General features: G+C 41.7%; 2 protein-coding genes and 1 pseudogene across 17 annotated transcripts; 1 reads left to right on the forward strand and 2 right to left on the reverse strand.

Moving 5' to 3' along the window:
- Positions 1-36,060: 36,060 nt before the first annotated feature.
- LOC112932553 (large ribosomal subunit protein eL8 pseudogene) lies at positions 36,061-37,244 on the reverse strand (annotated as a pseudogene).
- A 15,349-nt stretch (positions 37,245-52,593) lies between these two features.
- ANAPC13 (anaphase promoting complex subunit 13) lies at positions 52,594-60,512 on the reverse strand. Of its 3 annotated transcripts, none has more exons than XM_026015454.2 (3): positions 60,374-60,512; positions 56,908-57,033; positions 52,594-52,775 (listed from the first exon to the last, which is right to left on the reverse strand). In XM_026015454.2, the coding sequence occupies exons 2-3, from the start codon at positions 57,004-57,006 to the stop codon at positions 52,650-52,652; spliced, it is 225 nt and encodes a 74-aa protein (XP_025871239.1). In that variant the 5' UTR covers positions 57,007-57,033; positions 60,374-60,512; the 3' UTR covers positions 52,594-52,649. The 3 variants fall into 3 exon arrangements, with proteins under 3 accessions (XP_025871239.1, XP_025871242.1, XP_025871240.1); XM_026015457.2 differs by lacking the exon at positions 60,374-60,512 and adding an exon at positions 60,176-60,291; XM_026015455.2 differs by lacking the exon at positions 60,374-60,512 and adding an exon at positions 59,747-60,027.
- On the forward strand, positions 60,183-115,830 carry CEP63 (centrosomal protein 63). 14 transcript variants are annotated; one of them, XM_026015451.2, is made up of 15 exons: positions 60,359-60,484; positions 70,750-70,818; positions 71,915-72,092; positions 79,266-79,361; positions 80,234-80,356; positions 84,677-84,790; positions 96,663-96,896; positions 99,948-100,087; positions 100,910-101,047; positions 103,727-103,841; positions 104,897-105,094; positions 107,396-107,482; positions 111,884-112,089; positions 112,891-113,170; positions 115,316-115,830. In XM_026015451.2, the coding sequence occupies exons 2-15, from the start codon at positions 70,775-70,777 to the stop codon at positions 115,472-115,474; spliced, it is 2,112 nt and encodes a 703-aa protein (XP_025871236.2). In that variant the 5' UTR covers positions 60,359-60,484; positions 70,750-70,774; the 3' UTR covers positions 115,475-115,830. The 14 variants fall into 14 exon arrangements, 10 of the variants coding, with proteins under 10 accessions (XP_072583008.1, XP_025871236.2, XP_025871235.2 ...); XM_026015450.2 differs by having other exon boundaries at positions 60,465-60,642; XM_072726905.1 differs by lacking the exon at positions 60,359-60,484 and adding an exon at positions 60,882-60,946.
- The last annotated feature ends 18,577 nt before the right edge of the window (positions 115,831-134,407 follow it).

Here is a 134,407-nt window from a genome sequence, read left to right on the forward strand (position 1 = left end):
CTCCCTCTCCCGTGCTCCCTCTCCCGTGCTTCCGCTCCCGGGGCTCCCTCTCCCGTGCTCCTGCTCTCGTGCTCCCGCTCCCGTGCTCCCTCTCCCGTGCTCCCGCCCCCGTGCTCCCGCTCCCGTGCTCCCTCTCCCGTGCTCCCGCTCCCGTGCTCCCTCTCCCGTGCTCCCGCTCCCGTGCTCCCTCTCCCGTGCTCCCGCTCTCGTGCTCCCGCTCTCGTGCTCCCTCTCCCGTGCTCCCACTCTCGTGCTCCCGCTCTCGTGCTCCCGCTCTCGTGCTCCCGCTCCCGTGCTCCCTCTCCCGTGCTCCCGCTCCCGGGGCTCCCGCTCCCGTGCTCCCTCTCCCGTGCTCCCGCCCCCGTGCTCCCACTCTCGTGCTCCCGCTCCCGTGCTCCCTCTCCCGTGCTTCCGCTCCCGGGGCTCCCGCTCCCGTGCTCCCAGCCACTGAGGCCTCTACAGGTCCCAGGTGCGGCAGGCCCCGCCTCGGGGGTGCCCCAGCTTTCTTGGCTGGCACAGAGGCCGAGGCCGGCTACAAGAGGGACGTTCGCTTTGGAGGGACTAGCTCCGCATCAGAAGCCAAGCGGCGAGAGCTGGGGTGGGGGGTGTGGGGACTGTGGGGGTGTGGGGAGGGGTGTCTCAGCGGGGGGGCGACACAGGCCAGGAGCCCCGGGCCTGAGTTGGGGGCGCTGCAGCCCGGCCCTCGCTCTGCCACTTGGTGGTGCCACGCGGGTGCGTCCGTCAACCGCCGAGGCCCCTCTCAGGAGCGCTGGCTTCGCCCCGCTAGCCCGCAGGCCACCGCAGCCACTGATCCAGGCCATGTCCCCTCCCCCTGCTTGATGCTCCTCCCGCAAAGTGAGCCTGAACCGGGCAAGGGCAAGGCCTGCGACAGGACGGCAGCGCTTTCTTTCTGTCCATCAGCCCCTGAGGCCTGCAGCTCTCCTGGAGTCAAGGAGGCACGAGCTCAGCGAGCTCAGCGGAGGGTTCGGCCCTTGGGGAGGTGGAACGGTTGGGCAGGTCCTTGCCAATGGAGGCAGGACGCAGCACGGGCTGTGCCAGGGCCCCTTTGTTGCTGAAGACAGCTAAAGGCTGCCCGGTGCCTTGGGGCTGTGCGTGTGTGAGTGTTTAAGGCATGCGTGTGCATCTGTGGCCTTGAGGGGGGTATGTGTGCCCTCAGGGCTTCTAAGAGGTGCCACAATGACCTTCCCTCCCCCACTTCCCCACACTGCACTGAGGGTGACAATGAACACTAAACAACAAGGGAACACACGAGGCATTAATTTGGAAAGGAATTCTTCCCTGCGGTAAATGGAGAGGATGCCTGGGAGAGGCAGTCCCTTATGACGGGCACAACTCCTGTCCTGCCTTTGTCTAACGGCCCAGCGTTCTGTGTCCTTGCTGCTATCATGCAACTGGATTATATACAAAACGTCATAATCCCTGCCTCTTTGCTTTCTTTAATTATCTGCCTCCAGTTTGAGACCTGTCTATGTACATGCTATACCTAGGATACACCTGTGTCACCCCTGCATGGTGTACCTATAAAAATGTATCTGGGGGATCTCTCTACCCCTCAGCGGTTTAGGCCCACCTTTGACCCAGGGCCTGATCTTGGAGACCCGGGATGGAGTCCCACATCGGGGTCCCAGTGCATGGAGCCTGCTTCTCCCTCTGCCTGTGTCTCTGCCTCTCTCTCTGTCTCTCACTAATAAATAAATAAATAAAATCTTAAAAAAAAACGTATCTGTATATGTATACACGTGTGTGTATGTATGTACAGGTATATGTATATATGGCTTGTCTGACCATGGAGAAGTCCTTTCACTAGTTCAGTCTTGATTGTGATGTCTCCTTGTGGGACCCAGGAAATCTAACAAAAATCCCCTACCCCTGGACAAGCAGAGCAGGACTAACTCCATTCTGTGCTACACCCGCCATCTCATGTAAACCGCCCCCCCTCCCCACGACCTGCCTATTGTTTAGGCACTCCCTCACCCTAGTTTAGCTATTAAGCACACCCTTATCAGAAACCAGCACACTTAGGAATGCGGGACCTCTGACCTTTAACCAGCCAAGGAATGAAAACCCCTCTTTTGCCCGCCAAACCTGCGTGCCAATTCTAACCGGAATAATAGGCTAGTTCAAATGGTCACTATAGGGTGAATCGTGATTCAATTGGCCACCTGCGTGTGGACCAACATGACTGTGCAACTTTCTGTGTATGTTACAATCTCATTGGCCACTGGCCCCTATAACACTGCTGTGCTTCTTAGTCTCGGGGTCCAAGCCCCTGCTCTGCTGTATGGAGTATACTTGGACCCAAGCTCGAGCTTGTAAATAAACCCTCATGCACTTGCATCAGTGTCAGCTCCTTGGTGGTTTCTCGGATTCGCAACCTTGGGCACAACATGCTTTTTTTTTTTTTTTCTTTTTCTTTAAAGCAGTGCATAACACGGTTGGAAGAGAATTCAGTAATTTTGCTATACAGAGTAATAACCTACCAGAGTTGGAAGGGAAATTCGACATTTTCCTGGTGCAGTATTTCTCAGGCTTTGTCATCACATACCACCTTTGTGACTTTTGTCATGTACCATCTATAACATTATTTACTTAATATGTTTCTGTAAACCCTCTTGCTTTTTTACTTTAAGTTATTTTTAAGGGAGGGGCGCCTGGGTGGTGATAGTCGGTGGGGTCGCAGACTCGTTTTTGGCTCAGGTTGTGATCTCAGGGTCTTGAGATCGAGCACTCAGCAAGGAGTCTGCTTGAGGACTCTCTCCCTCTCCCTTTGCCCCACCCCTCCCTCTCTAAAATAAATAAATGAATTTTAAAAAATTTCATATTTAAAGGATATTTTAGAGGTGATTCTGGGGGACATGGTTACATGAGTGTGGACCCCTTTCCATCCACTCCAAAATTTGTTTCTCTCTCTCTCTCTCTCTCTCTCTCTCTATCTCCCCCCTTCACTAAGCAGTTGTAGGGACCAGTGGAAAGAACGAGAGATAGTTGTTCTATCCTATCAGTTCATACAGAAAGCAAGGTTTGAGAAGAGGTGGAGACTGAGGAACTTGGACCTTGATCTGTGGCCCCTCAGGGGAAGGTTGACCCAGGGTCACATGTACCCGTGTGCCTCATCTCAGCAGCTAAGAAGTTGTTGAACCAGTAAGGGTTATGTCCCCTTGTTCTTGAGCTTGGAGACTCCCTGGAACTCTGACCAGAGAAGCATTTTCTAGATGGTTCTGCAGGAGATGGGCAGCATGCCCACATCGAAGCTACCTTGATTCGAACAGGGTTCTTTCCTCCTTTTTCCACTGACAGAATGCCATCCCGTAGGGTGCTCCAGCACTTGGACCTGAGCCTCAGGGAGCTGGCAAAGAGAGGAAGGACAAACAGAACACACATCCAATGAACTAGAACTGCTGAAAGAGGCAGATGGCAACACGAATTAAAAAAAAAAAAAAAAGCCCTACAGATATTTAAATATAGTCAAAAGAGACTGTGGAGCTAAAAATGTGATTTCCCAAATAAATAGTTCAATTGATGAGTTGAAGGAGAAAATGATCACTACTGAGATTCAGGTAAGCAGCCTGGAAAGTCAAGGTCAGCAAATAAAGTACAGAACAAAACTATAGAGATGGAAATTAGGGGGGAAATTGGTCTTGGAGGGGAGATGTAATGACCTAACATGAATAACAGGACGTCCAGAAGGAGAAAGGGAATAGGTTGAAAAAAAGAATAAATGTAATAGGAAAATATTGCCCTGAGCAGAAGGAAGACTTGAACCTGCAAGACTGAAAGGATTTTCTGAGTTTCAGGCTGGACTGACAAGAAAGTCCCTAGGCCTGTTTCTGAACCCTAAGGATGAAAGAGGAAAATGTTCTAAGGTCCAGGCAATTACCTCAACATACCTATAAAGAGAAAAGAATCAGATTGGCATTACACTTCCCTTCTAGTACTAGAAGCTAGAAGCCAATGAAATAGACTCTATAGGACTGTGCCTGTTCAAGTGATTCACCTGTTAAGGAAAAAGAAATGTGTTTAAGGCTAACTCCGTCTGCTGAAAATGTTCTAGAAAAGATGCTCCCCAAATGTAAATGATCCAGGAAAGAATGGAATGGAAAAGTAGATAGAACTTTCAAATTAAGAAAGGGATAAAATGGAAACCAGCAAAAATAAGAAAAAGCAAAAGAGGGAAGAAAATAAGTATAGTCTATTTTCATTATTCTAGGATTCCATACTTGCAAATGCACCTACTTGCTAAGTTTCTTTGGAACCCCAAAATCAATATTGCAAGATGCAATATGTGTAGCGCATACCAGATGTACAGCTACTTTGGAAGACAGCTTGGTAATTTCTTGCACACTAAACGTACTCTTACCATACCATCCTAATTGCACCTCTTAGTATTTACCCAAATGAGTTGAAAACTTATGTCCACATAAAAGCTGCACGTGGATCTTTATAGTGGTCTTATTTGTAATCTCTAAACCTTGGAAGCAACCACAACGTCCTCCAGTAGGTGAATGGATAAGATAAACTGATAAAATAAACATGCAGACAATAAATATTATTCAGTGCTAAAAAGAAATGAATCATCGAGCCATGAAAAGATATAGAGGAACTTTAAAGTATATTACTAAGTGAAAGAAGCGCATCTGGAAAGGCTGTGTACCATATGATTCCAACTGTATGACATTCTGGAAAAAGCAAACTATGGCAATAATAAAATATCAGTAGTTTCTAGGGGTTGGGAGGAGAGAGGGAAGGATGAATACACAGAGCACAGAGAATTTTTAGGGCAGTAAAACTACTCTATATGATCCTGTAATGGTGGATACACATCATCATATATTTTTTGAACCTATAGAGTGTACAACAACTAGAGTGGACCTTAATGTAAACTATGGACTTTGGGCGACAATGATGTGTCAATGTAGGTATATCACTTGCAGCAAATATGGCACTCTGGTGCTGGATGTGGATAGTAGGGGAGGCTGTAGGTGTAGGGAGACAAGCGGTATATAAAAACTTTGTGGGGCATATATATTTTTTATATATATTTTATATATGTATTATATAAAATACATATATTTATATGTGTGTGTGTATATATATATATATATATTTATGGTTCTGTTTCTCTGAAAAACCTTGACTAATACAATTGAACTTTGAGGTTATTATAACTGAAATAAGCCAAACGCAGAAAGACAAATACTGTATGATCTCACTCCTAGGTAGATTCTAAAATAGTCAAATTCATAGAAGAGGATGAAATGGTGGTTGCCAGCGATTGGGGGGCAGAGGTAATGGAGAGGAGATAGTCAAAGGATACAGAAGTTTCAAGTATGCAAGAGAAGTAGTTTTAGAGCTCCACTGTACGGCATAGTGCCTGTAGCTAACAATACTGTACCACTTAAAACTTTTAAGGGGCAGATCTTATGTTAAGTGTTCTTACCACACACATAATAGTAACAATAACAATAGTAGTAACAATAAAAGGGCAAGAGGAAACTTTGGAAGGTGATGTCTATGGCCTAGGGGGTGATGATTTCACAGGTGTAAACTTATCCCCAGACTTATTGAGTTGTGTATGTTAAAAAATTGTACATGTTGATTACACCTCATTGAAGCATTTCAAAGAAAATCAGGGCCTGAGAAGTGGGACCAGAGTGAGGGTAAGGGTGAGTGCTGAGGCAAGAGCACCTACAGGTTATAGCAGGAAGGAAGGCGCTGCAGACAGAGAGCAGAGCCCTGGCCAGAGGGGCTCTGGGTGGCCAAGAGTGGCCTCCTGCCCTCTCCCAGGCTCTCTCTGTGTCCCTGGAGGTAGCTCTCCCCCATGGTAAAATGCTTTCTTATGTACCTTCTGGGAGGTGAGTGAGGGGTGAGCAGTGACACACAAGGCCGTTGCCCTGCTGAGCACTGTCAGGAACAGTCCAGCAAGCGTCAAGGGTGGCTTTTTCTTTTACTGTGAGTCACCATTCACTAGATGTTCATCAAATCACCTAAATGTAGAATCTAAAAGCACTTTTTAAAATAAAATAGAGAACAAAATAGCCTAGAATAGAGAACAGCAAAGTGCTTTGCGCATAATGAAAGTTTTATGTTATTAAACTTTTGTATCAAGAATGTGTGTGTGTGTGTGTGTGTGTAATTGTACTATGCTAGGTTGCAATATAAAATGCCTTTTTTTTTTTTTTATTATAGACTGTGGTCAAAGGGTTTGAAGAAACCAAACCGCTGGTCTCAAGATCTTTCTTTGTTTGTTATCTTTGCTTTTCAGAAATGTGGGAAAGTGCCAGCTGAATATAAGCACATTTTATTCTATCAGTCAAGTGAGCACGCACTGAACAGCTGCTACTGTTGGATACTCAGAAGGGATGTCTGCCCCGAAGGAGTTCATGCTGGGGCTGGAATAAGAACCAACACAGAAGGCAATGTGACAAAAGGGGTGCCATACTAAGGGGCCAGGGTGGGGCTAGATGAGAAGCCAAATATTTTAGTGTGGCCACTCTGAGGCCACCTTCTTGACACGTTGGCAGGTTATGTCAAAGTGTAAAACACTTTTTAAAATCATCAAAATTTGCAAAACAGGATCTTACCACGCCTACTCCATTCCTGATTCCCACCCCAGCCAGGAGGTCTGGCTCAGGAATAGGATAAGAATGTCTCTGTACTTGGCTTTTTTTTTTTTTTTACATCTAAAGTGTAATGGCTGGGTTTTGGACTGAGTCAAAATGTCTCCGCATCAAGACAACTGTGTGCAGCAGCTGCTGTTGTGGCAGTCAAGATGCTGCAGGAAAATCCCATGGACCTTCCCTGTGGGCCCCCCTCACACAAACTCTCATTTCTCCACTCTGCCAATTTGAGGTCAGGGTGCCTTAAAAAGGGTGGCATTTGTGTCAGCTGGTCCTGGCCTCCTGGGCGAGAGCTAAGTAAACAGGAGTCCTGGGGAAGACCATTTCTTCACGAGGGCCCACGGTGGATTTTTCCAGGGGAATGAAAGGTTGCCTTTGTACCGAGGAGCAGGGAAACAGAATCTGCTATTTCATGGCTGCCCATTCTCCATGACCTCATCGGTGTTGACTCTCTCGCCATTTCATCTCTGTTGGAGCCACAGAGAAGGCAGGGAGGAGCCTGGCAACAGTGCCACCTTCCCTGTAGAGAGCAGTCAGGGAAGGTGGAGAAGCCACTGATGGCTGCCCCTCACGCCAGGTGACACGGGCTGAAGGAAGGAGGGGTCAGCCCAGGAGGCCCCGAAACAAAGCTGCCTTGCCTTGGACAAGGTGTGTCCAGGTTCCAAATGCCTACTGGCCAGACATCGATTTTTTGGCTTGCATTATTTTTCTCAGGAGGAAGCAACATGGAAATGACACCTGCCCTGTAATTTAGGCACTTCCTGGAAAACCATAATTACCCATCACATTATAATTACCCGCCACTGCCCTCTTCCATTTGGAAGCCTTGCTTCCGTGAGTTCTATTCTTAAATTCCTTCCCCACCCTGAGAAATGAGACAAAGCATTTGAGATGGTTTCTTGAATATTTTTCTCCTCCCAGGACCTTTATATATTCCATGCTTCCCCTTGAAAATCTATTTTAATTTTCATATAAGTGAGATTATTTTTCTAAGTGAGTGAAAGGAGAAAGAGCAAGGGGTTATTTTCTGGGACCAGCAAAGAATAGAACTGAACGTCATCTCCTGATTTTGTTTCTTCTTTAAAATGTCTAGAGAGAATCCGGCTTCTTCAGGTGGAGCCAGCCTGGTGTGGCAGTCAGGACACACTGCCACCCAGCTCTCTGACCTTGCACGAGGCACCCATCTTTCCAGGGGTTGGCTTTCCAATGGGAGAAATGAGGTTTAGACTAAATCGGCATTTCCCAAGGGCTGGCGCTCCAACACCAGGGATTTTCTGTGACCTAAGGGCAGAGTATCAAAGGACACGGAAGCAGGAACTGAAAGAGTGCTTTCCTTTGGGGTAACCTTTCGGTTTTTTAACCCTATAGAATAGAAGGTCTCCGTTTGATGCTGGCAGGCCTTTAATGCTTCTCTAATGACTTGGATCTTCCTTTATGACAGGTTGTTCAGGTCTTAGGTCCTAGCCATCTGCTGGCAATAGCAGCTGGAATTTAGTAACTTCATTTTGATTTTATTCTTTTTATTTTTTCTGCCTCCCTCCACTTATTTTAACTATATCTAATTTTCTATGGTGAAAATATAGCTTCCTTTTAGTTTTTATTTTCTTTTTGAAAAGGGCTTCCCATTTTAACATGGGTGGGGGAAGCAGGGCCCGAGGTAGGGAGGTGCTTTAAGTAAACCTGTCAGGATTAACCTCTCCAAATATTAGAAAAGATCAAGGAAAAATATACAAAGGGTTTTTTTTTTAAGTTTTTATTTATTTATTTTAGAGAGAGACAGACAGAGAGCACAAGTGTGGGGAGGGGTAGAGGGAGAGAATCTTCAAGCAGATTTCCTGGTGAGCATGGAGCCCATGTGGGGCTCCATCCCAGGACCCATGAGATCAGCACCTGAGCCGAAGCCAAGAGTCAGTCATTTTTTATATATAAATTATATATATATATATATATATATATATATATATATATATATATATAAAAGGACATTTATTATAGGAACTGACTCATGCTGTTAGGGAGGCTGAGAAGTCCCACTGTCTGCCATCTGCAAGGCAGAAACCTGGAAAGCTGGTGGCTTCAGTTCAAGTCTAAAGGACTGAGTGAGGAGCAGGGGATCACTGGTATAGGTCCGGAGAACCAGGAGCTCCTATATCTAAGGGCAGGAAAAGATGGATGTCTCAACTCAAGAAGAGAGCATATTGACCCTTCCTTCACCTTTTTGTTCCAGTTTGGCCCTAAATGGAGTGAATGATGCCTGCCCCTGTGGGTGAGGGTGCATCTCGTTACTCAGTCTACTGAATCAAATGCTAATCTCTTCTGGAAACACTCTCACAGGCACGTCCAGAAATAATGTTTTACCAGCCATCTGGACATCCCTTAACACAGTCAAATGGACACATAAAAGTAACCATCACATCCATACATGTTGTTGCAAATGGCAGGATTTTTTTCTTTTAAAGCCAAATAATATTCCATTGTATGTATATGTTACATTTTCATTATTCACTCACTCATCTGTCAATGGATATTTAGGTTGTTTCCATTGCATAGCTATTGTGAATCTCAGCCCCAGATTCAGCCTATCCAAGCCCACAGTGCCCCATGTGATAAAGGTCCTGATGAACTGGACCTTGGACCAGAATATGGTGCCCATGCCCTCCAGATAAGGTCCAGCTGTTGTGAAGGAGACACTGTTTTGGCACCTCAGAACTAGAAGGGATTTGAGCCATTATCTACTTGAAGCCTGCCTTTGTTTATTTTTTAATATTTAATTAATTTACTTATTTAGAGAATGAGTAGGGGGGAGGGGCAGAGGAAGAAGGGAAGAGAGAATCTCTCTCTCTCTTTTTTTTTTTAACTTATTCATTCACGAGACACACACAGAGAGAGAGAGAGAGAGAGAGAGAGAGGCAGAGACACAGGCAGAGGGAGAAGCAGGCTCCATGCAGGGAGCCCGACATGGGACTCGATCCTGGGTCTCCAGGATCATATCCCGGGCTGGTGGTGCTAAACCGCTGTGCCACTGGGGCTGCCCCAGGAGAGAGAATCTCAAGCAGACTCCTTGCTGAGCATGGAGCCAGATAGGGGGCTCCATCTCATGACCTGAGCTGAAACCAAGAGTTGGACATTTAACCAACTGAGCTATCCAGGTTCCCCTTGAAGACTTCATTTTATAGACAAGAAGGTTGGGGCTCAGGGCCTCCCCCAGATCTTCATGTTCCAGCCACATGTACTTGCCTGACATTGCTTAACCCCTATCTGGGCTGACTAGGATGCCAGCATTGGGCCCTGTCTGGGGCTCTCACACCACTGGTAGTTGACCCTTGGGCAAAGCTATTAGCCCCCATGATGTTAGTATACTAATCTGTAAAAATGGGGATAATAATCTCTGTCAAAAACAATTGTTACTGTGATAATTTTACTCATTGATTCATTGAACAAACATTTATTAAATTATGAACTATTATGTGCCAAGCTCTGTTCTAGATGTTAGGAAAACAGCAATGAATAAGAAATACAGAATCTGTCATCATGGGATGTTTGTCCTACTGGGGGAGAGAGTTCATAAGCAAATCAATAGGTGCACATATAAGCTAATATTCAGGAGTGATAAGTCTATAAAAAATGAGAGACAGAGAAAGGAAGAGACTGATTGAAAGAAAGCACTGGGTAAATTATACAGCACCAAAAAACTGCCTGGCACTTAGAAGGTGCTCAATAAATGCTAATTGCCTTTTCCTGTCTATATTTCATATTTCCACTGTCTTTTTTTTTTTTTTTTTTTTTTTTTTTTTTTATTTCCACTGTCCTTAGGCAATTCCATGCTGCTTGCTATTCTCAGGATACCCATAACCCCTATTTGAGATTCCTTGCCATGTCCTTCAGCCACCTGCCCAGCTATGCTGTGTTGTTTTCACATCCCACTGCTTGCAGACCCTGTGCCACCCACCAACAGTAGGGTACAGCAGTAAGAAGTCTGGCAGAGGGAAGGTGAGGGAAGAGATACACATAATACAGTTGTGAGAAAAAAAATTAAAAAAAATACAGCTGTGAGGCATTCCCCTTTGTGTCGGGGCAGCTGCTTACCTGCTGGGGCCTTGTCTTTGCAGGACTGGGAGCTCCTCCTGGACAGAGCTCTCATTTTAGAAAATAAAAGATCCTCTGAAAAATACCACACTGATGATCAAGGGGCAAGCCCAAATTTATTTATAATAATAAAACTGAACATTGTTAATTTATCTTGCCCATCGAAGAGCGTAAAGAGCAGTTCTAAAATATAGAGCAAGGACACGGAAAAAAATTTTTTTTTATTTTTTATTAAAAAATAACTAGGAAAGAAAATGTAAGAAAATTATATTTTTCCACTTGTAAATATCTACTCTGTTTCATTGTACTCTGTCACTTAATTATGAATAACTCTAGTTGTGAATCACTTGTCTGGTCTGTTTTAGAGTTCAAGGTTGAGAATGTCCTTGATTGGTACTGCTCAGAGTTTCAGAGGGACAGCTTACCTTTTGGGAGGAGGAGAGTCTAAACCAATCTCCCTTCTGGCAAAGCTTCCTTTTTGCCTTTTTCTTCTTTCCAGAATGGCCATCTCAGGCCCCCTCTCTGGGGCAGGCACCTATGATCCGTCTCTGAGCAAGGCTGGGAGCTGGCCCTGGAGGCCACGCAGGGATGAGAGACAGGGAGTTCTCAGGGAGACCTTGCAATCAGAAGCTCCACTGTCAAGTCCAGCTCAGCCTATAACCACCAGTATGACCCAGGCCTTGGTTTCTCCATTTGTAAACTGAGGGGCTGGCACAGATCCGCATTTGTCCAAACATTGTCCATGTACAGCAGTCCCATGAGATGTTCTGGGGACAATGGGACTCTGGCAGTAAGCTTGCCAGCCGCCAGTGCCTCTAGGAGCAAGCCGGGAAGGTCTGCGGTGAAAGGCTAGTGACGCTGCATGGCACCCAGCCCAGGCCACCTGCCCTGGCTGGGACATGGGCCCTTCACTGCTGGGTTCCCTCAGGCAGCTTTCTGGGAAGAGCCAGCTGTGGGCTTCTCCAGGCCTTTCACATCAGAGAGGCCTGGGATATGAGAACACCATCCTGGGGAGGTGGGGGTCTGAGCACCCTCTCGGACCTGTGGCCTGTGGCCACATGCCGCCCCCAGCTGACTTCTTTGCAGGCCGGTGGTTATGTGGGCAGACACGTCTGGGTGTGCAGCCACTGCCGGCCCAGCCGCAGCCATGAGCAAGCGGGCGTTCCACCGCCTGCTGCCTCACACTCATCCTGGCCTTTCTCACACTCTCTCCCAGTTTTTCCAAAATTCCCTGGGGCAAGTGAGACTCACAGTGAAGCTCAGACTATACTATGGAGGGGAGGGTCTGCCTCGCCTGGTGGGGCCCCGTGTCAAGGTCACTGGCATCTTCTGGCTTCTAGAACTGGAAGAGGGGCAGGACTGTCAGAGCAGATAGCATTTATCTTTGGTTCTCTTCCTTCTCCTTCTGGTTCCCGGCCAGTCTACAATTGCATCCTTCCAGAAAGAGGTGACAAATTAGCCATCTTGGCGAAGGAGAGAAAGGACAGCGTACCAAGCTCCCTGTCACCGAAGCAGTGGTGGTGAAGGTCAGTCAGGGAGGGACGGTGACCTCAGCCTGAGCGTGTGCGGTGTCAGGGCCTGGGAGCCCAGCTGGCATGACCAGCGGGAGACGGCGGGAAGTCTGGCTGGAGTGTAGACTGAGTCATCTCAGCACGGCAGAGTCCAGGGTAGTCATGCCTGTGAGTGATGAGCATCTTGAGGAAAGACAACGTCTCTGACGTGTCTGGAAGGTGACTCAGGGAGCCACAGGATAGAGGTCTCTGCATTCCTGGGGAAGGCTTCCTCTGACTGCCTGCTTCTGATAGGTTTTCTCCTCCAAGTGACCTCAAAGGAATGATAGCTTTGTAATTGACTTTTCTATAGCAAAAATGAGCTAGTCGGCGTCAGAGCTCCAAAGGGTGGAACCTGTGGGCTTTCGGAGGCTGACAGCCCTTCTCTTTACCCTCCTAACCTTTCTGTCCCTTGTTTTTTCCCTCCTTCCTCCCTCCCTCCTGTCTTCCTTCCTTCCTTCCTTCCTCCCCTCCAGCATGTCTATATTCATCTTACAAGTATTTACTAAACAGCTACTATGTGCCAAGCAGTGTGGACTGGGGACAGGGTGATGAATGAGACACAGAGGTCCCTGCTCTCATGCATCCTGTAGTCTAGGCTAGTAGAAGGACACCAAACAATCACGGATGATTACCTGCTATTTGAATCTAGTCCAGGGGCTATGAATGCACCTAACAGAGGTCTTGATAGGACCTGGAGGGCCAGGGAGGTCTTCCTTGAGGACAGTAGAGTTAGGATGAGACAGGGAGGATGGGAAGTTCACCAGGGAAGAGCATTCCAAGCAGAGGGGATGGAGGAAGTGGAGAGCTCGATGGCTTTGAGAAACAGGGTAATAAATGTGGCCTGAGCAGGATGGGGTAGAGGGTGAAGGGCTGAGGCAGGATTCAGGTCAGGCAGGGCCTGGAGGCCTATGTTGAGGATTCGGGGCTCTATCCTCAGACCGCTTCTTAGGCAGAGATGGGCGGAGGACTGGTCCCCGTGGGCCCTGCAGGGAACAGGTGAAATCCTGCTTATGGAGTGTTCTGATCCCTCCCCGCCATCAGCCATACCACATACAGTCAGGGAGAGGCTCAGGACCATATTCCTGCTCTAGGAGGCTGGCTTCTAGGCGTCATCCAGCTCAGACCCACCATGGCTGACTGTGGGCAGGAGCTTTCTGCTCCCCTCACTATTTCTAAGGATGAACCATAGTAGTGGCTGCCAGGGAGACTTTTGTTTTTTTAAATGGGTAGGCCAGGCCCAGAGGGAGGCTGCTGACTAGCCCCCTCCGGGCCAGAAAACCCTGGGGTCACAGTTGCATAGCAGCCTGTTCATTCTGAGGTGGCACCTTACTCTAGGAATGGGAAAATCCCAAGGAAGAATCAAGTAGTTCACAGATACTGATATAGTGGAAGGAGTCCAGGCTCTGGAGGCAGAAAGGCTTGGCCGTGTATTCTGGACCTGCCACCAGCTGTGTGTCCTTGGATGGATCCCTTAGCCTCTCTGAGTCTCATGAGCCCATCTGTAAATAGGGGACACCTGCAACAAGCTACCCTCACCCTGCTGTAGCAGGATTACTCATGGTGTTTGTAAGATGTTCAGTTCAGTGGAAATAGCCCTTCAGTATCTGACTGAGTTAGGAAATGCTTAAACCTTCTTAGAGAGGTGGCTTTTCACTCGTATCCTAAAAAAGGATAAGCCTCATCTGCCGTCACTGTTTTATAACAGTCCTCTGTGAGTCAAACTGATACTGCTAGGACATCCGACCTGTTGTCTCTCTGAATGGCAGCTGGACCCCATCGCCCTTGGTCCACCCAGAATTGAGCTTGGCAGGATCAGGACAGAGAGAGAAGTACCCAGACCCCTGGCCACTTATAGGACCTCTCCCCTAGTTCCCACTAAAGGATTCACAGGTGACATGCAACACTGGTCCTGTTGAAAGAGCAGATAAGCCGCCTGGGCTAAATCATGTTACACACGGGGACAGGTGTCCCTTTCCTTATCACTGTTCCTGGGCCATACACCAAGGCTCATCGCTTCAGGCACTAATCCTTCCCAGGACCAGAGCAGGAGAGAGATCAATCCTGAGGTGAGCAAGGGATCAGGATGAGGTTACAGGGTTTCTTGAGCTACACACACACACACACACACACACACACACAAACACGGATGTAACACGATTATGTAACACACATACACAGATGCATAAGGTAACCCCAAGCTCAGAGATACCCAGATACTTGAGCACACGATAACATTGTTTAACTTTTCCATTGGGTCTCTTGCCTGTGACAAGGATCATAATAAAAGGATAATGTTGTCAGATTGTCACAATTATACATAAGGTATGGGGAACACGGCCTGACCCAGACTGAGCACTCAGTGTCAGCTAGCTATGATTTATTACAGCTGGACATCCTCACAGGACACAGATAGGGGAACACAAATACACCCAGACTCAGGATCAGATCCCAGGGGCACACATACCCCACGTCTGACCATAGACAGAATGTGCAGGTGCCCATCCAAGGGAAGCCCACTGGTGGCCAGTGTGGTAGGGCTCACATGGTTTGGCCTGGGCTGAGTTAGGCCCGATCGATCGATTTCAGCCACTCTGCAGCAAAGGGAACGAAATTGCTCTGTACATTCAAATGAGTAGGGTTTTGAGATGGAGCATGTCGGGAGGCCAGGTGGAGAAGGGAGGGTTTGCAGAGAGGCAGGAAGCTGGGTCCAAGATGTCAAATAGTGTCTTTTAAGCTATCTGGTGGTTGGGCCTGCAGTGTAGACCTCACCTGTCTCTGACTCTTTAGTGGAAGGTGTTTTGCTAGCAGCATCAGACATGACAGGTGCTTGTCTGAGTTAACATACCACTGACCACACTCAGAGGCAAGCGACAAGAGACGTGAAATTCAGTGGGAGCAGGAATTAGAACCAGCAGACCAGGAGAGAGGAAGAGACCTGAGGTCACTAGAAGATACTATCATAAGATGGGTGTCAGAGCCATTACAATGGCTGAGGGTGCAGGACCCTCCAGGTGGCCAACTCCTGGGTGACAAGCTGCAGAAATATGAGCACTCACATCCAGATCTCTTTAAAACAATATCCCCACCTGCTAGGGGAGGTCAGAGGGAGGGGCGTGGGAATTGTGTGGATTTAGTAAGAGGAGGCTCAGTGAAAAGTGGGTGTGGGGCAGAGAAAAAAGCTGCATTGTGGTCAACTTGAAAGCAGCGGCCTGGTATATCTTGAGCAAAGCCCTCCAGGAACTTTCCCTGCAATTCATCAAGAGATTTCCTGTGACTACACTGAATTCTATTTAAGAGGAGTCTGTGAGTGGCCCTCAGATGATTAGTCCCTATCACCTTTCTTTAGAGGAGGAAACTACCCCTTAACTCCATGATTGACACACAAGGACTCTGGAAGTCAGGGGAGTTTAAGGAGGAGATTGATTGCTTTGGAAGAAAAGGTGGCCATCTGGATGGTGCAGGTGCAAGGTAGCCGGGCTGCAAGGTGGCAGATGGTTTGGTCCTCTGAAGACAAATTGGGCAACCCACATGATGATAGATGGGCAGATGTTGGGTCATTGTGAAAGGGGTTTGCCCAGGCGAAACAGATTTTTTTTTTCTATTTAAATTTGAGCTGAGCATAAGGATTTCATCACTATTTATTAACTGCCTTTCAAACTTTGCCCACAAACACAGTAGGAATCTCTTTGTGGCAGATTAGCTTGGAAATTACCTCAAACAATAAAAAGAAGAGAAAGGAGAGGTCAAGCAGATCTATCATCCCTTATCTGCAATTCCAAAAGGAAAAACAGTTCTGAAAACTACTAATTTTTTTTTTTTTTTTTTTTTTTTTAGGATCTTATTTTTAAGTAATCTCTACAACCAGCGTGCGGCTTGAATTTAAAACCCACAGATCAACAGTGGCATGCTCTCCTTCCTGATTGAGCCTGCCAGCCCCCCTGAAAGCTTTAAGCTTTTAAAAATCTCATTTGGCAGCACAACCGGACCTGAGTTGACCTGAAGCTCTTTTTCATCTTTATCCTGGGTAGTGGAAATGTTTTGGTGCAGAAATATTGATGCAATTGACTGTTGAGTACTGCCTCCGGGCTCCACTGGGGTTTTACACAGGATGGGGAATAGGCGCTAGATGATCTATCTAAAATCCAGAACGTTTTGGATTCTGAAACACATTGGGCCCCCAGGGCTTATGGATGGGTCCTGCCCATCTCCAGGGACAACTGAGAATGAATGTTCCACAGGCTGCCGCATAGTGCAAGTGTGAGAGCCCAAGAGGCTCCAAGGGAAAGCTAGGGCTCTTTACTTGGGTACACCTGGAGAGCGGGGAGGGGGCATATGCCTGGGGAGGAGGGAGCTGGGGTATCCCTGGGGAGGGCGGGCCAGGAGTGCATGTCCAGGCTGGTTCCTCTGGATTTAGGATGTGAAACTAATGAAGAGGGAGAAAAACCCTTAGGAAAGCCATTCTGTTGGATGAAATGATACTTTGAAATAGAGCTAATAATTAAAACATTTTTGATGGCAATCTTTTTATTTCTTATTTTTTAAAGGATTTTATTTACTCATTCATGAGAGACACAAAGAGAGAGGCAGAGACATAGGCAGAGGGAGAGAGCCCAATGCTGGGATCACAACCTGAGCCAAAGGCAGATGCTCAATCACTGAGCCACCCAGGTGCCCCAGTGACAATCTTTTTTAAGGACTCCTTCAATTAGGCCCGCCTACAAAGCCACTCCCCCTCTTTTCAAAACACATTTCAGAAACCTGGAGTGCGACTTTGCTGTCAGTTGACTCACTTTTTCTTGTCTCCATCACGTGTGTCCGGGTCCTGTAGCCCCTGCAATGTCCCTTGCAGGGGACCAGTGAAGAGGAGGGCTGAGGTCGGAGGAAACAGAGCTGGGAGGATGGACAGAAGTAGATTCCTCTGTCCCCATTCTCACTGAGGCGTCCTTGCGAGGTTCCCTAGACAAGCTGAGGTAGCAGCACAGCCACGAAAGTGTCACTCAGGACACAGCATCAGGTAAGAGAAGGGCTGGCTGCAAAGGAGGGGCAAAGTCAGAGTTGGCTCAGAGCCCCAGAGGGCTTGATGGGCTAGGCTAAATAAATAAATAGCAGACACACACCCACAGAGTTCTCATAATAAAGGAGGAAGCATTTTGGGGACCATTTTTAAGAACAGCTTAATTTAAAAATAAATGTCTCATGTAAGGTTTATACAGAGAACCCTAAGTGATTTGCATCTTTAATAATGGTTTTGCCAGGATACAGAGGTGGATTTTTAATGATTTTTTTGTTGATGTCACCAACAAGAGAAGACTTTAAATGAGGCTCCAGATCAGTGATTCTGTGGGGGCCACTGAGAACATTTATTTACAAGCACTTCCTAGAACAAAGAGTGCAAGAGCTGGCCATGCTAGGGTCTCCCACAGTGGGCAGCCCCTTTGGTAGGAGAGACTAAGACTGGATAGGGGACCTGGAGTCCTCTTCACAGATACCACGAACTTCCAAAAGCAGAAGGAATCAGTGAACTGGGAGCAATGGGTGGGGACCCCATAGTCACCTTCTGTCTGACTCCATTGAGGAAAGAATGCGACCTAATGACAGAATGGGCTGTTGTGGTGGGTGGGTGGGTGGGGTAATGCGCACTCCTCATCACCAGAGGGACTTCAAATAGCAGCTGGTAACACCTTGATGGGCATGCTGCAGAGCGGATTCATGCAGCAGATGGGGTTCAAAATAGACAAGTTATTCTCATCAGGAAAGGAGAGAGAGACAGAGACAGAGACAGAGAGAAAGGTACCAACTCTGAAGGTGGAGGGTGGGCAGAAAATGACCCTTTTCTTCCGGAGCCATTAATCTACCCTCCCCCACCCAAATCTCAGATCCAGTGTAGCTGAAGCCAGTGGGCAAGCTCGTCCCTCTAGCTATTGGGAGGACAGGTTGCCAGAGGGTTGAGAGCCTCTGGACTGATGCTCTCACCCGGGGTACCAGGAGCAACAGCAAATACTTGGGTAAACTGTAATGGACTAGAGAAATACTGAGCCAGAGCTTTCTAGGAGGGTTTTAGCCCAGAAAGGCAAGCTGAGCTCACATTTGCAAAAAAGCAGACTTTCCAAGGCAGAAAGTCCCCAAATCTCCTGAAACCACCTCACCTGGTTACGGGGCTGCTTCTGGTTTGTAGGTTATAGAAAGCAAAAGACCATGGTGTCAGCAAGTATTTAAAACCAGGAGAAATGTGGAACTATCTAATTTATGTCTATCTCTCCCTGCCTGTCTCCATGCCCAGCACAATCCAACTGAACTTTCTGCAATGAAGGAAGATGTTCTCTGCTGTCCAATCACCACCAGCCACAGGTGGCTATTAAGCATTTGCAATGTGGCTAGTGTGAATAAGGAACTGAATTCTTTATTTTATTTAGTTTTTGCTGATGCAATTTAGCCACATGTAAAGTCCACTATATTGTACAGCCTAGCTAGACTATTCTTTGAGAGCTGAAATTGTCTTTTTAAAAAATCTTTGCATCTCTGCTCCTCGTATAATGACCATAAGCAGAGATCTGATGAATAAAGCAATGGCTGAAGGTGAGGAGGTTCTGGGAAGTTTCTAGAGAGGGCATGGTTGAAATCTGAACACAAAAGGGTTCTTTTTAGTAGGTTGGTAGAGACAGAAAATCACAGGTTTTGCAGTTTTGTTCTCCTCCATTGTCTTGGGAATTCATGCCATTTTAACCTCAATTTGATATGTTTTGGCAAATGTACACAAATGTGTAACCAGCACCCAAATCAAGATATAGGACATTTGCGTCTCCACAAAGAGAGTGCCCTTGAACCTGGGGTTGGTTTCATGGGTGTGCAAGCAGTGCTATCACATGGGGGCTCATCCTCAGTGGGGCCCACGTACTTGCTTTACCGCTCTGAGGACACTGCCTTGAAATATTCACTCTTTGAATAAGGGGTTCCCTGTTTTCATTTCACACTAGGCCCTGAAAATTATGTAACCTGTACTACTAGTCCTCCTTTTGACCATCCTACCCGCAGGCAACCACTGATCTACTTTGTAGCTGGTAGGTGAAATTTATCTTTTTTAGTGTTTTATATAAAATGACTTGTAAAGTATGTACTCCTCCAAGTATGATTTCTTTTAGAATGATGCTCTTGAGATTCATTGTGGATGTGTGTGTGTGTGTGTGTGTGTGTGTGTGTGTGTGTGTTTAGCAGTAGTTTGTCCTTTTTTTATTATTAAGTAGTATCCTGTTGTGTGGATATGCCACATAAGTTTATCCACTCATTTGTCCATGGACATTTAGGATGTTTATAGTATTTGTCTATTATAAACAAAGGTGTTTTAAACTTGGGTGTACAAGTCTTTGTGTGCTTCTAGAACTTTTTTATTTTCTAATATAAACATATAAGGCAAAAAAAAAAACCATATAAGGCTATTAGTTTTTCTCTCAGTACGCTCTAATTGCATTATGTAAATTTTGATATGTTTTGTATTCATTTTCATCCACTTTGAGATGTTGTCATGATTTCTTTGACCCATAGATTATTAAGAAGTTTTTTTCTTTAATTTCAAAATATCTGGGGATTTCTTTTCTAGATATCTTTTTGTTGTTGACTTCTAATTTAATTTTGAGTGGGCAGCGAACATATAATCCAATATTTTTATATATTGATATTTGTTTTATGGCCCAGAATATGGTCTATCTTGGTCAATGTTCCCTCTGCATTTGAAAAGAATATGTGAAAAAAAAAAAAAGAAAAGAATATGTGGTCTACTGTTTTTGGTAGAGTGTTCTATAAATGTTAATAAGATCATGTTGGTTGATTATTGTTCAAATCTCTTATATACTAGCTGGTTTTCTGTCTACTTGTTCCATAAATTAATGAGAGGAGTGTTGAAATATCCAACTATAATTATGGATAAAATCTATTTCTCTTTCCAGTTCCATTTTATGATTCATGCATTTTGAAGTTTTGTTGTTAGGTATATACATGTCTAGGATTGTCATGTCCTCTTGGTGAATCGACTCTTATCACAACGAAATATTCATCTTTATCTTTGGTAATATTCTTTTAATGAAAGTCTACTTTACCTAATAAAGTATCTACTATCTAATAGTAGATACCTTCTTATAATTAGTGTTAGCATGGAGTATCATTTTCTATAAAAGTTCTTTTTACTTTTAACTTTTCCTTTTCTGTGTCTTAATGATTAAGGTGAGGTCCTTTAAAACATCATATCGTTGAGTCTGTTTGTTTTTTTTAATTGAGCTGTACTTTGTTTTATCTCCACTTTTAGTTTTTAGCTAAGTGTCTTTGTTTTATTTTTAAATAAAATAACAATAGGTTTAAAACATATGTGTACCTTTAGGGACACCTTAGTGGCTCAACAGTTGAGCATCTGCCTTTGGCTCAGGGTGTGATACCAAGGTCCAGGGATTGAGTCCCATGTCAGGTTCCCTGCATGCTTCTCCCTCTGCCTATGTCTCTGCCTCTCTCTGTGTGTCTCTCATGAATAAAGAAATAAAATCTTTTAAAAGAGGTACGGGTACATTTAAATACTATTATATTACTTCTGTGTATTATAGAACTTTACAACAATAAATAATCCTTTGTTCTATTGTTATCACATATTTTACTTCTGTTATAAATCCCTTAATATAATTATACTACTTTTTTCTTTGAACAGATATCTTTTAAATACATTTTTAAAGGGAAAAATCTTACATATTTATTCACTGATTTACTGTATCTGGCATATTTCATTCCCTTATGTAGGTACAAGATTCCATCAGAATATTTTTTCTTCAGTTTGAAAAAGTTCTATTCATATTTATAAAATTTTTCCATTTGTATTTGCAAGAAATATTATGTTGTAGAATAGGTCTGTTTATAATGAATTCTTTCAGCTTTTGTTGTCTGAAAACATCTTTACTTCATTTTCAGTTTTGAAGTATATTTTCACTTCTTATAGAATTCTAGATTAATTTTTTTCCTTTCAGCATTTTATTTTTAAAGATTTATTTATTTATTTGAGAGAGAGGGAGAGAGAGAGAGAAGGGAGAGGAGAAGGCGGGGGCGGGGAGGGGTGGGGGGTGGAGAGAACAGACTCCCTGCTGAGCATAGAGCCCTACATGTGGCTCAATCTCATGACCCTGAGATCATGACTGGAGCCCAAATCAAGAGTTGGAGGCTTAACCAACTAAACCACCCTGGAGAACCTCCTCTTAGCATTTTAAAGATGTCACTGCATTGTCTTCTTGCTTGCATTCTTTCTGAGGATAAATCTATGGTAATTCTCATTTTGGTTCCTTTATGTTGTATGTCTCTTTTTTTCTCTATTTGCCTTTAAGTTTTTCTCCTTATCCTTGGTTTTCAGCAATGTACCCTCATGTAGTTTTATATGTGTATGCCCTTCTTGGGATTAGTTGAGTTTATTAGATATGTGGTTTGAAAATTTTATCAAATTTGGACACATTACAGTCATTATTTCCCCAAATATTTTTCTGCTCCCACACCCTTATGCGTATGCTCAACTACTTGACTTCTTTCCACAGTTCACTCATGGTTTCCATGATTCCAGGTTCTATTTTTTTTTAAATTTTTTTCTCTATGTGTCAATTTAGAAAATTTCTATTGTTATATCGTCAAATTCATTTGCCTTTTATTCTGCTGTGTTTATTCTGCTGGTAATTCCATCCACTAAACTTTTCATTACAGATATTGTATTTTTTATTCCTGGAGTTTTTGTTTTCTTTTATATCTTCTATTTTTTTCTCTGTATTTCTGTTTACATTAACATATTTATAATACTGTTTTAAGACACCTATTTGCTTGTTTCAAAATCTCTATTATTTCTGGGTATGTTTCTATTTGACTGATTTTTTTTTTTTGTCCTAGGTATGGGTCATGTTTCCCTATATATTTCTATGTCTAGTAATTTTTTATTGGGTTCTAGGCATTGTCATAGCTACCTTTTTGAGTAAATGATTTCTCTTTTTCTCTTTAAACAAATATTGTACTTTGTTTTGGAACTGAGGATCTCATAAGGAACTTAGGATCAGCTCAATTTTTTGAATGGTTGCTTTTAAACTGTTAAGGCAAATCTTGTTAAGGGAGATTTACTTTGGATATATTTTATCTCTACTATGAAAATGTAACCCTTCTAGGTTACTGAGTGTCCCAGGTGTCCACTGAGACCCCTCCTCTCTGGCTGGATCTCTGCTATCTCACAGCTGTGTGTAAGCTTTGAAGATTGTTCTACACAGATTCCCAGTGCTTCTTTGCATAGCCTCTTGGAGTTTTACACTGAGCATCTACAGAAGTTTGCAACAATAGAGTCAAGGCGATCCCTGTGTGGATTTCTGGAATTCTTTCTCTGCATAGTTTTTTCCTCTCCAGTACTCTATCTCATGGATTCCAGCTGCTTCTGCCTCTCTGAACTCTGATCTTGGCTTAACTTGGCAAAATTTTAATGCTAGGCTTGTGTTTTGTCTTCCATGCCACTGCCTGGAAAAGTGGCTCCTGGCAGAAAGCCAGGGCAATTGTAGGGCTTGATCATAGTCATGCTTTGCTTGTTGTCCAGTATTTGGAAACCGCTGTTTCATACATTTTGTCCAATTTTTTCATTTTTTTATAGTGGGAAGACAAGTCTGGTATTGGTTACTCTATAATAAGAAGAGAAAGATTTTAAATATTTTATTTATTTATTCATGAGAGAGAGAGAGAGAGAGAGGCAGAGACATAGGCAGAGGAGAAGCATGCTCCATGCAGGGAGCCCAATATGGGACTCGATCCTGGGATTCTGGGATCATGCCCTGAGCTGAAGGCAAATGCTCAACCACTGAGCCACCCAGGTGTCCCAGATTTTTTTTTTTTAAGATTATATTCTCAGCAGTAGTTACTCTAAATATTTTTCAGACAGCCACATACCAAGGGACTTTGGGAACTGGAAAGGACTTTATAGAACCTGAGGTATAGAGACCTGACAGTGGTAGTAGAAGTGAAAGCAGGACGCCAGGAAAAGGACCTCAGCAGAAAATCTGACAGTTCAGGCTAGAACAATTATAATTTCTGGTGTGTAGACTGAGAATAGGATGGGAAAAAAATTTGAGTATTTTCTATTTAAACATTATTTGCTTCTTTCTGAAGTGGGGGAACCCAATATGACATGGACCAGGGCCTTTTCTTCTAAGAACTAGATCTCAACCTTGGCTACATATTAGAATATCAAGAGAGTTCTTACAAGTCCTAATGCTTAGGCTGTACTGAAAAAAATAAGTCAGTCTTTGGAGTGGGCCCAGGTATCTGTATTTTTTAAAGCTCCTTAGATAATTTCAGTGCATTGCCAAGGTTGAAAACCACTGCTCCAATGTGCTGTACAGCTAGCCTGAGGGCTGTAGATCTTTCTCTTTGGGGAGCTGTATCGCTGTATCAGATGTGTATCTCACCTACTTATCAACAGCTTCTTTTATTTTCCCAAGCATCTTCTTTCCTTATACTTGTTCTGCTCAGAATCTCAGTTGGTGACAGATCAATGTCTTCTGCTTACACATCCTGGCTACAATCCAATCCTCCTTTGGGGTGATGAAAAAGGCCCTGGAAGTCTCTTCCTATTTACTGAGGAAGCATGGGCTTGTCTCCTGGGAACAGAAATTACAGCCTTTCTGGAAAGTGCTGTAGGTCAGAGGTCCCGTCCTGCCACCAACTTTCAGAGTGACATGGGTCAGTCACTTCTCTTGTATGTACCCAATTTCCTAAAGTGTAAAATTAGGGAATCAAGCTGCATGATCTTCTATCTCTGACAATCTGGACAAGTGAAGGCAGCCTTGCATTCCTTTGAGATGGCTCTAGAAGTAGGCTGTAAGACTTCTCCTCAGAGATGTGTGATGTCTGGTGGGTGTTGCCTCTGACCTCCCCTCCTGAGTGTGTCCAACTGTGAGAGGCAGGTTGCAAATGGAGAACTTTGGTGCTGAGATGTCAGGTGGCTTGTTAGATGTATAACAAAGTATGCAGTGGAATTAGACATTAGAATGGCCTTTCCTTTCTTTTCCTTTGAAACTGAGAAAAATGGCTATTTTGAAAGAGTTATGTTAGGGGCAGACTAAATGTCTATTTTGAAAGAGACCACTCAGCACTCCCACTGGTGGCATGGGAAAAGAAAGACCTGCTCTCTCTGGGCTGAGGGTGTTGTATGCTACAGAGACTCCTGGGGATTTGGTCAGCCAGATGGACAGCCAGATGGAGGATGCTGCCAGAGGACCCTGTCCTTGAAGGTATCTGAGAACCAGGAGAAACCAGGATCACTAGGGACTCTGTGGAAGGGCTGAGCCTGGGAGCTCTCTGAGGAAATACAGAGCAGAAGTGGGAGAGATTCCTGCTCATGCAATAAGGGGCCAATGGGAGGGCTAGGTCTTCAGGCAGGGGCCCCTGGAGCAGTGCTCTGGCAGGGCTCAGCCCAGCCACTAGCAAGAGATACCCGCACAAGGACATTGGGTAGAAGGGATAGCACTGCTATGGCTGAGTGAGGAGGCTATCGGGAAGCTTATCTCAGGCCTGGCTCCAGAGCCCACCAAAGGTGGCACCTTGATGTTTATAGAGAACAGACCTATAGATAGACCAGATTCTCTGCATTGAGAGGGCAAGGGCCGGGGGAGAAGAAGTGGTCCCTCTTTTAAACGAAAGGACTGCCAAGACTGGACACATGAGGGCTGCTCTTCATAGCATTTGCACTGCAGCACACAAAGATACTTCACAGAACGGGGCAAAGAGCTGATTACAAGAGCAAAATGTACAGGACTCATGCTTCTGGTATATTCAAGGAACTGCTACTGTGATTATCATCATTGCTAATGATCCATCACGGGAATGTGTTCATGAGCTGTGGCCCAATTTATACGGATCCTTCTGTTGATTTCTGCTTGGTAACTAGGGTACCATTGTCCAGGCCTATCCTTCACATTTGTGGGGCCCAGGCCAAGAGTGCAAAAAGAGGCCTACATATTTAAACATCATAAATTCAGCTAACAACCAATTTCATAGCCATGTGAATTATTTAATATTGCAAAATGCTCCTTAGCCACCATACATATACAACTACTGTGAGTGCAGCACTAATTAATGACAGTATCTGGAAGCACACATTGGGACACAAAGAGAAGCGAGAAAGTGGATGCTCAGCACTACTGGGAAATTATATTCTGTTATGCAAGAATCTATTGTCTTCATGCTCCCTGAGAGGAAGGGTTGGGTAAGTCTGTAGTCTTTCTTGATCTAAGTATACTGCCTACCTCCTGTGCCTCACCTTCACAGCCATCAGCAATCACCTTTGTTTTGAGGCTACAGAGCAAAATGTTTGGAATAGTTTTTATTGGGCTCTCAGTGGTGTTCATATCAAGAAGTGGATGTTTAGGTCTTATGTTTGTAATGTGTAGGGCACTTGAAAGCATGGAGTCCCCTTGTTGGATTAACATTATTTTATTTAATTTTGGACCTTAGATACAGAGATTTAGTTCAGAAAACTGCTCAGATACAACATAACCTTCAGTGTATCCCTTTAACACTGGATGTTCACAGTTCAGGGTTAGTTTTTCAGAGAACTACCAAATTAGACTAAATATACCACTAAGATGATGATTTGCATCTATTTGAGAAATCCAACTTAAAATCAGTTTAAGATAGATTCAGTTTAACTCTTGGATTTTTTAAATCAAAACAGGTTTCAGGTTTTTTCTTTAATATCAGATAATAAATGATTGAGGATCAAAAGGATTGATACTGTGGATATGGATAAGTGTTTATAGAGATAGGTATCTGGGTCCCCATGAGGAGAACATAGGGAACCGAGGAAAAGGTGTTGGACTTGTGGGTTGGGCTGCCTATGTGTGAGGAGCATGTGGTACAGCTCATCCTGCATCCCCATCACTGGCTTGTCCACTGTGGCTATCCTCGCAGCCAGCCACTTTTTGTCTCCCTGGCCAGTACTCACAGGCCTTCCAATCCCTGTATTGCCTGCCCCCAGCTGTCCATTCAGCCACTGTAGCTGGCACCATTTGAGTCTTGATCAAGGTTTCTGGTGTTTCCTTAAACCCCCCAGGGGACTATGTGTGCCCTGTGTGCCCACCTTCCCAGTCTCATCGCTAGTCTTTCCTAGAGGCCAAGGCTCTGCTTGTGGAAACTCTTCCTCGGCTGTCAATCACAGTCGACACTGTGAGTGAGAGCGCTACCACAGCTGGACTTGGGTGACAGTTATGGTGGTGGTAGAAGGTGTGTGCAACTCACCTCCCCTACAGAAGGGAGCCAGTCTGTAGGAGCTTCCAGCTACAGTACTCTCAGGATCCGTGTCTGTGTTTGAGCCATGGCCACACTCTCCCAGGTGGCGACAACCAATGACTGTGTCCAAAGGGGCATTAGGGCCTGACAATTTTAGTTCAATGCAAGACTTCTTTAAAAGCCAATCTTTGTTCTAGAGCTCCCAGTGGGTTGGCCAAGATTTTCTTGGGGCTGGATAGCTCCAAGGCTCTTCCTATTTAATTCTCCTTTGACCCATCACCTTTCAGAAGTACACTGTGGTCTGAAGGCTCTCCTTGCCAACTCCTGCTCATTCCTCCCTGTCCTCCATCATCATCCCCCCAAGTAAATCTCTTGCACTGCTAACTCCATATGGCTGTCTGCTTCCTGGAGGACTGAACTGACATAACTTGTGAGAAAGTCTGTGTTAGAAAGACCATGTGTGGCTTTTCAGCTGTTGGCAGAGAGGGGGAAAATGGTTTGAGGGTAGGGTGAGTCAACAGTGGCCTTCCCAGAGCCACTTGCCTAAAGAGCATGGCTTGAGCAGAAAATGAAATGGAGGAAAGGTGTGGACAGCCTTGGTTTCTGTGCTTTCCTGGATCTAGCCTCTTTTCTGTGCAGAGTATAAGAAGTTTGGGATTCAGGTCGGGTGCTCATCTCCTTCCTTTGCCATCTTCCCCACCACTTGTGGCTTTCACAGGTAGGGTCCAATAGGGAAGAAATAGGCATGGAGGCCGTCTTTTCATTTGAACTTTCCTACAAATAAGTTTATATCTGTTGTTAATTACTTGTGCAAGTATCTCTTAAATATTGCCTTTCTCTCTAGAATGTAAGCCCTACTAGCAAAGGGACTCTATTTCATTTTCAGTATTGAATCTCTAGTGTTTCAGTCACTCAAAAATAGTGTCTGAAACATAACAGCTACTGAATAATACTGGTTAATGAATACATGAGTGAATGAACAGAGGGTGGACCACATTCTTGTGCTTCCAGCAGCTAAAAAAGCAAACCAAGAAATAAAAGGTGTCTCAACAGTTTAGTGTTCGAGCCAAAAATTAGACCTCCCATGGCCACCTTTCTAATGAATATGGTCCCTGGGGTTTATCTATCCACTCCCTCACTCTGTCACTGAGCAATCCCTCTAGCCCAAATAGTGACCCCAGTCCTGGAGATGCCATTTCCATCCAGAAGCTTTTTAAAAAATTCCTTTTAGGAGGCCTATTTTCCCATGCCTGGTATCCAGAGTTTTCCAGTATGCTAAAGCCTCTAGCTGTGTTAGCCAATATGTTTGGGGTGCCCTGCAATTGCTCCCAACTCAGGGAAGCCTGTGAGATGACATTCCAAAGAGTACTCCTCCCACCTTCTTTCATTTAAATAATTACAAGTCTCTTCCTTCTGAAAGAAGTTCACCATGGGGCAAAGTCCTTCGGAAGGCGATCCAAGCCTGGCTTTGCTGATGTTCACGCAACCTTTAAAAGCCATCCTTTTTCAATTTTCTCAGGCATTGGACACACTAGCAAGTAATTATTTGTCTACACCAAGGGAAAAACAATAGCCAGGCTCAAGGGTTGAGTTTGACCCAAGACTCACTGGCTTTCACAGAGTAGAGGAAGGAGGACTCCATTTATGCTCATGTTCACCAAGGACCAAAGGAGAGACAAGGAATTGAAAAGGCAATAAATCCCAATGGCGAGTTGTTGCTGAGCAGTGGCTCCTTTAAAAAATAAACTCAGCTCCCTCTTACAGAGTATATTAGGTGTGCTCACCAGGGAGGCTGGGCTCTGGATGAAGTCCGGTGTTCCTTTCCTCCTTGGTCACCTCAGGACACTAAGCCAATTAAAGGGCAAGTTCCCATACCAGGGACAAGTCCTTTCAACAAAAGAATCTCTTTCTACTTCAGTCACTCACTTGCTCTGTCTTCCAGAAAACATTATGTTATATAGGAGATCTCTCCAAAATCAGGGTGGCCAAGAGGAGGTTTACTCAACCATTTATTCATTCAACAAACTTTCATGACAGATGAACCATGTGCTTGGAATTGTTGTGAGAGCTGAGGATGTGTCAATGGACAGAACAGACAAGATCCCTACTCTCACAGAACTTATGCTTTAATGGAAAGGAAGGACTATAAACAAGCTGCAAATCAATATGTAAGACAATTTCCACTAGTAATGAGTTCTAAGAAGACAATGAAAGAGATCATGTGATACAGAGGATGGGTTCTCTTTAGGTAGGGATGTGTTGAGGATAGGGTTGCTAATTTGAATTAGTGGTCAGGAAAGAACTTACCAAGGATTTGCCATTTGAGCAATACTTGAACAACCCCAAGAAATTGGTCCTAGAGGTAGAGCTTTCTGGGTAGATGGAAAAATAAGAGCCAAGGTTCTAAGATGGGATGAACTAGGTGTGTTTGAAGAATCAAAAGAAAGTCCAAGTGACTGTAGTGTAATATCCTGGAGGAGGAGGTAGAGGTCAGAGAAGGAGGTTATATGGTGAAAATAACCAACCTGCCATAATAATAAAACCGTAGTGGTTTGTGCCCATTTCAATCTCTGGGCGCCTGACACTAGGTGTGTCTTGATGCACTGATCACAGATTGGCAATAGGATATGGGACCTGAGCTGACTTTAGTCACTTCCACAGCCACACAAACATGCAGGTATATCCAGAATCCTCCATTCCCACCAAACTTCTGGATGGCCTCTTCCATGTTTTACTCTTATCTTGGCCAAATCAAAGGAAGTGGCTTTGCAAACTCAGTATTCTGAACCAACTCAACTATAGAATTCCTACTTAAATAGTTCATGTTTTATGAGAGAGAAGTGTTCAGGTCTCAGTGTTTTCATTTCCAATGATTTCTCTGACTTTTGAATTAATTCTGTGGCTATGCAGCATTGAGCTACAGACCAAATCCAATTCAAATAATTAGCACCAGAGCACCTGATCAGGCCAGGGCTCTGCAGAGTTTTACAGTACCTCCACTCACTTTCCCTAGTGATTGTTCCAACTCTTAATGTCTGTTGACTATTAGAGTTAGTAGAGTCATTTGAGATTCACACTTCCCACCCAGTGAAGGAATCTCACTGCCAACATCCTTGTCAGGCGGTCATCCATCCTGGACTGGATTGTTCCTCTAATGGAGGGTTCACCTTCATCTGAAAGAGTTGGTCCCTTTGTTGGACAACTTTAGTTATTTGCAAGTTCATCTACCTATTGAGTGGAAATTTATCTTCTAGTAACATTTACTTAGGGGATATTTGAAGAGAGTTATTTTGTAGTCTTAGAGTCTTATCATCTCAGAATTATATAACCAATTAATTCCTCACCTTTCTCCCTGATGAAGTTTCTGGATTATTCTAAGCTCTCAGATCTACTTGTATCAATTAGGACTCCTTTGGTAACCAATGACAGCAAATTCATATCAAATTGACGTAAGACAAAAAGATAATTATTGGCTCACGTAACTGAAAAATCCAAGAAAAGCTCCAAGACTGTCTTGGTCCAGCGTCTGTTCTCCCCATGTCTTAGACCACAGGCTCAGTTTTTCTTTGTGTTGGGGTCATTCTAGTGTTCCAAGGGGTGGCCTTTGGAACTCCAGGGTCACAGCAGTTTACAAATCATTACCTGATCCCATTCCCATTGGTTAACACAGGCGGTAGGGGTCAGAGGTACTAGAACAAATGTATTGACAATGAGGAAAGGTGTTCCTCCAGAAGAGAAGTGCAATACAGCTACCTAGGGGGAAAATGAATAGATTCTTGGAGGTAGAACAATAGCTCTCCAACTGAACCACAGATTTAAATGCAACCAATATGTCCCACTTTATCTGCTTGGGGTACAATTAAGGTTATATCTCTTTTTGCAGTAACCTAGTTAAAGACCTCAGGTCTCTAATCTCAACTCATCTTTTTTCTCCTCCTGGGGTCTACCCTTCCAGGATAAACAGAGAAGTGTCCAAGTTGTTAATTTGTGTTTACTTGTGTGTTATCCTGCCTCATGGCGAAGTAGAATTCAGACCTATTCCAGAAGCCAGCAATCAGGCATCACAGTGGATGCCTTTGAGGTCCCTAGAGGCTCCTGTTCTGGTTCTGCTGCTGTTGTAGCCCTTACCACAAAGGGTGTCACCCTACTGGTCACAGGTGAAAATCTGTGGCCACTGGGACTGAGTCTCCTATTCAGGTGCTGCTCTGGCAGAGGCAGGGTTGGGGGGAGGTCCTCAGGTTGGAATGGAGGCTGACTGCCTGTGCCATTCCCTTTGCATGCCCTGAGCCATGGGCTCAGCCAACAGGGTCCTCAACAAAGTATGGCCTGGCTTCCAAGCTTGTACATGAACAATTCTTTAATGTTTGAGGGCTTTGAAGATGGAGAAGAATTAGTACTTTTATACTTTGTTTAATGGTTCATTTGTCAATGTTCCAAATTTCTCAAATGACTAACATTCCATTAACTTTAACTGCTCTATATTTCTTTGCATATCCACACAGCACTTACACAGTTATAAATCAAAACTCATTGACTCACAAATTAAATTGCCCCAGTCATTTTCCCACTGATGGAAAATACTTAATCCTCTAAACATTTGTCATATTCTAAATCATATTTTAAATCCATTATACCAGACTTTCTTAAATGCTTCAAATACATTAAGAAATAAAAACACTCCAAATATTGCAGTCATTATAAAACTGATTACTAGACTTTTATTAAAACCATTTACAAAAGTGCTAATACCTGGATTTATTATTTCTATTCTTATCCTCATTTTTACTTTTATTCTAATTATTTCATAGAAACTCTCTTCCTAAGGTTTACAATGAAGAAAATGAAAACCACCCATGTTCCTAGCTTTCTCTTTGTAGACTGCTTGAAACAAAGGTTGCTTCTAGCAAATTAAGCTTTAAACACAGTGAAGTCTGGAGCACCTGGGTGGCTCAGTGGTTGAGCATCTACCATTTGCTCAGGTCGTGATCCTGGGGTCCTGGGATCAAGTTCTGCCTCAGATTCCCCACAGGGAGCCTGCTTCTCTCTCTACCTCTCTCTGAGTCTCTTATAAATAAATAAATAAAATAAAAAAAAATAAACACAGCGAAGTCTGATTTATTTCCTCTGTTAATATAGGTTACACCTAGGGTGTGGCAGCAGGAGGAAAAAGAGGAGAAACTTTAATTTTTCCTGTATATACCTGTGTAACATTGGAGTATTTTTTAAATAATAAATTTATATTTTATTGGTGTTCAATTTGCCAACATACAGAATAACACCCAGTGCTCATCCCGTCAAGTGCCCCCCTCAGTGCCCGCCAACCAGTCACCCCCACCCCCCGCCCTCCTCCCCTTCCATCACCCCTAGTTTGTTTCCCAGAGTTAGGAGTCTTCCATGTTCTGTCTAACGTTGGAGTATTTTTTAATCAAGTATTTACTACCTTTCTGATGATCAACACAGCTTTAAGAGCTCTGAATAACAAAAACTAAACTACTCGTAGCAAGCACTTTTGATACTTTTTGTACTCCCTTCTAGTCTTGTTTTTTTCCTCTGAGGAATCTTTGTTTCTTTTTGCAAAATAAGAACCACAACCCATATTTATTTATTTTTTCCCCTCATGTCACAAGTGCTTTCTTCATGTTATCAAATACTCTCTGGAAACATGGGACCCAGAACAGCTGCATGATACTCTATCGTGGGGACGCACCACAATTCACTGAGTCATCTTCCTACTGTTGGCAAAGAATCGCTTCACATCTGGGAAGTACGCGAAAGACCATTTCGTTTGACTTTCTTATTTTCCAGCTGAGAAAGCTGCATTCCCTGAAGCTAGCAATTTGTCCAAGCATGGCCAGCTGGTCAGAGGCTCAGCTGGGACCGGGCACTCCCAGACCCTGGCCTCCGCTCTTGCTGGCGTCACACGCTGCCTCCTGGGCCTCTGCAAGGCACTTTTTGGAACCTAACTGTAGGGCACTGCCTACATTCTTTCTAAATTACATTTTGTAATTTGGGGCTCATTATTCCTGCCTGTCGAGATCATTTTTTATCTTCTGTCATATAACCATTAGCTAATGGGGGACACTGTAGCCAACACAGAAATTGTGGCTTTCTTCTCTCATGATGTGCCTCCTAAGTCATCTCTGTGCCAACGAAGGGGAAATACTGTCATAACTTTTATCAGATAATTCCAATAGTCACCAGCAATTATAGGGAAGGGTGTTAATTAGCATACTTTGGTCCATGTTTCTCAGGGATCCCTTGGGTTCTGACATTCTGGGATCAGCATTCCAGCGGATGCCTGGGCTTTGCCCAAGGGCCAGTGCTCACAGGATGGAAGAGGAATAATTATTGGGTGGGGAAAACAAGAAGAGAAGGGAACCAACATTGGTGACCGACTCTGGACCTAGCTCCGAGTAGTGGGGTGTGGATGACAGAAACATCACGGGAGGGGGAGATTGCTGTGATTTTGGAGGAAAGCAGGTGGATTAGGGGTATTTCCCTTTTACTCAAAGTGTTTCATCCTGAGGTTGTGTCATTAAACTCTACAGGGAGGAATGTGAATTTCCACTTTTTCCTTGAGACACATTCTGTCCAATTTTACAAATTTTACAAATGCATCTTTGATATCAGTGTCTGCCATCACTAGAACAACTTTTTGAGTCATGTAACATGGATTTTTCCAGAATGCCATGTTCACTCTCACCTAAGTTATTTGAGATACAGCTCCTTCAATATCTGTCTTTGGAAATGTTGTAGTTTGGGTTAACATTTTTCGTTGTATTGCTTTTCAGAAAACACTAATTTCATACAAATGTGGTTGGCAGGTACCACAGAATGTGATGGTTTCTATTTATGGTTAATGTTAATCCATTGACCATATGGTAGTTTAAATTTCTGGTACAAATTCCTTTTGCATGGTGTTATAGCTCATTCCTGGACTGCTATAATTGTGTAATTTATTAATGTGAAAAATGGACTTTGAAATGTAATAGTCCAGAGCTAATATGGAGAGCTGGAGGGGAATTTAGTATGCTTAGAGAAGAGCCGTTACCATGGAAACTAATTCCTTTGAGTGATGTCCCAGGTCCCCAGGCTGCAGGGTGGTTGTGTGGCTGGATGATGCAACCTGAGTCCAAGGCTCAGCTCTGACACAAATCTCCAGGTGCCACAGGCAAGTCCCAATCTCTTTGTTGTTTAACCTTCCCATCTGTGACTTGAAAAAGTCAGACTAGTTCAGTGTTCACTAGACCTTGAAATATTAGTGACCAATAATATATTTGTCTAAAGTTTTTATTTTGGAATAATTTTAGATTTACCGAGAAGTTGTGACGATAGTAGAGTCGCCATATACCTATCACTCAGCTTCCTCTGATGTTAACCCCTTACATAACCGCAGCACATTTGTCCAAACTAAGAAACTGACATAGGTGTACTACTATGCACGAAGCTACAGACTTTCTTTGGATTTCCCTAGTTTTCCCACTAATATCCTTTTTCTGTTCCAGGTATCCAAGCCAGGATACTACATTGCATTTAGTTCTCATGTCTCCTTAGACTCCTCTCATCTATGACTATTTCTATCTTTGTTCATTATGACCTTGTCACTTTTACACAATACTGGCCACGTATATTATAGAATGTCTCAACTTGAAGTATTTTTAAAAAGCAAAACAAAATTGGAAGATTAGTCTAGGATTGGAAAAATTATACAAGTAAGGTGTATGAATGAAGTCTGTGTGTTGTGGGTGACAGAAAATTCTCCCTGAATAGTCCTGTCAAACAGGGAATTTATTGGCTCACGTAACTATAAAGGCCAAGGGCGTACGTGGCTTCAGCATAACATTTGTTTCCAGTTCCACCTGCCTCTTGGCTTGGTCCTTCTCTCCTCTGAATATTCAGGTCATTCTCAAATATGCACTCACCGCAAAATCGATTACAAGATGGTTTCCAGCAGCCCACATGGCTCTATCCAACCTGTGCGTGTGTGTGTGTGTGTGTGTGTGATACTCCCCTCTGCTCCACATTCACAACTAAGCCCTCAAAGGTTCTGATTTTACCATCTACACATCCCTGAACCTGTGAGAAAAGATAATCACCTTCTGCTTCTGATATGAGGATCTGTTGCCCAGAGTTTGTGGCCACTGTCTTATGACCATGAAGGGAGCAAACCGACAGCTGAGGAGGACACAAGGGCCTTAAAGATGGATAAGAACCTGGGTTCTGGATGATGTCATTTAGTTGTGGAATTAATCAGCCCTAGATCTGGGTTGGTTGTAGGAAATAATAAATTCCCTTGTTGCTTAAGCTTCTGTTAGTTGAGTTTCATTTTACTTGCAAGCCAAAGCATCCTAAATGATATAATGAAATTGCAGATTTCCTTGTTGGATACAGAATATTACCTGGATACAGGTTTGCTTGTTTGGCTTCTCTATTTGACAGAATAATACAAACTGGACTTCAACATTTTCTGGCCCATAGTTTTCATTAGAATTATTGTTGAAAACTCCAGCTTCACATAGGCATCTTGGCAAAAACAGAAGTGATATTCATTAATTTCACACAATATAGGGTATTTGAGTAGTAGGGCCAATGTTTCTGGTTGCTTCTTCCCATGAAGGCAAGAAGCAAGCTGTGGGGACAGGCCAGGGAGGGGGCAGGAAGGGGTCTTCAGGGTGCTCCTCACTCAGAGCACCTCTAGTACACAGGCTTCTGCTCACCCAGTGGGCACAATGTGAAGTTGGTCAGAAAGGGACACCTTGTCTGGAGAAAACTTTCTCATGAAAAACATTTGGGCATCTGGGCTGAGGTGACTTCTCTAAGGCCTTTTCAACTAGGGCTTAGCACTGCATGATGTGATGGTGGGGATGCCTCCATGCCAACAGCAAGGGACTCTTTCTCCCAGTTTAATAATCACTAAAGTAACAAGCATTTGAATAATAAAGATTTTTTAAATAAATATTTTTATAAAAGGATAAAATGGTTTTTTAAATAAAAGGATAAAAGTGATTTTTAAAAAGGTTTGAAGGCCTCCAGGGTGGCTCAGTCGATTAAGCATCTGCCTTTATCTCAGGTCATGATCCTAGGGTCCTGGAATGGAGCCCCCGTATCCGGGGGCGGGGGTTCCTGCTCAGTGGGGAGTCTTCTTTTCCCTCTCCCTCTGCCACTCTGCCGGCTTGTGGTCTCTGGCGCTCTCTCTCTCTGTCAGATAAATAAACAAAATCTTTAAAAAAATAAAAAAATAAAAAGGTTTGAATTGGCTTTTAAAAATCACTGAAATTAAAAAAAAAAAAAAAAGAAGAAGAAGAAGAAGAAGAAGAAGAAGAAGAATGTAATTACTGAGAGAACAAACACCAGCCCATGGTTTCCCTTTAAAGAGTAATGTTTTCAAGAGCTAAAGGACTGACAATTTGGAAATGCACTGGCTTCTCCCCTCATTACGCCTTATGTACATTCACTTCTTTTTTGAAAGATAACTTTTAATTGCTTTTATGTACAGAAAACTCAACAGTGTACACTTAGCCCAGTTTGGTGGCCAGTTCTTTAGCCTTTGCCTTTTTGACCTTGGCAATGCAAGCCACCGACTTTGGACGGAGGATGATGCTTCCCCAGTGACAGCAGATCTCCTCACATCTGTCGTCATTGGTCCTGACATCTCCCACCTGCTTAGCCAGAGCTCCTTTGTCTTCCGAGTTAACTCGTGTGAAGGTGACAGTGGTACAGGTCTTCCTGTGGACCAGATGCCCCAGCCTGGCCCTCCCCTGATAATGTAGCAGGAAACCCCATCTGATGACACAGGGCAGGGAGGAGGACAAGCAGCTCCATGGGACCTACATCATGTGCGATCACTACCAGCTGAGCCTTCTTGTTTTTCACTAAGGTGGTGACAGTATTAACCCCAGCTTGAAGGACAGGAGGCCTCTGAGTGGAGACATCCCCTTTGCTAGCAGCTTTTTTTTTTTTCATCCAGAGCCAACAATCTCTGCTGCTTCTCTTGCTTTGTCTCTGGTTTGTATCTGTGGGTCAGCTTAAGCAGTTGAGTAGCTGTTTGGCCGTCCAAGGCCTGGGTGAATTGGTTACTCACAGGAGGCACTTTTATTTATTTATTTATTTTAAAAATTTTATTTATTTATTCATGAGAAACTCAGAGGGGGAGGCAGAGACATAGGACTAGGGAGAAGCAGGTTCCCTGCAGGGACCCCAGTGCAGGACTTGATCCTGGGACCCCGGGATCACGACCTGAGCCAAAGACAGACGTTCAACCACTGAACCACCCAGGGGCCCCTGCAGGAGACACTTTTAGACGTTTATAGTGAATAGCTCTTTGCGACAGCAGCCTGATGTAACGAGGCCATTTAACAAGGCGGGTGAGGTCCCTTTTGGGCTGGATGTCTTGTCTGATGCCAGAATTCTTGGCCTTCCCTCAAACAGAGGATTGATCACCTTCTTGGCTTCCTGATTCTTCATGACAGCAGGGGCCAGGGCCACCTTCTTCCCCTTAGCCTTCTTTCCTTCTGGCACATGGATGGCTGGAGGAGAGAGCTGCACTCATTTCTTTAATGGTGTATATGCATAGTTGCTTCTTGCCCCTCTAGCTTTTTAAAATGAAAACAATTTCTACTCTGTCCTTCCCTCCCACACACACTTTCTCACGAGCAGATACATACTTACATGAATACTCTGACGTCCTGTGGATCCGCATATTTTAGGCATGTACATGAAGCCATTTATAAGGGTTTAATCCATGAATCATAAACAGAAGATTCTCATTAGGAATGAGCAGTGGCCTCCTTAAGCTTGCATAGTACTTATAGTATTTGAAGGTGGAAAACTCTCAACATTTTATAGAAGGCTCATCAACACACAATGGACTCTGCATTTTGATATTAGACATTCAGAAATGGTATTCAGTCCAAGCAAGAGGCAGTAAGAGTCTGACGTGATAGCAGCACTGTATTCAGGGCCTGCCATAGAGCAAGCTGTCAAAAACATTTGCTGAGAAAAAAAATGACACGGTCCCTCCCATTTTTATGACTGAATGAGAGAAACAGTTATTCAGGATAAAAAGTCACAAAGCAGAGCTTTAGGGAGAATCTGTGACTTTGGTATAAACAGCAGATATTCCTGGATTAAGTGCTGAAACCATTTTTAAGTTACTCTGTAAACTTCAACAGGGCTTTGGACAGCCTCATGTGGATTTGTTATTTTTCAGCAAATGAAACTTCTTTTTTAGTGTGAAGCTGGCTCTGTTTCCTGAGCCCATTTTTCGGGGATTGCAGTTGTTCTCAGCAGCCCACATAAAGCCCTCAAGGGCCTGGGAGCTCACTCCATGGCTGAGGCTTACACTTTCCCTCTTAACTCTCAAATTAGTTTTACTGAAACCCTATCTTTATGTGGGTCAGGGCTTCCTTTTTCCTTAAAACTTCTTTTTTCACTTTAAAAACAAACAAACACAAAAAAACACTCCTATTTCCAGAAATTCCTTGCACTTCTTATTTCCTGTTGGCTTATTCAGAGGCATTTTTTGCTAATGAAATTTCAAGATGATTTCTTGAAACCGTTATAGAGTTATATAACTTTGCTGATTTAAAACTATCTTCTTTGCTAAATTCTTAACCGTTGAGTCTCTTTCTCTTTTCAGAGCAGAGGTTCCCTTTTAACTAATCATGGTTGTAACAGCAAAACTAAAATGGATTGTCTTGCCAGGTGGATCTCAGTATTGCAGGGTGCCAATCCATCCTGCACATTTCCCCTCCTCACCCATCCTGCACCTCCCAGTCTGATCCCAGACTTAACAGCCCTCTGTTCCATAACAATTATTATTACCACCTCCTGTTTTAATCCTGCTAATTGATACTACTTCACCTGAACCCCACTATGGACTCTGAGGGTCTACTATGGGCTTGTTTGGCGGCTTCTGGGACGTACTGTCAAGAAGAGAGCCTTGTACTGGTTATGGGGCCCAGTCTTTGATTCTACCTTGGTTTCCCCACCTGTAAAGCAAAGAGCCTGCAGTGGATGTTTTTATGGTTCCTTTACTCTCAAGGCCCTGATCTGTCCAGGCATGACGCCAGCCATTCTAACTACCTCAGAGAAGAAAATTCTAGACTTCATGGTTCTTTAATTTTTCAGCCCACTAACTCTATAAAAATTTCTTCCTTCCATCATATAAATCTTTTTCCATTCAGTCAAGGCCCGCTTCTGCAGCTACATGGATGAGTGGCGTTTATTTGCCCACAGGTAGGTGTAGATGCTTTCCTTCTCTGCTTCATCAATGCTGATGACCACAATTACTCATTTGTTTCCAGAATAAAGATGACAGGTATAATGGCATCGTGCAGGGAAGATGGGCTTAGGCTGGGGAAGAAAGCTCCTCTGCTTCTGGATAATCTTGGCTTTCTGAATTTCGTTTCCCCCTCTGTAAGGGAGGATCTGGCCCCCCTGGCTGCAGGGCTGTTTTGAGGATGCATTGAGAGGATGCACTGAAATGCCCACAGTGGGTGGATGTCCTCAAGATCCGTGATCACACTGGCTTGAGGAGGACAGGGATCTGGCTGTGCACGGAGACCCCTCAGGAGTAGCTTTTACCCCATGGAATCCTTGGTGGAATGAGGTGGGTTATAAACAAATGAAAAGGATAAAGTGGGAATAGAGCCTCTGAGAGACTCTGGCTCCCTGTGACTCTGTGGGGGTCCTGTGCAGGGAGCACTTATCCAGAACACCGTGGCTCGCTCCTGTGCCTTCTCCATCCTTGGGTTAAAAACAAAAACTTTCCCAAACTTTCCCATTCCTCCCTGGCCTGGCTGCGAATACTGAAATTCCATCCCGTGTTTGTTGTCACCCGCGGGCCCGTTTCCACGGTTACCCAGATTCCAGGCGCTGGCCCAGGGCCCACCACAACCCATCCCTCAAAGTCTCCTTGGCAGAGGACAAACATTCCTCCTCACTGTGACCGCGGGAGCCGAGAGAGGCGCACTCCACCGCCTCTCCACAGACCCGTCCCAGCCCCGTTCCTGTGGGATGTGCATGTTCTAGGTGGTTCTGTTCAGCCTCAGTTTTGGGGTTGTAAGCACAACATAACGATTTCCTCCATTTCTCTTTTCCTCATTTAAGCTGAGGAATTACTTTCTTGTACCAAACATTATACCCTTGGCAAAGACTCCAGATGGTTCTCATTAAAATTCCAGTTCCTTTTTTTTTTTTTTGCAATTCCTTTTCCCCCCCATTCTCCTCATACTGTTATGTCAAAAATAAACACTAGGATGAGGATTGAATGAGGGGTCTTGAGTAGAACAGTTCAAGTGAATGGAATCTTTTCAGAGCCCCCTGGTGTGGCCTGAAGGCACCCCCAGGTCTCCTTCTGACCAAAGGCCACCTCACCTCTCATGGGGTTTCAGAAATATGCACTCGTGGTAGGGCATATTTGATATTAAAGGTGCCCTTGGCCATGAGCTATCTACCTCTATAGGAAGGGAGGCAGAGGGCCAGCTGGGTCCTTGCTCCCCAGTAGGTCCTGGCCCTGGCTGCAGAGGGACTGGGCAGGGGGCTGCTGTCCATCCCAGTTAGTGCACACAGAAGCTTCAGAACATTTCTCAGGAGCCTGGCTCCCAGAGTGAGGCGCACTTGCTCTGAGGAGTCAGTGGGAAGGACTGCCAATACTTTTTTGCTTTTTTAGCAGTTTTGCAAGCCATGAGATTTGCCCCCATCTCTGAAAACAATCTGCTTGCGTCGGGAAAGTGTGTGTGTGTGTGTGTGTGTGTTCAAGGATGTGTATTTGAGGTACCTTTATTTCCAACTCTTTATTAGGAAAAAAGCTTTAAAATATGGAAAGGTTGAAAGAATAGTGCAAATGAATACCCATATCACTCAACCTAGATCCAACACATGTTAATTTTGTCATATTTGCTTTCTTCCTTTCTGGATAAATAGAGACATGACAGACAGATCAATGTCTATATGTCTTCTAGTTAGGCATTTGAAAATTGGAATCTTGCCCCTACAGTGTTTTATAACCTTTTAATTTATGTGTTAATATAATTACTTAATATATGACATTATATTTTTTTACCTTTTTGTTTTATTTTATTTTTTTTACATTTTAAAAAATTAAGTTCGTTTAATACATGACATTTTAATATAATAATTCTTATTGTAAAATATTCAAACATTGATAGTACAGATGAGAGGGTAGAAGCAAAAGCCCTGCCAAAGGCCCTCCTCTGCCCACGCCCCCCCCCCCCCCCCGCCCTTGGGGTAGCTTGGTTTGTGTCCTTCCTGACCTTTGTCTGTGTTTATCCAGACATACACATGTTTCAATAGAAACATGTTTTGTTACACGTGTTTTTAAACATCAATGAGATCATACTATACATGCTGTTTTGCCATTTATTTTTCACTTGGAAATATATCTGAGATCTTTCCATATTAGTGCTTGGAGCTTTGCCTCATTCCTTAACGACTGCAAAATATTCCAAAGAATGGTTGTACCGTAATTTTCTTAACTACCACATATTGATGGACAATTCAGCTATATATTATTATTTTTCCATTACTCACAATGACGCAATTGATATCTGTGGAAAATGTTTTCTTGGGGACATGTAGCAGGATTTCTCATTGACAGATGCCTGGAAGTAGAATGCTGGGTTTGATAGGATGTACATTTTATATTTGGGGAGATCCTGCCAAACTGCTCTTCAAAACGGTTGCAATGACACACACAACCTCCAGAAGAGGGCCCATTTTTCCCTTACCCTCAGTAGCACTGAATTTTAGCCTTCTTTTTGTTTACATTCTAATGAAAGAAATCATTTCATTGTTGGTTTAATTAGCATTTCTTCGATTTTTAATAAGGCTGACCATTGTGTCAGAGTTCAGCTACAGAAGACAGAAGCCTCTCTGCTTAGTTTATGTAGAAAGCTAGGTAGAAAAGGGTAGGGGAAACGCTTGATTTAAAATAGGGAATTGGGTGCTTCCAATTTTGTTACATCAGGTGGAAAAGCAGGACTGACTCTCAGAACTCCAGCTCAGAACCAACCCGCCAAAGGAAACGTTCCTTCCATGACCAGGAAACTGGGAATTTGGGAGGCTGTGCGTTAACTGCTGACTTGGTAATCTGGAAACCAGGAAGCCTCAGACACACCTGGCATCCAGGATCATACTGCCTCAGCTGCATTGTAGACACCCTACATCCTGTCCAAGCACCCACGAAGCTGGAGACTGCATCTAGACAGTGAGATTGCTGCTATGTTGATACAGGGGCAGGGGTGGGGGGTGGGCAGATGGACAAACAAAAAATAAGGACCCCTCCCCCACTTTAACCCTGTGTGCTACCAAGAGTCAATAGATTTCTTTCTTTTTCTTTTTTTCTTAATGATTTGATTTATTTATTCATGAGAGACACAGAGACAGAGGCAGAGACAGAGGCAGCCTTTTCAGGGAGCTCGATGTGGGAATCGATTCTGGGACTCCAGGATCATGCCCCAAGCCAAAGGCAGATGCTCAACCACAGAGCCACCCAGGTGTCCCGAGTCAGTAGACTTCTTGAGGGTATTTCTCCCCAGGGGAACCCAGGTTGCATGCAGAATCTCAGCTCCAGGGAAGCCTGGGGATTGTGAGGCATTAGTTTTTTAGGTTCCAGTGTGCCTCAAGGCAAGCTACAAGGTAGTAGGCATGGAACTGAATGAATCAATCTGAAATATCTGCCATAATCATATTTTCATGTTTTATATCTTTTTTTTCTGTGAGTTGCCTGATTATCCCTATTGCCCATTTTTCATTCAGGGCTACCATTTTCTTACTAATTTATAGAAGCTTTGTAGATTATCCAAAAAATAATCCTTTGTCTCTTATATATGTTACAACCAGCTCCTATTCTTTTAACTTTTTGTTTTTGTTATGCAAAGATCTTAACTATTTTTGTACTTTATGGTCCTTTGGTTTTGTAGCTTACTTAGGAAGGCCTCTCCTACCTCAAGGTTCCTAAAGTATACAACTACATTTTCTCCTAACATCTTCAAAAATTTTTTAGATTTAATTCTTTAAACCATCTTGAATATGTGATGTGAGGTAGGGATCTAGTTTAATTTTGTTTGTTTGTTTGTTTACCCAGAAAGAAAGCCAATTGTCTCAGCATAATTTGTTGAATGAATTTATTTTTTGATCATACTTTAAATTTGGAGAAAGTTTTAAAACATAGTATGACCTCTTAGCTCTCTCTGATGCAGAACCAGGGTAAAGCTTTAAAAAAATTACCTTACCCCTTCACATTTTGGGTCTCTTTAAAATAGAGTTTTGGTGTTTCCTTAAGTACAGATATGACAAGATAAGTCCTCCTTGATTGTGTCTCCTTTTCCTTGAGACCAAGGTCTAAGTTCTTTTGAGTAGCTCTGTCTGTTCAACAACCCCTATGGGCCTTTCCAACATGACTTCCTGGCTTCTTCCCTAGAAGGGAGATCACATGATTTGATTTGGGTGACAAAAGCCAAAAACTTGTGTAGCTATCTTTGTCAGCATTTTCTTTGTGACATTGTAATATTCTGTTCCTGATACTTCTCTCACTTACTGGGTATTTCTCAATGTGGTCACCATTGGTAGTTTGGATAGAACAATTCTTTTTTGTAATATAGTTAACAGCCCTGGCCAACATACCACTAAATGCAGCAGTGTTCTCTGATATCCACTTCTCCATCATCCCAGTCATTGTAACCCCCCCCAAAAAACTTCCCATTTTGAAAGATATCAGCTCTACTCTTAGTTAGAAGGAAGAAAGAGAAGGAGGGAAACACTAGTATTGAATTGGAAATGAGAAGGTATCAACAAAAAGGCCCCTTGCCAAGTCTGCTTCTCATCTCTAGACTTATAAATTTAGCCTTTCAAAGGCTGTCTTTTCCATAAGGCTTTCCTGAATTTCCTCTGTTGTAGATTATTCCTCTTCTTAATACTTTTTACTTTTAATTTACTTTTAAATTTAATTTACTTTTTTAGGTGTAATCTGTATTCCCAATTTTGTGACCCTGAGATCAAGAGTCACATGCTCTACCAACTGAGCTAGCCGGGTGCCCTGATTATTCCCCTTTTGATTCCCCTCTTCTGTGGGAGAAGATTTCTATTATCAGTTTATTTATCCATCCACCCACTCATCCATCCATATGTCCATCTATCCAGCAAGTATTTCGTGAGCACTTGTAGTGCACCAGGAACACTGACCCCCCACTTTATAAAAAGATTGTATTTTATTCATGAGAGACACACATAGAGAGATGGAAACATAGGCAGAGGGAGAAGCAGGCTCCCTGTGGGGAATCTGATGCAGGACTGGAGGATCACGGCATGAGCCAAAGGCAGACAGACACTCAACCACTGAGCCACCCTGCTGTCCCATCATTGACCACTTTCTTCCTAGATTATCGCCCTTGGCATATGTGTTTTATCTGGTCTAACATGTCATCTCAGGTAGGATCCCCCATGTGATCCAGCCTGGCATCTCCCACGTGCTTTGCAAAGTGTTGGTGCTCCTGCTGAATGTCAGTAGAATGAAAGCTACTGAATGCTGACACAAGTTTTAACCCACATTCCAATTTGTATTTGAAACCTGTGAGAATATTTTTTGAAACAATGCTACTCTGATTTCACAATAGCTACCTTATTTTTTTAAATTACCCATAACCCTGCCACTTTTTTGGGAGATAAAGCAAGATATGACAGTTTCCTTTTTGGTCAGTCTGACCTTTGTCCTCAGACACCTCAGTCTGGCCTTTGTCCTCAGATTATTGTTGACCACCAATAATCTGTTGCCTTTCCTTCCAGACTTTTAAAAGCATGCTTATGCAAATTCACATACAGATATGACTACAAGTATATTTATATTTATTATGTTTAAATTAGCATTAAGAGGTTGTATGAAACATGGAGAACAAATTAAAAATTTACAGAGTAAATAAATGATGATATCTAACTTAAGTGTATATAGTTCTTTGTAACTCCAAAACAGTTTTGAGTGCTCTGTACTTATTTTACTTCCCAGCCCTGTAGTGTAGACTCAGAGATGATGACAGGCAGGCTCCTGGTCACACAGGTAGTGGTGGGGCTAGAATTTGAACCCAGATCTTCAGCCTCCTATTTCACTGCTGTTTCTTTTTTTTTTTCTTTTTTAATAATTTTTTATTTATTTATGATAGTCACAGAGAGAGAGAGAGAGAGAGAGAGAGAGAGAGAGGCAGAGACATAGGCAGAGGGAGAAGCAGGCTCCATGCACCGGGAGCCCGACGTGGGATTCGATCCCAGGTCTCCAGGATCGCGCCCTGGGCCAAAGGCAGGCACTAAACCACTGCGCCACCCAGGGATCCCCACTGCTGTTTCTACTATGCAAAATTTCTCTCCTGAGGACTCTCTTGGGGATGATTATTTGCACACTAAAATTATTCTTTGCTTGACTTCAGAGTACCAGTGTAGAATTCTTTTGAAATGCTTAAATGTTTTATTATATTGAAAACAAACAATAGCTAATGTTTATCAAGCGCTTACCATATGCCAGAGACTGTTCTGAGCACTTTACTCGTGTTTGCTCGTTTGGCACCCCCATGAGCCTATCACATGAGCAGTACTGTCAACCTTCTTTCCGATCCAGAAACCGAGGTTCAGAAAGGTAAATAACTGGTCTGGGAATGGGCAGCTGGTGTGTTCCACACTGGGTTCCGAACCTGTATTTTTCTGCCTTTTTCTGCCTCCACGGTCTGTACTCTTAGTTGCTATATTTTGGTCTGTACTCTCAGCTGCTATATTTTGTAGCAGCCTATATAGGGTGTACTTACATGTAATTTTAAGTAAGTAACTCATGTGAAATGAAACAAGGTGCAAACTTGATCTGAGTTCTACTTTAAAGGTATTTGCAACATGAAAGAAGAAAAAGAGGTCTAATGTGGGGTAAGATATTTAGATAAATGCTAAAATCAGAGGCAAACAGCAAGAAAGAGGAATAGGAACCCAGGGACATAAAGCTCGCTGCTTGGTTGACAGAGAAGGAGGGAAACTAGGTGAGAGAGGCAGGCAGCAGTCTGTGGGCTCTGGGACCCAGCCCGGGGCTCATTTTTTCTAGATAACTGCAGCCACTGCTGCCCGTCCTCCCAGGCTGAGTACTGAGACTCAGGAGCACCTGGTCTCCCAGAGGGTAGTCCTGTGTGAGCAGGAGCTGTGGGTGGAGGGGAAGGAGGAGCTCTCAGCATCTGCACAGCCCTGATTGCTGACAGCCCAGAAGCTGGCAGGAGGGCAGTGGAGAGCCAAGGGTGAGAAGGATGGGACCGGACAGAAGGGTGTCCCTAGGCCAGCCCATGTTCCCATCTGCTTGGGCTGAGCTGGAGAAGGCCGTGTGGGGTCCTGATGACAGGGGGTAGGACATCCCCATTGGCAGGGAGGCAGGGACACTGCCTCCCTTCTGTTCCTCGAGAAGTCCCGCAGTTAGACCATGTGCCAGAGTGAGTACCAGTCTGTGCACATGGTGATGGGCGCAAGGATACTTCTTGAGACTTAGATGACATGTGGGGAGGAAGCGTGGGCAGAGATGCCAGGAGAGTGGAGGCAAGATCATGGTGTGGGTGGAGGAAAACCCCCTTTGCCCTTGGGTGGTGGCCCCACGATAAACGGGATCTGACTCACCAGGGAAGGCGGAGAAACTGGGATGGGTTTATACATCAACCTCCCTCACTTCCTTTGGAGTCACTTGGTTGTTTTCAAATTCTCCACCCGTTGTCGGCTCCCGCCTCCCATCATCATATCCAGTGTGGATATGTGTGTACATGTGCAACTGGCTCTAGGTAAGGATAAAATTGGCTAACAACAGGAAATTGTGCCTATTTTTGCCCTATGAAAACAGCTTTTCCATATGGTTCAACATGATAGGGTAAATGGAAATAAGAACCAAGGTAGAAACCCTTCATGAGCTAAGGTGTTGACCATTGTTCTTGTATCTTGTTTCAGTCAGAGGCTTTATTCCGAGACAAGTGCATTGCTGTACCTAGTGCAACAGAGTCTAAGTTCATATAGTAGTTGGCTAAAAGATGGATAAAATTTAGGCACAGAGCGACGCCTGGGTGGCTCAGGGGTTGAGCGTCTGCCTTTGGCTCAGGGTGTGATCCTGAGATCCGGGATCAAGTCCCATATTGGGCTCTCTGCATGGAGCCTACTTCTTTCTCTGCCTATGTCTCTGCCTCTCTCTCTCTCTCTCTGTATCTCTCGTGAATAAATAAATAAAATATTTAAAAAAAAATTAGGTACAGACATGCCCTGGGATTGGGTGGTAACTTCAAGTTCTCTCAGCTGTCCACAAAACCTGGCCTAATGACTTCTAGTGTTTGTCTACCTACCCTCTTACCCCATGGGTCGGATGGGCTAGCTTTCAGGTGGTGACAATGACAGAGGACTCACTCAAGCTCAGGAAACAATTTCAGCAAAGGGTCTGTAGGAGCAGGACTGCCTTTCAGGATGCCTGGAGGTCTGCCCCAGTTTTTTTCTTGTCGCTCCTGCTGGATATGCCTGCTTTTTTAATACCCAAACACAGAATATTCGTGGCTTGAATTTTCATTCTCAGTCAAGGGCATTTGCTGGGTCCATGTGGTCACTGTTCAACATGGAACTCCTACAGATGGCTGCCATAGTTTTAAGGACCAGCTATGTAATTTCTCGTGTTCAACAATTGTTAAGAATTTCAAGACAGCCTCAGCAGACTCTTCTGAATGCAACCTGTGTGGTTACACAGGTTGCATGTCCATGATGTGGATCCTAGTTGGCCCAAGGGTAGGGGCCAAGGCCACCACCAGGGCCTGGAAGGCCATAAGCTGTGAAGTCTACTTGAGACCATTCAGATGCCTTTCAGTACCATCTCCTTCTGCTCTTCCACTAATTTCTTTTTTTCTTTTTTTTAAAGATTTTATTTATTTATGAGAGAGACACAGACAGAGAGAGACAAAGAGGCAGAGACACAGGCAGAAGGAGAAGCAGGCTCTATGCAGGGAGCCTGATGTGGGACCCAATCCCAGGAATCCAGGATCACGCCCTGAGCCAAAGGCAGGCGCTCGACCACTGAGCCACCCAGGAATCCCTCTTCCACTACTTTCTATAGGTGCTCACGGACAGGGCGCACCATGGCAAGGAAGTGGGGAACAAATGTAACTGTGGGTAAAACAGGGCCAGATCAGGACAGGAAACGTTGGAAAACTTCTAGAGCCTAATGGATCACTCTAGGATGATGCCTAAATTCTCCAAAATAATTTAACACAGAGAGCTGGGAACTGGCTTAATGAAAGAGTCCCCAGGGCAGACTATGAATATGGTTTGGAGTCACAGGCTGGCACAATTCCTGATTCTGGCTACCTTTTTCTGTAATTGAAGTTCTAACTGCCCTCATGGTCCAAGTGCCCTCACTTGCCCCCCGCCCCCAAAAAACACAAGTGAGGGCCCCACTAAGTAAGTGAACCCATTGAGGGTGGCTGGACAGAACCTCAGGGGTCAACACAAACCCCGACCCAGCACCTCGGGCAACCAAGATCTGCAGAATCACTGCCAACCAAAAGACCACATTTATTCAGGATGGTCAGTCCGCTGAAAGCCGGCTGTGATTCACTTTGTCAAAGGAATTGAGCGCCCCCTGCTGGGTAGGTAGCGTTGACATTAAGCTGTCCACTTCCAAGGCACCCAAATCAGAAAATACACCTTTAGCCAATTAACCTCGAATAAAACCCAGAAACAGTACGACTCATAGTGATAACATTGTAAGTTATAAGAGTTATATATGGGATTGGTAATACGTGGAATTTTTAATTGTTTCATGACTCCTGGGTCCCTAACAATTTTTTTTTAGATCTTAAAGATCTTACAGATCTTTTCTTATAGAAACAAGGCAAACATTTCAAAGTACTAAGTGTTCCAATAGGATTTCCTACCCATTTCAGAGAGAAGTGGTCACAGAAGAGATCTCACAGGGGTGGCCTCATGGTCCAGGGAGAGGACATGGGTTTGGAGATTAACCAGCCTTAGTTGCAATCCATCTACTACTGGAGTGGTTTCAACTTGGAACAGGTTGTTCAATTTTGAGTTACCATCTCGTGATCACGAGGCCAATGTCCACCTTCAAAAGTGGATGTGAGGGCTAGAGATCCTGTGCCTGAAGCACTCAGAATCGCTCAGTTAACTGTGGGTGTCACCGTTACTGTTACTCTCTTATTAAGAAGTGGGTCTAAGTTGGGCTTCAAAGGATGGGCAGCTCAGGGATGCAGATCCTACTTTTCTAGGGGGCGGGGGCTGCATCTAGAGTCCTGCATCTGGCTCAGAGCACCTGCCCCTGGGTCACAAGGACAATGCTCATACTGGGCACTCCAGTTTCTTTTGAACCCCACAACCACGATCAGGGTGCTGGCTTCCTGAAATACACCTCTCACTGGGCCCATCTGGATAATTCTCCCTCTAAGAGATATTCCTGGTCCCTCTTAGTCCACCTCTGTCTGGCGAGCTCAAGCCACCTTCATCTCTCTTGAGCCACTGCAAAAGCTTTTCTGCCGTTCCACTGTTCTTAGTTGCTCAAACCTAGAGTAACTTCTATGTGATAAAATAAGATCTAATTGGGGCCACTCTCCTAGCTCCCCTGGCTTACCTGCCCGCCTTGCTTGTAATGCCAGTCTCACCTCTTGGCTTTATGCAATTCGCTCTTCCTGACATCGACCCTCATCCCCCAAATTCCTCTCCTGGCTACTCCTTCAGGAGCTAGCTTCCTGCCTTCAGGGGTTAGCTCATAAACTCAAGCTGGGTAAGAGAAATAGCAAACTTTGTTTTCTGCAAAGCTGCAAAGCAAATGAATTTTTTTGGCTCCCCTCCGCTGTGCTGCAGCAGAAATTAAATCTGTGGTCACGGGGGTGTTTCCTCCTTTTAGGGTCTCACAAGCCTTGGGATGTTCATGAGTGACCTTAAAGGTGGGTGAGGACCTCTCACCCAGCTAATTCCTCAGCTTATCTGGGTCACTGCTGCTGTCCTCATGGCCAACTCTGAGGGGCTCCAGAAGGGGTTGGCTCCAATGCTTGGGGGGGAGGGAGTCTTTGCCTAGCTTGGAAGACACTCCAAAACTGTGAGCCTCTTAAGTTCATCTCACTGGGTACCACCAGTGACTGGGGCGCAGCTTTCCACTACTCTGGAGAGGCTCCTCCTCTCCTTCCCTCCCCTGCTTCCCAAACAAGGGGTAGGGTTGTTTTTGAACTCATCTATTCCCTGTTGGGAACAAGCAGCACAAAGGATCCAACCACTTGCTTGGGAGTAGGAAAAACTCATAAACAAAATAAATATTTGAAGTCATGTGCTATAAAGGCTACCTGTTACAAGGTCTTGTCTCAATTATCGAATCTAAGTCAGGCCTCCCAGTCCCGCTCTCCATACCCTGTGGTATAGGGGCCCCACTGTTGGGGCCCCCATCTGGTCTGTCTGTGCACCCATGCCTTGACTGCCTGCTCCGTGTCCACTATCAAGAGCTCATGGCCACACTGTCTTCTGGAGTGCCTCCTGCCTGGACAATGCCTGGGTCTGCCCTCCCTGGAGGATGGTGGGAGGACTATGCAATGCACTGAATACAAATGGCCTGGCCACCTGCCTCAAGGTGGGAAAACTCTTGGGGACATCACATTCCATAGCACCTGTGGAACCTGGCTGAGCTAGACTTGAACCTGATGCCATCTTTGCTCACTTTCCTCCTCTGCTCTATCCTGTTTCCCTCACAGGCTCCTCCTGAGACCACAACCTCGACAAACCCCTTACACAAGAAACTCCACCTCAGGCTTTGCTTCTAGGTACCCAACCTAAGTGACAGCCTATTATTTCCCTTCCTAGCACGTCACAACTTAAAATCATATATTTGTGTAACCATTGGCTTGATTCTTGTCTCTCCCACTAAACATAGGCAGAAGCTGTATTTTTGTTCACTGTTATATTCCCAGCCCCAAATGAGGTGCCCTTTACAGAGGACAGCAATGCACAGGTTTGCACAGCCTCTCAAACCTCACTCCGCACTTTCCTTTGGGTGCTGTGGCACATTTGCTTGAAAATCCACCCTACAACAGCCACCTAGCAACTCTTGTGGCCACCAGCCTCCAGCCAGTCCTACATAGGCAGATTCTAAAGCTGCGGTGGACAACATGGCCCATGTTTGGTCACCTAATTCCTGACACAGTGTGCTGTGGTTTTGGCACCTGTCATAGGTCAGACTTGGCATGGGGGGGGGGGGCAGTTTTAGATGAGGGTAGAAGCCAAGCAGATAAGTCAATAGCTCTCTATTTTACAGGCATTATACTCTGATTCAATGGAAATCTAGACAACTTTCACATTTTACTAGTCAATGTTCCTGAGAAAGGCTGGATTTATATGAACATCCCCTGGATTTCTAGATGTCAGTGTCTTAGCTATTACATACTTCAAGTAAAGTTGTAGTAAAAACCATCATTTAATTAGAATGTATTGGAACCATGACATTCTAAGTACTTTCATTTTTTGAAAAGCTTTTTCTTAGTACACATCTTTTCTGAACATCGTAATTCTTTCTTAAGATTTAAAAAATTTTATTCATGAGAAACACAGAGAGGCAGAGACACAGGCAGAGGGAGAAGCAGACCCCAGGCAGGGAGCCCGACGTGGGACTCGATCCCGGGTCTGCAGGATCACGCCCTGGGCCGAAGGCGGTGCTAAATCACTGAGCCACCCAGGTTGCCTGTAATTCTCTTTTCTATAGGGTTTTCGTTATTAAGGGACTGGTGAAGGACTTCTAGGCAAGACACTGATCAACAGGGAGATTAGCCTGGATGTGTCTGGACTACAGGAAAGTTGCTACAACCCGGTTTCTGATTGAAATCCTAAAATTATCTTATTTGTGATATACTAATTCCTAAGAGCTAGGTAAACAAAAAGACCCCCCCCCCCCCAAAAAAAAGAAGAGGGGCACCTGGGTGGCTCAGTTGGTTGAACGTCTGCCTTTGGCTCAGGTTGTGATCCCAGAGTTCTAGGATTGAGCCCTGCATTGGAAGGAGTCTGCTTCTCCCTCTCCCTCTGCCCCTCCTCCTGCTCATGCACGTTCTTTCTCTCGCAAATAAATAATTTTTTTTTTTTTTTTAAAGGAGAGACTTTAATTGTGCAGTGTTTCTAGTTTTTGAATGAGGGACACAGAAATATAAGTCAGGGTCTTTTCCAGCAGTTCACAACCCAGGTAAGAAAGTAAGAGACACCATTTAACAGAGGCAAAGAATTCCAGAAGACAAATGTCCATGGATGTGTTTTTCAAAAAAATTTTTTAAAAGATTATTTTTATTTGCTTGAGAGAGAGAGAGAGAGAGAGAGGGAGAGTGAGTGGGGGAGGGGAGAGGGCAGAGCAAGAGCATCTTAAGCAAACTCCCCACTGAGCATGGAGCCCAATGAGATGCTGGATCCCAGGACCCTGAGATCATGACCTGAGCTCAAATCAAGAGTCAGAGCTTAACCTCTCTGAGGAGCACTCTGAGCTGCGGTGTATAGTGCCTGCAGGCAGGATGGATATTTGGATAACCCACCCACTGATTGCTGGGATTCTTAAGATTCCCTGTAGCATTTTTAAACTTTGGATAAATTCATAGATTAAAGGTTATCTACCTGCAGGCACTATACACCACAGCTCAGAGTGCTCCTCAGAGGGAGGCAGGTGAGAAATTAATACTCTCCTCACACCTGGCTTCTCTGTCTTTGCCCATTTTGGTCACTTGTTTCATGGGACACGTGTTAAGTAGTTGGGACATGTTAAACTCTGATAGTACAGAAAAATCAGAGTTAAAGGCATATGTTGAACCAGTCACATTCAAACACAGATGTCAGTGTTTGACAGTGTTTGTTTGAGCCTTTTGGCTCAAAGGGCCAAATATTCTGCATTCCTGAAAAATCCCAATTAGTTTCTCATTCTGGTATTTTCACATTGCACTTTGCTGCCACAAAAACTAGGTGGTGTACACTGTTGAGTGTAGATCTATCACTTCAAGATCTGAATTAGGAGACTGAAAGAAAACATTTTGTATCTGTATATTTTTCAAAAATATGTACAGGAAAAAGGAGCCAGGTGTTAGTTTCCTATAGGGGGAACATTCTCATGGAGATACTGTAAGGCCAAGTCAGTCCACTTCATTTCTTGTTCTTTAACAGATTCTGTGGTGCCACCGTTGTCCTGTTCAGGTTCAGGAAGCTCATTCTGCAAAGGTACAATGCACATTCAGAATGCTGGTACACTCTGCATTAACAACCCCCTTAAAACCAAGAGTACTTAGAATTCAAACCTGTGAGTTCGTAGAAACAGGCAGCATAATTGATACCAATATATCCTAAAGAAAGAACTAGGAGCAAGGGATGTGAGGCAATCTTATAAGTATTACTCAGACGTGCCCTGGTCTATCTCCGGTAGGGAATGATAGCATGATGATACTGGCACTTGTGCAAGAGGCAGTCTGGCAGAAGGACGAGAGCACAGGCTTTTGGAAGCCACTAGGATCCAAGCCCACAATACCGCCATTTGCTGGGTTACTTGGGCAAGGTATTTAACCCCTTGGACCCTTGTTTCCTGTTTGGCAATGAGAGGAAAAACCCATCACCTCATAGGACCGCTATGAAACTAAACGAGGTAATTGAGATCAAGTGCTCGCCACTGTGGGTGGCCATCCGATGCTCAAGGAAGAGCTGATGTTATTACTAGTGGCTAGGATCACTGAAAAGGCCCAATACCAAATCCTTTTTTGGGAAGCTGCTTTAATTTAATACATTTGCTGGAATATTCCTTAAGCACAAGAAATGTATTTAAAAAAAAACTCCCCTGTACCCAACATGCCCAAATTATTATGGAGGTGAGCGGAGAGCACTGAAAATACAACATAACAGGTGAGACGCCCCCCGTAGTGATGGAGCACAGCAACATAAACCCTAGTAAATGACCCTTTCATACCCTGACAGCAATGGTCACAGAATGGTAAGCCATGGACCACTTAGTATGGAATCTGACGTTTAGTGTTTTTTTTCAGCTTGTAATTTAATTTACATATAACACTGTGTGAGATTAAGGTGTACGACTTGATGATTTGACATTATATATATATGTATATATATATATACTGTGAAATGATTATCAGGATAAGGCTAGGTAACACACCCATCACCTCATATAATTAACCATGTTTTTACATGTGTGATGAGAACTTTCGGTAGTTTCCTTGTATTTTAAATTTATTACTACCAGGTTTCTGCTTTGTAGCAGAGTTTAATGATACCAATATATTTCTTTTCAATTATTTGAATTTACACTTTTTTTTGAGGGGCAGCAAACTCAATATTGAGACTTTCAATTTCCCACTGACTCCAATGTGCAGTATATACGTTTTTCTCCTTTTAAATTATGTTCAATATATATAAAATGATTCACTTATAATATGTATACATATACCTGAACCATATACATTGTTTTCCAAACATAATACTGAGATTCAAACATATCTGTACAAATTGCAGAGAGCTATCATTTACTGTAAAGCAATCATACATTCAAACTTAAAGAGAAAGTTCGGTTCCAATAATTATTTACAGCTCACAAAGCACAAACAAGTCCTTAGTGCTGAATTATTTCATTCACAGGCAAGCAACTTTACTTAATTTATCGTATCCATGGTATGTGCTGTTTTAAAAATATTGAGAGAGAGAGAGAGAGAGAGAGAGAGAGAGAGCATGAGTGCACATGTGCACAGACTGAGCACACTGAGCCTGGAGCCTCACATGGGGCTCGATCCCAGGATCCTGAGTTCATGACCTGAGCCAAAACCAAGAGTTGTACACTCAACCAACTGAGCCACCCAGGTACTCCACTGTGGTGTATGCTATAAAATAATACCTCTCATTTGGCCACTACTGTCTCTTATGCTAAATGCCAAAATGAAAAATATGTGTATGTGCTTAGAAACCAACACAAAGTATCATAAACACAACAATCAATTATGGTATCCTGCAAAATGGCCTCAATTCTTGGCAGCTACTCCTATGAAAAAGCCTATTTCCTCCTATTTCCCCAATTTCAGGTTGGGACTGGCCAAGTGACTTGCTTTGGCTAAGAGAGAACAACGACAATGTCCATGGACCCATTCTTGGCTAAGCTCCATGAAGCCTTACAGATCCTCTCCTGCTGCTCTTGAAACCCTGAGATGGCCATCAGCGGTGTAGGCTAGACTAATGGGTAATGAGACTTAGGCCTAATCACCTCATCATCCCAGCTGACCTGCTATCTACCAGACATGTGAAAAGTCTCCCCATCCCCCAGGTGGCCTGCTGACTGCACAACACCAGCAAGTCCAGGAGGGATCAGCTAAGCTGGCAAAGGCTGGAAGACCCTCTCAGCTGAGACATAAAATCACGAGATAAACAGCTGTTGTTTTAAGTCACTATTTTTTTTTTGGGGGGGGGGGGTTGTTAGGCAGCAAGAAAAGCTAACCAGTACACATTGCCCTAGAATCACGAGGTAGAGGAAAAGACACAGAATAGCAAGATGGCCAGACTACAGCATGGATATCATCCCCTTCCACAGTAGTGGTCCCCAAATCCTGCCATAAGCCTGTCCAGAATTCAGGAGTTCCCCTCCACTAGTATGCTTTTTGTTCAGGCCCTGCTCCCCTGCCTATACCACTGTAATCGCTTCCTACCTGGCCCCTCTGCCCTGTCACTTGCCCCTTTCTCCATGGTACACATTCTCTAACAGTGTTTCTGAACAGATGTTCTAAAACTCAAATTTCGGCATAGCAGATTTCTATTTTGAAAACCACTCATTTCTAGTTATCCTCAGAATGAAGTCTAAGCATGGCATCAAATATTCCTCTCAAAATCTGGTCCAAGCCCACCTTTTCTGCCTACCTTGGGTGACAAATACATTCTCTATCCACAATGAATGTCTCACCGTCTCCCAAAGCCTTTCAAAACTCTGAGCCTTTGTACATCTGTCCCCTCTGTTGGGAATGCCCTCGTCCACCTCCACTAAATTTCTGTACTCCCTTATGATCAGCCTAATTATTACATTCTCTCTGAAGCCTTTCCTGATGCCCAACAGGCAACCAGCCACCTCCTTTCCTATGTAGCTATTCACAACCCCACTTATAACATTTATTATTATAATTACTTATTTATATGTGCTGCCTCTCTAGACCCCCAGGAACAGGAACTGTATCTTATGTTCACATAGTCTTATGGCACACAGTAGGCTTCAAAGAAATGCCTGTAAAATGAAAAACGTTTATAAGACAGGATCTGGAGCCTTCACACAGACCTAGGTGTGAAGTTCAACTTATCAGCTATCAGGCTTTGCACACATTGCCCTACAGTTTCTTGCTGTAAAATGGGGATAACATCACTACCCTTGCAAGGGTGTTTCAAGGGTCAGATATAATGGATGTCAAATTTTAACCTCAGTCCACATCATAAAACTAGTATTAAGTGGCAGCTAGAATTCTCATTGCATACTCTTTTGATGATTTTTCTAAACTTGAACTAAGCTGTGAATTATTATCTGATTTGTGCATTTGTTGAACAGATTATCATCTCTTAGCCTTAAATGAAAACGTGGGTGGTTGGAATTTTACTTCTCAGTAAATAGCAGCAGCAGTCTACTTGGAAGCTACATTTTATTAACAGCTCTTCTCAGGGCACTTGGCATGCTCTGACGAAAAACAGTCCATGGAGCCTATTCTTGTTGTTAGGCCTTTATGACATAAATAGGAGTTTAAATAAGCATTCACAAACGTACAACTTTTAGATCCTTTATTACAGGAGTTTCAACAAACTTCTTGCAGGAGAGTTCTCCAGAGATCAGGAAAGAAGAGAGTATCCTAGGACCCTTTCAGTCTAAATGCAAAAGAAAAGCCAGGTGTCCTCCAAACATTTTCCAGGAAAACTAGGATAGGTGTGTTTCAAGAATATGTCTCTAAAAATACCAAAAGATCAACCATAGACAGGCAAGTAAGAAATACAGTGTAAATGCCATTACTTCTTGTTCCTCTCCATCTTTTGTATATTAAACTCTCATCATCTGGTTTACTAGCTTTGCTGTGGTGGACAGAACATGGCGCAGAAGTCTTGGGTCCAGTCCTGACGTGACCCCTAACTGAGCTCATCATATCAGCTCTTTGGATCATATTTCTCTTCAAATAAAAATTCAAGTTACCCCCAATCTTCCCGAGTTAGAGGACTACATGGCTTTGATTTCTGTGCCCTACGAGTTTATTTGTCCATGGACATCCTTCTACTAGGGCTCACCAGATCATACCTCTAACCCACCGTCCTTGGCACAAATTATAGCCTACCAGTGGTATTGCAACATCCTCATATGGCAGCTTGTCTTCTCGCCAAGCATCGTCAATCAAATCCAAGATCCTTCCATCTCTCTGTACCTCACTGTCCATTCTCCTGCAGCTTTGATCTTGTCAGATCTGTAAGCCAAAGAGATTATTTCTTAAACATGACGACTCAGGAGGTGATGTAATCTACCATTAGGATTCCCCAGGCCTTTTAGCCTGGATGTGTCTTTTGGTGTAACATGACCCTGGGAAATGGGAAAGACTCCTCATCAATAGGATCACAGTCTCTCCCTACTGCCCATCCCCTCTCCTCTCATGGACGCTTTATAACATATACATGTGTGTGTGTATGTGTGTGTGTGTGTGTATATATATATATATATATATATATACATGTATACATGTATATGTATGTGTGTGTGTATGTATATATATATATATGGCATAGCCCTGTTGACAGATCAGTGTCACAGTGTGACAGATGCCTTGTGTGCAAGGCCACAGTGTACCTAGAATGTAGCTTTTCTCTCCTAATTTGCATATTCACCTTTCCCTGTTCAGGATGCCTTTCCCTGGTTCACAACCAAGTGTTCTCTGTCCCCTTTAGCCTTCTCTTGCACAATTTTTTACAAGTCTCCACCTGCTTTGGCTCTAGTATTAGCATTCTTAGGCACAGGAGCTAAATGAACGTACCAAGACAGTGAAATGGGCTACGCAAAGTGACCAACTACAGAGCTGACAAAAATCCTCAGCTGTATTTGTAAAAGAAACTGCCTCCTTTTAAAAAATAGTGCCCCCCCCCGCCCCCATAAAATAAAATAGTGCCCAACACGAGTTCTGAAAGGAGCATCTCTAGGTGAACCATAGTAGAGGGACTCCTTGCTTCCCATTTCTGCTTCCCTTTGGGGTCCCTTCCTCTGATTTTTTTTAAAATTTTTATTTATTTATGATAGTCACACAGAGAGAGAGAGAGAGAGGCAGAGACACAGGCAGAGGGAGAAGCAGGCTCCATGCACCGGGAACCCGACGGGGGATTCGATCCTGGGTCTCCAGGATCGCGCCCTGGGCCAAAGGCAGGCGCTAAACCGCTGCGCCACCCAGGGATCCCCCTTCCTCTGATTTTTAATGTTGTATTCCCTTCAATTCCTGGACCAAGGGGTCAAGATGTTACTTAGCTCCTTGGCCATGGCTGATTCTCCCATTTTTTTCCCCTCCTAAACAGCAGCAGCCAGCATGAAGGGTATGTCTGGATTCCCTGTTTCCTACTTTGGGTTCTGCTGCTTCATCATGAGTGAAGCACAGTACTAGGGGCACTCCCACCCGGCCACAAAGCAGCCATCCTGATGGTCTGGAACCTAATGGCACCAAAGACACTCCCAGTCACTCCTGGTTTCTGAGGCTACAAAACATTCATAAAAGGAACAATCTTTAAGGGTGGATTCCAACTCCTTCATATGGGCTGTGCTTGGCCCCCAAAATATGACTGCATGATGGCCCTAATGCCTGGGTCATTAACTACACAGTTTGGGGTGGGCTAAGTGTTTTTACCCCCATGGTTAAGAGCCAGGCGAAACTGAAGCAGAAGGGACCCAGCTATTTTCGGTCACCAGTGAAATAGCTGAGGCCTTGGTGTTTCGGTCAAGAATTAATCCAGTACTACCGAATGGATAACTCAAAGCAAGTAAAAGGATATTGCTTTTAGGAAATCTCCACACAGTTCCCGTTATATTTTTGGAATCCCTGTCCTACACGAACCCGTTTTCCTGCTGCCATTTCTTTGTCCCCTGGGATATCCTCCTTTTTCTTGTTGAACAGAACTAGCTAATTTCCCCCAGTCACGTACAGATTCCACCTTCTTGTAAAGTTCTTTCAAATCACTCCAGCTTCAGCATGCATTCTGCTTTTGAACGTTTCCTTCTGGTCTTTATGATCCACCTAACAAGCTGGGTTGTCTCTGTAACAGATTCTATCAGTGTCTACAACTACTGTGTGTCGATCCTGCAGCAAGGATCCAGTACAGTACGTCCTTTCCAAATTTGGCCTCCGGCTTTCTTCACTGTCCCTCTTCCAAATACCACTAACCCTGCTATACTTCCTTGGCTTTGCACTTAAAAGCCTCCCCACCCCACCACCACCCTCCCCCAATCACCAACTCAACACTGGTGTCAGCTCACCGGGTCAACAACTCATTTCCAGAGTCAGGCACTAAGGTGCCTTCACTGAATCTTCAGGGGCTGAAGAATGGAAACGATCAAGACCACAAAGATATAGATGCAACGAAACGTCGGGACACCTGCACCCCAATGTTTATAGCAGCGATGTCCACAATAGCCAAACTGTGGCAGGAGCCTCGGTGTCCATCGAAAGATGAATGGATAAAGAAGATGTGGTTTATGTATACAATGGAATATTACTCAGCCATTAGAAACGACAAATACCCACCATTTGCTTCAACGTGGATGGAACTGGAGGGTATTATGCTGAGTGAAGTAAGTCAATCGGAGAAGGACAAACAGTGTATGTTCTCATTCATTTGGGGAATATAAATAATAGTGAAAGGGAATATAAGAGAAGGGAGAAGAAATGTTGGGAAATATCAGGAAGGGAGACAGAACATGAAGACTCCTAACTCTGGGAAACGAACTAGGGGTGGTGGAAGGGGAGGAGGGCGGGGGGTGGGGGTGAATGGGTGACGGGCACTGGGGGGGACACTTGACGGGATGAGCACTGGGTGTTATTCTGTATGTTGGCAAATTGAACACCAATAAAAAAAAAAAAAAAAAAAAAAAAGACACGGCCACTGTCCCGAGCACGTGCCACACTCGACAGAATGAGACACTACTACCTTCCTTGAGGAACCTTCTCTTACACACGTGACAGCCCGGGGCCTACGGTGCTCCGTACAATGTTTCCAGCCAACCCCCCGTGAGTCTACAAGGCTTGGCTCCCGGGTCATCTCCCGCAGGAGGTCGGTTCCTAGACCCGGGCGGGGCGCGGTCCTCGTCCCTCCTGGGGTCCCTCAGTTCCCTGGACACAGCGAGTGGTCCCAACGCGGAGCTCGTCACTTTCCCAGACCCGTGGTGCGCGTGTCCCCCGGAGCCGGGGCGCGTGTCATCCCGTTTCTGTGCTTTGCAGATCCGCAAGCAGGGGGTTAACGCGAACTAAGCGAGCCCGCCTTCCCCCCCCCCCCCCCGCTAGAAATGACCCTCGCGGGCCACCACCGGCCGTCCGCAAGCAGGGGGCCGCCCCGGTCCCCACTTCCGGCTGGAGATACCAAGTGTGGAAGCGGGGGAGGTCCGGAGCCGCCGCGCAAGTGCCTTTGCACCCTCCAGGGCGAGCGGTGGGGACAGTGGTTGTGAAGATGAAGTGAAGACATCGGCCTCCACTGACGGGAGCGGGGAGAGGCGACGCTGAGGAAGCAACGCGTCCTCGTCCCTCCAAAACCGGGACTAGGGGCGCGGGAAAGCCTTACCCGCACCGGACTCAGCGCCGCACCCGCTTCCACCGGAACTTCCACCACCCACCCCGCTCCTCTGAGGATCACGTGACCCGCGCGTTCCTGCGCTCTGATCCCCGGATGTGGGTGAGCCCATTTGCTATGCGCGCAGGGGCGTCCTGGGAGGACGCTGCTTCAAGGAAGAAGTGAGGGGGCAGTGGGCGGAACGAACGTGCGGACGACGGAGGCGGACGGAGGCGGACGTCGGGGTCGGCGGTGACGCGCGTGCGCGCCCCCGGCCGGAGGTAACGGCGGGAAGGCTCGGGGGCGCGCGCGCGTGCGCAGCGGCCCAGTAACCGCATGTGCGCCCGGTGGACGGGCGAGGGGCGGGCGTGTCCTGGTGCGGAGGCAGCCCTGGCTGCCGCGGCGCCGCGGGCTGCCCGGCCGTATGGCCCGGGGCTGGCGTCCGCCGCCGCCCGCTGGCCACCGGGCCCGCCCTCGCCGGCCCGGCTCCGCCGCGGCGCCCCGCCCGTCGGCCTCGCCGCGTGTGCCCTGCGGACCCGCGAAGGCGGACGTGGCCTAGCGCGGCGCGGCGTGCGGGCCTGCCAGGTGGTCAGCCCCTCCCCCGAGGCCGGGCCGGCGGGAGGGCGGCGGGGGGGCCGAGCTGCCGCCGAGTCCTCGTCTTCCGCGGCGGAGCCAGCTGCGGGCCGCTCTTCCTTTGCAGAGGGACCCCCGGCACAGCCCTCCCGCCCAGGCTGCCAGATCTGGTTAGCTTCCCCGCGTTGTTGCGGCCCGGGCCCTGGCCGCACTGATGCCGATTCGCCTGGGGGCGGGGCGGGGGCGCGAGCAGTTTTTTATTTTTATTTTTTATTTAAAAAAAAAATTTTTTTTTTTTAAGCTGTTTTTAAAAAGTGAGTTAATGTTCGTCCAAGAGGTACGGAAATGCAGGAATCGTGAAGGACTGAAGAAGTTGGGAAACCCAGAGTTTACCGATTGTTTCACATACATCAGGGGCGCGAAAGAAATGATCGAGGGCTTAAAAGGGACAGTTCCTTAGGAGCACTTTATTTATTTATTTTTTTAAAAGATTTTATTTATTTGTTCATGAGAGACAGGCAGAAACACAAGCAGCGGGAGAAGCAGGCTCCATGCAGGGAGCCCGATGTGGGACTCGATCCCCGGTCCCCAGGATCACGCCCTGGGCCAAAGGCAGGCGCTGAACTGCTGAGCCACCCAGGCTGCCCCTTAGGGGCACTTTAAAAAAAAATTTTTTTTTTTAAAGATTCTACTTATTTATTCATTCATGAGAGACATAGAGAGAGAGGCAGAGACCCAGGCAGAGGGAGAAGCAGGCTCCATGCAGGGAGCCCGACGTGGGACTCGATCCCGGGTGTCCAGGATCAGGCCCTGGGCCACAGGCAGGCGCTGAACTGCTGAGCCACCCAGGGATCCCCCCTTAGGAGCACTTTAATCGTGAAGATACTTGAGGGCCCTAAGTCCAGGGCGCATACTGTCTTTCTTAACGTTCCTTACCAGCCTCAGAGTACAAACGAGTCCAAGGTCATTGACTAGTCTTGATTTGTAGTTAGAGTAGCCTTATTTGCAGAGAGCTAGTTTTCCTTGAACCTTTCATCCGATTCCTTAAATAATTTCACACTTAATAAAGAAGTATTATAGTGTAGGTACACTACAGTAATACAGAGTTCCCTAAGTGCTTGCATTCCATTTTATTTTATTTTATAGGCGCGAAGAGGAAGCCCTAGTAAGGACCATCAACTACATGTAACATCCACATATTCACATTTACACTTATTATAGCTGTAGCGTAATCATATAATAAACTTCTGTATTTTCTTACTTGGAAGTGCAGTACCGCCTTTAGTTTGTAATCAGCTTCTTGCCCCTCTGGCTACACCGTTCTCAGTGATCAGTATAGTAGAAGTGAAATTCTCTTGGGTTACAGACGCGTAAACATTTAGACATTCACACTGCCCTTCAGTGCATGTAGGTTCAGGTTTTAAAAATTATTTGTAATAAATGTGTATGTTAAGTGTACTGTGCCATATTCCTCCCATTAGAAGGTAGAAGATCTTTGCTTTGTCCTTCCTTTTCTCACTTAACGTGGTAGTGGTGGCCAGCTGTGACAAGATCAGTAAACCACTCTATCAGAGTTCCCTACTTAAAAAAAAAAGTCAACTTGATTTGAAATTCATCTGAAGCCAACATGAACAGGGATTGCAAGGATTTAATTTATTTTTATGTTAGGGTACCCCCCCCCGCCCCCCGGCACCTAAATTTGCTTTTTCGACTTTAAAAAACCATAGTCCTGTCATCACACTTACAAAAACTTATGAAAATTCCATGATGTCGATATTCAGTCTGGGTTTAGATTTCCCCAAGTGTCCCATAAGTGACTTTTTACAATTAGCTCTTTTGAAGCAAAATCCCATAGAGATTCACATGTTGCATTGGTTGATACATCGATTAAATCTTTTTAAATAGAGCGGTTCCCTTGTGTCCCTTGTCCCCCTTAATATTCTAGATTTAGCTGATTGCGTCTGCATGACATCCTTTTAACATGTACATCTTTTCCCTTTAAACCAGTAGTTAGATCTAGAATTGCACTGTCCACTATAGTAGCCACCAGCCAGCTGTAGCTATTAAATATTATCATGATATAAAACTAAAAATTCAGTTCCCTGGCTTCATTAGCCACATTTCAAGTGCCCAATGGTCACAAGTGCCTGATGGCTACCCTTTGAATGGTGCAGAAGTAAAATATTTCAATAATTGCAGAAAGTTCTGTTGAATAGCACTGATCTAGAAGATCCAATTTAACTTTATTTTGTGTGTGTGTGTGTGTGTGTTTGGGGGGGGGGGTTAGGATGATTTTCCAGGTGGTACAGTAGACAATCTATTGCATTATCAGAGAGGTATGAAATGTCTGAGTTGTCTCTCTTCTGTTAAGATTGAGCAATGTAATGGGTTCAAATATTGTTAGCCCAATCCATCCATTGTGAAATTCCCCATGAGCTTTTCACTTAATGGTGAAATCTTTTTTTACAGGTTTATATTGCCTATATTCATTATTGCATTATGGATTGCAGAATGGTGATTTTCCTACTCCTGCCATTCCTTCAGTATTTATTAGCTGGAAATCTTTTATGAGAAGAACTCTACCCCAGCAGCTATTTGACTGTCATCAGCTATTTGAAATATATTTTGTAGAGGAAAGGCAAGGAAAATGCTTAATTCTTTCCCTCTATTTTCAGACTACAGTAATGAATTGGTGGCCTAGCAACCTCCAAAGGTAACCATGAGGGTTTTTGCCTTTTTTTTTTTTTTAAATCATCATGGAGTTGAATATATTTAAACTGTTTCAACTTATTGCAGTCTTTTTTTTTTTTTTTTTTTTTTTAAATACTCAAATTGTCCTGCCTTTGGTCAGTGGCTTCCCCTTTAAGTTGGTTCCTGTCCACCTTGTTATGATTAGTAGTCTTTGATAATCAGTTTACCTGTTTTCTGGTAAAATATGTTCCTCCCTCATTTATACATTAATGGCCACCAAAATGCCCTGGCTCTTTTGAGTAGGAACCAGTATTTAGAGACCACAGTCTGGGTGCTACAGGTGCTCTTATTGTTAGGTTGGTCAGTGGTTCTAGCATTCACAGTGGCCAGTTAGGAAATATATATAGTTTTAAACAAATATACAGAATTCACACTGATATTTACATTTTATTTTATTTTTTATTTGTTATTTTTAAAGATTTTATTTACTCATGAGAGAGAGAGAGGCAGAGACACAGGCAGAGGGAGAAGCAGGCTCCATACAAGGATTCTGATATGGGACTTGATTCCGGAACTCTGGCATCATGCCCTGAGCCAAAGGCAGATGCTCAACGGCTGAGCCACCCAGGAGCCCCTGATATTTACATTTTAATTTAGGTTTTTATATTTTTGTCTTGCTGAAAATGTTGAAACCCAATGTCATTAACGTAATTACTTTTAGTTATGTTATATATGTTGATTTAAAATTAATAATAACAATATGATTCCTGACTAGTGTTTAGGATTTCTTTGCAGTTCTTTTTTTTTTTTTTTTTTAATCTTTAGTGTAATCCCACTTGGGATACATACAGTTAAAATTATTGCATTTTAAAGACATATGAAATATTTCGTTATATGATTAGTTTGTCACCTTGATAACCTAGTTGATTTGTTTCATTTTGTTTCCAATTTTTCCATACTGCCTTTTTTTCCCCATTTGGACTTGCTTTTATATGTAAAACATTGGCATAAAACCAGTAGTATAAAACACAGATATTCAGACAAGATTAGCTTTCATTCCTTTTTTCTCTACCCTAGTTCCCTTTCATATAGGTATCATATTTCCTAGCTTTGGGCTTATTCTTCCATTAAAATAAATGCATTATCTACTTGCTTTTCCCCCTAGTGACATATGCCTTGTAGATCCTTCCTAAGAAGTATGTTATCCGTTTTTACAGCTTCATAATATTCCATTGATGGATGAATTGTCCCTGTTGATAGGCATTTGTCCTCCTGTTGTATATAGTGCTGCACTGTGTGTCTTTGTTCATATGTGATTTTATATTTTTGCCAGTGTATATTGTGTATACACAATATATTTTGCCAGAGTATATTGTGTATTTTGCCAGAGTATATTGTGAAATCTTTTTGAGTTTGGTTAATCTAAATGTAAAAGAAAGGGTAACTTAGTATATGTATTTTTAAAGATTTTATTTATTTATTTATTTATTTATTTATTTATTTATTTATTTATTTATGACCGACACAAAGAGAGAGGCAGAGACATAGGCAGAGGGAGAAGCAGGCTCCTTTGAGGATCTTGATGTGGGACTCGATCCCAGGATCACGACCTGAGCCAAAGGCAGGTGCTCAACCACTGAGCCACCCATGTGTCCCCTAACTTGGTGTATTTGAAGTTTGTATTTCTCTTCTTGTGAGCCAGATAGAGCATCTTTTCATATGTTTTGTTGTGTGTGTTTTAATTTAATTAATTTTAAGTTTTAATTTTGATTCCAGTGTTAATTCCAGTAAACATATAGTGTTATATAGTTTTAGGTGTACAATACAGTGATTCAAGACTTGCATACATTACTCAGTGCTCATCATGACACGTGCACCCCTTAATCCCTGTGACCTATTTCGCCCATATCCCCATCTACTTCTCCCCTGGTACCATCAATTTATTCTCTATAGGTAGGGATCTCTTTCTTGGTTTGTCTCTCTCTCTTTTTTCCCTTTGCTCATTCATTTTGTTTCTTAAATATATGAGTCAAATCATATGGTATTTGACTTTCTCTGACTGACTTATTTCACTTAGTGTTATAGTCATTATACTCTCTAGCTCCATCCATGTCATTGCAAATGGCAAGATTTCATTCTCTTTTTATAGTTGAGTAATATTCCATTACATACCAGCCGATATATACACATACATATATGTATATAAATCCATAATGGGTATAATAATATAATATGTTTTCTTCTTTACCTATTCATCAATTGTTGGACACTTGGGCTGCTTCCATATCTTGGCTATTGTAAATAATGTTGATCTTTTCATATGTTTAAGGTCATTTGCATTTCTTTTTCTGTGAACTACTTGTTCACATCTTCTGCCCATTTTTCTATAGATTCCTTTACTACCCCCCTCAATTTTTGTTTTATTATTATTTTGTTGAAGATTTACTTATTTCAGAGAGAGCAAGCTTGGGAGAGGAGTGAGGGTGAAGGAGAGAAAAACTCAAGCAGATTCCATGCCAAGTGCAGAGCTGGACATGGGCCTTGATTCAAGACCCATGAGATCATGACCTGAACCAAACAAAACCAAGAGGCAGGCACTTAACTGACTGTACTACCCAGGCAGCCCTCCTCCCTCAATTTTCAGGAGCTTTTTATATATCTGGATAAAACTTTCAAATACTGTTGTTGTCTTTAGACTTTGCTTATGGTATTTTTCCCCTGAAAGTATATTGTAATCTATTCTGATTTCTCAGTCTTCTCCTTATTCTTTTTGGATTTTGAGTCATAAAACATTTGATCAATGTTTTAGAACTTAATTATTGGGACGCCTGGGTGGCTCAGTGGTTAGCATCTGCCTTCAGCTCAGGGCACGATCCTGGGATCCGGGATCCAGTTCCGCACTGGGCTCCTTGCGGGGAGCCTGCTACTCCCTCTGCCTGTGTCTCTGCCCCTCTCTCTCTGTGTCTCTCATGAATAAATAAATAAATAATCTTAAAAAATTATTATTTTGGAAAATTTCTTTGATACTTTATCTGTGATTTTTCCCCCCTTAAGTAGGAACTTTTCTGGCAATGGTAAATTATATTGATTGTTTATTGGAACAGCCATAGAACTTTGTAATCTTAGTGGTGCCAAGACAGGTAAGGAACAGAACATCATTATCCTCCTTTATTTTTATTTTTTTAAAGATGTATTTATTTATTTATTCATGATAGACATAGAGAAAGAGAGAGAGAGAGAGAGAGAGAGAGAGAGGCAGAGACACAGGAGGAGGGAGAAGCAGGCTCCATGCTGGGAGCCCAACGTGGGACTCGATCTCGGGACCCCAGGATCGCACCCTGGGCCAAAGGCAGGCGCTAAACTGCTGAGCCACCCAGGGATCCCCCATTACCCTCCTTTAAATGAGACTTGATGAGTAGGCATATCCCTTCTATTAGTACACATTTATTCATAGTTGTATCTAGAGTTTTTATTTTCTTCCTGTGTCTGATTTTGTGAGTAATTTGATCATGGGTTTATACTCTGAATATTTTTCCTGATCTGCAAAATGAAGAGGCTATTTTTTTTTAAGATTTTATTTATTCATTTGAGAGAGAGAGAGAGAGCATGAGCAGGAGGAGAAGCAGAGGGAGAAGCAGACTCCCTGCTGAGCAGGGAGCCCAGCACAGAGTTCCATCCCAGGACCTGGACATCATGACCTGAGCTGAAGGCAGACGCTGAATTGACTGAGCTACCCTGGCACCCTGTAAAACGAAGAGGTTCAATTGGAGGCCTTCAGATCGTTTCTAGCTCTTAAAGTCCAATAATCTAATGAATTTCAAAGCTTTGTGTATTATTAGGTACCCTAACTGGAGTCTTTTCCCCCTAAGATTTAAAGTGTGTTTTCCCTGTTTCCCACCCTGTATTTCCTTTAACAGTCCTATTCTAGATGTCACTGATTTAAAACAGCCTTCATTCCAAAGGAGAGTTATAATTAATAACTTACAAGGAGAGTTACAACAACTTAACATTTGTTGATGTTTTGATTTAACTGCAGAAATGACAGTTGTAGAGCTACATTGTTTTTATTTTTATTTTTTTCTTGTGCTACACTGTTTTTATTTAATCACCTTAGCATTCTATGTTAGTGACAAGGAGTAGCAGATTATCAAACATTAAGTAAATTTGTATTTAATATTATGAACAAAGAATATCTAACTTTACATCAGTATCACATGGCACAGGCAAAAGAAGAAAGCAAAGTGACAGTAATACAGAGTTGAATGAGGCTTAGTTTTGGTTAGGAAGGAATCAGTGGTGTAGCTATGAGAAACTCACATGAGAAAAGTACACAGAAAATATGAGCCCTTGCTATTTACCTGATTCTAAGGAATGAGAACTGATGGTATTTGGCAGCTATTCAAACAGATAATGAAGATATTAGTAAAGAAACACATTACACGTCAGTAAGATTATTTTCTAGAGAGAATGTTGCTGGTCCCCCACCCGACCTCCCCATTTTTTTTTTTTTAACAGAGATCTCTTTATTTTATTAGTCTTAGACCATTATTTTTGCTTCTGAAATAGCAATCTCCCCAGATGTGGACTATTTTCACTATTGCGTTACTGCCATCTGGTGTCCATGGTGGGGAGTTCGCATTTTTTCCTATATCCAGACTTTTTTGGTTTGGTTTCATTTATTGCCAAGAAGACACTATTAAACCAAAAGAAAACATGAAGGCATTTTAAGATCTGGAATCCTCTATGATTTATAAAGATTGTACTTTAGTAGATTTATAAAGATTGTACATTAGTTGTGACTTGGGAGTCACACCGCCTATGTTTGATCCTAGGACTATAATGTTTAGTTCACTGTAGTCAACTTATTTAGCCTTCCAAGCTTCTGTTTCCTCAAAGTAATAGCGTCTGTCTTTTACAAGTGTTGTGAAGGATGAATTAGACAGTACGTACAAAGCAGAACAGTTAGGTACTCGGTGACTGTTGCCTTCTGTCAGAAACACATTGCTAATTTTGAACAATGTCCTCTAGAAAATATATTAATATATATTATCAAGTGTGTGTCACTAATATATATTGTTAAATATATTAATGTTTAAGAATGATATGACCTAAAGAAGTATAATTTTACTGATAATTTTGAATGACTGTAGTAGCACTGTCCTTAGGAATAGCACTTTGCTACAGATTTAATGAATATCCATATACAGTAGTCAAGAACATGCTACTTACAGCAGACATTTCATTGGCTCCTAGAATCCCATGAAACCTTGGAGATTATAGTTCATACCATTCATTTTACAGATGCAAAAACTGAAGTTCAAGGGCACAAAGCTACTTAGTTGCAGAGTAGGATTCTATCCTGGGTTTTCTTCTACATGGTACTGTGGGAACTGTGCACTGCCTTGCGGCTCCCCAGAATGTAATAAGACGTGGAGTCTGGATTGTGCTATAATTGACCATATCATGGTTTGAAAGAAAGTGGATTAGAACACACAAATCTCTTTAGGTTTTTATTTTATTTAATGTCAGTGTAATGTGAAGGATAAGCCAACTGGAGAAAAAAATGTCTCTGCCATATTTGTGCACAAATAGTTTAATACTCCTGTTAGTAACTTAATTTTTTTGTTTTGTTTTTTAAGATTTTATTTATTTGAGAGATAGAGTGGAAGCACAAGCAGGTAGAGGGGCAGACACGGAGTAGGGAGCCCAATGCTGGTCTCAATCCCAGAATCCTGGGATCATGACCTGAGCTGAAGGTAGACACTAAACCGACTGAGTCACCCACGCACCCCTCCTGTTAGTAACTTTAGAAATGGATGCAAATAGCATGCAGTGATTGTATTTTCCAGTCTTCCAGGACACCCTATCCTCGCCTCTGTCACTACTAGGTAATATTTTGGGTTAATTCTTTCTTTCCCATACTGGACTAATAATTCCTTGAAAAGAAACATGTCTTTCATCACTATGTGTCTGGTAGTACAACACTGAATTGATGATGAATCAATTGACGAAGGAATCCCCTTCTCAGAGCAATGTAATTTTTAGATGAGGCATCAGGACAAAGGGACAGAACCTTCCACCCCAGCCTTTGAGAATTACTTAAAGACTAATTCAGGGCTGAGCTTTTGAAGGCTTACGGAAAAAAGCAGTGTCTCAGGAGAGAGAAGTAGTTTGACAATGGTTAATATTGTGTAGAGGTGAGACATCACCGGCAGTTACTTCCAAATTTATGAGTAATCTTTTACCTCTCCTTCTCACCTCCTTTCTTTATGGTGTATCTTTTCCTTTCTATGGCAGTCTGTTCTGTCTTCTTTCTCTACTAGACACTTTATGACCAGCTTGTACAGAGGGATAGGGAAAAGGGAGGGGAATTGTGAGAAGTTCAGCCAAAAGCATCTAAAATATGCCATACTGAAAGGCTACACTAAGCTGGAGCTGAGTAGGTGAACAAAATTAGATTTCTGCCCTTGAGGGTTGAATGGTAGGGAAAAAGAGTGTGCAAAAACCTTATTCCCTGTGTAACTCCTGTGAAAGAACTTGTTAAAGACTAACAGTGGGGAAGTCCAGAGGAGGGAGGGAGGGCCTGTGCAGCTGCCTTTGAGCAGAGGGAGGATGTTCGAGGAAGCTTCTCGGGCCTGTCATCTGAAGGGCGCATATAAGATCTCCATGAGAGACCAAGGAATTCAAGCTCAGGGCATTTAGTCTTTTTATAATATCTCTTAAAAAAAAAAAGATATACTTTTCCTCTGATGCATGTGACCCCTAATTATTTCCCCTCATTTTGTGAGATGCTTTGTGCCAGTGTCCCTCTGCTTCTAGTACTGCTGGTTCAAGGGGCACAGGAATGAGGTGTGATTTCTGTCACATGGGGAGAGTTATCAGCGGCAATTCAGATCATTGTAAGTTATTTTCTTTCAGCCTGAAATGTATTTGGTTTTAATATTTCTGGAAGTGATGTTCCTTGACTGCTTCTCTAGTCATCCTAAGAAGTGCTGTATTTTCTCATTGTTATTTGTTATTGTAGGCTTTCACTCAAATTCTTAGCTTTGTAAGTTGGAATGTTAGAACTTAAAAAATGAATTTTCTCCTGAATGACTTTTTTTTTTTTTTTTTTTCTTTCCCAGTTGCCAAAACAAAGGGGATTTGGCGATGGAGGCTTTGTTGGAAGGAATACAAAATCGAGGACATGAAGGGTAAGTTCACTTTTGACCTTAAGCTTCTCACTGAGTTTATAAAGCATATCCTCCAAGTTATGCCTCTGACCATTGTGTGCTTTGGGTACAGAAGCAAAGGTGCTGAGTGTAACTTGGCTGATTCTTGTCGTGTTGTGGACAGTATCTCTTTGGGGCATCGGCCTCATCTCAGCAGTGTGAAGCTGGCCGCTTGCTTTCATCCTACTCTTAGTTTTTTCCTCTTCAAAAGCAAAAGTAGAAGTTTAGAAGTTTTGTACACTAAGAATAAATGCTTTTATAAAGAGATACTTAAACCTTTGTAGCTATAGCTTTCTGTGGCCATTCCTGCAAACTTATTTGAATTCAGTAAATCTCTGTTTACTTCTTTTTTTGCCTCTCTGATATCTGGCATCTCCTACAACTGTGAAGGATATCAGTCAGTTTACAATAATAAGGTCAGTTGCAGTAAGTTTCTAATAATAATGTGGGAGGGAATAGTTGAAATAAATGTGGCTCAAGGATGATTTTCTTGAAACAGCTTCTAAAATTGTATTGTCATTTTCCCAATTGTTCACTTCCAGGGCTTTTATTTTGGTTAGCTAAGAATGTGACAGACTTGCCTAATTCTTCCTGAGAGCTTTCCTAAAACATTACAAAAGAGCTGCTTGTTGGTTGTGGAAGCCTCGCTCACAAGCCAGACTTAACCATCAGTCTTGTGTTTGACCAAATGACTTAGGCTTCAGGGTTGGCTGTTAGAAGAAGACAAAATATACAGTGGAATAAGTAATCACCTTAAGATGAACATTAAGAGGAAAAGCTCAGGGGTGCCAGGGTAGTTAGTTAAGTGTCTGCCTTTGGGTCAGGTCATGATCCCAGGATCCTGGGATTAAGCCCCACACCAGGCTCTCTGCTTAGCAGGGGTCTGCTTCTCCCTTTCCCTCTGTGCTCTTTCTCAGGTAAATAAATAAAATCCTTAAAAAAAGGAAAAGCTTAGAGATCCTTTTCTTTGCCTCTAACAATTTCTTTACTGACATCGTTCCACCTCAGGTGGGTTTACATCTGCTATATTTTTACATGGAAAACCAGAAAAGTCGTGGGCATGTGTTCTTATTTACAGGGGATTTTTGACATCCTGTGAAGCAGAACTACAAGAGCTGATGAAACAGATCGACATAATGGTGGCTCATAAAAAATCTGAATGGGAAGGGCAGACACATGCTCTCGAAACTTGCCTGGACATCCGTGAACGAGAACTTAAGGCTCTTAGGGGTCAGCTGGATATGAAACACAAAGAGGTACAGCTGTTGAGTCACTCTTTTTTTTTGATATCTTGACCTTCAGTTTTATATTAACTATGTTTCTTAAGTATTTAAGAAAGCATTTGTGTGTCAAGTTAGTTTCTATATTATCTTTTAATTCTAGTGGTTTCTTTTAGGAGAAAAATTAGTTGTGAAAACACATAAGAATATTAATATTTATTTCAAGTATCATGTTAGCTTGGTCACACGTAATACATAACTTCTTCAGGAAAATGTGAAGGTGTCAAATATCTTTGTATAACCCTCATCCTATACCATGCCCATGTTAATGTTGACTGAGTTTAATGAATGTTGTTTTTGGCCTCCTTGTATGCCTAGGGTAAAAAAGTTAAGCCCAGAATTCAATAATATGCCTCTTTGGGTATAATTGGATAGAAAATTCAGAAAACCCTTTAAAAATTTTTATTTGCCCTTATTGAAAATTAGGGGAAAAGAAAGAAAAGGGAAAAATAAAAATTACTTGCAATCTCACCATCACTAGTTATTGGTGATTTGAGGGAAAAGTTTGATAATATGCTGACTGATTTCTCATAGATTAGCTGGTATAGTAAAAAGAAGATCGTGGGATATTGGAAGGGAAGCAGAAAGCACTTCTCAGCCCAAGAATTGCTTCTAAATGTCCGGCATGAATTTCAGCATGAAGATTGGAAGAGTTGTAGGGAAGCACTGGTCTCAATCCCCACTCTGCTGGACTTTCCTACCAGTAGGATCACCACATATTAGTGCTGTTACTCAGCTTACTTAGGAACACACATATGCTAGTATAGTATGCACACTGACATTGTGATTCTTTTGATGATACTTACCAAGAGTATTTTAGAAATATTTCATGTAACAAGGAAAGAATTAGGCTTGATAAAAATGTTTTTTTTTTTTTTTTTTTCAAAGATTTTATTTATTTATTCATGAGAGACAGAGAGAGAGAGAGAGGCAGAGACACAGGCAGAGGGAGAAGCAGGCTCCATGCAAGAAGCCTGACATGGAACTCCATCCCGGGTCTCCAGGATCATGCCCTGGGCTGAAGGTGGCACTAAACCACTGAGCCACCCAGGCTGCCCTGGATAAAAATGTTTTATGCTTGTCTCACTGGCTGACCATTTGCACTTTGAGTCAAAGCAGTATGGGGTAATATTGGCCATGTCAAAATCAGTTTTCTGTGAATGTCATTTGCTAACTGGAACTTATTTTAAAATTTGGGTAGACCTTTGAGAATGTATTTTAAAATTATACTTCATGTAGAATGTAGAAGGTGGTAAAAAGGTACCTGAAATGATAATCATATTTGATTTTTTTAAACATTTAGGTAATTTAGGTAGGGTCAGTGCTCCTTATCTGGTAAGCTACTTTAGCTACCACTTCTTTATTTCTCCTGGGGTAAAACAAAAGTAGTTTTAGTTAGTAAGTTAAAGTGATTATGGTTTCTTAGCTAAGAAAAACACCGTATGTATATATAGATATCTAAGTCGTTTATTTTGTTAGAAACCCATTAAAGAAATTCCCATGTGTGTGATTATGAGAATATTTAGTCACTCTGAGGCTGTTTAAACTTATTCCTATAGCTTAGTTTTGATGTCAAGGGCATTACTGCCATTACTTAATACCTTAAAAAGAAATTAAAGGGATTGAATTGATAGGTTCCATGGTAAGGATCTGAAGATTACAATTTTGGCCTGGGGACATAAAAGAAATTTAGAATTGTAGCTGTCTGGTCAATTTACTGCTTCATTGATTGGGTTGCTGAAAGTTGATTAAGTTTCTAGAAGTAAAGTGCTTTTACCAAACGCTAGTAATGGGAATCTATCCCATAGAGTTCTTCTGTGAAATTGTGTTGATATTAACACATTCATAATCTACTTTGATATAAGAGTTAGAAAATAGGGCTTTAAGTTTTTGTCATTCTTATGTGTTTGAAACTTACAGGCCTAGAAGCAGCCCTGTGGTATGAACCGGTGCTACTCAAATGACAGGTCCATGGTGAGATAGAAAGGTTTCACTAGAACGTAAATCAATATATTGCATCCTTCACTTCATAGAAAGTTTTGCCACATAAAAAGTGCCAGTTGCACTACACAATGTGTTTGGTGACATCATTGCTTCACATTCTGCCTCCTTATCTTCTGCTGGATTGCTGTAGTGACCAGCTCTAGCCTGTGTGCAGATCATGCTTGGAGGAGTACTAGCATAAACAATTCAGTTTGTAAGTGAATACTTTATGTGTTTTCTGATTATATTGTTGGGATTGGGTTAGTTTTAATGGCCATATCTGTTAGTGTTAACTGCTAATGCTGCGCAGAGCAAGTTGGCCTGATGAAATGAGTAAGGAATTTGGAGTCCTGGCTCTGCCTCTTTTCAGCTGATTGGCCTTGGAGAAATAGTCTAACCTCTCTGAGCCTGTTTCATCATATGTAAAATTGGGACATGATGTCTATATCCCAGGGTTGTTGTAAAGAATGACTTGCTATTTAAGAAAGCTCTTTGAAAACCCTCAATCGTATCTAAAATTATCTTTATTTCAGCTCTTTCTTGTGTCATCCATACTGACAGTTTCAAACGTTGGCTCCCATTTCCCTGCCCAATGCCATTCCTCACTCTCAGCATTTAACATCTTTTTTTCTCCTTTTTTCTTTAAGAAATTTCAACATTGTTGAATGCCCATTATGAACCAGACCTTGGTACATAACTAAATTTTTTTTTTTAAGATTTTATTTATTTATTCATGAGAGACACAGAGAGGGAGAGAGAGAGAGAGAGGCAGAGACACAGGCAGAGGGAGAGGGAGAAGCAGGCTTCATCCAGGGAGCCTGACGTAGGACTCGATCCCAGGTCTCCAGGATCATGCCCTGGGCTGAAGGCGGCACTAAACTGCTGAGCCACCAGGCTGCCCCTACATAACTAAATTTAAGCAGTCTTTTCTTCACATTTAATATTTTTGCTTGCCATGTGATGTAAGTAAAAAGAACAATGGTTCTGTAAGGCTGGTAAGAAAAAACAGTAATCACCTGCCTGCCCTTCCAAAGCTGGATGATTCTGGTTTCTCTGAAGCAGTCATTTCAGTGCCTTTAATTCTTTTTTTTGGTATTCTCCCCATGTTTTTAGGTAACATTTGGTAGTGATTTTTGTTAATTTTCAGTTTTAGCTATCTAATGACTTGCTACTATGAATGATAAGAGTTTTGCTCTTTTACATATAATTTCCATCTCGTTATCCTGCCAGGATCATAGATCTTAATTTCTGGTTGGATCAATATTTAGTATTTACATCATTAAGATGGTAAATATTATTCACATCTGGGTCAGATAGTATAATGATAAACTTAATTCTTATACAACTTTTTTGTTTTCCTGGGAATTAATAATGATCTCATTTTCATTTGCTTTTTAAAAATGTATCTACTACTGATCCTTCTACTACTGATCCTTCCCACATCCCCTGATACAAGTGTAAATCTTCTCTGTGTCTGCAATATATCAGGTAATCTATCCATTTTCTTCTTCTTTTTCTTTTTTTTTTTGGAGCCATTCTCAAATAAGGATAGGATGTTCTCTACGTTAGCTAGCTAGCTGTCATTTTGGCAGCTCCTTTCACCATTATTCTGGAGTTTCCTATGCTTTTCTCTTTTTTGTCTCTTCTGTCATCTTTATTTATTTCTGTTTTTGGTAGAACATACTTTTGAGATTTTATTTTTTATTATTATTTTTTTATTTTGAGATTTTATGTGCCTAAAAGATCATTATTCTCTTTTTATATCTGATTGAAAGTTTGATTGGCTGTAGAATTCTTCAAAGTAAATTTTACTCAGGATGTTTTTAGTTAAATACGAATCTTTCAAATTTTAACATCTGGTAATGACAGACTGGTTTATTTGGACCAGCCCACCCACTGAGACCAAGTAAGTAAGTTAGATTAAAAAAAAAAAAGTCTGCTTGAGGTAGAGTGCTAAACAAGCTAGTGAAGAATTTACCAGGCCAGAATTTCAGCTGACTAGAGGTTGAGGGAGGAGCCCACAGCTTGGGGCAATTATTAGCTGAAATTAGAGAAGATAGCTCAGAGGATAGCTGAATGGGGTTTTTAATAACTTAAAGATGCTGAGAGAATAAAAAGTTTGGTGTCCAAGGCAGCTCTGAACCCCTCCTCACTTTAGATTAGGACCCTAAAAGGCAGTACCCTAGGAGGAAGGATTGGCTGGATTTAGAACAGGCTTCTTGAAATTGCCTCTTAGCCACACACATTTAAATATCTGAAATCAGTTTGAGGTGATCCTAGAGTGCTGTTTTCCCCAGGCATCTCCAAAGTGCTAAGGTTTTTAGGAATCTGGAAAAAGCAAACTTAAATTTTCTCCAAAGGGAAAAAAAACCCACCATTCTGGGGCTTAAGTTATGTCTTCAAATAATTTTGCAAATTATGTGCTTGATACCCACTCAGGATGTAACCCCTGACACACAGGAAGAAAGCAACAAGAATATGAAAAAGCAGAAGCAATAGAAGATAGACACAGATCCGTGACAAATCTAGATATTGGCATTACCGTGCTCTGACTTTGCAATAGCTATGTTCACTGTGGTCAAGGAGATAAAAAATAAGATTAAGCACTTCAAGAAAGAATTGAAAACTCTTAAAAAAATAAAATGAGTGGAAATTATATCAAAAAGTAAAATAACTGAAATTAGGGCCTTAAAGATTAGGGGATAATTAGTGAACTTGAAGATAGGACAGAAGAAAATATTTAGAATAAAGCATGGACAAATGATGGAAAATATAGAGGATAAGAGAAAGAAGATGAGTGAGAAGGTTTAATATGAGTGTTTTGGGATTCCCTGAAGGAGAAAAACAGCATGCTAATGGGCAGAAGCAATATTTGAAGATAAGATTTTGCCAAAATGAGGAAGGCCATGTATTTAAGAAGTCTGAGAATCTCAAGTGAGATTAATAAAAAAGTATTTACCTGGGTTGAAAACTGAAAACAAAGAGGAAGTCTTTGTTTTTAGTTTAGAAAAACGATCAAGAAAATAAAGATTATTTAACAAGAAGAAAAGACAGATTATCTACAAACAGTTCTAAACAGCTTACAGCTTGTAAGCTAAAATAGTGAAAAGCCAGAAGATACTAGAATGATCCTTACAAAGAAATTACTTTATTTTTCCTTGCCAAACCATCTAGAGTTAAGATGAAATAAAGACATTTCAGATCAATAAAAATTGAGAGAATTTGTCATTGATAGACAGACCCACACCAAGGAAATACTAAATGTTCTTAGGACAGAAAGAAAGTGATCTCAGATCGAAGCTCAAGAGGGAGGAAGAAATGAAAGGCAACAGTAGATATTTGGGTAAATCTAAATGAATAATGACTCTATATAACAACAGTAGCGTTTTTCCGTTTAACATATATGTAGAATTATAATGGCATTTACATGGTTGGGGGATAAATGGAATTAAATCATTTCCAAAGAAGGCAAGAAAGGAGAGAAAATGGATAATAGAGCTTATTAAGTACACATTGCTTTTAATAACATGATAGATTTAAATCCTGATGGATGTTTCTGCGCTATCTAAAAGTTCGCCTTACACCACTTTGCTTTTACCAAAGACTTTATATTAGTACCTGTTTTTACTAGCTGAAAGAAATCTGAAGAGGATTTTTACTTTTATGAAGTGATCGTTGCTTCTTGTAGCCATTTTGAGTTGCAAAAGGTTTCATAGGAACACTCTACTTTCAGATAATGGGGGGAACTTTGTAGGTCCATTAAATGTAATTGCATACAATGGCCTAATTAAAAGGTGAAAATTGCCCAACTGGGTAAAAATAACTAAACTCTCAATTATTTAGTGTTTATAAAGATACAGCAAAATTGGATTGTTCTTATAAGAATTGTGTGGTTTTTTTTCACCGAGATAAAACATATTAGTTTTACGTGTAAAATGTAATGACTCAGTATTTGTATATATTGTGAAGGATCACCACAATAAGTCTAGTTACCATCTGTCACCCTATGTCCTTACAAAACTTTTGTTTGTGTGATGAGGACTTTTTTCCCCCGAAGATTTAAACGCCTCTATTTTCTTCTTTATTGATATTGCCTACTAGAATATGAGTATCTAAGGTATTTGGTGATTGATGTTTTTATTTTAAATTAATACATACAATATTAGCTTCAAGTATACAACATCTTGATTTGATATTTATATACATTGTGAAATGCTGATAAGTGTAGTCACCATACAATATTATTATAGTATTATTGACTATGTTCTCTATGTTGTACTTTTTATCCTTGAGAGTTATTTTGTAATTGAAAGTTTGTAGCTCTTAATTCCCTTCATCTATTTTGCCCATCCCCCTGCCTTCCTCACTTTGGGTAACTGCCGATTCCCTATTTATGAATCTGTTTCAGTTTTGTTTTGTGTGTTTGTTTTGTGTTTTAGATTCCATATATAGGTGAGTGATGAGAACCTTTTTTGTTTTGTTTTGTTTGTTTTTTCTGAAATTACCTTTATATATTGTGATTATTACCTTGTGTTCCCCATTCTACCTCTCCCTCCTCACTTATTAATAGATGAAATTCTAATCAGTTATGGAGAGACATAGTGAGAGAGTGATGGATATTGATGGAGGTGAGGATTGGTCATGAACCAGCTGTGGCTGGTATCAAACCTTTGAAAAATAGGTTAGGATAATGTCCTTACTCTGGTTGGTAGAACTGATTTCTCTGAAGTGAGGTAAATGGTAAAGCAGTTTCAAGTCTCCTACTGTGTTTCCATCTGACATTACTATTCTGTACTTTGATTTATATAACTTTTTCTTGAAGTCTCACTGACTTTAGTTCAATATTTTTAGTTTCCAAGGTTGTTATAACTTTGTATGTCTTAATTTCCTATGAGTTTTTTTTTAATTTTTTAATAAAAAATATTCGGGAAAATAAATCAAATAGAGCAAGTTTTCATCTAAACCTAGAAGTTTTAGAAAGGTTGTGTTTTCTATTTTTTGGCAGTTATGAATTATTAAATAATTAGATGTTTGACTTCCTAAGAAGTGGGATATTGCCATGTACAGTTGAGAACTTGTTTTTACAGATAAGTACAAAGGTTATTTCCTATTTTTATGTTGTTTCAATGCCAATAATGAAAAATACTACCATCTTTTGGCTTCTAGGTTGTAATGTTGCGTCAGCAGATAGAAGAACATGAAAAAGTCAAACAAGAGATGGCCACGGACTATAAGCAGGAGTTAAAGAAAGTACATGAAGAAGTGAGGTTTTAATTTTACTATGTGTTGTATAATTCTGTCTCTTAAACCCTTAGAGTTTTGTTAATGGGCCCATTTCTACTTGACAAAGTGGGAAGTATATATTCCATAGGAGGTACAGGAGTAGAAATCTATTTTTCTGTTCTTTAAATCCAGGCAAAGAGTCTTGTCTAATTATATGTTTGGTATTATCTAAACAGGGATTCCAAAATGTGTTTCTCAGTTGAGTACCTGAAAGAAATAAAACTATTTTTGTGTAATGCTGGGAAATATTGATACCAGTAACCTATATTAAATATTTTAATTTTTTGAGTTAAATCAGTGACTAGATTTTAAATATTGGAGAGTCCAAAGTATTCAGAAGAGTTTGGGGATAAATAAGAAAAGTAAGAAAATTCTAGCGATTGAGTGTTATTCTTCAGATTGGGGAAAAAAAACCCTGCTCTTACTTTTATTTAATTCCAAAGTACTCTTCTTCTGCTTACTGAATATCAGTGTTCCATGGGAGAATGGCACAAGAACCTGGGCCTAGAGTAGAAGAGGTTTTTTTTGTTTTTGTTTTTGTTTTCTGTTTTTATCATGGCTGTGGTTTATGGGGTCCTTTAGTGCAAGGCTATTGGAATAAAAATTAAAGTTTTGTTTAAAAAATATTTTTCCCTAAATTTTTTTCTTTGATGCAATATCTTTCTCTTCTGGTGTTTATTTTTTATCTGTAGGTATGAGTTGTTCTGTTTTTAATGTATAAATCTGACATGCTCAGTCTGTTTTCAGTAGTACTGTTTAGCACTGCTCTTGCTTTCATGATAACCAATTTGTTCCACTACTACTGTTTACAAATTCTTAAATTTTAAGTCTAGAAATAACTGTGTCTACAGTTAGGCAGACTGAAGAGAAGCTATGAAAAACTACAGAAAAAGCATATAAGGGACTTCAGAGGAAATGCCAAAAATCACAGGGAAGATCGGTCTGAAATTGAGAGGTTAACTGGAAAAATAGAGGTATGTGCATAGTAATAATTTCTTCAGCATGGTCGTCAGCCTTCCTGTAGGAAGGTGCTGTTTCTAATAGTACTAGATCTGAAACCAATTTTCTGCCATCTCCACTGCCGTGGAGCTATTTCAGAGGCACATCCTGTCATCACTTGGTCTTCTGTGGTTGGTGGGCTTACTAGCTATCGGTAGTGCTCAGTAGGGCACTTTGAGGACATTTAAAAATATATGGAGACATTGGTTTGGTTGTTCAGATGACAGAGTGAAGCTGGTGTTTAGGAGACAGGAAGTAGGGACACTAAACATGTCCAGGGCCATTCCACACAGGAGGGATTACTGTACCCCAAAAGCCAGTGTTGAGAAACATTGAGAAACATTGACCACCAGTTACCAGTGGTCCTCCATGGGCAGTGTCCTTGTCCTATTTATCACCTGATAAAGTAGAGGCTCAGTCAGTGTTGAAAGTAGATGGCTTTTTGTACAGAATACTGTGCATATCAGATTGTTTATCCTCAGTTTCCATTTAGATATAGTAAGCCCTCTTTGCTGACTTCGTTTTTACTAAGGCTGAGTAACTGTGGTTATTGTGCATGTTGATTCCCGAAGGATTTAAGGGAGGTGGCGAGTCAACAGTGCCAAAGATCGATGAAACAGTGGCGCAAAGCTGTCACCCTTTTCCCTTGTATCTGCTGCTCCCCTTCTCTGTCTATGCCGTTGGTTCTTCAGTGTACCTGAGAATCACCAAGGTCCTCTTCAAGCTGTCAGAGATTCTACTCCAGTATAATGACATGGGACCTAGAAGTTAGTGTTTTAGTGTTTTATCTACCTTCATTGTCTGATTGTAATTTGAGAAATGTTCACCATCTCTCTATGATTGCTTACAATTTGTCTACTCAGAGTGACCTTTCACCCACAAAAATGCCATTATAACTACTTAGAATTATAATTTCTATGTTTAATGTTCTTTTACATCTTAATGTTTTTATATATTTGAAGAGCTTAGACTCAGAGGACTATGTAGATACTGCTTCCTCTCCAGCCATCTTCAGTGATACCTGGGTTTTTTTCTCCCATGCCCCTCATCTTCCTCTTGCTATTCATTACCATTCTCTTTTCTTTCTACCTCAAAACCCCATCTTTGATTTTCATGTCATCAGTCTGTACTTCCAGCCAGTATACATACGACCAAAGTAACCACCTTCTGATCCCTGGATTCCTTCCTTGGCCCAGAGGTTTCAGCTCCCAGGGCATTGTTACTTTCTCTATAGTTACACTTGTCATAATTCTTGAGGGTTTCAGTATCCACAGGATGATACTCATAACACTCTGGTCTTTGAATTCCTTGGTATTCTTTCTTCCATGGACCTCTTGATCTCCTCCTTGTCTCATCCACCCAATGCCACTGCCATTCTTTGGGTTCTGTCATTGCCAAACTTGCTACCTTCCTGGAATCACATTTTTAATCATCTCATTCTTTGACTGCCATCCTTCTCTTTTCAGCTCACTCCCTCCAATCTCAATAATCTCCTGTCAATAATCGTTTGATTCCATCCCCAAGTGATGAATTCTGCCTCCTTTTCACTGCAGGATGGCTACCTCATGTCCTCACCGTCAGTCCTTACCCGGCTTAAATTCCGTGGTTATGTTCCTTACATTCCCCTTCAGCTCCTGTGTCCCCCTCTTCATCATATTTTCTTGGCAAAACCATAACCAGTTAAATCCAGCTTCCTGCTCTCTCTCTACTTAGCATGTTTGGCAGAATGTGGCTAGAGAAAAACATAATCATGCTGATTGGCTTCATTTTAAATTCATGGCCACTTACCTCAAGCAGTTTCTAGTGCTTCCCAGAATCATACTACATTTCCCCCTCACTCTGCTACTTTCCATAATGACTATCTTATACTTTCTCTTTTCCCAAACTTTCAACATTTTTTTCTGACATTCTCACCATTGGGTGATGGTGTTGCTTTCCATTTCATTGAGAAAATGGAAGCAATAAAAAGAGAATTTTCACAAACTTCCAACACTGTATCTACCCACCTATTTGCATCTGTGCCCATCTACTCTGCCTTTGTGCTAGTGGAACTGTCCATAGTCTCCACGGCCCCTACCCAAGATGTGGTTCCAATGATTCTTCTCTCTTTTGCTTCTTCCTGTCTTCCCTACTGGATGTTTTCCACCACCATCTACATTTCTCCCCTCTTAAATATCCTCTCTTGACCTCTCTCTGCCTCTGGATGCTGCCCCATTCCCTGCCCCTCCTTCAACTTATAAGTAAACTACATTAGGCATCTGTACCTGTCTCCAATTCTTTTTTGTCCCTTTTTCTTGCACCCACTTAATAAGGCTTTTGCCTCCTCACTCTATGGAAGCTATTTACATAAGGGTCACCAATGAGTTCCACCTTAAAGCGCTTTCTAGATTTGACTTAGAGAACTAAACCGCACTTTCCTAGGCTTTCTCCTACCTTGTTACCTACTCCTTCTCACTCTCTTTTGCTCCCCAACCTTTTAATATTAGAATATACTCAGGGTTGTATTCATTGAACCTCTTCTTTTTTGTATCTGTGCTCATTCCCTTGGTGATATAATTCAGTCTCATAGTTTTTAGCATTGTAAGTATATTGAATTCACTTATAATCTAGTATTGTCCTTTTTTGCTACAGAATTTCCACCTGCCTGTTTTCACCTGTTTCACAGTTCCACCTTGATGTCTGAAGCTGTGTCATACTTGACATATCCAGAATAAACTTCCTGGTTTCCTCTTCCCTATCTCCCAGCACCATTCCTTTTCATTTAATGGCAACTCCATTCCTCAGCTTTTCAAGCTCAAAGCCTTGGAGTGACCCTCAACTTCTCTTTTCTCCACACAGCAGCCAGAATGATTCTGTTGTAAGCCAAAACATGTCCTCTCTTGTACAAAAACCTTCCAGTACCTTCTTTTATTTATTTATTTTTAAAAAATATTTTATTTATTCATTCATGAGAGAGAGAGAGAGGCAGAGACACAGGCAGAGGGAGAAGGAGGCTCCATGCAGGGAGCCCGATGCGGGACTTGATCCTGGGTCTCCAGGATCACACCCTGGGCTGAAGGCAGACGCTAAACTGCTGAGCCACCCAAGCATCCCTCCAGTGCCTTCTTTTAAAAGCCAAAGTTATCCTGATGACCTACACAGTCTTGCTCCTTGATAACTGACCTTTCTTTACCTACTTTTCCCTTTACTCCATTCAAGCCACACCAGCCTCCTTGCTTCTACTTCAAACATTGGTACTTGCCTTTCCCTTCCCAGAATAGTATAACTTCATCCCCATCTCCCTGGGAGTTTACTTAAATGCCACCCCTTTTTAAAAATTGCAACCCCCAGCTCTGAGCACTCCGTTTTCTTCAAAACAGGTATGATCATCCAGTGTATTATACATTGAATGTGTTGTCTATTGCCAATGGAGTGGGGCTTGACTTTTTGTTTGTTTTGTTAACTGCTGTAGCCCCACCACTTAGAATAGTTCCTGGCATTTATAAGAGAATGAATGAGTGAGTGACTATCAGAAAGCTGGTTAACAGTGATTACCCCATACTAGCATGAGATTGCTGGAGTTGAGGGTCCTGGAGGACAATGATAGAAATCCCTTTGATTTACTCCATTTTTATAAATTTGGGCTCATTTTCTTATTGACTTGAAGTAATCCATCATTCATTTTTACTATTTGGCATTGGGTGACAAAAGTCTATTAGAATTTAGTACAGATCTCCCCTTGTTATTCAAGTCTTTGTAGTTCTTCTGTTGAGATAGTAAAAATTTGGATATCAAAAAGTACTACATTATATGAATCTATTTGTTCCTGAATTTCAGATACTGAGAGATAAGACTTGGGCTACCCAGGGACTCATCTGAATATTTTTTTGATCTGTTCAATTTCCGGGTTTGGATATCAAGAATTTGGGTAGTGGGATCTCCCCATAATCATACTTTGAAATTTTAAAATGTTCTCGTAAGATCAGTTTCCTGAAAAATCACTAAAAACGATAACAACCTTTAGGTGGCAGCAAATCTATGAAAATCATCACGAACCCAGGATTTAGCATCTGTGTTGCATACTCTTCACCATTAGGGTGTTAAATTTAGAAAGACAGATATCCAGAGGCACAGTGCGTTAGGAATTTAGTATTGCTCTACAGTTCTGTCGGCTAAGTGAGTAATGGGGCTCCTGCTGGGGAGAAAGTTGCGTGTGTACCCAGGGAGGAGGGGGAAAATAAGAGTAAAAGTGAATCTAGGAGCAGGGACAGCCAGGGGAAGCACTTACAAGTTAAGTACTTTAATTGCCTCTTCAGGAATTTCGTCAGAAATCACTGGACTGGGAGAAGCAACGCTTGATTTATCAGCAACAGGTGTCTTCTCTAGAGGCACAGAGGAAGGCTTTGGCTGAACAGTCAGAGATAATTCAGGTAGGTGTAAGCCATTTTAAAATAACAAGAGGCAGAGAAGTCTTGATGGCAATGATGCTAGCTTAGTGTAGTGCACGTGTGCTCATTCATGTCTCCGCGTGTCTTCCTGCCTTGTGCTCCTTTGCTTGCTTGCTCCTGCCCTCGAGCTCTGTCTCACCCTCTCTGTCTTGCATTCTCCAGCTCACTCCGTGCTCACCCACATCAGTCTCCTGAATTTGGTCTTCCCTTTTTCTCCCCTTCTGTCCCTCCTCTTTTCTCTCTTTCTACCTCTGTTCTCTCTCTGTCTCCTTTCCCATTTCTTTGGGTCTCTGGCTTACTCGTCTGGCTGTTTCGGGCTCTTGCCTTGGCTCTACTTCGCGTCTCGCTCCATTTCTAGTAGCTGGGGTACCTTGGCCGAGATGCCTCAGCCGGGAGCTTCAACCCGGCTGCCTGTTTGCTTATAGATTCCAAGAGTTTCACACTGCATTGATGTGCATACTAACTAAAAGCAGTATCTTAGTGGCAACAGAAGCACTTTAGAAATCTAGTAAAAATCTTTTTTTAAAATAAACTAGTTACTAGTTTTTAAGCAGACTTAAGCAGAACCAAAAAATAGCTATCTAATTTGGGGATGTTTCTTCTTGGATACTCTGTTTGCCTTTTTAATGAAAAAACCGAGAACATAAAAGGAAAGGAACGTAGAAGGGAAAAAATATTTGAGACCATCTATGGTGTGCTAGACACAGGCTCAATACTTCTTCTAGACTGCAGTTCTCCAGAATATGTGGTTTTATGTTGTCTGTTTAATATCATGATAATCTGTCAAGGTTACTAGTCATCTCAGTTTTATAGAATGAAGGAATTACTGGATGAGTTAAAAGAGCTGACAGGAGGCTTTAAAAAATATTTTTCAGAAACAATCTGCATCATTTACTGCTTTAACTCTCAGTAATGTTTTGACTTGTAATCATTCCCCTGAAATATCAGCTGGCTGATAAAGTACTGCGAATGGCTCTGCTATGAGTGACTCCACTCAGGATGGTCAGGAGGGGCCCATACCAACCTCAAGGAAGAAAATTATTTACTAGGCTACACCGAGCTATGCAGTCAGAGTGGGCCAATAAAATCCTAGATGTCTAGACTACAGTTTTTTGATCTGAATGCTAAAGCACTATGCAAACATAAATAGCTATGAGATATTGTTGTATTCTAATTGTAGTCTTCAGATTGGAAAAAAAAGGAAATCAAGTCCTACTTTTCAGTTTTCAATTACTCATCTGTGGAATGTGCTTATTATTGATTGCAAATCCTGTTTTCAAATTACTATTGTGATTACTCTGCATAATTAAACTTCATTGTTAGTAAAAGTGAGATATTATTTACTATAATTGAGCTAGGCCAAAATAAGAAGCCTTTAAAAAGCCAACATTTGTTTTCCCAACTAAGGACATTCGAATTATTCTTCTGATAGTTTGTTTAAAACTACTCTGCCTGCTTAACTCAAAAAATATTACTGGTAATATATTTCTCTTTCTCCCTTAGCAAACTAAACAAAATTAAATCTTTCTGTGGTTTAGTATGTAGCAGTATTATATAATCATCATTAAAAAAAAAAACTTTAAAATAAATTTCTGTATAGTTGTTACCCAGCATTAATAGATACCATCATTTTGCTGGTCTTTTGTGTGTGTGTGTGTGTGGTAGAAATCACAGTAAAATTTACCATCTTAACCATTTTTAAGAGTTTAATATAGTAATCTTACTATATGCAGGTTGTTGTGTCACAGTAATGTAATTATATGCATATTGTTGTGTAACAGAGCTCTAGAAATTGTTCCATTTGCAAAAGTAAGACTTTACTGATTGAACAACTCATTTTGCCAGTCTTGTTTCATCCTTCACCACTTTTTTTTTTTTTTTTTTTTCTTCACCACTTTTTACCTTTGGCTGGAATATTACAAAGCAAATCACAGAAATGGTCATATTTCCCAACAGATAAGGACCTTTAAAAATTATAATATACCAATATTACATTAACGGAGTAATTTATTACTAGAACTTAATATTCAGTCTGTTCAGACTTCCCCAGTTGTCTGAAATTATGTCTTTTTACAGTTGATGTTCAAGTTGGAATCTAGTCAAGATTGCTATGTCACATTTTGGTGATATGTAAGTCACCATTGAACAGTCAAGGGAGAAGATCTGGGAGAGAGGATAAATGGATATCAGCATCCACACTTCCACCCCATTTTTAAGAACTCAATATAAACTTCTTTCTTATATATTTTTTAACATCTGAAAGTGGAGTTCACAATAACTTCTCAATTTTTGAGTCCTGTGCTTACTCAGGTTTCTTTCTTTTAGTCAGCTATTAAAGTTATAGAATACATGTTCATTTTAGAAAAATGAGAAATTGTCAGTGAGACAGGAATTAAATGAAATCACCCCTAATTCCATCATTTAGAGATTTATCATGATTAACATTTTGGTGTAAATTTTTTCCAACTTTTTCTATGCTTCTATGCAATGTAATTGCAGTCATGTACATTTATTAGGAAAACACTGTTGTATGGGGGAGAGAATATGTATATTCGGTTTTTAGATTCCACATACAAGTGAAATTATACAGTATTTGTCTGACTTATTTCACTAAGTATAATGCCTTCTGAGTCCATGCATGTTGTCACAAGTTGCAAGATTTTATTCTTTTTTTTTTATGGCAGAATTATATTCCATCATAATAGAATATAAATACACACCAGAACCCATACACATCTTCTTTATCCATTTCTGTGGACACTTGGGTTGTTTCCATATCTTGGCTATTGTAAGCAGTGAGGCAGTGAACATAGGGATGTGGATATCTCTTTGAGTTGGCATTTTTGTTTTCTTCAAATAAATACCCAGAGGTGGGATTAGTGGATCATATGGTAGTTCTATTTTTAATTTTTAAAAGTGCCTCCAGACTGTTTTCTATAGTGGCTGAACCAATTGACATTCCTACCAACATTGTATAAGGTCTCCCTTTTCTCTACATCCTCACCAACACTTTTGCTTTTTTGTCTTTTTGATACTGGCCATTCTGACAGATGTGAGGTATTATGTCATTATGGTTCCAATTTGCATTTCCCTGATGACGAGTAAATGCTGAGCTTCTTTTTATGTGTCTGTTGGCCATCTGTATATCTTATTTAGAAAAATGTCTGTTCATGTCTTCTGCCCATTTTTAAATCAGGTTTGTTTTTTTTTCATATTAAGCTGTATAAGTTCTTTATATATTTTGGATTTTAATCCCTTATAAGATGTATGACTTGCAAGTATCTTTTCCCATTCAGTAAATTGCCTTTTTGTTTTGTTTACAGTTTCTTTTATCATGCAAAACCTTTTTAGTTTTTTTTTTTTTTTTAAGATTTTACTTATTTATTTAAGAGAGACACACACACAGAGAGAGAGAGGCAGAGACACAGGCAGAGGGAGAAGCAGGCTCCATGCACGGAGCTCGATGTGGGACACTATCCCCGGACCTGGGATCACGTCCTGAGCTGAAGGCTGATGCTTAACCTGAGCCACCCAGGCATCCCAAAACCTTTTTAGTTTGATGTAATTCCATTTGTTTATTTTAGCTTTTGTTACCCTTGCCACAGGACACCAAAAAAATATTCCTACACCTGACTTCAAAGAGTACTTATGTTTTCTTCTAGGAGTTTTATAGTTCCAATTCTTGGGTTCAAGTGTTTCATTGATTTTGAATTTTGTATATAGTGTAGGATAATGACCTAGTTGCATTCATTTGCATGTAGCTGCCTAGTTTTCCCATCGTTTATTGAAGACTGTTTTACCCCAATGTTGAATCTTGCCTCCTTTGTTATAGATTAATTGACCATATAAGTGTGGATTTATTTCTGATCTTTATTCTTGTCCATTTATTTATGTGTCTGTTTTCATACCAGTACCATACTATGTTAATTACTATAGCGGTGTGATATAGTTTGAAATTAGGGGGCATGATACCTCCAGTTTTGTTCTTTCTCAGTATTGCTTTGGCTACTTGAGATCTTTTGTTCTTCCATACAAACATTAGAATTTTTTGTTATAGTTCTGTGGAAAATGCCTTTGATATTTTGACAGGTATTGAATTTGTAGATTGCTTTGGGTAGTATAGGCATTTTAACTATTAATTCTTTCAGTTCATGAGCACGGAATATCTTTCTGTTTATTTGTGTTGTCTTCACTTTCTTTCATCAGTGTCTTATGGTTTTCAGTGGACAGCTCTTTTACCTCTTCGGTTAAATTTATTCTTAGGTCTTTTATTCTTTTTGATGCAAATGTAACTACAATTATTTTGTAATTGCAATTTTCTGATAGCTCATTATTAGTGTACAGAAATACACTAATAAGTTAGTATGTTACTTTTGTATCCTGCAACTTTACTGAATTCATTTATTAGTGTAACAGTTTTTTCTGTAGTCTTTAGGGCTTTCTATGTATAATATGCCATCTGCAAATTTTCATGGCTTTACTTTTTCCTTTACAATTTTGATGCCCTTTTGTTTCTTCTTCTTGCCTAATTGCTCTGGTGAGGACTTCCAATTCTATGTTGAATAAAGTGGTGAGAGTAGGCATCCTTGTCTTGTTCCTGATTTGAGGAAAAGATTTCAGCTTGTTGGGTATGAAGTTAACTTTAGATTTGTCATTTATATCCTTTATTATGTTGACATATATTCCTTCTATATTCACTTTGTTAAGGGATTTTATCATAATAGATGTTGAATTGTCAAATGCTTTTTCTGCAAATATAGTGATGATCATATGATTTTTATCTTTCATTTTGTGGCGTATCACATTAATTGATTTGCAGATGTTGAACCATCCTTATATTCCTGGAATAAATCCTATTTGATCATGGTATATGATCCTTTCAATGTATAGTTGAATTCAGTTTGCCGATATTCTGTTGAAGATTTTTTACATCTATGTTCTTCAGGGATAATAGCTTACAATTTTCTTTTTCATGGTGTCTTTGGTTTTGATATTAGAGTAATGCTGGCCTCATGAGTTTGGAAGCATTCCTCACTCTTCAGTTATTTTAGAATAATTTGAGAAGGATAGGTACTAACTTTTTTTTAAAGATTTTGAGAGAGAGCACGAGTAGGGGTGGGGTGCATTGGGATCAGTAGACTGCTGAGTGTGGAGCCTGACTTGGGGCTCTATCCCAGGTCCCTGGGATAATGACCTAACAAAAGCCGGATGCTTAACTGACTGAACTACCCAGGTGCCCCAGTACTAACTCTTCTTTAAATGTTTTATAGAATTCATCTGCAAAGCCACCTGGTTTTGGACTTTTATATTTTGGGAGTTTTAAAATTATTGATTCAGTTTCATTACTTGTAATTGGTTCAGATTTTCTATTTCTGTGTGATTTAGTCTTGGAAGGTTTTGTGTTTCTAGGAATTTATACATTCTAAACATTTTCCAGTTTGTTGGCTTGTAATTGTTTGTGGTAGCCTTTTATGATCCTTTGTATTTTTGTGTGTCTTGTAACTTCTTTTATTTGGTTCTTCTCTCTCTCTCTCTCTCTCTCTCTCTCTCTCTCTTTTTTTTTTTCCTTACCAATCTGGCTGGAGATTTAACAGTTTGTTTATCTTTTCAAAGGACCAGTTTTTAGGTTCATTGATCTTAAGTCTCTATTTCATTTATTTCCTCTGACCTTTAGTATTTCTTTCTTCTACTAACTCTGGGCTTTGTTCTTCTTTTCCTAGTTCCTTTGTGTGTAAGGTTATATTGTTCATTTGAGATTTTTATTGTTTTTTTGATGTTAGCCTCCATCTTTATCAATTTCCCTCTTAGAACTACTTTTGCTGCATTGTTTGCATTTTCACTTGTCTCAAGGTATTTTTTTCTTTTTAATTTTTTCTTGTTGTTGATCCATTAGTTGTTTATAGCATGTTATTTAGTCTCCATGTGTTTGTGTTTTTTCCAGTTTTCTTCTTGTAATCAATTTCTATTTTCATAATGTTGTGGTCAGAAAAGATGCTTGATAAGATTTAAGTCTTACTGAATTTATGATAGTTTTATTTGTGTGTGTGTGTGTGTGTGTGTGTGTGGTCTATCATGTGATCTGTCCTGGAGAATGTTCTGTGTGCACTTGAGAAAAATGTGTATTTTGCAGTTTTTGGATGACATGTTTTGTTTATATCTATTAAATCCATCTGGTTTAATGTGTCATTTAAAGCCAGTGCTTCCTTTTGATTTTCTGTCTGGATGATCTATTCACTGATGTAAGTAGGGTGTTAAATTCCCCTACTATTTAATATATTACTGTCAATTTCTCTCTTTATGTCATTTAATATTTTTCTTATTATTTTGATGCACTAAGTATTTTATAACACAATATTTTATTTGATTTTCATGCTTAAAATTTTCATTTTTAAATTTTTTTTTAATTTTTATTTATTTATGATAGTCACACAGAGAGAGAGAGAGAGAGGCAGAGACACAGGCAGAGGGAGAAGCAGGCTCCATGCACCGGGAGCCCGATGTGGGATTCGATCCCAGGTCTCCAGGATCGCGCCCTGGGCCAAAGGCAAGCACCAAACCACTGCGCCACCCAGGGATCCCAAAATTTTCATTTTTAAATATGACAAATCAACAAATTTGTGGTCATAATGATTGCATAGAAGTCCTGTCTACAATTAAATGTACCATAATTATATAATGAATCTCTTATTGTAGAACATTTAGCTTTTTACTTTTTCACTTTTGTAATAGTGCTAGGGTGTGTGTCTTTTATAAACATTGAGGAGTATATGTCCATTTATATTCTTAAGAAATGGCTTTGAAAGTGAAATTGCTGTACCATTGTAGTTGTACATTCAGGAATTTTAATATATATTGTCAAAGTACTCTCCAAACTTATGTTGACACAGACTTTCACCTGCAGTATTCGGGATTGTCCATTTCCTTATGCTTCCCCATTATTAGGCACTATTATTTCTTTTTGTTTCCCCTACTTTTAGTTTCCCCTACTTTCCCCTAGTTCAGCAAATTGGGCTTCAGCCCCTTCCTCCTCACCCTCACCCAGTCTCTTCAGTTATTTATTCTGTACAAGGTAATGTATAAGAGTTTTCCCTTTTGGGGGGCAAAAAAGGTTTATATTGTATTTTAAAAGTTTAGAGACAGTCACACGCTTGGCAGTTATTCTTGGGGATTTAAATCTATTTGATATCCTCCTTTCACATTATCATAGGAATCTGGTAAAAAGGTTTTGGTTCTTGACGCCGGAATCTTGATCTGTAATTTATACAAACACTATTTTAAAAAAATTTTTTTTACAAGCACTATTTGTTTCTTTGCCTTTCTCCTTTGAGCATTCCTCTGGCTTGTGGTCATTATTAAGCATCTACTTTATGTGGCCACAGTATAGGATTTGGGTCCTGTACAGTATACAGTAAAAGCTTTAATCCATGGCAGATTGACTTCCCAGAGACATTTCCATTTAAATTTCTAAAATAAAATTGGATACTTTTACCTTTTAAAAATATTTATAATAAGGTGAATTTTTCTTAGATGATTCATGTCCATCTTCAGTATTTATTTATTTATTTATTTATTTATTTATTTATTTATTTTTTCATCTTCAGTATTTAAATGAAATATGTATCTGGATACAGAATTAAACCTTGTGAACACTAGAAAGTTGGGAACTAAAAACCAGGAGAGCTGGGATACATAGCCTAGGAATTATCTAAGTCTGCAGGAACTTTATACTATAGATCTATGAGATAGTCACTAGCCAGTTTTATTCACATGTACCTCAGTAGATAAATCATTGGAAGAAACTAATTTGAGATACACTATTATTTGGTTAAATCTTTCAGCTCGGGGAGTGTGTAAATATTGATGACAGAACCAATCTTTCCTTCAAGCACCTTTTTCCTCAAGAATCAAAATTCTCCTAATTCTCTCCACCCCAAATTTAACCATTTTGTGGTTGGTTTGAATCATCTGAATATGCATGTCTGTAATGTATCTGAAAATACAGAATAATTAACTACATGCATGTAACATGTTCTGGGTGGGGAGAGAGGACAGTTTGACCTGGAAACTTAAGAAGTTTAGTAATTAAAAAACCCTAATTTGAGCTTCCATGGAAATAAAATAATTCATTATAGTTCCTATTTCCTATGTGGTAAAGAGGAGAGAAATCCAGTTTTCCTGTGTGATGACTCAGATGCAGGTAAACTTCTGCACACATAGGTAAAATAATGCAGCTGTTTTTGCAGTAGGTGGGCAGCATCTCTTCTCCTGAGGAGTCTCTTTACTTTCTTGATTCTTTTTTACTCCTTCTTCTCAAGATATTTATTGTATAATTTTTTAAGATTTCATTTTCTAAAAAAAGATTTTATTTATTTATTCATGAGAGACAGAGAGAGACAGAGAGGCAGAGACACAGGCAGAGGGAGAAGCAGGCTCCATGCAGGGAGCCCGACGTGGGACTCGATTCCCGTCTTCAGGATCACGCCCTGGGCTAAAGGCGGCGCTAAACCACTGAGCCACCCAGGCTGCCCCTAGATTTCATTTTTTAAGAGCAGTTTTATGTTTACAACAAGGAGAGGGAGGTCCAGAGATTTCCTTTATACTATCATATGTGCATGACCTCTTCTGTTCTCAACATCCCTCACCCGAATGCTACATTTGTTACTAGGGAGGAACCTACACTGACACATGATAGTTTACTTTAGGGTTTACTCTTGGTATTGTATGGTCTATATGGGTTTATACAAATGTATAATGGCATATACCCATCATTGTAATAGCATACGGAGTATTTTCACTGCCATAAAATTCCTCTGTACTCTGCCTTTTCATCTCTCTCCTGCCCTACAGCCCCACAGTCACTGGTATTTTTAATGTCTCTGTAGTTTTGCCTTTTCCAGAATGTCATATAGTTGGAGGTATAGAACATGTAGTCTTTTCAGATGGGCTTCTTTCCCTTACTAGTATGTGTTTAAAGTTCCTTTGTGTTTTTTCATGTCTTGATAGCTCATGTGTTTACACTGAATGATATTCCATTGTTTGGATGTATCACAGTTTATTTATCCACTCACTTACTGAAGGACATCTTGGTTGCTTCCAGATTTTGGCAATTATGAATAAAACTGCTATGAACATACATGTGCAGGTTTTTGTGAGAACGTAATGTTTTCAGTTCCTTTGGGTAAATGGCAAGAAGCACAATTGCTGGATCATATGGTAAGAATATATTCAGTTTTGTAAGAAAACACCAAGTTGTCTTCCAAAATGTCTGTAACATTTTGTATTCATACCAGCAGTGTATGAGAGTTCCTGTTGCTCCACATCCTTTCCAGCATTTGGTATCATCACTGTTCCAGATTTTGTTCATTCCAATAGATATATAATTATTGTATTAATTTGCATTTCCCTTATGACATATGATGTAGATCATCTTTTCATATATTTATTTGCCATCTGTATATCTTTTTTGGTAAGAGGCCTTTTTAGGTCTTTGGCCCATTTTTTAATGGAGTTGTTTTTTTCCTTATTCTTGGGTTTTAAGGATTCTTACTGTATTTTGTATAATGGTCCTTTATCAAGTCTATCTTTTGCAGATATTTTCTCCTGGTCCCTGGCTTGTCTTCTCATTCTCTTGATACTGTCTTTCAGAGAGTGAAGTTTTTAATTTTAATGAAGTTCAGCTTGTCAGCTATTTCTTTCAGGACTCATGTCTTTGGTGTTATGTCTAAAGAGGCATTCCTATACCCAGAGTTATCTAGGTTTTCTTCTATGCTATCTCCTAGGAATTTTATAGTTTTGCATTTTATATTTAGGTATATGATCAATTTTGAGTTAATTTTTAAGAAGACTAGAAGGTGTCTAGATTTATTTTTTTGTTTGTGAATGTCCAGTTGTTCCGGCACCATTTGTTGAAGAGACTGTCTTTGTACCATTGTATTGCCTTTGCTCCTTTGTCAAAAATCAATTGACTCTATTTAATGGGGTCCATTTCTGGGCTCTCTGTTCAGTTCTATTAAATTGTTTGTCTTTTCTTTCACCAGTATTATGCTGTTTTGGTAACCATTGATTTATAAGTAAATCTTGAAGTCAAATAGCATCAGCCCTCCAACTTTTTTCTTCTTCAATATTATGTTGGATAATCTGAGTCTTTTGCCTTTCCATATAAACTTTAGAATCAGTTTTTCAATATCCATAAAATGATTTTCTGTGATCTTGTGTGGGATTGTGTTGAATCCATAGATCACATTGGGAAGAATTGACATCTTAACAGTATTGAGTTCCCCTATCCATGAACATGTAGTATCTTTCCATTTATTTAGTGCTTTGACTTAATTCATTAGAGTTTTATAGTTTCCCTTAAATAGATTCTGTATTTACTTAGTTCTATTCATACTTAAATATTTAATTTATTCAGGCATTAATGTAAATGATACCCTGTTTTTAATTTAAATTCCACATTTTCATTATTGGCATATAGAAAAGTGAGAAGTTTTGTGTATTAACCTTATATCCTACAAATTTGCTATAATTGCTTATTAATTCCAGGAGAGATGTTTTTCTTTTCTTTTTTAAAGAAGTTTTTATTTTAATTCTAGTTAGTTGATATATAGGGTTTTATTAGTTTCAGGTGTACAATATAGTGATTCAGTAATTCCATACATCATCCAGTGCTCATCACAAGTGTACTTCTTAATCCTCACCACTTATTTAACCCATCCCTCACCCACCTCCCCTCTGGTAACCATCAGTTCTCTATAGTTAAGAGTCTGTTTCTTGGGGCACCTGGGTAGCTCAGTTGGTTAAACATCTGCCTTTGACTCAGGTCATGATCCCAGGGTCCTGCTATATCAGGTTCCCTGCTCAGCAGAGAGCCTGCTTCTCCCTCTTCCTCTGCTGCTCCTCCTGCTTGTGCTCTCTATCTCTGCCAAATAAATTTTTTTTAAGAGTATGTTTCTTTCTCTCTCTTTTTCCCTTTGTTCTTGTTTTGTTTCTTATATCCACTAATGAGTGAAATCATATGGTATTAATGTTTCTCTGACTTATTTCTCATAGCATTATACTCTCTAGCTTCATCCATGTCATTGGAAATGGCACAATTTCATTCCTTTTTATAGGTAATATTCCATTGTGTGTATATACATATATATCATCTCTTCTTAATCCATTCATCAATTGATGGACACTTGGGCTGCTTCCATAGCTTGGCTATTGTAAATAATAATACTATAAACACAGGGGTGCATGTGTCCCTTTGAATTAGTGTTTTGTATTTGTTGGGTAAATGCTCAGTAGTGGGATCACTAGAAGGTAGGATGCTATTTTTAACTTTTGAGCAACTTTGCAAGAGAGTTCTTTTTTGCTGTTCATTCGATTTTCTACGTAGATGATCATGTTATCCTTGAGCAAAGACCACTTTATGTCTTCCTTCCCAACCTGTATACCTCTTGTTTCCTTTTCTTGCCTTATTGCATTAGGGAGGACATGCAGTTGATATTGAAAAGAAGTAGTGAAAGGGGATATGTTTGCCTTGTACCTGATCTTAGTGTGAAAGCTTTGAGTTTCTCACTATTAAGTACCTGATCTTAGTGAGAAAGCTTTGAGTTTCTCACTATTAAGTATAATGTTAGCTGTACAGATTTTTTTAAATCATCTTTAGCAAGTTGAGAAAGTTCCCTTCTATTCCCAGTCCTTATCACGAGAGGCTTTTTTGTTTCTTTGGGTCATGAGTGGGTTATTATAAATGAGCCAATGCTTTACATTTTTATGGAAGTAAAACTCAGTTTTATTTTAGTCTTCCTTATTCATAAATTGTCCTTTTAGAATTTCACTTCTATCTATTGGTAATCTGTGTTTCTAGGCTCAGCTTGCCAATCGGAAACAGAAATTAGAGTCTGTGGAGCTGTCCAGCCAGTCGGAGATTCAGCACCTGAGCAGTAAGCTGGAGCGGGCCAATGACACTATCTGTGCCAATGAGTTGGAAATAGAGCGCCTTACCATGAGGGTCAATGACTTGGTTGGAACGAATATGACTGTTATGCAAGAGCAGCGGCAAAAAGAAGAAAAATTGAGGGAATCTGAAAAACTGTTAGAGGTTTGTTTTAAAATTACTATAGCTGGGGAAATGTGTATACGCACGTTTTTAAGAGAAAATAGTTAGCCCAAAAGTCCATCAACTGAATGGATAAAGATGTTGTGTATATATACAGTGGAATATTACTCAGCCATCAAAAAGATGAAATTGTGCCATTTGCAATGACTTGAATGAAACTAGAGTGTATTATGCTAAGCGGAATAAGTGAGAGAAAGACAAATACCATGATTTCACTCATATATGGAATTAAAGAAACAAAACAGATGAACATAGGGGGAGGAGGGAAAAGGAGAAGGAGGAAGACCATAAGAAATTCCTAAAGATAGAGAACAAACTGAGGGTTGCGGGAGGGGAAGAGTGGGTGGTGGGAAGGGATAATTAGGTGATGGGCATTAAGGAGGGCACTTGTGATGTGCACTGGGTGATATATGTAAGTGATGAATCACTGGAATCTACTCCTGAAACCAATATTGCACTATATGTTAACTAACTAGGATTTTTTTAAAATTTATTTTTATTAGTTTCAGAGGTATATATTATATATACACACATACAACAACAGTGTTCAATGGTTCCCCTTTCTTTGCATCCTTACCAATATCTGTCATTTCCGACCTTGTTAATTTTTAGCATTCTGACTAGTGTGAGGTGGTATCTCATTGTGGTTTTGATTTGTAGTTCTCTGATGCCAAGTGATATGAAACATTTTTACAAGTATCTGTTGGCCATTTGGAGAAATGCCTGTTCATGTCTTTTCATTTCTTGTTTAGGTTTTTTGTTTTTTGGGTGTTGAGTTTGATAAATTCTTTATGGATTTGGATTACTAGCCCTTTATCTGATAAGACATTTGCAAATATCTTATCCCATTCTGTGAGTTGTCTTTTGGTTTTGTCGACTGTTTCCTTTGCTGTGCAAAAGCCTTTTTTTCTTGATGAAGTCCTTATAGTTCATTTTTGCCTTTGTTTTCTTTGCCTTTGGAGATGTGTCTAGCAAGAAGTTACTGTGGCTTGGAAGTTCCTTTGGTCTTATAAAGGTTGCTGCTTGTGGTGTTCTCTAGAATTTTGGTGGTTTCCTGTCTCATATTTAGGTCTTTCATCCATTTTGAGTCTATTTTTTGTGTATGGTATAAGGAAATGATCTAGTTTCATTCTTCTACATGTGGCTGTCCAGTTTTTCCAGCGTTATTTACTGAACAGACTGTCTTTTTACCAGTGAATAGTCTTTTCTGCTTTGTCAAAAGTTGGTTGACCATAGAGTTGAGAGTCCATTTCTGGGTTCTCTATTCTGTTCTACTGATCTGTGTCTGTTTTTGTGTCAGTACCATACTGTCTTGATGGTTTGAGCTTTGTATTAGAACTTGAAGTCCGGGATTGTGATGCCACCAGCTTTGATTTTCTTTTTCAACATTACTTTGGCTCTTCAGGGTCTTTTCTGGTTCCATATAAATTTTAGGATTACTTCTTCTAGCTCTGTGAAAAAATGTTGATGGTACTTTGATGGGGATTGCATTGAATGTGTAAATTGCTCTATGTAGCATAGACATTTTAACAATATTTGTTCTTCCAATTCATGAGCATGGGATGTTTTTCTGTTTCTTTGTGTTTTCCTCAATTTCTTTATGAGTATTCTATAGTTTTCTGAGTACAGATCCTTTTCCTCTTTGGTTAGGTTTATTCCTAGGTATCTTACGGTTTTTGGTGCAATTGTAAATGGGATTGATCAACTCTTTAATTTCTGTTTCTTCTGTCTCATTGTTAGTGTATAGAAATGCAACTGATTTCTGTGCCTTGATTTTATATCCTGCCAAGTTCCTGAATTCCTGTATGAGTTCTATCAATTTTGGGTTTTCCATATAGGGTATCATATCATCTGTGAAGAGTGAGAGTGTGATATCTTCTTTGCCAATTTAGATGCCTTTTATTTCTTTTTATTGTCTGATTGCTGAGGCTAGGACTTCTAGTACTGTGTTGGATAGTGGACATCCAGGCCATGTTCCTGACCTTAGGGGAAAAGTTCTCAGTTTTTCCCCATGGAGACTGATATTCACCGTGGGCTTTTCATATCATTGTGTTTTGATTTGTATTTCCCTGATGCCGAGTGATGTTGAGCATTTTTTCATGTATCTGTTGGCCATTTGTATGTCTTCTTTGGAGAAATGCCTGTTCATGTCTTCTGCTCATTTCTTGCCTGGATTTTTTGTTTTTTGGGTGTTGAGTTTGATAAATTCTTTATGGATTTGGGTTACTAGCCCTTTATTTAATAAGAGATTTGCAAATATTTTCCCCCATTCTGTAGGTTGCCTTTTAGTTTTGCTATTTCCTTTGCTGTGCAAGCTTTTTATCTTTTTTCTTCTTTTTTAATTTTTATTTATTTATTTATTTATGATAGTCACAGAGAGAGAGAGAGAGAGAGAGAGAGAGAGAGAGAGGCAGAGACATAGGCAGAGGGAGAAGCAGGCTCCATGCACCGGGAGCCCGATGTGGGATTCGATCCCGGGTCTCCAGGATCACGCCCCGGGCCAAAGGCAGGCGCCAAACCGCTGCGCTACCCAGGGATCCCCTGCAAGCTTTTTATCTTGATGAAGTCCTTATAGTTCATATTTGTCTTTGTTTCCCTTGCCTTTGGAAATGTGTCTAGCAAAAGGTTACTGTGGCCAGGGTCAAAGAGGTTGCTGCTTGTGTTCTCTTCTAGGATTTTGATGGATTCTTGTCTCTCATTTAGGTCTTTTATCCGTTTTGAGTCTATTTTTGTGTATGGCATAAGAAAGTGGTGCAGTTTCATTCTTCTATATGTGACTGTACAATTTTCCCAACACTCTTTGTTAACTAACTAGAATTTAAATAAGAACTTAAAAAAAATTAACCTAGAACCCAGTACAAGAATCCATGGTTTCTTTTCTACTCTGTAGCTAATGGATCAGACATTGATAGCCTTATTAACAATAAGGGTTCTGTACCTTGTACCTGCTATAGTCTGACTCCCTGGCTTCCTATTCTCATGAAATGGAAACATTGCAAATGACATCTGACTTTTTTTCTGAGTATTTTTTAGATTCTGCAGGAAGAAAAGAGAGAATTAAAAGCAACTCTTCAGTCTAAAGAAAATTTCATGCATGAGGAAAGAATGCAAAAGGAGAAGCTCCAAGCAAAGTTAAAGCCAGCTGACACTCAACACTCGGTAGAGGCCATAAGGTATATTTAATCTTAAATTTTAATTGTAGCCACCTGGTGGTTTGGCATTGAGCACCAGTTTTAATATTACATATTCATAATTTTGTGTTTGATTATGTTATGGGTTTTCTCATTCGGTTTTAATTCTGAGTTAAATTTTTGTGGTTTTATAAAATTTTGTGTGATTTGGGGTTTTTTTTTGGCTCCAATTTGGGTCCCTAACCAAAAGACTATAATGTTTAGAAAATAGAAACCAGTTGGTCAAATCTGTATCCTTGGTGAAACTTCAAATGTGAAAGGATTTGGAATCCATGTCTCATGAAAGGTCTCTGTTTCTTGGTCATGATTAGTAACTGCTTATCACCATCATTAAAAACCAGCTATCGAAATAGCTAATTTTAAAAAAAATCCTAAAACACATTTTGTTCCTATATGTGAATTATTTCCATGAGGTTTGTAGTGGAAAGTAATAGAAGGAGCTATGCTCCTTTTGTTTGATTTAGGTCTGGTACACATTTCTATTCTTGCCAGAACTTTCCTGTAACTTTTCAGTTTCTTTGGCTCAAGGTATCAAGTGGAAACAAAAGTTTTGTCATTTTGTCTTTTTCCCTTGAAAAATGGGCCAAATCCTACTCCTATAAGGAGTAAACTGCTGCTGACTTTTTTGAGAATATCATTTCTTAACCTCTTTAGTCTAAGTGTTCTTTTCATGAAGCAGGAGACAAGCTGAAGAGTTCCAAAGAGTTTCATTACCAAAAACAATTGGAAAATATGAACTAATTGTGCATTGTTTTATTTGCAAAGATCAGAGGCCTTTAACCATCCTCCTCTGTCCTTTTTTAGGTCACTGCAGGAGTCACAGACAGCGAGGAGGTACACCTCACAAGGACAGGGGGACTTAGGCAATGTGCTGTCCCAGCTTGATTTCACCCACAGTAGTGAAGAACTTCTGCAGGCAGAAGTGACTCGTTTGGAAGGCAGGTAGATAATTACATGCCCATTTCAAGAATGTTCAAGTTGTTAAAAATGATTTTTGATCATCATATTGATAAAGTAAACTAATATAAAAGTCTTAGGGAAGGGGTGCCTGGGTGTCTCATTGGTTAAGCATCTGACTTTTTTTTTTTTTTTTTAAGATTTTATTTAGTTATTTATGAGAGACACACACAGAGAGAGAAAGAGACAAGGAAGAGACTCCTTGCAGGGAGCCCGATATGGGACTTGATCCCAGGATCCCGGATCACGCCCTGAACCAAAGGCCAGACGCTCAACCACTGAGCCACCCAGGCTCCCAGCATCTGACTCTTGATTTCGGCTCAGGGTCATGAGATTGAGCCCTGAGTCAGGCTCTATATTCAGTGGAGAGTCCACCTGTCTCTCTCCCTCTGCTCCTCTCCCCACTTGTGCACACTCACTCTCTCTCTTAAATAAATAAATAAAATCTTTGAAAAAAATAATCTTAGTAAAAAAATAAGTTTTTTTTTCCTCTAGCATCCACAGATAAAACAGAAGCAATGAAAGAAGGGCTTCCTAATTTTTCTACCACCAAATCTACCAGTCTGTCTACATCTGTGCCCATAGTCTGTTAGAGTGGATGAGTTGATGATGGATGACATGTCTGTTCCCCTAAGACTTCAGTCATGTCCTTTTGCACAGTTTTTTATTTTCTTTTTACATCATCAAGTTCTGCCTCACTGCTAAATCATTCCTACTGATATAAAGTAGGATTTAATATTTCCCATATTGCAAAAAAATCAAAACCATCCTTGAATCCTATATCCCTATCAAATTATTCCCATATTTCTCTGCTCTCCTTCAAAATCAGATTCTTCAAAAGAGTTTTCTATACTGACTATATTAATTTTAATTTTACATTTTCCTGTGTAGAACATCTTCTGTTAGGCTCTGCCCTCTACCAGCCACCTCACTGGAGCTGCTCTCAGCAAAGCCATACCAGGCACATGGTGCTCCTTGCATCCCAAAGTGCTGTCAGTTATTTCCTTGGCTGCTGGTTGAATCCACATCTCTGCTATAGCAGATAGCATGGAAAAATTTGGGTAGCTCACTTGCTTCGTCATCATACTTGTAAACTTCTGTTTTGTTTGTCATACCTCTAAACTTTGTGACTGGGAAGAGGTTGATATTTTGTTTTAAATGCGAATTGTGCTCATTTGTATACTAACATTTTCTATATGTAAAAATATGTAATTCTATATGTAATTCATATATTTAAAAATATATGAATTATTAGCCTTTAAACAACAAAAATATTGCCATTTTACCCTTTCAAGTTTATCTTTAGGTGATACTTTTTTTACTTTTTATTTCTGTTTTTGGAAATCATCAGATATTTTCTTTACATATTAAATACTATGCACACACATAGTTTTTGCTTTATTTGTTCTGTACCTTAGAATACTTAAGATATTCTTGGATATCGTTATTGAGGTTATATATATGCACTTTATATTGAATAAAATAAAGTTTATTATTCTTTCTTTTGAGAGAGAGAGAGCATGAACAAGGGAAGGTGGGATATGGAGGGCAGAAGGAGAAGGAGAATCTTAAGCAGGGTCCACCATGCTCAGCACCAGCCCAATGTGGGGCTTGATCTCACAGCCCTGAGATCATGACCTGAGCTGAAATTAGTCTTGATTAACTGACTGAGCCAGCCAGGTGCCCCAAAGCTTATTATTCTTTTTGATATTGAAACTAAAATTTACATTTTCTATCATAGATTTTCCATTGATTGACTTTTTAGTATTTTACATGTAGGTGTGTTGTACTGTGCTCCCATCAGGCTTTAAAGACCTACCTCTTACTTTTGACTTGAAGTATGATCTTAGACCCTGAGTCTCTTTTAAGTCCCAATTTTCCCATCTGTAGCTATGACAAGAGGATCTATGATTCTTCTTCTTGCTCTACCTCAGTGTTTGACACACTAATGTACTAAGTACTAGTACTAGTACTAATGTACTAAGTACCAAATAAATGGGCATTCTAGGATATTTAGAAATAGGTAAAATTGAAATACATGGAGACAAATACCAGTGTTCAGTAATAAACAATGTCTTTAAAAATATTTTTTCTATCAAAAGGCAAATAGGAAAAGGAGTCCATTTTAGGCAGTTTATTTGTGTTGTTTAGCTTGAACAAAATATTCCCTAAGAAAGGAGCAAAAGGATTTTATTAGCAGAAATGAGTGGTGAGATAAGAGAGTTATGGTGTCCCTGAGGTTCTCATATCTCATGAGGGATTGATTCTTAAGTAAGGTGACAAGTTGGAAGCTGCGTGTAGGGTAGAATTGTAATTAAGTATGGTGGAGATTAAAATTACGATAGTAACTGCTGTACAATTTGAGAGAGAAAAGTAGTGAAGTTACTGTAATCTTTAGAATTTAAGCATTCTAAATTAAATTTTGAGCAGAGGGAAAGAATATTAGGTAAACATAGAAATCAAAAGTATCTCCAGAAGTTTGAATTGGATTTAGTTGCCTCTGGTGATGATGAGGAAATTAGAAATGAGTTTTAATTTGGGGTGGGAGGTGATATTTAAGATATTTAACTTGGACATCAAAAAGCTAAGTTAGACAATTGAGTCTGTGGGTGTTTTAGGATTTTTGTTTTAAGTTCTGTGATTATATTTATGTCATACATACAGCTTGGAGTCTGTGAGTGCAACATGTAAACAACTGAGCCAAGAACTAATGGAAAAATATGAAGAATTGAAGAAGATGGAACTACATAACAATGAATACAGGGCAGAGATTAAGAAGGTAAAAATCTGCCTGCCTGCAATTGCCAAGTTGTATGTATTTAAGGACTGGGCTGTGAGTTGAGAGGTTATAGGAGTAGATTTAATGAGAGGAAAATGTGGTCCAAAGAGCCACTTGATATTCAGGAGTAGACATGTACCTGGAATTGCTTAGGGAGTCTTTGTCATCCTCAGAGATGCCATATAAATGTTTTCAAGATAATTGAAGCCTATCCTCTTTGAACTCTAAGCTTTATTTTAAACATGTTTTGATGAAAAACTTTCTAGAAGATTTACACTTTTGCTTTCAAAAAGATATTGTAGGGATCCCTGGTGTTTCAGTGGTTTGGTGCCTGTCTTCAGCCCAGGGCATGATCCTGTAGTCCCGGGATCGAGTCCCACATGGGGCTTCCTGTATGGAGCCTGCTTCTCCCTCTGCCTGTGTCTCTGCCTCTCTCTCTCTGTGTCCCTCATGAATAAATAAAGTCTTAAAAAAAAAAGATATTGTATGAACTAGCATTTATTTTTGCTTACTGACTGGAAGTGGTTATGGGTATGTATTCTGTGCTATGGTATAGTTAATATCTGCACTGGCTATTGAGGTATGCAGAGCTGTTTGTGTCTACATTAATGGGCCCTGGCTGCTGTGTTTGACTCATAGTTTTTATTACTTACTTGAGATTACTTCTATCTTCTTTCTTCCTCTTGCCTTTCTGTTGTCTTCTGTGGACAAGGAAGCTATAAAACAAAATTTTTAGCTTTGCAACGTAAAAAAAGAATGAAGGTCGCAAGTGCTGTCCTCTAAGTAATGTGTGCATGGACTTTTGACACAGGTTCTCAGCATTTGAATAACCCATCTCTCTGTTTTGAGATTAATAAATTATTAATAATATAGCCATCTGACTTTCAGTGTAGACATACAATTTGGTAAATTGCTAATTTCTTGCAGACTTAATCAAGGGAAAAAATCATGTCTTGGGGGTAAGGTAAAAATTACCTTACTATTTTAACTGTTAACATATTTATCTATCATGCTTTCTCTTTGTTTTTTATGCTTTCCTTTCTGTTTCTTTGTAGTTGAAAGAACAGATTTTACAGGCTGAACAAAGTTACAGTTCTGCATTAGAAGGAATGAAGATGGAAATCTCACAGCTAACTCGGGAATTACACCAGCGAGACATCACTATTGCTTCCACTAGAAGCTCATCCTCTGACATGGAAAAGCGACTCAAAGCAGAAATACAAAAGGCAGAAGAAAAAGCTGTAGAACATAAGGTGAAGCTTGAACAAAAACTCTCTTCATTTGAAGTGTTTTTGAAGATTGAATTTAGTACAGATATAATTTTCATAGTATTTAATTCAGCAAATTTTTATAAGACTCCTGCTTTGGGCTGGGGTGTGCTGGTTAACATTCTGTGAGGATTGGTGGGGAGGCGAGAATGGGTACAGAGTAGAGAGGCTGTGTCTATTGTGCACGCTGAGAGTGTGACGTGTTCCCTGGGACAGGCTAGAGTACACACGGGGTGAGTGCAGCAAGGGATGGGACTAGAAAGCAGGGACTGGCTCTTGAAGGGCCTTGCCAGCATGTGAAGGGCTTAGTGTTCTCTTAAGGCCAGTGGAGAACACCTGTGAACAGGCATCGAGGGTCTCTGTGGTTGTGCTATGGAGAGTGCGCAAGGAGACAGACCACTTGGATACTCTTATAGCAGTAAGATGGTGGTCTGAGCGGTGGGCAGGGGAGGTGGAGGAAAATGCTGGAATTCTGAGTTATCTGGCTGGTAAAATTGAGTAGGCTTTGCAGTTGATTGGACAGGGAGAGCGAGTTAGACAGTTAGGGAAAGGTGTCACTCTGGATTGCAACATGGGCAGCTGAGTGGAGAGTGATACTCTTTAGTGAAATAGAGAAAAGATAGGGAGCAGGTTAGGGCAGATACTGAATTTGTATGTAAGTCATACAAAATAGAGAAGCTGGTGGAAGGGACACTGATTTGAGATTAAAGTTGGATGTTTGTGGGGAAATAACTAATAGTCAATTCCACAGAAGACCTGGAGTTCAGGATTACAATCTGGGTGAGATATTTGGCTGTGGGCATCTCTGTGTGGAGTTGGCATTTGAAACACCCTGAGAGACTTAGAAATTGTGGTGAGAAAGCATAGAGATGAAGACAGAGATTGAACCACACTTAGGAAACTGCCTTTATGGGAAAAAGGTGTTGGAATAGAGCTAAAGAAAAAAAATAGCAATAAGGAAGGAAACTAGATTGTTTTCATAAAGGAAGCAGAAAACCAAGGAAGGGCAGGAGACTTTTCAGGCAGACAAGCTGAGGAGAATGGGGACAGAGAGTAAGTTATAGGCACACCTCTGTTTTTTCTACTTTGCTTTACTGAGCATTGCAGATGTCACCTTTTTCACAAATTGAAGGTTTGTGGCTACCCTGTGATGAACAAGTCAGTCAACTCGATTTTTCCAACAGCATTTTCTCACTTCATGTCTCTGTAATCAGATTTGGGTAATTCTTGGAATATATTAAACATTTTCATTATTTTTATATTTATCTGATAATCTGTGATCATAATTATAACTCACTGAAAGCTCAGGTGATGGTTAGCATTTTTTAGCAAAAAAGTGTTTTTAAATTAAAGTACATATTTTTTTAGACTTAATGCTATTGCACACTTAATAGAGTACAGTATAGCATAAACATAACTTTGTATGCACTGGAAAACCAAAATATTCATTTGACTCATTTTATTGTGATATTTGTGTTATTGTGGTGCTCTGGGACTGAACCCACAACATCTCTGAGGTATGTCTATATTCTCTTGTGAAAGGAGTATAGTCCATATGATGTTGGAGGTAGAAGCCACATGAGAGGAAACAACACTGGAGAGTGGGAGAGATTGACCAGTGAACTCATTCATCATTATCTTTTTTTTTTTTTTTTGGTAAAGATTTATTTATTTATTTGAGAGAAGAGAGCAGGAGGGGCAGAGGGAGAGGGAGAGAATCTCAGGCAGACTTCTCACTGAGTGCAGAGCCCTTATGTGGTGCTCAATCTCAGGACCCCGAGATCAAGACCTCAGCTGCAATCAAGTCAGCCGCTTAACTGACTGAGCCATCCAGGTGCCCTGAACTCATTCATCTCCTTAGAATATTTTTAAAATACATTGTATTACTTCATCTTGATGCATCTTTTTTAAAAAAATCTTTATTTCTTTAGCTTTTATTTATTTATTTTTTGTGTGTGAGAGTATGCATGAGTGGGGGAGAGAGGTGCAGAGAGAGAAGGAGATTCCCTCTGGGATCAACTTGGGGCTGAATCCCAGGACCTTAACTGACTGAGCCTCCTAGACATCCCTAAAAGATCTTTTTAGAAAGGTATTTATATATAAATATATATTTATTAATATATTAATTTACATATAATATATAACATATAACTTACATATATAAATATTCTTCATATATTTATATGAATGAAAAATGCATCTTTGCCTGATGAAAATTATATATAGAAAAATTTTATAGATGCATTTGATTTATGTGTTCATTTTTTTCTGCTTTCCCCTTCTCAGGAGATTTTGGATCAGATGGAGTCACTCAAATTAGAAAATCGTCATCTTTCTGAAATGGTGATGAAATTGGAATTAGGTTTACATGAGGTACGTAATAGAAACTTCAGTGTTTCTGTTATCCAAGCCTTTTATTTTTTAATTTTTTTTAATTTTTTAATTTATTTATGATAGTCACAGAGAGAGAGAGAGAGAGAGAGAGAGAGAGAGAGAGGCAGAGACATAGGCAGAGGGAGAAGCAGGCTCCATGCACTGGGAGCCCGACGTGGGACTCGATCCCGGGTCTCCAGGATCGCGCCCTGGGCCAAAGGCAGGCGCTAAACCGCTGCGCCACCCAGGGATCCCCTATCCAAGCCTTTTAAAGGAATCACTTTGTAAATATTGCTGTTGTAAAGAGAGAGTTAAGATAAAACTACAGAATGAACCTTGTGCAGAAACTTGCTCAATAAAACAGTCAAGACAATGTTGTCAAGACAATGATGGCAGTAAGCAAAATATCACTCTCCACTTCAGCAATTGGAAGATTTTTTAATGTTATTTATATGACAAAATACATGTGTAGTCTGTGTTCTTACTAGGCAACATGTATACAAAGTGCTTAATGTAGTGCCTGACATTTGTTAATACACAATAAATGTTAGATGCTATTATTATTATTGTTATAATTACTATGTTTATAAATATTTTTCTTATAAAATATATCATCTTTTCCATAATTTGGTTTTAGTTATATTTATATAGGATATAGTTAGTTTAGTCAAATATTATAGAATCTTTTATGCTCAAAATATTTTAATAGACAACATAACGGACACAAGGATGAATAAGATAGGATTCTTGCCTTTCTAATAGGATAAGAAGTGTGTGCTAGCTCCTGTGAAACAAGAACATGCTTAGTTAACAGTGAGTTCATTAACTGTGTATGGATGTCCTTTGAGCTATTTTGTTATAAAATTCTTATAATTTGCAAAATGACCCATCAATTCTGACCTATGTCTTTTTGGTGTTGTTCAAAAGCCCAAAGATTGTAGAAATTCTTTCTTTCTGCATTTCCAGAGACTGTGTGTGTGCCTCCAGAGAGGTTTGGTTATACAGCGCCCCTATTTGCTACTAAGTAGTTTTAATTTCACAATCATGGACTAGGGAGGCTGGGCTGGGAGAAAGTGCAAAACACTAAATGAATACTTTATTTCAAGTAAAAGAAAACGTTGAGGACTCTCTGATAAACAAAGGGTTGTGGAAGGGGAAGTTGATGGGGGGATGGGGTAACTGGATGAAGGGCAATGAGCCAGGGTACTTGATGGGATGAGCACTGGGTATTAGGCTATATGTTGGCAAATTGAATTTATTTTATTTTATTTTTTTTTAAGATTTTATTTATTTATTCGTGACAGACAGAGAGAGAGAGAGAGGCAGAGACACAGGCAGAGGGAGAAGCAGGCTCCATGCAGGGAGCCTGATGTGGGACTCGATCCTGGGCGGCACCCAGGCTGGAGGTGGCACCAAACCGCTGGGCCATCGAGGCTGCCCGGCAAATTGTATTCAAATAAAAAAATATAAAATAAAAATATTGAGGACTATTTTTATAATTTTTTGGAACAGTAAGATTTGCTTACCATCATGAAGCCACAAAGAATTTTATAATATAAACAATTTTACAACATAAAAATATAAAATTTGTGGGTAGCAAAAGATCCCATAAAAAAAGACTAATAGACTGGGGAAACAACCTACAAATAGAAGTTAATATAAAATATTAATATAAAGATTTCCTGGAAAGATAATAAAAGATTGGAATCCAGTAGAAAAATAGACAAAGAAAATAGATAATGCATAGAAGTGATGCAAAATTAAATAAACGAGAAAAGCTTTTCAGCCTCCCTAATAATCAAAACTAAATAAATACTTCTTAGCTAACTGGCTTGACAATGATTTTTTTTAATGTTTTATTTATTTATTCCTAAGAGACAGAGAGAGAGACAGAGAGAGACAGAGAGAGAAGCAGGCTCCATCAGGAAGCCCAACGTGGGTCTCGATCCCGGGTCTCCAGGATCACGCCCTGGGATGAAGGTGGTGCTAAACCGCTGAGCCACCCAGGCTGTCCCTTGACAATGATTTTTAAAAATGAATATAGCCAGTATTGGCAGGGATATAGGGCAACAGGCTCTCATGCTCTGTTAATGAGAAAGTGAATTGATACAGCCTTTCTAGAGGATAATTTAGCAATATCCATTAAACTTGTAAATATATATAGCCTATAAACTCCTGGGTCATGTGCATTTCTGATTTTGATAGTCATTGCCTAATAGTTCTCCAGAAAGGTCATATCAGTTTGCATTCCCAAGGAACCCATCCTGTAGCAGCAAATGTGTGGAAATGGCCATTCTGGTGTTATTTGTAATGTACAAAATTTTGAAATAAACTAAATGTTAGCCTCTAAGGGGGATGGGTAATCTGTGGCTATACTATGAAATATTATGTAGTCATTTAGGTGGCAGATGAAAATATGTATCTAATCTTGTTCCTTCCCAAATCCCTCTAACATGAAAGGATTTTTTAAAGTGCAAACCCACAAGGGATGGGAAAGAGAGGAGGGGAAATAGCAGCTAAACCCTTTGTAAGGGGGAAGTTGGATGGAGAGAGGGAGGAAAGAAGGAAGGAAGACTTTTATTTGCTCCGATAAAACCAATATAAAGCTAATAGTGGGAAAAGCCAAGAACCAATCTGATTTTTACTACAGGATCTTCAAAAGGCTCAGGATTCGGCAATACCTGATTGAGAGAATCTTATGTAATGATTACCCCTTCATATTTAAGTTAGGAACTCTCAGGAGTGCTTAAACCAGACGAGGACCAGAGATTCTGTTGAGCTTTGATTTCTCTTCAAACTCTCATCTAACAGTTATAGTCCTGTTCTTTCTTCACATAGCCCAGCGTTTGCTTGGCACCCAGTTTTTATATTACCTCTCACATTAATTTTTCTGTAATTGTTGTTAATAAAATAATAAATTTGAGAAAACTTTAAAAGATGCCTGGCAAAGGCAAAGCAGCATCTTTTAAAATATATATATATTTAATGATCTCAAATATCAGACTCTGGCTGAGCAAAATCCTGTCAAGCAGTTTAAACCTACTCTGGTTTTGAAGTTACACGTAGTGGGAATATACTGTAGGTACTGAGAATAATTTTTAGAAAGTTCTGCCTTGCATTTTACCACCTAGGAAGGTAGAATTACTTTCACAAATGAATGTTTGGATTAGATAGCCATTTTAATGAAATTATCTAATTATCTTAATAATCAAAGCAGTAGCTCTGATAAAATTCTTTTCCTCCTTTAAAAAAATCGACCATAGTTTGTAATTTAACTTCTATGTCCTGCCATATATATATATATATTTTTTTTTTAGATTTTAACTGGCATTGACAGCTTATTGAAAAATTTTGTAACTTATTGTCACTGCTGGTACTCAGGTAGTTGAAGGCTGCATTTTAAAGTTTGTTTTAATTCTGTTGTTAAGCCACTTTTGAACAGCTTACTTTCAGAAAATCTTTACAGAAGAGACCAAGCTAAAAATCATATTAAATTCCAAAGAAAATTACTAAATTTTTCAGAATGTTAATGAAATATTTTGTCATTAGAAAAAAACAGGGCATCCCTGGGTGGCCCAGTGGTTTAGTGCCTGCCTTTGGCCCGGGGCATGGTCCTGGAGACTTGGGATCAAGTCCTGCCTTGGGCTCCCTGCTTGGAACCTGCTTCTGCCTCTGCCTGTGTCTCTGCCTCTCTCTCTCTCTCTCTCTCTCTCTCTCTGTCACTCAGGAATAAATAAAATCTTAAAAAAAAACAAAAAACAAAACATGGTCCAGACCATAATTTTTTCAGGTATAGTTACCAGGAAACACCTAGAATTGAAAAGCAATAAAATTAATGATCACAGAACCCAGACCAGATCACAGTAGGAATTCCTACTGTTTTACCATGTATTTCACGTTGATTTCACATACTAGAATAGGTACTGATATTATGTAAAAGTCCTTAAGACCAGAAAGTACTAATTTAAAAGTTGTCCTTGCCAGCTGGAATTCCTTTTCAGAACCTTTTGTTCACATGTCTTTCTTTGAACTAGGTCTCGCAATTTTCGTTCAATTTTCTTCCATAGATACTCTGGAAGAACCCATGACTGCTATTTTCTTTCTTTTTTCTCTTTCTGATTCTCACTTACAGCTTTCCTCCATCTGAGCTCCAGCCTTCCTCTAGCTCCTCAGATATTCCCTGACACATCAGGGAAGCTCACTGCACTCCTAATTTTCCAAAAGTGTTGTAAGAGACAACACTTTTTTTCTCATAGGGGGGCAAACACAAATATTTACTTTTTCCAAAGTAAAGCCATAGATGAAATAGATACAACTAAAAAGAAAAAAAAATGTAATTTCCCACCAGTGGTATCACAGATCCAGGTATTCTTATTTAACTCTGGTATTCTTTTTTATTAGGCAAAAGAGATTTCACTAGCAGACCTCCAGGAGAATTATATTGAGGCATTAAATAAATTAGTGTCTGAAAATCAACAACTACAGAAAGATTTGATGGATACTAAATCTAAGCTGGAGATTTCTACTCATATATGCAAAAAAAACCATGACAGGATCTTTAAACCAACACACAACAGAGCACCTGAGTTCAAGAATACAGAGTTCAAGTAAAATTTCTTCACGGTTTACTTAAAATGTGTACCATTATAATTCTCATTTCTTTGAGAATAATTTCAGACTTCCAGAAATTAAATCTTCCTCAAACGACTTTATGTTTGACTCTGAAGTACAGGATATACAAGTAAAGCTACTGTGAGGTTAATAAATGGCAGGGGGTTGTATAGCAGTTTTTTCAAGTTTTAGTTTCACACACTCTAGACATATGTATAAACAATGTCCTTGCTTCCCCAAGCCTTTCCATGCTGCCTCCCACCTCTCTAACCCCACCAGTACCATGAGAAGTAGAAATTAGCTTTTCATATTAAGAAAACTTCCTTTGTATTTTTGGTCAATTAATTATAAGCTGTTACCATAGGAAGTCAGCATTCCATGGAAATCCACCTGGCTTCAGCTCTTATTATATGGCTCCTATGTTTTCCTACCTACCAAAGCCTCTGCTGACACCTCACCTCCACTGTCACCTCAACCCCAGAGGACGTTAGGCGCCCTTCTGTATGCACAGTACTTCCCTCTGGCCTAGCACCAAACACACTAAGTTACTCTGGCAGCTTGTCTTCCTTGCTCTATTGTACTCCTTTGAGGGCCGGGGCCTGGCAGTGGGGATTAGATATTGGGCCTGAATGGATGGAAGGAACATGTGGTCTAAGTGGGCTGCTCACTTTGTATATTACAGCCTTACTGGTTAGCCTGTTCCTTTATTTTTAAGTGAACTTCCTGTAACAGTTCTATGTTAAAAGAGAAAAGTTACTACAATTTATATTTGTTTTGTTTTCTAATCTGCTATCCAGGCCAACCCATGGCCCGTACAGAGATGATGGAGTAAAGACTGAGCACTACAAAACAGGTCTTCATTCTCCGAGACGACAAGCGTCGGATAGTATAGAGCCCATGTCCAGGGTCCTCAGCCCCCTGAGTTCTCAGATCACCCCTTACAGTTCCACCGTCTCTTTGCCTTCTAACTTTCTGTGTAAAACTAACTCTTTGCCTTCAGTGCTAGATACAAACGAAGCCAATTATTCTGACACTATCTCTGAGAGTATAAATGATGAAGAAGAGTTTATATCTTCGGTATGGAAACTTTCTGATCTTACTAGTTTATTAAGTCTGTTTAGTTTGGTTTTATTTTTTATTTGAAGGGAAAGGGAGGGTGATGGAGTGTGTTTGTCTGTTTCTTACTAGTTCTCTATCTTAAGTACTCCATATTATTCTCATGTATGTCTGTCTTATGATTTTGCTTGTCAAGACACATTGAGCCATGATTGCTTTTCAAAATTCATTTTAGTTCCGAAAATTAATAGCTATTCCTTTATTTTTAATCCTAATTTGGAAATTCCTTTCCTTTTTCAGAGAGGGTTGATTTTATATTGGAATGGTTGGTTCAAGGAATATTTCTGGATGCCAAGATAGTACTGAGGTATAGACAGTGAAGAAGGAAGGAACTGTGGGAAAGGGACATAGAGGGTGGGTGGAGGCAGAGGAAGGAACTGCATTTGACGTGTCCAGAACATGGATTCGGAACCACAAAGTGTGACATGGCACTGGCCCCATGTTCCTGCACCTGCTATGCAGACTTGAAGCACTTGCCTCTAGCCATTCATTGCCTCACCAGTTAATGGTCCCACACCTGTGGAAAGTTCAGTATTTTTGACTTTTTAATGTACTGACAAGTCCACGGAAAGGTTTTCTTTCTTTTTTCTTTTTTTTTTTAAATAAGTATCCACTTCACTTACATGTGATTCAGAAATTCAAAAACTTTCTGAAAACTTCCTTCCTATGTTTAGCAGCAAAACTTATTTGGCACGAAAACCTGCCCTGAACTGAACCAATGTCATAATATGCATAGACTTTATTTAATCCCATCTAGCATTTTCCTTCAGAAATATCAATATGTTTGATTATGGGACATTACCTCAGATTCCACTAAGGTAATATAGTTGATCTTTGTCAGTTATGGATTCTGGTTTTGTGAATTGCCTACTCGCTAAGCTATTTGTAACCCCCTGTCAATACTATAGGGACTCCTATAGTCGCTTGTGGTCATGTGCAGAGCTGGGAAAAATTTGAATCCCCAGGCTTGCACATTCCCTGCTGAGGTTGGCCAAGGTGCCTCCAGTCCAGCTGTCACACAGAGGTGACCAGAGGGGGAGGAGTTGGGGACATTGCAGTGTAGTGCCAGGAGTATGAGCTCTGGCGCCTGCTGAACAGGGTTGGAATCCCAACTCTGGCACCTGTTAGTGGAATGGCCTTAGGCAAGTCACTTCAAACTTCTGAACCTCGTTTTCTTTTCTGTTAAATAAAGAAAATGGAGCCTACCAGGATGAGTTGTTTTTAGGATGATAGTCTGTGCATGTGTGTGTGTGTGTGTGTGTGTGTTTCCCCAAGGAGCAGTAATTCGTTATTCACTAACTCAGTGTTTGAAGTGACTCTAGAAATAACTACTGCAAGTGAGGAGGGACAGTGTGTGGTGCATGTCCTATATTACCTTTCTGAGGTCTGGTTTCTGAAATACCATGGTGGCCCCTGGAGTTTCAGATGAGGGATTATGGATTGAGGTTTTTGAAGGAGTGAAAGTACTGATTTCACAGTAGATTTGTTCTGCTTTAAAATCAAAGTAACATATTCAGAGTTTAAAAGTGAATCTTAAATAACAGACCTTGAGTATACTCTCTTCTGGGGTATTAAAGGCTCTTAAAGGCTATTTATATACTTCATACAAAGTCTAAACAGAGATATTCTTCAGACCCATAACTAATATGTTTATATGATACTTTACATCTATATAATTTAGGTCAGCAAGGAAGAGGTCTGTGATAATTTTTATGGAACAACTTCTTTTTTCCCCTAAAGATTGTATTTATTTATTTTAAATAGAGAGAGAGAGAGAGAGAGAATGAATGAGCAGGAGGGAGGACCAGAGGGAGAGGGAGAAGCAGACTCCCTGTTGAGCAGGGAGCGTGCCTCAGGGCTTGATTCCAATACCCTGGGATCATGACCTGAGCTGAAGGCAGATGCTTAACTGTGCCTGAGCCATCCAGGCACCCTCTTTTTTTTTTTTTTCTTTACTGTCTTACCATTAGAATAAAAACAAATTTCAGAAAAAAAGTATTTTTTAAAAAGTCACCTTTTAATATTTTTAGTTAGAAAATAGCATGAAATTGCATCTGAGAAGTATACTGCTCAGTTTACATATGTCAAAATTTGTTTCTCCTCTAGTGTCCCTTGCCTGTATCTCCTCTTGGTTCAATAGCTACCAGATTTTTGGAAGAGGAGGAGCTGAGGTCGCATCATATTCTAGAGCGCCTGGACGCCCATATTGAAGAACTTAAAAGAGAGAGTGAAAAGACAGTGAAACAGTTCACAACCCTCAAGTAACCTCTTTAAAAAATATCACAAATCTGGGAAGAAAAATGGACCCTGAAAGAGTTGTTGTCACCCAAAGTAGTGTCTCTTCAAAATACAAACAGAAAAATTGCAAAGATGAGACATCCTAACACTGTTGTGAAGAAGTCTGAAGAACTGATACTTCTCTAAGGCATTGTCACTGCACTGGTTTGTTGGAAGAATAGCAATAACCAGCAATAACCTGTAAGAATAAACCACTTTGCTTGACTTTTTTTCCCTCACATTAATATTTATTATAAAGTGATATTTTCTCTTGACTTAAATGTGAATAGCTATAGACTAAAGATTTTATGACACAAATTGAAAATAAAGCAACTAAAGAGGCATGTGGTAGGAGTATGGATTTCAGAGTCAAACTGATCCAGACTGATGTCCTGGTGTTGCTGCTTACTAGCCAGTTGTGTTGGTAGCATGTACAAGGGCAAAATAGCTTGGACAGGAAGCTCTCTCTTACTCTGAACACAAGTATGAGAGAGAGGGAAAAGGAGAGAATGGGCTGGTTTGAGGTGTGGGGTGCCTATGGAATGTCAGATGGAAATGGCATCTGCATTACTGAGATGTTTAAAGGGCAAAGATCTCAATGTGCAGAAGGTGTTTGAAACCACGGAGAGCTGATAAGATCCACCTGATAAAGTCTACCAAGGAGAGTGTTTAGGGAGAGAGCAGAATGCAGGGCCAGGGGTGCTGAAGGATGCCGGCATATGAGGATCACAGGAAATGGATCAGAAGAGTAGCTAGATCCCATACATACATGTCCATGCCATTGGGAGGTCCTATCAGTTTGGCTTCCAAAATCTATCTCAGATGCAGCCACTTCTCTCCTCCAGTTCCACCACCCTGATCCAAACTAACTCAATCTCTCACCTCGATTCTGGCAGTAGCCTCCTACCTGGCATTACTTCTACTCATGACCCCAGTAAATGAAACATTGTCACCTCTACCTCCCTCAAAACCCTTCAAAAGCTGCTTACTGCACTCAGAATACCTCCAAACTGCTTTGCAGAGCCTACAGGGCTTGGGGTAACGGGGCCTGCCTGTGCCACCCACTGCATTGTCTTTCCTCCACTGTGCTCCAGGCACACTGGCCTTTCCGGTTCCGGTGTAGCCAGCTTCAGCCTTAGGATCGTTGTCCTTGTCATTTGCTTGGAATCCCTCTGTCTCACCTCACCCATGGTTGGGGTTTCTTGTGGTCAAGTGTGCACTCTAACATTCCATCTTCAGGAGACCTCTGACCTGGCTTCTTTCAGTTTCTGTAACTCACTGCCTTGAGTTATTCCCTCTATGGTACTGCCCACCCTGCAAGCATTTTGTTACTTGATTTACATTTTTTGTTTTTTTTTTTTTAAGATTCTATTTATTTATTAGAGAGACACACACACACACACACACACAGAGAGAGAGAGAAAGAGAAAGAGAGACAGGGAGAGGGGCAGAGACACAGGCAGATTCCAGGCGGGGAGCCTGACGTGGGACTCGATCCCAGGTCGCCAGGATTACGCCCTGGGCTGAAGGTGGCGCTAAACCACTAAGCCACTGGGGCTGCCCCGTTTTTTGTTTATTTTGTTTTAAGTAGGTTCCATGCCCACCGTGGAGCCCAACATGAACCTTGAACTCATGACCCTGAGATCAAGACTTGAGCTGAGATCAAGAGTTGGATGCTTGACCTGACTGAGCCGTCTAAGGGCCCCTAGATTTACGTTTTTACTGTTTCTGCCCATGTGCTCCTTGAGGGAGGCTCTCTGGTTTATGGTGGGGTCCTTGTCACCCAGCACAAGCCCAGCACTATGCAAGCACTCAGTTTGAACCCATGGATAAATCTCTTTCCTTGGATGCACCACATTTTCCCTTTGTGCCTTGGTACATGCTGTTCCTTGGGTTGGTCTCCTCTTCCCACACTTTTACATGCTATTATTATCTTGCTCCGCAAAGCTTCCCATAGCCCCTGACCAGACTAGGAGAGCTTCTCATTTCTTACAGCACCCTGTGTGTCCCTCTCAAATCACCAACCACACTGTGCTAATTTTTGTCTCTCACAGTCAACTGGTTAAACTAAAACTGAATTGGGAACTCCTTAAAAGCAGGGGACAAGGTCCTGTCTACATCCAAGGTGGTGTCCCACACATAGTAGATACTAAGTAACTACTCAGTCAATGAAAATCACTACCATTCTGGGCTTCAGTGCACCCACCTGTAAAATGAGGATGAGAGGATTTACTGAAAATACATTTCTGAAAGGGCTTTGCAGACTCTAAAAATATTGTACCCATCCGAATCGGTCCGTATATGGGGATTTCTGAGTTTCAGACTGTCTGAAGCTTCCAGTTAAAATATGTAGGGTACAATCCCAAATTTCCATGGCCCATGCCAACAAGGAGGGACAAGGACAGACTCTAGTTGCTGGAGATACTTAAAGAATCGTGAGGTACTATGTACTTCCTTAAACTTCTACCGCATTGTTAAAGTTGAGGTAAACGGTCTAAATTTGTCAGCATGTTTGATTATAATTTAATCTCCCAACTTCGTATTTCAAAAAAATATGCCTAATATTAAAATGTGTCAAACTAAATTTGAGCTAGTTTCTCTGTGCTCTCTGTGCACAGGATACTCACGTGAGATGGAAGGGTAAGGGTGCTCTCCTGTACTTTTGGTGTTTACAGATGGTGTTGTGTTGGATGAGTTGCCTCATTCCTCTTGGCCAGCATTCCCAGTGAATTTTGGTCTGGATTTCTAGCCGAAGAGGACAAAGTTGAGTTCTCACTGTGAGTAGGATGCTGCCTTTCTACAGAGCCTTTGATCTCAATAAGCCTAGGAGGCAGTGTGTGTCACTGTTCCAAAGTGACAGGGAGGAAATAAGTGGCTTGCCCTGGATCCCAACGTGCAGGCTCTCTTTAGCTGAGCCTAGGAATAGAGAGTGTGGACTTTGCAGGCAAGCAAGCCAGCCTAATCCCAATCCTAGCTCTACCATTTACAGGCTGTGTGATCTTGGGTAAGTTAATTAACCTGTCCATACCTCAGCTTTCTCATCTATAAAACAGGGGAAATAAAAATCACTTCCCTTACAGGGTTTGTGTGAAGGTTAGTATTTGTAAGGTACCTGGCCTAGTAAGTGCCATGAAAGTAACTCATTGAATAGAAACAAATACACTATTTCTTTTTTTTTTCTTTTCTTTTGTTTAAGGTTTTGTTTATTTGAGGCAGAGAGAGCATGAGTGGGGTGAGGGTGCGGGGGTGGGGGGGGGGAGAAGCAGTCTTCCCTCTGAGCAGGGAGCCCAACATGGGGCTCGATCCTAGGACCCTGAGATCATGACTTGAGCCAAAGGCAGACGCTTAATTACTTAACCAACTGAGCCACAAAGGGGCCCCCAAAATACACTTTCTATTATGTCTCCTCAAAAAAATTCTACCTTCCCTAGCATACACAGATACATAACACCTAGTAAACTCTGGGTAATCTGTTTGCAAAACACTCCTGAGTCTGGAAACTAAAGGTTACATATGAGAAAAATAACTGTAAAATAAGTTCTGTCATTAAGAACATACATCCGCAAACAGTCGTCACGAATGGCAGTCAAGCGTATAAAGGCAAGGTTAGAGATTTGTTAACTTGTTCTAGAAATAGTTTCAGATAGGACGTAAAATGTATCAAAAAGAACCAACAGTGGAATCAAGACAAAGAGAAAAATGAGGGCCGGACATGTCCATTCACACACGAGCATCTAGTTCAGGTGCTAGGGGCAGGCAGAAACTTTCCCTCTGAGCTTCTTAAGCGCAAAAGCAGAGAAGGAAACATTACTTAAAGGCTTCATGGCACCCACAAGATCAAAACAGACCATGGGTTCAAGAGAAGCACATCTTTTTTGAGTGTGCATATGAGCATTTGTCTAGGTGTATGAGCATTAGTAGAGGTCCTACAACACTTCTGTATTGGATAAAAATAAGAGAATCTGCACAGCTTCCTTACAGTGGGCTTCAGTGCAGGCTGATGGCAAAGGCTGATGTGCAATCAGAGACCAGTTCTAAGGTGGTCCCAAATGTGATGGTGTAAAGCTCTTGTGGTCTGGCCTGACCACAGGGGAAAATGTAGAGAAATGATGGACTGCAGCCTTAAAAAGCAATCTTCTTTAAAAGCTATTTCTCCACAGTGTGATTTCTATAATCTGACAACCAGTTCACTCATTTTTCCTCTGTGGGAACCTAGAATTTGGCCATTTTATGTTGCCCATTAAAGCCAGGTTCAAATGATTTGACAATACAATCAGAAGTAAGTATATACTCTTCTTATGAAAAGAAAACCTTATTAAAGTGATGCTTGAATGGTGGAACGTCCAGGAACTCTCTGATACTAAATGCAAAGTAGATAAATTTGCATGTGTCCACTTTTCTGTCAGAAAGCATCCATCAGATTCTCAAGGATATCTATGAGCCAAAAAAAATTATCAAGAACCACAACTTTAGAGACTAGAATTTTCCCAGAATTGTCTTCTATTTTCTGGGGGGAGATGGAGAATTGCAGGAGTCCAACCAATTCCTATTGGGGCTAAGTTTTAAAATGCAGTTGAATAGTCATTAAAAACTCAAGCTTTTCAATAATGAAAAGGTAAATAACCAATTTTAAAGTAGGTGAAGGATCTAAATAGACATTTCTTTAAAGAAGATACGCAAATGGAAAAGATGCTCTACATCACCTGACCAGGAAAATGCAACTCAAAATCATGTGAGATACCACTTCACAGCCACTATAATACAAAAGATGGACAATAGCAAGTGTTGATGTGGAGAAATAGGAAACCTTATACGTTGCTGATGGGAATGTAAAATGGTGCAGCCACCCTGGAAAACAATTTGACAGTTCCTCAAAAAGTTAAACTTAGAGTTACCATTTACCCAACAGTACCAGCCCTTGGTATATGCCCAAGCTCAACCAAAACAAGTCCAATGAGTAGCACGTGAATGTTCGTAGCAGCATTACTCATGGTGGCCACGAGTAGAAACAACCTAAATGTCCATCAACCAGTAAGTTGATAAAGAAAATGTGGATGCTGACAATGGAATTTGTTTTGGGAAAAGAAAGGGATGAAATACTGCTGCCATGATACCGAATGACCTTGAGAACATTCTATTATGTGACAAGCTGGTCACAAAAGACCACATATGCATGATTCCATTTATATGAAGAAGCTATGATGGGCAAATCTGCAGAGACACAGAGTACGTTGGTGGTTGCTAGCGGCAGTAAGAAGGAGGGTCGGGGGGGTGAAGACTAAAGAGGTTTCTTTTGGAGGGTTATGAAAATGTTCTGTAGTAGATTGTGTGATAGTTGCCCAACTCTGAATATCACACAACCAAAATCTATTGAATTATACACTTTACATGGGTGAATTATATGGTATGTGAATTATATCTTAATAAAGCTGTTACCCAAAAAAGCCTCCCTGATGCGTAGCAACGCCTAAAAAATTCAAGTTTATATTCAGAAAACATCACAGCACTTAACAGCACATACATATCAAAGTCTCATATTTTCCACTCTGCACTCACATTCAGGAGTAACAGTGGTGGTCCTCTTTAGAGAAGGGGCGACCAAGCTCTGTCTGTATAATTGCTTGTGAGCGGAGCAGTCCTGTACTGCGAGGTAATGTGGGCGAGGGCTTTGCCAGGAGCTGGGCACACTGCAAGGCCCCAGCTCTTTCTCCAGCAGAGCGTGGTCTTGTGCTGCCTGCGTGGGGAGCGGTTTCCAGGATTACTGAGGGTCCTGGCAGAAAAAGTCCATAATATTCAGACAGGCAGAGTTTCTTGGCTAAGCATTATGTATGGAGGGGCTGCAGGAATGCCTGGCACTAACCTCAGTGGTGAGGAGAACTGCGTACAGAACATTTTAGAGAGCGTTACAGACCAATGATAGGGAAGTGTGTGAATATGGGACTTGTGCCCTAAGACTCCCTGGCAAATCCTCCAGTATCTCTCCAAGCATGACTGGGGAAAAATAGAGAAAGAAAAGCCAGATCCATTACATAAACCTGCTCATTTCTTCCGCTATGGAACACAGATCAGCTAAGACCATCTGACATTAGTTTGCCCAGTGCTTTTATGGAACAACCACTCCTTTGGGAGGCATCTAGTGTGACTGAGCTAATTGTCAGTTCCCAGAGCTGTCCTAATCCATGGCACTGGCTTGGGGAAGCAATGAGGGCCTCTCAATAGGCCATCTTTTGGGTTTGCCTTGCCACTGATGGATCACATGAACTAAAACAACTCACCAGTCCCTCACCAGTCTATTGGAATAAAGTCCCAGGTACTGGTAGTTGCTTTCTGCAATCTAGAACACGTGTTTCAGGTCCTCAGTCTCAAATTCAATGTCATGAACAAGACAAAAGTGTTTCCTACCAATTATTTTCTTTTTAAAAAAATTAACTTATTTTAAAAAGAGATTATTTATTTATTTGAGAGAGAGAGAACAATCAGGAGGGGCAGAGGGAGAGGGTGAGGGAGAGGGAATCCCAAGCAGGCTCCATGTTGAGTGTGGAGCCACATGCAGGCAGGGCTGGATCTCATGACCCTGGGATCACCACCTGAGCTGACACCAAGACTTGTACCCTTAACAGATTACACTACCCAGGTGCCCCTCTTTTCTCTCTTTTTAAAAAAAGATTTATTTTAGAGAGAGCACATGGGGTGAGAATGGCAGAAGGAGAGATAATCCCAAACGGACACCCTGCTGAATGTAGAGCCTGATGCGGGGCTTGATCCCACAACCCTGAGATCATGAACTGAGCTGAAATCGAGTCAGATGCTTCATTCAGCCGCCCAGGTGCACACACAGCCCCCCGCCCCCAGTTGGTTTCTTCAACCATGGTGGAGTATATAGCCCACTCCCAAGTACTCTGTATGTGCGGGTCCCCTTAAACCCAGGAGTGCTGTGGCAGGGCAGGAGACAAGTGATTTCCCCAGTGATCCCCCTGACAGGCCCTCAGCCCAGCGTGGGATCCTAACCTGTTCATATTTAGTCCTGGACCGTGAGCAAAGGATAGGAAGGTTTCTAGGTGGCTGGCATGTTCAGCCTGCTACCGTCTGCATGAGCTACCGTTTGTAGACTAAGAAGACATTACCTGATCTTTTTGTTTTGCTCCAAAAAGTCTTAATACTAACACATTTTTTAACAACACTAGGCAATTCCAGTATCTTCTCAGGCTGTCATCCCCTAAATCCAAGTTTTTCAAACTATTTTCCAGAGATCTGAAAATTTTCAACATTAATATGTGTTCCTTAGAAATATGACAAAGCAGAATGGGAAATGCTGCATATCATATCCATTAGGGCCAGGATGAAACTGGGAGAACTGCCTCTTTTCCTTTCACTGGCCAAGATCCCTCTACCCCTCCATCCCTCTCCCTGCCTCCCCTATTGCTTTCCAAACCACTGGGAGCTGGTGGCCTTAGACACTTAGTGTTCTTAACCTTTTGTGTGCCAGGGACTTCTGTGGCAGAGTGGTGAAGCCTGTGGACCCCTCAAAGTAATGCCTAAGCGCATAAAATAAAACACTACGTGTTAACACTACGTGTTAAAAGGAAAACCCAACCATTTCAACGGTATGTTATCAAAACCTAAGAAAAAACAAATTTATGATATGGCATTTTATATGCTTCTTTATTAACTCATTAAATAACAAGACCAAGTGGCAGGTCTGTTGCTGACTGTGCTTTTAAAGCAGTGCTGCATGAAAATAGTATTTTGAGATGTCTAAAACAAGTATAATGAGCTATGAAAATATCTGTGATTTCTACTGGAATAAAGCCCCAGGTACTGGTAGTTGCTGTGGTTTATGGCCTATATTCCTAATGGAAAAAAAGCTAAATTTCAGTTAGGGCTTATTGAGAATTAGGATGTCAATTTTTCCCATCCAAGTTCACGGAGCCCTACATTCTATCCTTGGACTCCTCGGTAGGGGTGTCTGTGATCTCCAGGTTAAGAACATAGAGGCTTAGAGCTTTTTAATGGTTTACTTCATACCTGGGTCAGTTTGGTTTTCTGCAAACATTCACTGTTGTACAGGGGGTAGTATTTGTGCTTAGTGTCACCAACTTAGGGGAACATTCTTTCCTTTTTTTTTTTTATTCATGGCATACCTTTGGGCATCTTGGTGAACTGCTGTTGTGCGTTGGTAGGCCAGAGCATTCCACCTGGGTTATTTGGGTCCCTGGGTCCTTGGAAGTCCTCGCATTTGGGGCAGCCAGGTCAAGCCTGGGGTGGGCATGTGACCAGGGAGAAGCTGGACCACTTGGACATCTTCGACAGAGCTGCGGAGGAAGCCACTGTCCACTGTGGACAAGGGGCCAATGGAACACTGGAGGAACTGGTGCTCTGTGCCCTGAAAGAGAATTTTGCAGCCCAAGTGCAGCCACCTGGAAACTGTGGGGCAAGGGACATGTTGAGGGTGGTTGATGTAGAGGGGCCAGGTGATGTTCTTGTAGGTGTATCTCTAGACAACAGACCAAAATCTCTGTCTTCAAAAAACAATCCAACAGTCTCAATCTTTGTGGAATCTCAAGACATTAAATACTTAAATACTATGAACAAGGCAAACATTATCCAGCAAAGGTCAAATAATCCTGTCTGCTGTTATACCCCTTACCACGCCTTACCCGAAGCTAGCTACAAGTTGACTGCTCCAACAAAATTCAGAAGTTACCCAAATTAGTGTTTTGCACTAGACCTAAAAACGTTCGATTGGGTTAAAAGTCTATCTATAATATCACTAGGAACATCAACAATAAATTTGTCAATGAAGGAAGAGAAATTGCAACTAGACTTTTTTATTTTTGCAACTAGACTCTTTAAATACGATCTATATTGTTGTAATTTTCAAATTAATGTTGTAAAGAATGTTATCACTACTTTGCAAAGTTTCTCATCAGGGTGAACGGTGATGAATTTAAAGACATTGTTAATTAAAAAGACCTTGATCGGGAATTGTGTGTAACAGTTTCAAGCATAAATCCTTATGTAAAAGTTAAAGTCACAAAAGAAAGCTCAGGGTTTTCATTAAATTTTTTTAAAAGATTATATTGGAAGTTTCATATAAATTCAATGTCTTTTCTAATACTTGCATTTTATTTTTATCATCATAATTACATATGGCAGAGAAACTTTAATGAATTTTGTCCCATATAGACACCTTTAAATCCTCTCCATTTTTACCTCAGAGGGTTGTGCAAGTATTACTGTCTCTGCTTTTCATGCCAAGTCCCCTCCAAAATATTCAGCCACAAGATGAGAGGAACTCATGGTGGGGCCTGGCATGGGTTCTGGCACGTTACAGGCTTCCCCTTCCTCTTCTTTCTTTATATGCCTCAGCTAAAATATTTCTGCAGTTAAAATCTATTTTGATTAATGGTTAAACATATGTGGCCTACTCAGATGACAGCTCATCCATTTATTAGTCCATTCATCAAACATTTAATCAAGCAAACCCCTCATCTTAGAAGCCTGAGCTCCTGCTACTCCCTGCAGATGCCAGCGCAGGTGATATGATCCTCAGCTTCCTTCGTGCTCCCAGAACCTCTGACAGGTGCGCACCACAGCCTAGTAACACACCTGTGCCCTTAGCAGTTTGCATCACCAACGCCTAAAGACAGCCCCAGTGCCCAGGGCGATGGGGCCCAGGAAATGAGTCTGGGAGCACAGGGGGAGGGCCTCAAAGCCAGCTAGCCACTTAGCAGCTGTACGCCCTTGGGCAGATTCCTCACATGCAGAGTGTGGACTCTGATCCTGGCTCAGCAAGGCTGTCAGGAGGCCAGGTGAGCTGCTGAATAGGGAAGAGGATGGAAAAGCTGTAGATGGGGCCTTGCAGGTAGCATCGAAGAGGGCAGCTGACCCTGGCTGGCCTCAGGGCCTGGGAGACAGTTGGAGGGGCAGATGTGCGGTGACCTGGACAGCCAGCTTGTCCAAAGGGGGCGCTGCAACTCAACCCTCTGTGGAGATGTTCACGGGCTCCTTGAGAAAAGCTGGCCAGTCAGATTTTGATGTGATTTTCCTGATTTTTAAATGTTGGCATTAACTTTTTTTTTTTAAACACTGTGCATGCCAAGCAGTAAAGTTTGCAACCTCTGCACACCAGTGTTGGGGTGATAAGGTTGGCTGGTGGAGGCAGGGTCCATTATCACAGGCAAGGCCCCCTGGAAAGGGGGTGGGGAAGGCAGCAAGAGGAGGGGCCATCTTCTTGTCTGCAGGGTTCCAGGGGAAACAGATGCCAGAGAGGTTGGTCACCCACCACGTGTTCTTTTTATCCTCCATGGAGAATGGGGCTCATCTTGCAATAGAGTGACTTCCATTAAGAGCTAAAACCATAAAACTGCTAGAAGAAAACGGGAGAAAATCTTTGAGACCCTAGGTTAGGCAAAGATTTTTTTTAAGATTTATTTATTTATTTGAGAGAGAGAGAGCAAGCATGAGTGGGAGGGGCAGAGGGCACTGAGCACGGGGCCCAATGTGGGGCTCGAACTCACAACCCCGAGGTCCTAGCCCAAGCTGAAGCCAAGAGTTGGATGCTCAACCAGCTGTGTCCCCAGGTGCCCCTGTCTTTTTAAAAATAGCGACATGGATGATTTCTTTCCCCCTGAATTTAACAAATGCCAACATTTCATCATATATTCTTCAAAACTTACATAGAATAAAAGATCACTGAAAACGTCTGTTTTGGTCTCATTCCATGCCTTTCTTCTGTTTCCAGAAGCAAGTGCTATCTGGTGATGGTGTTAACACCTCACAGCTATATTTTTGGATTTGTACACATCCACAAAGAACACACAGCACGATTTCATGTCATATAACCCTATGTCTATATTCTAGTAACAATTAGAAAACGCACTTTAAGATTGATACCATTACCACATCATGAAAGTTCCCCTGTAGATACCTAGCAATGTGCCTAATAAAAGATATGCAAAGCTCCACAAAAACCTACTAAACATTACTGGGAAAGGAAGAATTTGCTACCTCGTCCTCAAAACTGGGAGACGGGAGAGGGGGCCGGGGCTGGAATGACACGAGCCATGTAAACACAGCATCTGCATCATCAGTACTTGACATTTACATTAGTATGACCGTGGAGATACCCACGTATAGCAGGTTCATACGATTTGGGGGTACAACCTTTCCATGTGAATTTAGCATTTGCTTTGTTCTCAACATAGCTTTCACCAAGTAGTCCCACAAACTCCTCAATGTCATTAAAGTAGCCCCAGTGAAGTCAGCTGCATCGGGTAACCGAGTCATTGGTCCCGTTTGATTTTTTCCCTATGACATGCTTCCTGGACCAGTCTGCCCTGCTCCTTTCTACGCTGGGTCCATCGTCCTTGCTGTGAAGCTGTTCTCCTGATTTATCCCATTACCATCCTCCTGGGGGTCCCCTTGTCCCTCCTTTCTGTAGGAGCTTCCTGGTCCCGGTGCACCCTGTTCTCGGTTTACAGGAGGAAGCGGTAGTGCCGTATACGTCTTAATCTTGAACATCACACACTGTGATTTGTGTCACATTCTATCTGTTAGAAGAGTCACTAAGTATAGCTCCCACTTAAGGGGATGGGAGCTAGGCTCCACCTTAGGGAGGGAGGAGTACCAGAGAATCTGTGGATGTATTTTAAAACCACCGCAGATGCGCTCGCAAACTGTGTGTGTGATTTCCGTGTGTATGTGTGTGCGTGCATGCCTGCGTGTGCATGTGTGTATGTGTGTGTGTCTGAGGGATTCCTAGAGGTGGTCCAATGGGGTCCTGGTCCTGTCACTGGAGTGCTGGCCGCAGGTTGTGCCTGTGAGTCTTTTTTCTTGGGTTGGTCTGTTTTCTCGGAGAAGAAATGCTTGGAGGATACAGGCCGGGCAGCCAGGTGCAGGGCATGCTGTGGGCTTAGGGCTTGGGGTTCGTCTCACCACACAGTGTGCAGATTGCATACGTTTTGTGACGCTCACCTTTCTTCATGTGGTTTCAGATGCTGATGTGCAGGCTCTCTTGAGTGGGAGATTTTCCTTTTCTCTCCCTCTCTTCGGGCTCCCCTTCCTCGTCTAGGTAGATTAGAGCTGTTGCGGTCAGCTCCCAGAGCCCTGGATGAGCTGGGTTTGGCCCTGGTGGCCCAGAATGCCTGCAAGGGGTGATTGTGGAATATTACAGGTCTGTCCACGGGCCAGTGGGTGGATTGGCTCAACTGCTTGAATTTCAGGCAGTTACAAATAGGGAAGGTCTTTCAACAGAAGCGTCCGGTAACGGGATAGCTGTTTCACGGAGTGATGAGCTCCCGGTCTCTGGAAGATTCTAGGAGGGGCAGGTGGCCAAGGATCAGAGACAAGATTTCTTCTTTTAGAGGCTGGCATCAGTGACGGCTGTGATGTCAGGAGGGGCCCGTGACCTTTTAGATTCAACACACAGCCCCGGGAACAGCACATGGCACTTCAATACCATCCTCAGAATGCTGGGGACACCAATGGTGTGGCGGTGATGGCAGCTGACATTCACCGAGCAGGTGCTACGTGCCAGGGGCTACTCCGTTTGCTGTACTCACGTGAATTCAGGGCAAACTTGCGTGGTGGGTGCGCACGTTATGCCCAGTTCACTGCTGCGGAAACCCAGCCGGGGAGGATCAAGTCATTTGCCAAAGACAGAGGGTGGCCGAGCTGGGACGGGACCCAGGGGGCTGGCTGGGGGTCCGTGCTCCTGTCGCGCCTGATACTGGGGATGGGGCAGGGCCGCAGGCCTCCCCTGGCCTCGGGCCCCCTGGAGCTCGACGAGGAGGGGTCTCCTGCTGGCCGCGGGGCTTCCCCAGTCAAACCAGTGTTTGTAGAAAGAAACTGAGGCTTCAATCCTACATCAACGGCTCCTGGCGGCGCAAGACAGCTTTACAGTCAAGCAGGGGAGCGGCAGCTCAGAGGCCATCTTTCCAGAAAGAGGCCCATTCTCTTCCTTTTAAAATGGACTTTTAACTCTCTTGCTGAGCTTTAAAAATGTCAAGTGAAGCTTTTACTGACAGAGTGGATTTCCTCCCGCGATCAAGTTAACATGTTTCTCTTCTCTGTGTTTCTCCTGGGAGGTGAGGAAGGAGATCGGATGCTAAAGAAATGGATGCTCAAAGGGTTCATGGTGCCCACGCTCGCCACCAGTTCCCAGGGGCGGGGGGGGGGCATCACAAAAGATATGGGCAGAGGAGGGGACAGCCTCAAAACGCCTCCGGCATCTTGGCTACATTTAATTTTTTTACAGTGTAATAAAATGTTAATTTGCCCATCCCCTTGGTGTTCACGTACACACAAACACATCAGCCAAGTGTTCAGGGAGCAATTTGTAATCCTGCAGTCATTTCGGTTGAAACAAACGTCTCCTCGTTGTCCCCTGTCGCCATTCTTTGTCCATGTGGGAGCTGCCAGGGGCCCTCACCCCCAACATCTGTCCATCATTAATCATGCAGCCCGGTTGTTCTTGGCACCTTGTGGTCGCGGCTGCTCCGTGCGCCTAGGCCGCAAGCCTCTCCACGGTCATCCCCGCCACCCTGGAGCGGGGCGCCACCTCCTCTGTCCCTGCACAGCCGGGGTGAAGTGATGGCTGATTCCTTGTGTCAGAGAGGCAGTCAGCCGTCCCTCCTGATGGGAACAAAGCAATCCCCGCACACGCCGAGGGCGGGGGGGTTCCTTGGGAAGAAGGGCAGTCCTCTCATCGATCGGGTGCCCTGATGGCCTCCTGGTGGAAAGCAGTGCCAGCACTCCCGGCTGGTGGCAGTTTCTGTCATCCTGTAAACATACATTTCCCACAGGGGCAGAGAAACTCGCTCCCGGGCATCTACTTTGGTAGCTAGTTGAGAAAAAAAGAGGGAAAGGACTATTGAGGATGATGTAACTCAACGGCCTTTTTGGTCGACAGCCTTAGTGTAAATAAGTCCCGAGATCTATGAATTCATTTTTGAAATGACAAATTGATGTTCGCCTCAAAACTGTATTGATCATTTGTTCTAAATGCAGGTGTCATTTAATCATGGAGATGAAACAGCGAGCCAGTCTGGCGGACACATACCTAGAGCAGTGTGCCTGCGCGCATTGGGTGCTCCACGTGGGTGTGTTGGGTGGCATCTCCCCGGAACCCAGAGGTGTCGGGAGGCCTCCAGACCACCCTTGGACCTATGGTTTGGCAGCTGACCGGTTGTCAGTGGGCTAGTTTGCTCTGGTTGGACGGGTGTGGGGAGGACGGGCAGGCGCCTTTAGCTTTATTTCTGTGCTACCAACCAGGAGCACCAGGCTTAGGTTATAGAATCTCCTTCAAACAGGGTCCTAGAGGGAAATCTGAGGCAGGAACCACAATTAGGTAGAGGAAAGCAACTTCATGAAGTTACTCAGGGCCAAAGAGTCCTGGCCACCCCCTGCCACCTGCATTCACAGACAGAGTGGTCATTCTTCTTGGAAAGCTCAAGCCCTGTGTTCAAGCCCTGTTCTGTGGCACAAGCATGTGTCCTCTTTTAGAGCCTCATAAATAAGTGCGGGCTGCTGGTCTTGGTGAAGAGCCCACCTACTTCCTTGAAGACCACCATAAACTACCTCCTCAACACTCCCCAGGGTGGTCATTCCAGGATCTCACCCTACCCCAGTTTCCCAGCCCTTCCTGAGGTCTAGCCCTTCCAGAGAGCATCCAGGTGCTCCTCGCAGTTCGGGCTCTGGTGTCCAGAGCCGGGCGAAAGGCACAGGGGCCAGTCTCGGTGAAACAAGTCAGCAAATGTCAGTGAGTGTTCTTGAACTGCTGAGTTATGTTACTTCGCTGGTCCTGTCTTCATCATCCCTTACTGTTCTCCCAATGAAACACTTGCCAAGCATTTACCAAACCCCTATTTTGTGCCATGGAGAAAAATCAAAGTAACTGTGGTCAAACAACTCATAACCAAGTGTGTGAACTTCTAAGTACCCTCTCGATCACAGGAATCATGCAGAAAGTCCCTGGTTAACAGATGAGCTAACAAAGTGCTAACTGAATGTGGAAGGTGGGCAGATAATTCCACATGGGCCTGGTTAGCGGAAAGGCCAAGGAAGGGCTGACAAAGGATCTGGCCAGGCTTCTCCAGAGAAAGAGGGAGGGAAAGGCTTCCCAGTGAGAAGGAACAGCATGTGTAAAAAGCACGGTGTCTGGTGTCATGCGGTTGAGTTTTGCAAAAGGAGTCTCATGGAGAGTCATGAGAGACAAAGTGGAGAAAGGAGTGCGAAGCCAGAGTAGGGGTTATAGATTGAATGTTTGTATCTATCCCCCACCCCCCAAATTCATGGGTTGAGACGGAATCCCCAATATGATGGTGTTTGGAGGTGGGGCCTTTGGAAGGTGATTAGGTCAAGAGGGTGGTGCTCTCATCAATGGGATTAGTGTCCTATAAAGAGACTCCAGAGAGCAAGCTTGTCCCTTCCACCACGTGTCTCTCAGATACCTGAGAGCTTTCAGCTGGCAGTGCCTTCACAGTCTGCCTAGCTTTTATACATTTTTTGATTCAATTAGCTAATTTGGGGGGGGAATGGTTTTTATATCTATGTTCACAAGAGATATTATTAGTCTGCTGTTTTCTTTCCTTATATATTGTGTTTGGTTTTGGTATTAGGATAATGCTGGCCTCAGATGAATTAGGAAGTAAGCCCTCTGCTTCCACCTTCTGAAAGAGTTTGTTGAAAATTGGTATAATTTCTTCCTTAGGTGTCTGGTAGCATTCACCAGTGAACCTCTCTGGGCCTGGTGCTTTCTTTGTAGAGGGCTATTGATTATTGACTCGATTTCTTTAAAAGAGGGGCCTGTCGGCCAATTCAGATCGCTATTTCTTCTTGTGTGAATTTCAGCAGATTGTGGCTTTCAGGGAATTGGACCATTTGATAATGTAGGTTATCAAATTTGGGTGCAGAGAGTATTCATTGTACTCCCTTATTATCCTTTTAACGTGCATGGGATCTGTGGTGATACCCCTTCTTTCACTTCTGTTATTTTTTTTTCCTTCTTTCACTTCTGATATTGTAATTGTGTCTTTCCTTTTTTTTTCTTAGCTAGCCTGGCTAGAGGCTCATAGATGTTATTGATCTTTTCAACGAACCAAGCTTTTGATTTTGCTGATCTTCTCTATTGATTTCTTGTTTTCAATTTCTTGATTTCCACTCTTTAAATTATTTCTTTTTTTCTGCTTACTTTGCTCTTCTCTTTTGTAGTTTCCTAACGTGGAAGCTTAGATCATTAATTTTACGGCTTTCTTCTTTTCTAATATATGGCTTCAATGCTCTAAATTTCCTTCTAAAGAGAGCTTTTGCTATACCTCTCAAATTTTGATAAGTCGTGTTTTTGTTTTCGTGTAGGTCAAATTTCCTTTGAGATTTCTTCTTTGACCCATTAGCGGTTTAGAAGTGTGTTGTTTAATCTGCAAATATATTGGGATTTTCCAGTCATCTTTCTGTTACCTATGTCTAGTTTAATTCCACTGTGTCTGAGAGCAGACATTGTGTGACTTCTATTCTTTTCAGTTGTTTTGCGGGGGAGGTGGGGGGGTTGTAGCCCAGAATATGGTCTATCTTGGTGAATGTTCCATGTGCGCTTGGAAAGGATATGTAATCTGCTGTTGTTGGATGATGTAGTCTATAGATGCCAACTGTATCTAGTAGTTTGGGGGTGGTGTTGTGTTTAACCATGTCCTTACTAATTTTCTGCTTGTAGATGCATCCATTCCCTTCACTCCAGAAGCAGGGATTTTTATCTGATATTCACTGTAAGACCTGGTAGAGATCCAGGAGATAAAACTCACAAAAATGTGGGGGTCCTGATGATTGGGTTCCCCTGAAGGGTTTTCAAACTCTCAACGTTGACCACATTGAGCCCCAGCAATTCATCAATTTACAATTCAGGTTTTCCCACCCAGGCTTTGGTTCCCATGGAGGTTTCTGCTCTGGTGGGTTGTGATTTACTGTATCACTTGTCAATCTCTCCAGTTTGGGGTAGGGGGGCAAGTGGTTTACTTTGTGACTTCACTTTTACAGACAGAGGAAGAGTTGTTGAAGTTTCAGCTTGCCAGCTTTTAACCTGTTGGAGGGAGTGATGGCTTCTAGGCTTCTCACATGCTGTATCAGAAACCTTATGCTGTTTTTGAGCTGAGGCCAAGCTCTTTCCTGGTCAGCCCGCAGCCAGTGACTGAGCAGACTAGGGTCTCTAGGGCCTGGCCATTTCGGCACAATGGGATTCTTCTGTTGTCTGGGACTTGGATCACGGTCCGAAGTTCTCTCCACCTGATCCTGCTTCCTCCTGCTTTATCTTTCACAGGTATTACCCTCTGGTACCCCGCTTGCATTCCTCACTGTGTCTCAGCATCTGCCAGCCAGGGAGCCCACCTGGCGCATTTGAACATATGATCAATACTGTTTTGGTTCCAGGAGGAGAACAGGCAAATCTATGAGCCACGGATGTGGATAATCTGATTTACAAGGTGTCGCTCACTCACCTTCAGGCTAGGCTCCACCACTCACCCTGTCACAGGTCCTCCTTTAGCTGTGGTGCTACGAGCCACCCTACACAGCACCGCCCGTGAGGGAAGACCTCAGCACCCGGCCTTTCAGAGTGCAGGAAAAGGAGGAGTTTCTGCCTCTCTGTTAAGACTGGTTTTTGTCTGAAGACCTACCTTTTCCATCAGCACCTGACACAAATGATACTTCTACCAGAGATGGTGAACTTCTTCTGGAAGGCCTTCATGGAAACCTTGTCTTAGGTTTCTAACAGTCCTGGTGATCTTACAAGAGGAAACATGGAGTCGTCATGGGGCAGTGGTGGTGGTGGGGCCCTCATGTCATCATGGAAAGCAATCACGACAGCGTAGCTGAGAGATGATGAAGGCTTGGATTATGGCAAAGGCTGTGAGAGTGGAGTGGGTGCGGGGCTGGGGGAGTGGATCAGAATGGACCAGGTTTCATCACTGAGGGGAATGAAGGGGTCACTAGTGACCATCATGAGTCTGACTTGGGAACTCGGGGCATGGGGATGTATTTACTGTGTTGAGGACCCAGGAGGAGGTGGAGGTAATTTGGGGGAAGAGAGTGACTTCGGTTTGGTATCTTTTGATTCGGGGATGCCTGTGGGACATCTGAGGGAAGGCATCCCAATTGCTGCCTGACTTTTATTTTCTTTTGTTCTGCTTGCAAAATGAGAGAGAAGCCGCATCCTGTCAGGGGCTGTTGCTTTTCCTTTGGTCCCTCTGCTGGGTTTTCTCCAGCCCCTTGCCCTTAGGCAAGAGAGGAGCCAGCAGCGCAGTCTGCTGGGGGCTGCAGGGCAGGCTCTTAACACAGCAGGGCCCTTCAGATGTTCCGAAACTGACAATCCCAGGTCTACCACCTGCCAGCATTTGTTCACAGACACACAGCATCACAAACTCTCCGGACTGGAAGGGACGTTAGAGGTCATCCATTCCAGCCTCGGGGTTGGCATTTTCAGACCGTTCTAATAATTTAAGAGTTCCTCCTCCTATTAATGTGGGAGCCTTTCTTCTGACTTCTCCTTAATATGCTGTTAAAGACACGGTCCACCTGTGCGCTTCCTTCCTCGGGAGGAGTATGCTGGGGCTCACGTTTGTGGGTCCAGCGGGCAGGGATGTGCGAGGCCAGATTTGAGAACACAGTTCTTTCTGTCCTTCACACTACAGCTACGAGAATGGTCTCCATGGTTACAGCAGCTTCTCAGAGGTGCCTGGATGTTCACTTTCTCTATTCCCCTAAATGTCTAATTTATGAATAATCTGTTTAGGTAAATTGCTAGAAAGTTTCTGTATATATATATGAAAATCAAGATATGTATAAATATACACACACACACTCAAAACAGCAAAAAAAGTAGGCTGATAGGCATTTTGGGTACATTTTTTTTCCTCCTCCTAATAACAAAAA

The sequence above is a fragment of the Vulpes vulpes genome, chromosome 11 (genome assembly GCF_048418805.1).
Source record: "Vulpes vulpes isolate BD-2025 chromosome 11, VulVul3, whole genome shotgun sequence".
In the NCBI taxonomy this organism is placed as follows: domain Eukaryota; kingdom Metazoa; phylum Chordata; class Mammalia; order Carnivora; family Canidae; genus Vulpes; species Vulpes vulpes.

Bases quoted from the DNA above. Each gene is read 5' to 3' on its own strand.
- ANAPC13 (XM_026015454.2), bottom strand. From the start codon at position 57,006: ATGGACAGTGAGGTACAGAGAGATGGAAGGATCTTGGATTTGATTGAC. The intron at 52,776-56,907 runs GTAGGCTATAAT...GTACCTTTGCAG, and splicing joins AGGATGTTGCAATACCACTG to AATGAGCTTCCTGAACCTGA.
- CEP63 (XM_026015448.2), top strand. From the start codon at position 63,502: ATGAGAAGAACTCTACCCCAGCAGCTATTTGACTGTCATCAGCTATTT. The intron at 100,088-100,909 runs GTATATTTAATC...GTCCTTTTTTAG, and splicing joins CACTCGGTAGAGGCCATAAG to GTCACTGCAGGAGTCACAGA. The intron at 105,095-107,395 runs GTGAAGCTTGAA...TCCCCTTCTCAG, and splicing joins AAAAAGCTGTAGAACATAAG to GAGATTTTGGATCAGATGGA.